General features: G+C 39.2%; 1 protein-coding gene and 1 long non-coding RNA gene across 2 annotated transcripts; both read left to right on the plus strand.

Moving 5' to 3' along the window:
• Positions 1 to 45,710: 45,710 nt before the first annotated feature.
• On the plus strand, positions 45,711 to 112,793 carry LOC115125968 (homeodomain-interacting protein kinase 1-like). The gene is made up of 15 exons (XM_065021994.1): positions 45,711 to 45,780; positions 53,685 to 54,082; positions 54,129 to 54,437; positions 65,341 to 65,532; positions 66,132 to 66,313; positions 86,114 to 86,237; positions 86,334 to 86,453; positions 92,405 to 92,491; positions 95,667 to 95,851; positions 96,020 to 96,182; positions 96,629 to 96,815; positions 100,761 to 100,879; positions 101,504 to 101,647; positions 112,183 to 112,340; positions 112,640 to 112,793. Exons 1-15 carry the CDS (start codon positions 45,711 to 45,713, stop codon positions 112,791 to 112,793), a joined length of 2,592 nt encoding a protein of 863 aa, XP_064878066.1.
• On the plus strand, positions 58,767 to 62,569 carry LOC115125967 (uncharacterized). The gene is made up of 2 exons (XR_010459814.1): positions 58,767 to 60,028; positions 60,940 to 62,569. It is a non-coding gene; the product is annotated as an uncharacterized LOC115125967 (long non-coding RNA).
• Positions 112,794 to 144,179: the final 31,386 nt, after the last annotated feature.

The raw sequence follows: 144,179 nt of genomic DNA on the forward strand, positions 1-144,179 counted from the left end.
ACCCAAGAACATGTTTTAGACCAATAATCTCAGAAGGAAATAATCTAACATGATTGTCAATGCTAGCTAGATAGCTAGCTAAATTGGTTGCCTAGCAACAAACATCTTAAGAAGATTCAGAAGAAGATATTTGTGAAGTTTCCAAGAAAATCATAAAATCTTAAAAGATATTGTTGAGGAATTGCACTTACTATCTTACGAACTTCTTGTTTTTTTCTTTCTTAAAAAGCTTCTTATGTTTTTGTGTGAATCTGGGCCCAGATGTTTAAATCGATGAGAAAATTTGCAGAATGTCGGCCCAGTTTCACCTAGTTCCATCCTCTCCCACTAACCCGCGACTGGACTCCATTCAGCCCTAAACTCAGTGTTTGGCGGAAGTAGATGTGGAGTTCGAATTAAGTAGCGCGTCGAGTAAATTTGGTGAAGACGAATGTTCTGAATGGACAACAGTAATATCGAAAACTGGAACAAAAACTAAATTGTCTAAAATTGGAGTGGAGGATACGTGTGTAAATGACAATGAATCGTTTCTTGTTGGGATGCGTTTGTTGAGTAAGGATGCATATGTGGGAAAACCGTTTGAGGTGTCGAAAATGGTGACGTCTGGGCTTGGAAAAGTCTGTCAGAGTGATCAGAGTGACCAGGAGTGGTCTTATTTTGATTCGTTGTATTTCTGAAGAACAGAGGAATATTGCAGTTGGTTTCAAAAGAATCCGGACAACAAAGGTTTTGTGTTTTGAACTTCGGAGTAGAACGCCCGTCAAAGGAGTCATCTCAGGGATGTTCAGGTTGAATCCCTGATGAGAATTCCTCATGTGGTTGGTGCCCGGCCTCTGACCCGCTGGGTGAATGGAGGAAATTAAGAAAGTCAGTTGGTCTTGGATATGCCATAAAAGCTTTGTTCCCAAACCACTGCTTGTGTAAGAATTGTAAAGGATTTGGCCATGTTTCAAGTGTGTGCAGATGTTTTATTTAAATTGAACCTTTATTTAAGTAGGCAAGCCAGTTTTAAGAACAAATTCTTATTTACAATGACGGCCTTTCCCGGCCAAACCAGGATGCCAAACCCGCTGCCCTATGGGACTCCCAATCACGGCTGGATGTGATACAGCCTGGATTTGAACCAGGGACTGTAGTGACACCTCTTGAACTGAGATGGAGTATCTTAGACCACTGTGCCACTTGGGAGCCCAATGAATAGAGTATACTGAAGAAAGGTGTGTAGAAGGACGACAGTGTTGTGGTGGGGATCATGACCCTGAGTTCCTGGAGTGCCCTGTAAGGGGGAAGGAAATTGAGTTGGCAAAAGTTAGAGCGGTCAATCAAATCTCCTCGGGGAGATCAAAATAATTGACTAAACAAGTGATGCTAGTGAAGAGATGGTAGTGGTTTTTGTTGCATTCATTGCCACAGTCTTTACAAACATTTTGTCACAGAAAGATAATCATGAGCTTCCCGAAATTGGTTTACACTGAAGTCAAAGTTCAGTAGGAAGATCCAGCTAGCTAAAATGAGGAAAACGTTTGAGCAGAGTTGAAGTAGCTATGCCAGGCCTACTCAACTCTGCTCAAACACTCACAGCATTATAGCTTGCTCGTCTATGGTAGTCTCGGGTTAATGATATTAGATATGTTTTTCTTTGATCTTGTGTTTGGTTTGGATATGTGTACTAAATAGCCCTCTACTTTTTATTTTATTTTACAAAACACCATCGAACGGGGACTCCAGTTGTTTTTTCTGTCACCCAGCACTGCCTGTTCACCAGCCCACAGCACTTACTGGTCCTCGTCCATCTCCTGCACTGAGCTGCAGTGCAGTTGTAAATGAGAACTTGTTCTCAACTAGCCTACCTGGTTAAATAAATGTGAAATAAAAAATACAATGGAAAACCATTTCCATGCAGGCCCCTGTCCTGGGCCCCATCTCAAAGACCTACTGGCTTGCTCCTCACTCCACAGAGCAGCAGTAGAAGCAGGGCTGTGAGCTCCTCACTCCACAGAGCAGCAGCAGTAGTAGCAGGGCTGTGAGCTCCTCACTCCACAGAGCAGCAGTAGTAGCAGGGCTGTGAGCTCCTCACTCCACAGAGCAGCAGTAGAAGCAGGGCTGTGAGCTCCTCACTCCACAGAGCAGCAGCAGTAGTAGCAGGGCTGTGAGCTCCTCACTCCACAGAGCAGCAGTAGTAGCAGGGCTGTGAGCTCCTCACTCCACAGAGCAGCAGCAGTAGTAGCAGGGCTGTGAGCTCCTCACCCACTCCACAGAGCAGCAGTAGAAGCAGGGCTGTGAGCTCCTCACTCCACAGAGCAGCAGTAGTAGCAGGGCTGTGAGCTCCTCACTCCACAGAGCAGCAGCAGTAGTAGCAGGGCTGTGAGCTCCTCACCCACTCCACAGAGCAGCAGCAGTAGTAGCAGGGCTGTGAGCTCCTCACTCCACAGAGCAGCAGTAGAAGCAGGGCTGTGAGCTCCTCACTCCACAGAGCAGCAGCAGTAGTTGCAGGGCTGTGAGCTCCTCACTCCACAGAGCAGCAGTAGAAGCAGGGCTGTGAGCTCTTTACCCACTCCACAGAGCAGCAGGGCTGTGAGCTCCTCACTCCACAGAGCAGCAGTAGTAGCAGGGCTGTGAGCTCCTCACCCACTCCACAGAGCAGCAGGGCTGTGAGCTCCTCACTCCACAGAGCAGCAGTAGTAGCAGGGCTGTGAGCTCCTCACCCACTCCACAGAGCAGCAGGGCTGTGAGCTCCTCACTCCACAGAGCAGCAGTAGTAGCAGGGCTGTGAGCTCCTCACCCACTCCACAGAGCAGCAGGGCTGTGAGCTCCTCACTCCACAGAGCAGCAGTAGTAGCAGGGCTGTGAGCTCCTCACTCCACAGAGCAGCAGCAGTAGTAGCAGGGGTGTGAGCTCCTCACTCCACATAGCAGCAGTAGTAGCAGGGCTGTGAGCTCCTCACTCCACATAGCAGCAGCAGTAGTAGCAGGGCTGTGAGCTCCTCACTCCACAGAGCAGCAGCAGTAGTAGCAGGGCTGTGAGCTCCTCACTCCACAGAGCAGCAGCAGTAGTAGCAGGGGTGTGAGCTCCTCACCCACTCCACATAGCAGCAGTAGTAGCAGGGGTGTGAGCTCCTCACTCCACATAGCAGCAGTAGTAGCAGGGCTGTGAGCTCCTCACTCCACATAGCAGCAGTAGTAGCAGGGCTGTGAGCTCCTCACTCCACAGAGCAGCAGCAGTAGTAGCAGGGCTGTGAGCTCCTCACTCCACAGAGCAGCAGCAGTAGTAGCAGGGGTGTGAGCTCCTCACCCACTCCACATAGCAGCAGTAGTAGCAGGGGTGTGAGCTCCTCACCCACTCCACAGAGCAGCAGCAGTAGTAGCATGGGTGTGAGAAGAGGAGGAAAGAGCACATTGACACATCACTGGCAAAGACATCGCAAACGATTGAAGACAGATCTCAAAAATCTGGAGAACGTCACGCACCGGAGCCAGCAGCTTGTCCCGGAGGAAAATCATTTGAAACTCTCCTCATTTACTCTGATCCCATTCCCCCTCTTCTGTTGACCTCTTTCCTCCTCCCCATGCATACTGCTCTCATCAGACACTCTTTTAATCCCCCCCCCCTTCTCTAATCCCCCTCCCAGCATCTGTAGCTGATTTCATACATACACTATCGCCAAAACTCTGGGAGGAATTTGATCACCAGTTGCACGAGTTCATTCACGACTTCAAGAAGGGTTCCTTCTGAAGGGTTGGTCCTGGTCAGTCCCTGGATGGGAGAACAGAGCCTGCTGGAAGTGGTGTTGGAGGCCCAGTAGGAGGCACTCTTTCCTCTGATCTAAAAAAATATCCAAATACCCCAGGGCAGTGATTGGGGACGCTGCCCTGTGTAGGGTGCTTTCTTTCGGATGGGACGTTTAACAGGTGTCCTGACTCTCTGAGGTCATTAAAGATCCCATGGCACGTATTGTAAGAGTAGGGGTGTTAACCCCGGTGTCCTGACTCTCTGAGGTCATTAAAGATCCCATGGCACGTATTGTAAGAGTAGGGGTGTTAACCCCCGGTGTCCTGACTCTCTGAGGTCATTAAAGATCCCATGGCACGTATTGTAAGAGTAGGGGTGTTAACCCCCGGTGTCCTGACTCTCTGAGGTCATTAAAGATCCCATGGCACTTATCGTAAGAGTAGGGGTGTTAACCCCCGGTGTCCTGACTCTCTGAGGTCATTAAAGATCCCATGGCACGTATTGTAAGAGTAGGGGTGTTAACCCCCGGTGTCCTGACTCTCTGAGGTCATTAAAGATCCCATGGCACGTATTGTAAGAGTAGGGGTGTTAACCCCCGGTGTCCTGACTCTCTGAGGTCATTAAAGATCCCATGGCACGTATTGTAAGAGTAGGGGTGTTAACCCCCGGTGTCCTGACTCTCTGAGGTCATTAAAGATCCCATGGCACGCATTGTAAGAGTAGGGGTGTTAACCCCCGGTGTCCTGACTCTCTGAGGTCATTAAAGATCCCATGGCACTTATCGTAAGAGTAGGGGTGTTAACCCCCGGTGTCCTGACTCTCTGAGGTCATTAAAGATCCCATGGCACGTATTGTAAGAGTAGGGGTGTTAACCCCGGTGTCCTGACTCTCTGAGGTCATTAAAGATCCCATGGCACGTATTGTAAGAGTAGGGGTGTTAACCCCCGGTGTCCTGACTCTCTGAGGTCATTAAAGATCCCATGGCACGTATTGTAAGAGTAGGGGTGTTAACCCCCGGTGTCCTGACTCTCTGAGGTCATTAAAGATCCCATGGCACGTATTGTAAGAGTAGGGGTGTTAACCCCCGGTGTCCTGACTCTCTGAGGTCATTAAAGATCCCATGGCACTTATCGGTGTCCTGGCTAAATTCCCAATCTGGCCCTCAAACCATCACGGTCACCTAATAATCCCCAGTTTACAATTGGCTCATTCATCCCCCTCCTCTCCCCTGTAACTATTCCCCAGGTCGTTGCTGTAAATGAGAACGTGTTCTCAGTCAACTTACCTGGTACAATAACGGATAAATACATTTAAAAAGTAAAATAACAAAACGTTTTTTTTATTAAAAACCATTTCACATTCCTTACGTTAACCAAACCCGACAGACAGCACAATGTTTCTGAATTTTTAATTGAAGGATGACCAGGAGCACATTCCAACACATCATTTACAATCAGTGTTTAGTGAGTCCTCCAGATCAGAGGCAATAGGGATGACCAGGGATGTTCTCTGTTTAGTGAGTCCACCAGATCAGAGGCAGTAGAGATGGACCAGGGATGTTCTCTGTTTAGTGAGTCCACCAGATCAGAGGCAGTAGAGATGGACCAGGGATGTTCTCTGTTTAGTGAGTCCACCAGATCAGAGACAGTAGAGATGACCAGGGATGTTCTCTGTTTAGTGAGTCCACCAGATCAGAGGCAGTAGGGATGACCAGGGATGTTCTCTGTTTAGTGAGTCCACCAGATCAGAGGCAGTAGGGATGACCAGGGATGTTCTCTGTTTAGTGAGTCCTCCAGATCAGAGGCAGTAGGGATGACCAGGGATGTTCTCTGTTTAGTGAGTCCTCCAGATCAGAGGCAGTAGGGATGACCAGGGATATTCTCTGTTTAGTGAGTCCACCAGATCAGAGGCAGTAGAGATGACCAGGGATGTTCTCTGTTTAGTGAGTCCACCAGATCAGAGGCAGTAGGGATGACCAGGGATGTTCTCTGTTTAATGAGTCCACCAGAACAGAGGCAGTAGGGATAACCAGGGATGTTCTCTGTTTAGTGAGTCCACCAGATCAGAGGCAGTAGGGATGACCAGGGATGTTCTCTGTTTAGTGAGTCCTCCAGATCAGAGGCAGTAGGGATGACCAGGGATGTTCTCTGTTTAGTGAGTCCTCCAGATCAGAGGCAGTAAGGATGACCAGGGATGTTCTCTGTTTAGTGAGTCCTCCAGATAAGAGGCAGTAGGGATGACCAGGGATGTTCTCTGTTTAGTGAGTCCTCCAGATCAGAGGCAGTAGGGATGACCAGGGATATTCTCTGTTTAGTGAGTCCTCCAGATCAGAGGCAATAGGGATGACCAGGGATGTTCTCTGTTTAGTGAGTCCACCAGATCAGAGGCAATAGGGATGACCAGGGATGTTCTCTGTTTAGTGAGTCCTCCAGATCAGAGGCAGTAGGGATGACCAGGGATGTTCTCTGTTTAGTGAGTCCACCAGATCAGAGGCAGTAGAGATGACCAGGGATGTTCTCTGTTTAGTGAGTCCTCCAGATCAGAGACAGTAGGGACGACCAGGGATGTTCTCTGTTTAGTGAGTCCTCCAGATCAGAGGCAGTAGGGATGACCAGGGATGTTCTCTGTTTAGTGAGTCCACCAGATCAGAGGCAGTAGGGATGACCAGGGATAATCTCTGTTTAGTGAGTCCTCCAGATCAGAGGCAGTAGGGATGACCAGGGATGTTCTCTGTTTAGTGAGTCCACCAGATCAGAGGCAATAGGGATGACCAGGGATGTTCTCTGTTTAGTGAGTCCACCAGATCAGAGGCAGTAGGGATGACCAGGGATGTTCTCTGTTTAGTGAGTCCTCCAGATCAGAGGCAGTAGGGATGACCAGGGATGTTCTCTGTTTAGTGAGTCCTCCAGATCAGAGGCAGTAGGGATGACCAGGGATGTTCTCTGTTTAGTGAGTCCACCAGATCAGACGCAGTAGGGATGACCAGGGATGTTCTCTGTTTAGTGAGTCCACCAGATCAGACGCAGTAGGGATGAACAGGGATGTTCTCTGTTTAGTGAGTCCACCAGATCAGAGGCAGTAGGGATGACCAGGGATAATCTCTGTTTAGTGAGTCCTCCAGATCAGAGGCAGTAGGGATGACCAGGGATGTTCTCTGTTTAGTGAGTCCACCAGATCAGAGGCAATGACCAGGATGTTCTCTGTTTAGTGAGTCCACCAGATCAGAGGCAATAGGGATGACCAGGGATGTTCTCTGTTTAGTGAGTCCTCCAGATCAGAGGCAGTAGAGATGACCAGGGATGTTCTCTGTTTAGTGAGTCCACCAGATCAGAGGCAGTAGGGATGACCAGGGATGTTCTCTGTTTAGTGAGTCCTCCAGATCAGAGGCAGTAGGGATGACCAGGGATGTTCTCTGTTTAGTGAGTCCACCAGATCAGACACAGTAGGGATGACCAGGGATGTTCTCTAGATAAGTGTGTGAATTTGACCATTTTCCTGTCTAATTTTAACGAGTACTTTTGGGTGTCAAGGGAAATGTATGGAGTAAAAATTACCTTATTTTCTTTAGGAATGTAGAGAAGCAAAAGTCAAAGTTGGCAAAAATATAAATAGTAAAGTACAGATACACCCCAAAACTACTTAAGTAGTACTTGAAAGTATCTTAACTGAAGTAGTTTACACCACTGGCAACAGGTGGGGCTGAAATAACTGAATCCACTAATTTGAAGAGGTGTTGTCGTGGAAATATTTGGTCAATCACATTTCACAAATACCAGAGCCTGTGAGTTCAATTAGACTTTTAATTACTTCACAATAAAAGCTGAGCTGGATCATGAATACAACTGTCTTCCAGTCTTGGCGCACACAGTATCCTCCTCACGTCCTACTCATAGCAACTCCTCTTAATGGCTCATCACCTCTGGCATTTAGCCACCATTATCATCTGGCATTTAGCCACCGTTATCATCATTAGGACATGGAACCTGTAGAGCTCATCACCTCTGGCATTTAGCCACCGTTATCATCATTAGGACATGGAACCTGTAGAGCTCATCACCTCTGGCATTTAGCCACCGTTATCATCATTAGGACATGGAACCTGTAGAGCTCATCACCTCTGGCATTTAGCCACCGTTATCATCATTAGGACATGGAACCTGTAGAGCCACAGAAATGGTTTCATGCTTGTAGGACCATAGCAACAGACCTTTTTTTAACTATTATTATTATTTTTGAAATGTTATTTACTTGTCCACATGATTAAGCATATATTTCATATCACAAAAATAACATTAACTCATTTTGTGAGCTGTCTTTTAGCCAAGATATGAAATGCAATCATAAATGACTAGCGTAATATAAGGCATCCACATCAGTTCCACGATGACTGAACAAACAACCTTGGGATGAACGAGTGACACATTTCCGGGCAAGAGAGATCCATTCTTCCCTCGACCCTCGACCTTCGACCCTCGACCTGCAAGTGTCAACTCGTCAGACGTCATGATACGTCATCAGAAGTGTCCACTTGATTTGAGGGCGGAGGGGAGAGGGTGTGTCTTTTGAGTGTTTGGAATTACAGCCCTGCACTTTTTGGTACTTGTAGTCTTTATTTCTATTTATTTATTTAAGAACAAATATCAACAAACAAAAGAGGAATTGTCGCATGCAAACAAGCATACATACAAACTATTTACATTGCCAAGAATCCTAAACAAACCAATCATATTCATTAATAATACAACACATTTTAATTGCCTTTTTTGTTTTTCATTTTAGTTAAAGTAGTGCCATATTGTTTAAATTCATTTATAAAGTGAAAAAAGTTTTAGGTTTTGAATTAGACCATTTTGCATTTGTGAATATGAAATGTACCTAGTATTATTAGCAGTTGAATTAAATATACTACATCTTTATCTATGTCAGAATTTCTGAAATAAATCATCATATCAAAATCATTCAAATGTACAACCGGTCCTATTTTTGTTTGTAACAAAACGTTGTATGTCAAATCCAAAACATTCTACTATAAATAAAGGCAAAACACAAATACAAAATGGTCTCCTTCTCCGTTCCACAGAAATCACATTTATAGTCAATATTCAGCTCTACTATTTCCAAAACATGTTTCACAGGATGTAACATTTTAAATGAAACTTCCTTCACCTTATTACTGATACAATATTTGTTAGCAATTTTCCCTGCTTTCCCCCATTGTATATCACCATAGATATCTGACCAAAATAATCTTACTGAGGGAATTGTAGTATCACAAACATTATTCCTAATCTGTTTATTACTACATTTATCTTTGATGTTAATATTGCCAATGAATATATTTTCATGTAAATCTATGTTACTTACATCAACCACAGAGGAATTTAAAAGAGATACAAACCCTCTTGGAATCGCATCAAAAACAATTGCATATTCTTTTTTATCAAGAAATTCCCCATATGAGAGTAGATATCCATCCTCATTCAGTAACTGACCAACTAAAATAATTTTATTTTCAAACCAGTTACGAAAAAAATACTTATTTTTAAATTATATATCTTTGTTGTTCCATGGAAAGTATATGTGAGGGGGAAAATTGTGTTTATACGCTTAACATCCAAGCTAAAATTGTCTACTTATGGAATTTGGCAAATTTTACTGGGATTTGATCAACATCAAAATTACATCGAAGCAAAAAAAGCCAACAAAGTTGTAGCGGAATTCCTCAAGCAAGGATCGGACCAAGGTGCAGCGTGGTACGTGTTCATTCTCTTTATTAAAACAATCGAACACTGAAACAAAACAATAAAGGACACGTGAAATAACCAAACCGAAACAGTTCCGTGTGGAACAAACACTCACACGGAAATTAAACACCCACGAAACACAAGTGGGAAAAGGCTACTTAAGTATGATTCTCAATCAGAGACAACTAACGACACCTGCCTCTGATTGAGAACCATGTCAGTTCTTTGTACCTTGTCAGCTCGGGGATTTGAACTTGCAACCTTCCGGTTACTAGTCCACTAGGCTACCCTTCCGATCTCTTTATTGAGATCCCTTTGTGGTCTGTTAAAATCAATTGTTCAATCGAGACTATATCAACCTTGTCAGCCATATCTACAGATATCAGACAGAAATCAATACGGGATTGTATAGATAAATCTTTGGTACTCCATGTAAACATAATATTATCTGTCTCCAAATATCTAGAACACCTTACCTTAGACATATATTCCTTATCTCACAAACATAATTGCTATCCTTAGGAGGCCATCTATCTAGAATATCATGTAATACTGTGTTAACATCTCCACCCCATATTACTTTGGCCAATGGAAATGTAGACATCATTTGACTTATTTTCCTCTCAATGTCTCTAAATAAAATACAGTTACTTGACTTGTTATTGGAAGCACAAGTATTTCCACCAATGAATTGAACGTGGTTAACATCTACCAATAGTATAATCCATCTCCCTGTATTATCTGCTTCTTGACTCAATATATGACCCTTAAAGTTGCCTTTTAAAATAGCGCCACCTGCTGACCGATTAGTACCAAATGAAAACCAAAATATAATTCCCCCATTGACATTTCAAAACGCAGTATCTGTGGAACAGGCATGAGTTTCTTGAATGAAATAAAAGTCGGCACTCTTACCCTTACAATACAAAAATAAAGATTTCCTTTTCAAAATATGACGGATTCTCCTGGCATTAATATAAAAAACAGAAATGGACACTTACTATCACAGTGACTTAATGAAGAATATTAAACTTGTATACGTTCACCTGAATCAGGGTCTCACAAAAATAAAAGTTCTTACTAGTTGCAAATAAAAACAGTCCTTTGCACCACACCAAGTGGTTGATCTAAATTATATATATATATACTTATATTAATTGCAAATAACATTGTACCATAGTTTGGTAAAACGAATAGCCATCAAGCTAACATTAAAAGTCAGTGTGAATTTCCCTGCCATAAAAAATATATATATTAAAAAAAGCTTGGCTCACACAAAAAAAATGCTCTTTCCACAATAAATATAAAGTTTTATCAGATGCAAATAAAAAAGCAGTCAACAAACTAGGCGTCAGCATGAATTTCCCTTCCATTACCAAGCCTCCATTACCAAGCCTCCATTACCAAGCCTCCATTACCAAGCCTCCATTACCAAGCCTCCATTATCAAGCCTCCATTACCAAGCCTCCATTACCAAGCCTCCATTATCAAGCCTCCATTACCAAGCCTCCATTACCAAGCCTCCATTACCAAGCCTCCATTACCAAACCTCCATTACCAAGCCTCCATTACCAAGCCTCCATTACCAAGCCTCCATTACCAAGCCTCCATTACCAAGCCTCCATTACCAAACCTCCATTACTAAGCCTCCATTACCAAGCCTCCATTACCAAGCCTCCATTACCAAGCTTCCATTACCAAGCCTCCATTACCAAGCTTCCATTACCAAGCTTCCATTACCAAGCCTCCATTACCAAGCCTCCATTACCAAGCCTCCATTACCAAGCCTCCATTACCAAGCTTCCATTACCAAGCCTCCATTACCAAGCCTCCATTACCAAGCCTCCATTACCAAGCCTTGGTATGACCTTTTCCCTTCCTTCCTTACTCTCTCAATCATCCGCCACAGACAATTCCGAGCTTCTTTCTCAAATGCTGTCAGATCCTCAGGTCATTTTTCTTTGCACTTTTCCATGTCATATCCCTCACTGTCCTGGAGATGAATCTCATGATCACTGGTCGTGGTCGCTGGTTGTTTTCCCCATCTCTCAGCCTACCCAGGCGGTGCACTACATCCAGAGAACCTGCAACAACATTTCGCTCCTCCTCCGGGACTTATTGCCCTGCAAATGTCCTTCACTCTTGCTTTGATGTTCTCGTCAGATTTTTCTGCTTTTCCATTAATTCGAAGATTCCATCTCCGACTATACCGGTCATTCTCGTTGACCTTTGACTCCATTTCGGGGAGTTTCCTCTCCTGCTTTGCAACCTGAATGTTCAATGTTGCGTTCTGCTGCTTGTTAAGGGTTGCGTCAATCGAATCTGGTATCAGGATAAATATGACAATGAGTCACCGATTGTATACTATGTACTTTTTATTAGCTAAGCGCTAAGTGATAAATGCAATTTTCGTATATACGGGCTCTCTGTCACACCTCAAACAGAGAACTGGCCAACACCCTAAAGGTATCTTCTTTAATAGTCTGACAGAAGTAGTTCCTGCTTCCGAGCCGGCCTGTCAGAGTAGAGGTCAAGTGTGGTTTAAACCTACTCAACCTATCGTTGATTGTTGGCGCACGAGCTGGTCCCAGCCCCCGGGCGAACCAGTTGATAGATGTAACTGTTGCTGTGTAGAGTATCTATGCGCTCATACCCTAGATACCGTTATCTGGTTCCTGTTATTGCTAAGTTTGAGTTTTAACAAAAGACAGTCTGTTTAACTGCCTACGTTCTGTACGTGTTCCCCACAACTCATGATAGCTGCCTACACCTCAAGGCCAGCCACAGCCTTTCAGCTAGTCACACCATATGTTGCTTCTAACATACACAGACACCCTCATGATAGGCCAAGCATATTTTCAATCCTCACAATCCCCCTTTTCACACCCCCATATGGGTGTGAATAAAAATTCAGCAATGAATCATATAAAAGCTACAAAGTTTAAAATACCTTCATGTCCTCCATTCGATCCCACTATGTACTAGATTGGCTACCAGCCACCTGGGAACTTAAAACCCTCATGTCAAAAGGAACTTAAAACCCTCATGTCAAAAGGAACTTAAAACCCTCATGTCAAAAGGAACTTAAAACCCTCATGTCAAAAGGAACTTAAAACCCTCATGTCAAAAGAGAACAACAGCTCATTTAAAAACAGAATTTAAAAAAAAAACAGTGTTAAATTTGAGTCCCCCTTTTGACACCCGCTAGGGTGTCACTCATTATCCTTTATTTCAGCGGTCCCAACATAGTAATATGTTAATAGCATTTCATGAAAATAATAAAATGTTTATTATAATATATATATATTTTTTTTTTACAGAAAAACAGAAAAAAAAATAGAAGAAAAAAAAATCAACAAATGAAATGCTTTTGTCTCCCCCTTTTGACACCCACAAGGGTGTCACTTACCAAAAATAGGATAAAACTTCATTGTTTATTGACATAGATAGATATAGGATAAAACTTTGATCATGGAAAACAGAGTAAAGCAGAGCAAAGCATTATTATAAACCATCTGATCCTCTCAGCTACTCCTATCCTGTACCAGGTGGGCTCCTTGCCACCAAGGGACTCTAAACCTTCACATAAGAGAGGACAAGTTATATCGTACACGTTATGTATTTAAGAAGTTATCATTCCACGACCTCACCCACAGCAAACCAGGGGTCATCCTCAGTCAGCCCCATCTTTCTCCGGAAGTTAGATTTCGTATCTGCATCTCCTTCAGGAGCGTCAAGCAAAGGGCATCATACCTGAAGCCCTCACCACATCTGTAACAGACTTCTTCAAACAAGGTATGATGCAAGCAGCACAACACATCAATAACAGAAACTGTAGAGAGAGAGACGATATAACATGTAGAGAGAGACTATATAACATGTAGACTATATAACATGTAGAGAGAGACTATATAACATGTAGACTATATAACATGTAGAGAGAGACTATATAACATGTAGACTATATAACATGTAGAGAGAGACTATATAACATGTAGAGAGAGACTATATAACATGTAGAGAGACTATATAACATGTAGAGAGAGACTATATAACATGTAGAGAGAGACTATATAACATGTAGAGAGAGACTATATAACATGTAGAGAGAGACTATATAACATGTAGAGAGAGACTATATAACATGTAGAGAGAGACTATATAACATGTAGAGAGAGACTATATAACATGTAGAGAGACTATATAACATGTAGAGAGACTATATAACATGTAGAGAGAGACTATATAACATGTAGAGAGAGACTATATAACATGTAGAGAGAGACTATATAACATGCAGAGAGAGACTATATAACATGTAGAGAGAGACTATATAACATGTAGAGAGAGACTATATAACATGTAGCAACTATATAACATGTAGAGAAAGACTATATAACATGTAGAGAGAGACTATATAACATGTAGAGAGAGACTATATAACATGTAGAGAGAGACTATATAACATGTAGAGAGACTATATAACATGTAGAGAGAGACTATATAACATGTAGAGAGAGACTATATAACATGTAGAGACTATATAACATGTAGAGAGAGACTATATAACATGTAGAGAGAGACTATATAACATGTAGAGAGAGACTATATAACATGTAGAGAGAGACTATATAACATGTAGAGAGAGACTATATAACATGTAGAGAGAGACTATATAACATGTAGAGAGAGACTATATAACATGTAGAGAGAGACTATATAACATGTATATATAACATGTAGAGAGAGACTATATAACATGTAGAGAGAGACTATATAACATGTAGAGAGAGACTATATAACATGTAGAGAGAGACTATATAACATGTAGCGACTATATAACATGTAGAGAGAGACTATATAACATGTAGATAGAGACTATATAACATGTAGAGAGAGACTATATAACATGTAGAGAGAGGCTATATAACATGTAGAGAGAGACTATATAACATGTAGAGACTATATATAACATGTAGAGAGAGACTATATAACATGTAGAGAGAGACTATATAACATGTAGAGAGAGACTATATAACATGTAGACTATATAACATGTAGAGAGAGACTATATAACATGTAGAGAGAGACTATATAACATGTAGAGAGAGACTATATAACATGTAGAGAGAGACTATATAACATGTAGATAGAGACTATATAACATGAGAGAGAGACTATATAACATGTAGAGAGAGACTATATAACATGTAGAGAGAGACTATATAACATGTAGAGAGAGACTATATAACATGTAGAGAGAGACTATATAACATGTAGAGAGAGAGAGAGAGACTATATAACATGTAGAGAGAGACTATATAACATGTAGAGAGACTATATAACATGTAGAGACTATATAACATGTAGAGAGAGACTATATAACATGTAGAGAGACTATATAACATGAGAGACTATATAACATGTAGAGAGAGACTATATAACATGTAGAGAGAGACTATATAACATGTAGAGAGAGACTATATAACATGTAGAGAGAGACTATATAACATGTAGAGAGAGACTATATAACATGTAGAGAGAGACTATATAACATGTAGAGAGAGACTATATAACATGTAGAGAGAGACTATATAACATGTAGACTATATAACATGTAGAGAGAGACTATATAACATGTAGAGAGAGACTATATAAAGAGAGAGACATGTAGAGAGACTATATAACATGTAGAGAGAGACTATATAACATGTAGAGAGAGACTATATAACATGTAGAGAGAGACTATATAACATGTAGAGAGAGACTATATAACATGTAGAGAGAGACTATATAACATGTAGCGACTATATAACATGTAGAGAGAGACTATATAACATGTAGAGAGAGATAACATGTAGAGATATAACATGTAGAGAGAGACTATATAACATGTAGAGAGAGACTATAACATGTAGAGAGAGACTATATAACATGTAGAGAGACTATATAACATGTAGAGAGAGACTATATAACATGTAGAGAGAGACTATATAACATGTAGAGAGAGACTATATAACATGTAGAGAGAGACTATATAACATGTAGAGAGAGACTATATAACATGTAGAGAGAGACTATATAACATGTAGAGAGAGACTATATAACATGTAGAGACTATATAACATGTAGAGAGAGACTATATAACATGTAGAGAGAGACTATATAACATGTAGAGAGAGACTATATAACATGTAGAGACTATATAACATGTAGAGAGAGACTATATAACATGTAGAGAGACTATATAACATGTAGAGAGAGACTATATAACATGTAGAGAGAGACTATATAACATGTAGAGATATATAACATGTAGAGAGAGACTATATAACATGTAGAGAGAGAGAGAGACTATATAACATGTAGAGAGAGACTATATAACATGTAGAGAGACTATATAACATGTAGAGAGAGACTATATAACATGTAGACTATATAACATGTAGAGAGAGACTATATAACATGTAGAGAGACTATATAACATGTAGAGAGAGACTATATAACATGTAGAGAGATATAACATGACTATATAACATGTAGAGAGACTATATATAATAACATGTAGAGAGAGACTATATAACATGTAGAGAGAGACTATATAACATGTAGAGAGAGACTATATAACATGTAGAGAGAGACTATATAACATGTAGAGAGAGACTATATAACATGTAGAGAGAGACTATATAACATGTAGAGACTATATAACATGTAGAGAGAGACTATATAACATGTAGAGAGTAGAGAGAGACTATATAACATGTAGAGAGAGACTATATAACATGTAGAGAGAGACTATATAACATGTAGACTATATAACATGTAGACTATATAACATGTAGAGAGAGACTATATAACATGTAGAGAGAGACTATATAACATGTAGAGACTATATAACATGTAGAGAGACTATATAACATGTAGACTATATAACATGTAGAGAGAGACTATATAACATGTAGAGAGAGACTATATAACATGTAGAGAGAGACTATATAACATGTAGAGAGAGAGACTATATAACATGTAGAGAGAGACTATATAACATGTAGAGAGAGACTATATAACATGTAGAGAGAGACTATATAACATGTAGAGAGAGACTATATAACATGTAGAGAGAGACTATATAACATGTAGACTATATAACATGTAGAGAGAGACTATATAACATGTAGACTATATAACATGTAGAGACTATATAACATGTAGAGAGAGACTATATAACATGTAGAGAGAGACTATATAACATGTAGAGAGAGACTATATAACATGTAGAGAGAGAGACTATATAACATGTAGAGAGAGACTATATAACATGTAGAGACTATATAACATGTAGAGAGAGACTATATAACATGTAGAGAGAGACTATATAACATGTAGAGAGAGACTATATAACATGTAGACTATATAACATGTAGAGAGAGACTATATAACATGTAGAGAGAGACTATATAACATGTAGAGAGAGACTATATAACATGTAGACTATATAACATGTAGAGAGAGACTATATAACATGTAGAGAGACTATATAACATGTAGAGACTATATGACATGTAGAGAGACTATATAACATGTAGAGAGACTATATAACATGTAGAGACTAGATAACATGTAGATATATAACATGTATGGAGAGACTATATAACATGTAGAGAGAGACTATATAAACATGTAGAGAGACTATATAACATGTAGAGAGACTATATAACATGTAGAGAGAGACTATATAACATGAGAGAGACTATATAACATGTAGAGAGAGAGAGAGAGACTATATAACATGTAGAGAGAGACTATATAACATGTGAGAGAGACTATATAACATGTAGAGAGAGACTATATAACATGTAGAGAGAGACTATATAACATGTAGAGAGAGACTATATAACATGTAGAGAAAGACTATATAACATGTAGAGAGAGACTATATAACACGTAGAGAGAGACTATATAACATGTAGAGAGAGACTATATAACATGTAGACTATATAACATGTAGAGAGAGACTATATAACATGTAGAGAGAGACTATATAACATGTAGAGAGAGACTATATAACATGTAGAGAGAGACTATATAACATGTAGAGACATGTAGAGAGAGACTATATAACATGTAGAGAGAGACTATATAACATGTAGAGAGAGACTATATAACATGTAGAGAGAGACTATATAACATGTAGAGAGAGACTATATAACATGTAGAGAGAGACTATATAACATGTAGAGACTATATAACATGTAGAGAGAGACTATATAACATGTAGAGAGAGACTATATAACATGTAGAGAGAGACTATATAACATGTAGAGAGACTATATAACATGTAGAGAGAGACTATATAACATGTAGAGAGAGACTATATAACATGTAGAGAGAGACTATATAACATGTAGCGACTATATAACACGTAGAGAGAGACTATATAACATGTAGAGAGAGACTATATAACATGTAGAGAGAGACTATATAACATGTAGAGATAGACTATATAACACGTAGAGAGAGACTATATAACATGTAGAGAGAGACTATATAACATGTAGAGAGAGACTATATAACATGTAGAGAAAGACTATATAACATGTAGAGAGAGACTATATTACACGTAGAGAGAGACTATATAACATGTAGAGAGAGACTATATAACATGTAGAGAGACTATATAACATGTAGAGAGAGACTATATAACATGTAGAGAGAGACTATATAACATGTAGAGAGAGACTATATAACATGTAGAGAGAGACTATATAACATGTAGAGAGAGACTATATAACATGTAGAGAGAGACTATATAACATGTAGAGTAGAGAGAGACTATATAACATGTAGAGAGAGACTATATAACATGTAGAGAGAGACTATATAACATGTAGAGAGAGACTATATAACATGTAGAGAGAGACTATATAACATGTAGAGAGAGACTATATAACATGTAGAGAGAGACTATATAACATGTAGAGACTATATAACATGTAGAGAGAGAGACTATATAACATGTAGAGAGAGACTATATAACATGTAGAGAGAGACTATATAACATGTAGAGAGAGACTATATAACATGTAGAGAGAGACTATATAACATGTAGAGAGAGACTATATAACATGTAGAGACTATATAACATGTAGAGAGAGACTATATAACATGTAGAGAGAGACTATATAACATGTAGAGAGAGACTATATAACATGTAGAGAGAGACTATATAACATGTAGAGAGACTATATAACATGTAGAGAGAGACTATATAACATGTAGAGAGACTATATAACATGTAGAGAGAGACTATATAACATGTAGAGAGAGACTATATAACATGTAGAGAAAGACTATATAACATGTAGAGAGAGACTATATAACACGTAGAGAGAGACTATATAACATGTAGAGAGAGACTATATAACATGTAGAGAGAGACTATATAACATGTAGAGAGAGACTATATAACATGTAGAGAGAGACTATATAACATGTAGACTATATAACATGTAGAGAGAGACTATATAACATGTAGAGAGAGACTATATAACATGTAGAGAGAGACTATATAACATGTAGAGAGAGACTATATAACATGTAGAGAGAGACTATATAACATGTAGAGAGAGACTATATAACATGTAGAGAGAGACTATATAACATGTAGAGAGAGACTATATAACATGTAGAGACTATATATAACATGTAGAGAGAGACTATATAACATGTAGAGAGAGGCTATATAACATGTAGAGAGAGACTATATAACATGTAGACAGAGACTATATAACATGTAGACTATATAACATGTAGAGAGAGACTATATAACATGTAGAGAGAGACTATATAACATGTAGAGAGAGACTATATAACATGTAGAGTAGAGACTATATAACATGTAGAGAGAGACTATATAACATGTAGAGAGAGACTATATAACATGTAGAGAGAGACTATATAACATGTAGAGAGAGACTATATAACATGTAGACAGAGACTATATAACATGTAGACTATATAACATGTAGAGAGAGACTATATAACATGTAGAGAGAGACTATATAACATGTAGAGACTATATAACATGTAGAGAGAGACTATATAACATGTAGACTATATAACATGTAGAGAGAGACTATATAACATGTAGAGAGAGACTATATAACATGTAGAGAGAGACTATATAACATGTAGAGAGAGACTATATAACATGTAGAGACTATATAACATGTAGAGAGAGACTATATAACATGTAGACTATATAACATGTAGAGAGAGACTATATAACATGTAGAGAGAGACTATATAACATGTAGAGAGAGACTATATAACATGTAGAGAGAGACTATATAACATGTAGAGAGAGACTATATAACATGTAGAGAGAGACTATATAACATGTAGAGAGACTATATAACATGTAGCGACTATATAACACGTAGAGAGAGACTATATAACATGTAGAGAGAGACTATATAACATGTAGAGAGAGACTATATAACATGTAGAGATAGAGACTATATAACATGTAGAGAGAGACTATATAACATGTAGAGAGAGACTATATAACATGTAGAGAGAGACTATATAACATGTAGAGAGAAGACTATATAACATGTAGAGAGAGACTATATAACATGTAGAGAGAGACTATATAACATGTAGAGAGAGACTATATAACATGTAGAGAGAGACTATATAACATGTAGAGAGAGACTATATAACATGTAGAGAGAGACTATATAACATGTAGAGAGAGACTATATAACATGTAGAGAGAGACTATATAACATGTAGAGAGAGACTATATAACATGTAGAGAGAGACTATATAACATGTAGAGAGACTATATAACATGAGAGACTATATAACATGTAGAGAGAGATATAACATGTAACATGTAGAGAGAGACTATATAACATGTAGAGAGAGACTATATAACATGTAGAGACTATATAACATGTAGACTATATAACATGTAGAGAGAGACTATATAACTATATAAACATGTAGAGAGAGAGAGAGAGGCTATATAACATGTAGAGAGAGACTATATAACATGTAGAGAGAGACTATATAACATGTAGAGAGACTATATAACATGTAGACTATATAACATGTAGAGAGAGACTATATAACATGTAGAGAGAGACTATATAACATGTAGAGAGAGACTATATAACATGTAGAGAGAGACTATATAACATGTAGAGAGAGACTATATAACATGTAGAGAGAGACTATATAACATGTAGAGAGAGACTATATAACATGTAGACAGAGACTATATAACATGTAGACTATATAACATGTAGAGAGAGAGACTATATAACATGTAGAGAGAGACTATATAACATGTAGAGACTATATAACATGTAGAGACTATATAACATGTAGACTATATAACATGTAGAGAGAGACTATATAACATGTAGAGAGAGACTATATAACATGTAGAGAGAGACTATATAACATGTAGAGAGAGACTATATAACATGTAGAGACTATATAACATGTAGAGAGAGACTATATAACATGTAGAGACTATATAACATGTAGAGACTATATAACATGTAGACTATATAACATGTAGACTATATAAAATGTAGAGAGACTATATAACATGTAGAGACTATATAACATGTAGAGAGAGACTATATAACATGTAGAGAGAGACTATATAACATGTAGAGAGAGACTATATAACATGTATATAACATGTAGAGACTATATAACATGTAGAGAGAGACTATATAACATGTAGAGAGAGACTATATAACATGTAGAGAGAGACTATATAACATGTAGACTATATAACATGTAGAGAGAGACTATATATAACATGTAGAGAGACTATATAACATGTAGAGACTATATGACATGTAGAGAGAGACTAATTAACATGTAGAGAGACTATATAACATGTAGAGACTATATAACATGTAGATAGACTATATAACATGTATGGAGAGACTATATAACATGTAGAGAGAGACTATATATAACATGTAGAGAGACTAATTAACATGTAGAGAGACTATATAACATGTAGAGAGAGACTATATAACATGTAGAGAGAGACTATATAACATGTAGAGAGAGACTATATAACATGTAGAGAGAGACTATATAACATGTAGAGAGAGACTATATAACATGTAGCGACTATATAACACGTAGAGAGAGACTATATAACATGTAGAGAGAGACTATATAACATGTAGAGAGAGACTATATAACATGTAGAGAGAGACTATATAACATGTAGAGAGAGACTATATAACATGTAGAGAGAGACTATATAACATGTAGAGAGACTATATATAACATGTAGAGAGAGACTATATAACATGTAGAGAGAGACTATATAACATGTAGAGAGAGACTATATAACATGTAGACTATATAACATGTAGAGAGACTATATAACATGTAGAGACTATATAACATGTAGAGAGAACATGTAGAGAGAGACTATATAACATGTATAACATAACATATAACATGAGAGACTATATAACATGTAGACTATATAACATGTAGAGAGAGACTATATAACATGTAGAGAGAGACTATATAACATAACATGTAGAGAGAGACTATATAACATGTAGAGAGAGACTATATAACATGTAGAGAGAGACTATATAACATGTAGACAGAGACTATATAACATGTAGACTATATAACATGTAGAGAGAGAGACTATATAACATGTAGAGAGAGACTATATAACATGTAGAGACTATATAACATGTAGAGACTATATAACATGTAGACTATATAACATGTAGAGAGAGACTATATAACATGTAGAGAGAGACTATATAACATGTAGAGAGAGACGATATAACATGTAGCGACTATATAACACGTAGAGAGAGACTATATAACATGTAGAGAGACTATATAACATGTAGAGAGAGACTATATAACATGTAGAGAGACTATATAACATGTAGAGAGAGACTATATAACATGTAGACTATATAACATGTAGAGAGAGACTATATAACATGTAGAGAGAGACTATATAACATGTAGAGAGAGACTATATAACATGTAGAGAGAGACTATATAACATGTAGAGAGAGACTATATAACATGTAGAGACTATATATAACATGTAGAGAGAGACTATATAACATGTAGAGAGAGACTATATAACATGTAGAGAGAGACTATATAACATGTAGACAGAGACTATATAACATGTAGACTATATAACATGTAGAGAGAGAGACTATATAACATGTAGAGAGAGACTATATAACATGTAGAGACTATATAACATGTAGAGACTATATAACATGTAGAGACTATATAACATGTAGAGAGAGACTATATAACATGTAGAGAGAGACTATATAACATGTAGAGAGAGACGATATAACATGTAGCGACTATATAACACGTAGAGAGAGACTATATAACATGTAGAGAGACTATATAACATGTAGAGAGAGACTATATAACATGTAGAGAGACTATATAACATGTAGAGAGAGACTATATAACATGTAGAGAGAGACTATATAACATGTAGAGAGAGACTATATAACATGTAGAGAGAGACTATATAACATGTAGAGAGAGACTATATAACATGTAGACTATATAACATGTAGAGAGAGACTATATAACATGTAGAGAGAGACTATATAACATGTAGAGAGACTATATAACATGTAGAGACTATATAACATGTAGAGAGAGACTATATAACATGTAGAGAGAGACTATATAACATGTAGAGAGAGACTATATAACATGCAGAGAGAGACTATATAACATGTAGAGAGAGACTATATAACATGTAGAGAGAGACTATATAACATGTAGCGACTATATAACACGTAGAGAGAGACTATATAACATGTAGAGAGAGACTATATAACATGTAGAGAAAGACTATATAACATGTAGAGAGAGACTATATAACATGTAGAGAGAGACTATATAACATGTAGAGAGAGACTATATAACATGTAGAGAGAGACTATATAACATGTATATAACATGAGAGAGACTATATAACATGTAGAGAGAGACTATATAACATGTAGAGAGAGACTATATAACATGTAGAGAGAGACTATATAACATGTAGAGAGAGACTATATAACATGTAGACTATATAACATGTAGAGAGAGACTATATAACATGTAGAGAGACTATATAACATGTAGAGAGAGACTATATAACATGTAGAGAGAGACTATATAACATGTAGAGAGAGACTATATAACATGTAGAGAGAGACTATATAACATGTAGAGACTATATAACATGTAACATGTAGAGAGACTATATAACATGTAGAGAGAGACTATATAACATGTAGAGAGAGACTATATAACATGTAGACAGAGACTATATAACATGTAGACTATATAACATGTAGAGAGAGAGACTATATAACATGTAGAGAGAGACTATATAACATGTAGAGACTATATAACATGTAGAGACTATATAACATGTAGACTATATAACATGTAGAGAGAGACTATATAACATGTAGAGAGAGACTATATAACATGTAGACATGTAGAGACTATATAACATGTAGACTATATAACATGTAGAGAGACTATATAACATGTAGAGAGAGACTATATAACATGTAGAGAGACTATATAACATGTAGAGAGAGACTATATAACATGTAGAGACTATATAACATGTAGAGAGAGACTATATAACATGTAGAGAGAGACTATATAACATGTAGAGAGAGACTATATAACTGTAGAGATAATAACATGTAGAGAGAGACTATATAACATGTAGAGAGAGATATAACATATATATAACATGTAGAGACTATATAACATGAGACTATATAACATGTAGAGAGAGACTATATAACATGTAGAGAGAGACTATATAACATATATAACATGTAGACAGAGACTATATAACATGTAGACTATATAACATGTAGAGAGAGACTATATAACTATATAAACATGTAGAGAGAGACTATATAACATGTAGAGACTATATAACATGTAGAGAGAGACTATATAACATGTAGAGAGAGACTATATAACATGTAGAGAGAGACTATATAACATGTAGAGAGAGAGACTATATAACATGTAGAGACTATATAACATGTAGAGAGAGACTATATAACATGTAGAGAGAGACTATATAACATGTAGAGAGAGACTATATAACATGTAGACTATATAACATGTAGAGAGACTATATAACATGTAGATAGAGACTATATTACATGTAGAGAGAGACTATATAACATGTAGAGAGAGGCTATATTACATGTAGAGAGAGACTATATAACATGTAGAGACTATATAACATGTAGAGAGAGACTATATAACATGTAGAGAGAGACTATATAACATGTAGAGAGAGACTATATAACATGTAGACTATATAACATGTAGAGAGAGACTATATAACATGTAGAGAGAGACTATATAACATGTAGACTATATAACATGTAGAGAGAGACTATATATAACATGTAGAGAGACTATATAACATGTAGAGACTATATAACATGTAGAGACTATATAACATGTAGATAGACTATATAACATGTATGGAGAGACTATATAACATGTAGAGAGAGACTATATATAACATGTAGAGAGACTAATTAACATGTAGAGAGACTATATAACATGTAGAGAGAGACTATATAACATGTAGAGAGAGACTATATAACATGTAGAGAGAGACTATATATAACATGTAGAGAGACTAATTAACATGTAGAGAGACTATATAACATGTAGAGAGACTAATTAACATGTAGAGAAAGACTATATATAACATGTAGAGAGAGACTATATAACATGTAGAGAGAGACTATATAACATGTAGAGAGAGACTATATAACATGTAGAGAGAGACTATATAACATGTAGAGAGAGACTATATAACAATATACAGTACCAGTCAAAAGTTTGGTCACATCTACTCATTGCAGGGTTTTTTCTTTCTTTCTTTCTTTCTTTCTTTCTTTCTTTCTTTCTTTCTTTCTTTCTTTCTTTCTTTCTTTCTTTCTTTCTTTCTTTCTTTCTTTCTTTCTTTCTTTCTTTCTTTCTTTCTTTCTTTCTTTCTTTCTTTTACTATTTTCTACATTGTAGAATAATAGTGAAGACATCAAAACTATGAAATAGCACATATGGAATCGTGTGGTAACACCCCCCTCCCCCCAAAAAAAGTGTTAAACAAATCCAAATCTATTTTTATCTTTGAGATTCTTCAAGTAGACACCCTTTGCGTTGATGACAGCTTTGCACACGTGTATATATTTTTGATATTTCCAGGGGTCTTACAATTCAAATTCAAATTGCTAAATGATCCCTAGATATGGCTTTAGACTGTTTATTAGATATGGCTTTAGACTGTTTATTAGATGTGGCTTTAGACTGTTTATTAGATATGGCTTTAGACTGTTTATTAGATATGGCTTTAGACTGTTTATTAGATATGGCTTTAGACTGTTTATTAGATATGGCTTTAGACTGTTTATTAGATATGGCTTTAGACTGTTTATTAGATGTGGCTTTAGACTGTTTATTAGATGTGGCTTTAGACTGTTTATTAGATATGGCTTTAGACTGTTTATTAGATGTGGCTTTAGACTGTTTATTAGATATGGCTTTAGACTGTTTATTGCCAAAAATAAGGGGCCTTTGTAGTTCAGCAGACTGTATTGAAATGTAGCCTAACTGTTCCACAAACAATGATGGAGGACAAATGTTTACATGTTATGATAATAAAGAATTATGTATAAATAATGGCCTTAAGTGTTCAAACGAAATTCCATATTAAACTATCGAAATGTCTGATGAATGTCTGAATGTCTAAATGTCTGATGAATGTCTGAATGTCTAAATGTCTGATGAATGTCTGAATGTCTGATGAATGTCTGAATGTCTGAATTTCTGATGAATGTCTGAATGTCTGATGAATGTCTGAATGTCTAAATGTCTGATGAATGTCTGAATGTCTAAATGTCTGATGAATGTCTGAATGTCTAAATGTCTGATGAATGTCTAAATGTCTGATGAATGTCTGAATGTCTAAATGTCTGATGAATGTCTGAATGTCTGATGAATGTCTGAATGTCTGATGAATGTCTAAATGTCTAAATGTCTGATGAATGTCTGAATGTCTAAATGTCTGATGAATGTCTGAATGTCTGAATGTCTAAATGTCTGATGAATGTCTGAATGTCTGAATGTCTACATGTCTGAATGTCTGAATGTCTGAATGTCTGAATGTCTAAATGTCTGATGAATGTCTGAATGTCTAAATGTCTGATGAATGTCTGAATGTCTAAATGTCTGATGAATGTCTGAATGTCTGATGAATGTCTGAATGTCTGAATGTCTAAATGTCTGATGAATGTCTGATGAATGTCTGAATGTCTAAATGTCTGATGAATGTCTGAATGTCTGATGAATGTCTGAATGTCTGAATGTCTGATGAATGTCTGAATGTCTGAATGTCTGATGAATGTCTAAATGTCTGATGAATGTCTGATGAATGTCTGAATGTCTGATGAATGTCTGAATGTCTGATGAATGTCTGAATGTCTGATGAATGTCTGATGAACTCGCTGTTGGCTGGGCTCCCTGCCTGTGCCATTAAACCCCTACAACTCATCCAGAACGCCGCAGCCCGTCTGGTGTTCAACCTTCCCAAGTTCTCTCACGTCACCCCGCTCCTCCGCTCTCTCCACTGGCTTCCAGTTGAAGCTCGCATCCGCTACACAACCATGGTGCTTGCCTACGGAGCTGTGAGGGGAACGGCACCTCAGTACCTCCAGGCTCTGATCAGGCCCTACACCCAAACAAGGGCACTGCGTTCATCCACCTCTGGCCTGCTCGCCTCCCTACCACTGAGGAAGTACAGTTCCCGCGCAGCCCAGTCAAAACTGTTCGCTGCTCTGGCCCCCCAATGGTGGAACAAACTCCCTCACGACGCCAGGACAGCGGAGTCAATCACCACCTTCCGGAGACACCTGAAACCCCACCTCTTTAAGGAATACCTAGGATAGGATAAAGTAATCCTTCTCACCCCCCCCCACCTTAAAAGATTTAGATGCACTATTGTAAAGTGGCTGTTCCACTGGATGTCTTAAGGTGAACGCACCAATTTGTAAGTCGCTCTGGATAAGAGCGTCTGCTAAATGACTTAAATGTAAATGTAATGTAAATGAATGTCTGATGAATGTCTGATGAATGTCTGAATGTCTGATGAATGTCTGAATGTCTGATGAATGTCTGAATGTCTGAATGTCTGATGAATGTCTAAATGTCTGATGAATGTCTGATGAATGTCTGATGAATGTCTGAATGTCTGATGAATGTCTGAATGTCTGAATGTCTGATGAATGTCTGATGAATGTCTAAATGTCTGATGAATGCATTCTTTCTTCATAAATCCAAGGCATCAAAGGAACGTTGTCTGTGAATCAAAACCAACATTTAGGAAGCTTTATGAAACTAAATATATATACTAAAGCCACTAAAAACAGGCTATGAAGTCACAACAAGCCCGATTTGAAATATTGAAACGAAAAATAAAATAACCTACCCATTAAACTGCTGACCACAAATGTGAAAACGTTGATAAATCCCCCCAAAATAATGCATTGAAATAAACGGCACGCAATTTAAATGAATGACTTACAATCATCAAAGACGCAGACAGGCTCATTTAGTTCTCTCTGAGAACAAAGACGCATACAGGCTCATTTAGTTCTCTCTGGGAACAAAGACGCAGACAGGCTCATTTAGTTCTCTCTGAGAACAAAAATGCAGACAGGCTCATTTAGTTCTCTCTGGGAACAAAGACGCAGACAGGCTCATTTAGTTCTCTCTGGGAACAAAGACGCAGACAGGCTCATTTAGTTCTCTCTGGGAACAAAGACGAATACAGGCTCATTTAGTTCTCTCTGGGAACAAAGACGCAGACAGGCTCATTTAGTTCTCTCTGGGAACAAAGACGCAGACAGGCTCATTTAGTTCTCTCTGGGAACAAAGACGCATACAGGCTCATTTAGTTCTCTCTGGGAACAAAGACGCAGACAGGCTCATTTAGTTCTCTCTGGGAACAAAGACGCAGACAGGCTCATTTAGTTCTCTCTGGGAACAAAGACGCATACAGGCTCATTTAGTTCTCTCTGGGAACAAAGACGCATACAGGCTCATTTAGTTCTCTCTGGGAACAAAGACGCATACAGGCTCATTTAGTTCTCTCTGGGAACAAGGACGCAGACAGGCTCATTTAGTTCTCTCTGGGAACAAAGACGCAGACAGGCTCATTTAGTTCTCTCTGGTCGAAGTATTTTGTGTTTATCTTCATTTATTTGGTCAGGCCAGGGTGTGGCATGGGTTTTTGTATGTGGTGTGTATGTATTGGGATTGTAGCTTAGTGGGGTGTTCTAGTTAAGTCTATGGCTGTCTGAAGTGGTTCTCAATCAGAGGCAGGTGTTTATCGTTGTCTCTGATTGGGAACCATATTTAGGCAGCCATATTCTTTGAGTTTGTCGTGGGTGATTGTCCTTAGTGTCCTTGTTCCTGTCTCTGTGTTAGTTTACACAAGTATAGGCTGTTTCGGTTTTCATTACGTTCTTTGTTTTGTAGTGCTTATAATTGATTCGTGTTTTACGTTTGTTTATTAAACATGGATCGCAATCTACACGCTGCATTTTGGTCCGACTCTCCTTCTCCACACCTAGAAAACCGTTACAGAATCACCCACCACAAAAGGACCAAGCAGCGTGTCAACAGGCAGGAGCAGCCCAAAGAGGAGATGCGTAATAAGGATTTCTGGACATGGGAGGAAATCCTTGATGGGAGAGGACCCTGGGCTAAACCAGGGGAGTGTAGCCGCCCCAAGGTGCAGCCTGGAGAATATCGCCGCCCCAAAGAAGAACTAGAGGCGGCGAGAGCTGAGAGGCGCTGGTATGAGGAGAAGCAACAGCGGCAGCAGGAGCAACAATATCGGGACTACACTACTTGGGAGGATATAGACAGGTGGGCGGTCGACCCAGAGAGGGTGCCGGAGCCCGCCTGGGATTCGCTGGAGCAGTGCGAAGCAGGTTATCGGAGAATGGAGTTGGCGAAGCAAGCATGGCGGCGCGGACGGAAGACCGAGAGTCAGCCCCAAAAATGTATTGGGGGGGGCTCAGGGAGAGTGTGGCAGAGTCAGGAGTCAGACCTGAGCCAACTCTCCCTGTTTATCGTGAGGAACCAAGGAGGAGACCAGAACCAGAGCCGGTGTTGGAGGTGAGCGAAGCAGAGACTGTGAAGGAGTTAATGGGGAAATTGGAGGAGAGAGTAATGAGGGAGTTGCTGTGTTGGTGTTTTAAACATGGAATTCGCCCGATGGAGCGTGTCGGGGATTTGATGGCACCTGGGTCAGCGCTCCATACTCGTCCTGAGGTGCGTGTTAGCCGGCTGGTGAAGTTGGTGCCAGCCTCACGCACCAGGCCTCGTGTGCACATCTCTAGCCTTGCACGTCCTGTGCCAGCACTGCTCTCAAGATCTCCAGTACGCCTTCACGGTCTAGCCCATCCTATGCCACCTCCACACACCAGCCCTCCGGTGGCAGCTCCCCGCACCAGGCTTCCTGTGCGTGTCCTCGGTCCAGTACCACCAGTGCCAGCACCACGCACCAGGCCTTCAGTGCGCCTCGCCTGTCTAGCGCTATCAGAGCCTTCCTCCTCTCCAGCGCTGTCGGAGTCTCCCGCCTGTTCAGCGCAGCCAGAGCCTTCCTCCTCTCCAGCGCTGCTGGAGTCTCCCGCCTGTTTAGCGCAGCCAGAGCCTTCCTCCTCTACAGCGCTGTCGGAGTCTCCCGCCTGTTCAGCGCTGCCAGAGCCTTCCTCCTCTACAGCGCTGCCGGAGTCTCCCGCCTGTTCAGCGCAGCCAGAGCCTTCCTCCTCTACAGCGCTGCCGGAGTCTCCCGCCTATCTAGCGCTGCCAGAGCCTTCCTCCTCTACAGCGCTGCCGGAGTCTCCCGCCTGTTCAGCGCTGCCAGAGCCTTCCTCATCTCCAGCGCTGCCGGAGTCTCCCGCCTATCTAGCGCTGCCAGAGCCTTCCTCCTCTACAGCGCTGCCGGAGTCTCCCGCCTGTTCAGCGCAGCCAGAGCTGCCAGCCTGCATGGAGCAGCCAGAGCTGCCAGCCTGCATGGAGCAGCCAGAGCTGCCAGTCTGCATGTAGCAGCCAGAGCTGCCAGTCTGCATGGAGCAGCCAGAGCTGCCAGTCTGCATGGAGCAGCCAGAGCTGCCAGTCTGCATGAAGCAGCCAGAGCTGTCAGTCTGCATGGAGCAGCCAGAGCTGTCAGTCTGCAAGGAGCTGTCAGTCTGCAAGGAGCTGTCAGTCTGCAAGGAGCTGTCAGTCTGCAAGGAGCAGCCAGTCTGCACGGAGCTGCCAGTCTGCACGGAGCTGCCAGTCTGCACGGAGCTGCCAGTCTGCACGGAGCCGCCAGAGCTGCCAGTCTGTAAGAAGCCGCCAGAGCTGTCAGCCTACATGGAGCAGCCAGAGCCGCCAGTCAGCGTGGAGCAGCCAGAGCCGCCAGTCAGCATGGAGCAGCCAGATCCGTCAGTCTGCCAGGATCCGCCAGTCAACCAGACTCTTCCAGATCCGCCAGTCAACCAGACTCTTCCAGATCCGCCAGTTAGCCAGGATCTGCCAGAACCGCCAGCCAGCCAGGATCTGCCGGATTCAGCTACCTGCCTGAGCTTCCTCTCAGTGCTGAGCTTCCTCTCGGTGCTGAGCTTCCTCTCGGTGCTGAGCTTCCCCTCAGTCCCGAGCTGCCTCAGTCCCGAGCTGCCCCTCAGTCCCGATCTGCTCCTCAGTCCAGTGGGGTTCTGGGTGAGGACTACTAGGCCATGGTCGGCGGCGAGGGTGGACTATCCAAGGACGCGAGGAGGAGGGACTAAGACAGTGATTGAGTGGGGTCCACGTCCCGCGCCGGAGCCGCCACCATGGACAGACGCCCACCCGGACCCTCCCTATTGTTTTGAGGTGCGTTCGGGAGTCCGCACCTTAGGGGGCGGTTCTGTCACGCCCTGGTCGAAGTATTTTGTGTTTATCTTCATTTATTTGGTCAGGCCAGGGTGTGGCATGGGTTTTTGTATGTGGTGTGTATGTATTGGGATTGTAGCTTAGTGGGGTGTTCTAGTTAAGTCTATGGCTGTCTGAAGTGGTTCTCAATCAGAGGCAGGTGTTTATCGTTGTCTCTGATTGGGAACCATATTTAGGCAGCCATATTCTTTGAGTGTTTCGTGGGTGATTGTCCTTAGTGTCCTTGTTCCTGTCTCTGTGTTAGTTTACACAAGTATAGGCTGTTTCGGTTTTCATTACGTTATTTGTTTTGTAGTGTTTATAATTGATTCGTGTTTTACGTTTGTTTATTAAACATGGATCGCAATCTACACGCTGCATTTTGGTCTGACTCTCCTCCTTCTCCACACCTAGAAAACCGTTACACTCTGGGAACAAAGAGCTGAACAGAAATCAAAGCTTTTGCTGTTTTGGAGCAGAACCGTCATCCTCTGCGTTCAAGGCAATCGGCTGACGTGGGTCTTTCTCCACCAGTCTTATGTTAAAGGCAATCGGCTGACGTGGGTCTTTCTCCACCAGTCTTATGTTAAAGGCAATCGGCTGACGTGGGTCTTTCTCCACCAGTCTTGTGTTAAAGGCAATCTGCTGACGTGGGTCTTTCTCCACCAGTCTTCTGTTAAAGGCAATCTGCTGACGTGGGTCTTTCTCCACCAGTCTTATGTTAAAGGCAATCTGCTGACGTCTTTCTCACCAGTCTTGTGTTAAAGGCAATCTGCTGACATGGGTCTTTCTCCACCAGTCTTGTGTTAAAGGCAATCTGCTGACATGGGTCTTTCTCCACCAGTCTTGTGTTAAAGGCAATCTGCTGACGTCTTTCTCCACCAGTCTTATGTTAAAGGCAATCGGCTCTGGGTCTTTCTCCACCAGTCTTGTGTTAAAGGCAATCTGCTGACGTGGGTCTTTCTCCACCAGTCTTCTGTTAAAGGCAATCTGCTGACGTGGGTCTTTCTCCACCAGTCTTATGTTAAAGGCAATCTGCTGACGTGGGTCTTTCTCCACCAGTCTTGTGTTAAAGGCAATCTGCTGACATGGGTCTTTCTCCACCAGTCTTGTGTTAAAGGCAATCTGCTGACATGGGTCTTTCTCCACCAGTCTTGTGTTAAAGGCAATCTGCTGACGTGGGTCTTTCTCCACCAGTCTTCTGTTAAAGGCAATCTGCTGACGTGGGTCTTTCTCCACCAGTCTTGTGTTAAAGGCAATCTGCTGACATGGGTCTTTCTCCACCAGTCTTGTGTTAAAGGCAATCTGCTGACGTGGGTCTTTCTTCACCAGTCTTGTGTTAAAGGCAATCTGCTGACGTGGGTCTTTCTCCACCAGTCTTGTGTTAAAGGCAATCTGCTGACGTGGGTCTTTCTCCACCAGTCTTGTGGACATGTGCTTGACCTGAAGGTGCGTCTTGATATTTGAAGTTGAGTTATTCGCAGTTGAAATGCACTTATCACCGAGGCCCAGTTTGCATTTTATGATTATTATTTTGTAATAAAAAAAAAAAAACTAAATATATGCTTATTTGAAAAACGAACGTGTTATTTGAGTACTCTAAACTGTTACTTTGTAAATGCATTACCCCCAACTGATGGTGAGAGTCATCTTTCCATAGAAGGGTTAGGTAATAATTTGTATACCAAACCGTTCAGATGCTACGGATTTCTTTTGTGAGACTATATTGATTTTTCGGGATACTTCCGGGTCTGACTCACACCTCTGTTGCTCTCCCAGATACGGAATGCCGACATCAGCAGATACAGTAGATTGACACACAGCCCATGCAATAAAACAACAGCAGCTCTCTTCAGCTTAAACAGACAGATTTTTTTTTAAATGGGGAATTGTTTTATTATGCTAATTGGATTGACGTAATGAGCAGACATCGACTCTAGTTAAAACCCCTTCAATGACAAAGCACGTTCTCAGATAGGGGTCTAGAAGTGCTACCCTCCTCCAGTGAAAATACCCCTACAAAATAAGATTGATCTATTTTAGATATCGGTGACCAAAAACTGGACATGTGTGTCGTTTTTAGACATGAACAACTGTTTCCTAAATGTCTCTGCAAGGTCCTGACAAAGAGGATTCCATCAAAGCATTTCCTGGAAGAAAGAAAACATGGTGTGAATTCTCCACAAGTGTTGACAATTCTGTAGAAGAGGGCTAAAAGTGTTTTTGGGCTTCCATGGAACTAACCTGCGTCACCTGAGAGCGGAGGAGGTGAGAGACCGCCCCTTATGAAACAATGTTTATTTTTCACCACCCCAGTGGCTTAAAAGGAGAGCACACACACAGGCAGACAATATTACAAGACTTTTATTCTCTCTCACACACATTCACGGATAAAGTTTAGGCATCGAATAGTTGGTTCCTGGGCTGTAAACCTCCCAAGTAAGTCAAATCTTTCCTCTTATCGATAATGATGAACGGAAAACATATTGTCATAATGTGATAACTATGGATGTTATTAAGAGTTGTGTGATGTTAAAAAAAACGATATCATTAGATATGTTTCTATAGTGTCAATGATTGAAGTCATTTTAACATCCTGATGTCTATTGCAGCTTCCTGATCCATGCTCCTAAGGACAGATCTAGGATCAGCTCACCCTCGTCAAATCCAAACCAGGACCTTAATAATCCACAAAGGGGAAAACTGACCTGAGACCAGCATTTAAACCCCACGTCTTCCTGCCCAGACACCGCTCTCCATCCAGAGTTCCTCCTGTGCTCCAGCTGTCCATCCGTCTATCCACACCCCAGCCAACCAGCCATGGGTCTGATGAGTGAAGACATGAATTGTTGCGTCTGCTTCCAACCCTATTCTCGCAGGGAGAAAATCCCCCGGGTGCTCCACTGCGAACACACCTTCTGTGGGCCGTGCTTGGAGACAATCTCCAGGCTCCAGAGTGGCCTCCTGACCGCGTGCTGCCCTCTGTGTCGCTGGATCACATGTAGCCAGGTCAGCCTACCCTTTTCTGGTTCTCTGATTGTCAACACTGAGATCTGGGACCAGATAGCAGACAGACAGGAGGAAGAGGAGGAGATGGAGGCGTGGATACCAAATAACAGACAGACACAGACCTCCACACAATACAAATGGTGAGTACTCCAGGCTAAGATGGATGGATGGATAGCTGCTATGTAGATGGATTTAGAAACTTCTTGAAACCTTCCTCTGGTCTCTGTTAATGGATGTCTGTTGATGTCTGATCTTCCTCCAGTCTCTCTCTCTCTGTCTAACTCAATCTTCTCTCTCTCTCTCGCTCTCTCTCTGAATCTTGTTTTTTTGTCGTACTGTGATAGTTTTACTTTTGGTGTCACTTATGATTATCGTATCAGTTTTGTTATTGGGTTGATGCTCAGGATAGGAGGTATTTCAAGAGTCTGTTAAACATCACTAGATTGTAATTCTCTCCCTCTTTCTGCTCTGGTCCTCTCTTCTAGCTCTTCATTGGGGCATTCTGGTGTGAGGATCAAGCTACAGAGTTTCTGGAGGAGAATGAGGGACAATGGTCAGAGAGCACTAAAAGAAGGGAAGAAATTAAGGTCTTGGTTGTGTTTTGATAGATGATGTCACCGTAGTAGTCTAGGACAGGAAGCAGCAGTTGGGAGACCAAGGTCTTTCTTATTCAGTATTTATTTTTATATTTTATACAATATACTGTCTACAATCTTTATAATTAAAACATATGTAACCTTTATTTTAACATGTGGTTATTTTGAGACCTAGTTTCTCTTTTTCAAATGAACTCTGTAATATGATTGTCCCTTTATGTCTGAAGTGCATATTTTTTGTACTCAAGTGATATTTATTGCTATCGTTGTAAAATAAATTAATCTGCTTTAAAATAACTGTCTTCTAGTTGTGAAATCACTCTCTGGTGCAATCAATTATCTCTCTCTCCCTCTGGTTTGAGGAACTATTATTGTAGTAACAGCAAAATAAGACAAGGTTATCGTACCCGTAAGTGTGTTGTAATTCGCAACAATATCATATAATTACGTTACATTCGCCGCCATGTCGTTGTTATGCCACTGGGGTTAGAAAGCTTGTATCCATGGTGCAACAGCTCTTAGTGTAATTACGGTATAGGTGTGACAGCTCTCACTGTTATAACGGTATAGAGAATTCAGAGTTAAAGGTTTATAAAGGACGTCGTTTGTTCGGTAAAAAAAAAAACAGTCAGGAGCCTTCTGAGATAATTGTGCACATTTTCATAATTTTCGCCCTAATTATTAATTTACAAAGTATACGGGACGGGACTTTTATTCTGAAGGATTACATAAATCCGTGACCCCGGACCGGAGATGCAGGAGAAACAGCTGATTCTTGAGAAGTGAAAGTGAAAGGGGGAAATTTAAAGGTGATGACAGACGGTTGGTGCACAGACAGAACAATGAGCCAGATATTTCACCGGATGAATAAATATGAAACATCTGATTGTCGTTTCTGCTCACTGTTTCCAAAATCAGAATATCTCTCTAGTTTAAACAGACTGATTTTTATGTGGATTTTTTTCATAATGCCAATTAGATTTCTAACTGGGCGCGGACATCGACTCTAGTTAAAACCACTACAATGACAAGGCACGTTCTCAGATAGGGGTCTAGAAGTGCTACCCTCCTCCAGTGAAAATACCCCTACAAAATAAGATTGATCTATTTTAGATATCGGTGACCAAAAATTGGACATGTGTGTCGTTTTTAGACATGAACAACTGTTTCCTAAATGTCTCTGCAATGTCCTGACAAAGAGGATTCCATCAAAGCGTGACGTGAATTCTCCACAAGTGTTGACAATTCTGTAGAAGAGGGCTAAAAGTGTTTTTGGACTCCCATGGAACTAACCTGCGTCACCTGAGAGCGGAGGAGGTGAGAGACCGCCCCTTATGAAACAAGAAACTAAAAATAATCTCACCTTCGCAGTGTCTTAACGCACAGGTAGACAATGTTGCAAGGGTTCCCAAACTTGTTTGCCCTTCGACCCCATTTTGATATCTGAAAATTCTCGTAACCTCAACCATGTGAAAAAATGGGGGGGGGGCTATGGCAGTCACTTGTAAAACATTCTAGCAGGATTTCTGATTGTCTTCTCAACTCATCATCACATACTTCTTATCAAATCCTATTTGTCACATGCGCCGAATACAACAGGTGTAGTAGACCTTCCGGTGAAATGCTTACTTACAAGCCCCTTAACAAACAATGTAGTTCAAGAAATAGAGTTAAGAAAATATTTAATATTTAAATAAATAAACTAAATGTGGGGCTATGGCAGTCAATTGTAAAACATTCTAACAGTATTTCTGATTTGTCTTCTCAACTCACCATCACATACTTTAAAATGTCGGGCTGTGACAGTCAATTGCAAATAAGTCTGACACAATGTGTCTTATCTCACCATCTCGTTTTCATTATGGGGTATTGTGATGTCATGATGGGGTATTATGATGTCATGATGGGGTATTGTGATGTCACGATGGGGTATTGTGATGTTATGATGGGGTATTGTGATGTCATTATGGGGTATTGTGTGTAGATTGATTTTGTTTTTATTTAATACATTTTATAATAAAGCTGTAATGTAAAAAAATGTGGAAAAATGGAAGGGGTCTGAATACTTTCTGAATGCACTGTAGCTAACTAAACTACTATCTATGACTGAAAATAGAAGAGGTTTTACAATTCTGAGATCTGTTTGTTTTTTTTGATCTTGATTGATTGATCATCCTTGATGCTCAAGTTACAGACTTTCTTAAGGACAATGGGGCACAATGGATTAGTTCTGAAAATCTTTGGTTGGAGGGAGAAAATGGTGAAAGCGGATGACAGGAATTTGCAAATGAGTCTGGCATCCGCCAAACCCAGTTTCATCCGTCGGACTACCAGATGGTGAAGCGTGATTCATCACTCCAAAGAAAGCATTTCCACTGCTCCAGAGTCCATTGGCGGCGAGCTTTACACCCCTCCAGCCAACGCGCGGCTGCTCGGCCATGGAAACCCATTTTATGAAGCTCCCAACCAACAGTTATTGTGTTGACGTTGCTTCCAGAGGCAGTTTGGAACTCAGTAGTGAGTGTTGCAACCGAGGAAAGACGATTTTTACGCGCTGCAGCACTCGGCGGTCCTGTTCTGTGAGCTTGTATAGCCTACCACTTCGCGGCTGAGACATTTTTGCTCCTAAATGTTTCCACTTCACAACAACAGCACTTACAGTTGACGGGGGCAGCTCTAGCAGGGCAGACATTTGACTGACTGACTTGTTGGAAAGGTGGCATCCTATGACGGGTGCCACGCTGAAAATCACTGAGCTCTTCAGAACGGGCCTATTCTACTGCCAATGTTTTGTCTATGGAGACTGCATGGCTGTGTGCTGGATTTTATACACCTGTCATCAACGGGTGTGGCTGAAATAGTCGAATCCACATACTTTTCGGGTGTATTTCTTTTGCTTTTACTCCTGGCGTCACCCCAGATATAACACCCTTGATAGGGCATGAACGTGTGAAGTGTTGAATTGCAGTCCAGTCTAGATATATAGGGAGGTGGGCTCTCCACCAGCCACAGCTAACTGAACCAAGGCGTTTGTTGACTTTCATCCAGTGAGCCGTTTAAGAAGTTATGGCTCTTGGTTGAACCTCTAGAGGAATGTCTGAGTCACACTTGGCTGAGAATGTACAACGGTGATTACTGGTACTGAGTCAAAGCCGGGCCTGTCTGGTGTAAAGGACCAGAATGCTGCCTTCTCTAACTCTGGCTGCTGGGGGGCATACCATCTTGTCCAAGTGGGGGTGTTCAGGACAGAACACCAACACGACACATTCCAATTCGATATCCCCGAGGCGCAGATCACGCTCTTTCTGTTCCATAGATACGAGAATTGGGTTTATTTTTAAAAATATATATTTTTGTGTTACTCTCATTGAAGCCACCTCATCCAAAGCAGAGAGACTTCACATCTCCCAGGTTACAACATCAATCAAAAAAACCTTACAAAAAAATATCAGAACAAGGTTTGGATTGACAAGATTCCACTACCATTTAATTTACCTTATTTTCTTCAGCATTCTCCACTGTAATCAGTCCGACGGATGAAACTGGGTTTGGCGGATGCCAGGAGAACGCTTTCTGTCCACTGCAAAGTCCCAACTCTAAAGTTTGGTGGAGGAGGAATAATGGTCTGGGGCTGTTTTTCATGGTTCGGGCCCCTTAGTTCCAGTGAAGGGAAATTTTAACCTATATCATACAATGACATTCTAGACAATCCTGTGCTTTCAACGTTTTGGCAACAGTTTGGGGAAGGCTCTTTCCTGTTTCAGCATGACAATGCCCCTGTGCACAAAGCGAGGTCCATCCAGAAATAGTTTGTCAAGATCGGTGTGGAAGAACTTGGCTGCCCTGCACAGTACCCTGACCTCAACCCCGCTGTACACCTTTGGGATGAATTGGAATAGCGACTGCGAGCCAGGCCTAATCGCCCAACATCAGTACCCGACCTCACTAATGCTCTTGTGGCTGAATGGAAGCAAGTCCGCGCAGCAATGTTCCAACATCTAGTGGAAATCCTTCCCAGAAGAGTGGAGGCTGTTATAGCAGCAAAAGGGGGGACCAACTCCATATTAATGCCAATGATTTTAGAATGAGATGTTCTACAAGCAGGTGTAGTTGGTGTACGCAGGTGTAGTTGGTGTACACCGACTGACCCGTGTGGTGGATGGAGTGAGGAAGCCCCCTTCATCCATTCTATAGGTTTTTATTTATTTAGAATCTCTTTATTTATTTAGAATCTCTTTTTTTATTTAGAATCTCTTTATTTATTTAGAATCTCTTTATTTATTCTAGAATCTCTTTTTTTATTTAGAATCTCTTTATTTATATAGAATCTCTTTATTTATTCTAGAATCTCTTTTTTTATTTAGAATCTCTTTATTTATTTAGAATATCTTTATTTATTTAGAATCTCTTTATTTATTTAGAATCTCTTTTTTTATTTAGAATATCTTTATTTATTTATAATCTCTTTATTTATTTAGAATCTCTTTATTTATTTAGAATCTCTTTTTTTATTTAGAATATCTTTATTTATTTAGAATCTCTTTATTTATTTAGAATCTCTTTTTTTATATAGAATCTCTTTAAAAAAAATAGAATCACGTCAGTCTGATTCAGTATAAACAGGCCCTGGTGAGGAGAACTATCCCTCAGTCTGATTCAGTATAAACAGGTCCTGGTGAGGAGAACTATCCCTCAGTCTGATTCAGTATAAACAGGTCCTGGTGAGGAGAACTATCCCTCAGTCTGATTCAGTATAAACAGGTCCTGGTGAGGAGAACTATCCCTCAGTCTGATTCAGTATAAACAGGTCCTGGTGAGGAGAACTTTCCCTCAGTCTGATTCAGTATAAACAGGTCCTGGTGAGGAGAACTTTCCCTCAGTCTGATTCAGTATAAACAGGCCCTGGTGAGGAGAACTATCCCTCAGTCTGATTCAGTATAAACAGGCCCTGGTGAGGAGAACTATCCCTCAGTCTGATTCAGTATAAACAGGCCCTGGTGAGGAGAACTATCCCTCAGTCTGATTCAGTATAAACAGGCCCTGGTGAGGAGAACTATCCCTCAGTCTGATTCAGTATAAACAGGCCCTGGTGAGGAGAACTATCCCTCAGTCTGATTCAGTATAAACAGGCCCTGGTGAGGAGAACTATCCCTCAGTCTGATTCAGTATAAACAGGCCCTGGTGAGGAGAACGTTCCCTCAGTCTGATTCAGTATAAACAGGCCCTGGTGAGGAGAACTATCCCTCAGTCTGATTCAGTATAAACAGGCCCTGGTGAGGAGAACTATCCCTCAGTCTGATTCAGTATAAACAGGCCCTGGTGAGGAGAACTATCCCTCAGTCTGATTCAGTATAAACAGGTCCTGGTGAGGAGAACTATCCCTCAGTCTGATTCAGTATAAACAGGTCCTGGTGAGGAGAACTTTCCCTCAGTCTGATTCAGTATAAACAGGCCCTGGTGAGGAGAACTATCCCTCAGTCTGATTCAGTATAAACAGGCCCTGGTGAGGAGAACTATCCCTCAGTCTGATTCAGTATAAACAGGCCCTGGTGAGGAGAACTTTCCCTCAGTCTGATTCAGTATAAACAGGCCCTGGTGAGGAGAACGTTCCCTCAGTCTGATTCAGTATAAACAGGCCCTGGTGAGGAGAACGTTCCCTCAGTCTGATTCAGTATAAACAGGCCCTGGTGAGGAGAACTATCCCTCAGTCTGATTCAGTATAAACAGGTCCTGGTGAGGAGAACTATCCATCAGGCAAAGAGGTCATGTTGGCGTCGATTCTGTGACACCTTTGGAAGGGCGACACCAGGATGATTAAGAGGATGTGTGGGGTCAGAAGGGAGTGGGATTATCCAGTGTTGACGAGGTGGTAGGATGTGGCAGTAGCAGATGAAGAGAAGGCAGAGATGATGGCCAAAGCGTTTGTTGAAGTGCATAGCTCGGCAAATTTGTCAGAGGAGGGGCGGAGGGGGAGAGAGGGAACGAGATAGGAGCATCCTGGAGTGCTGGATGGGAGAGAGGGAACGAGAGAGGAGCATCCTGGAGTGATGGATGGGAGAGAGGGAACGAGAGAGGAGCATCCTGGAGTGATGGATGGGAGAGAGGGAACGAGAGAGGGGCATCCTGGAGTGATGGATGGGAGAGAGGGAACGAGAGAGGAGCATCCTGGAGTGATGGATGGGAGAGAGGGAACGAGAGAGGGGCATCCTGGAGTGATGGATGGGAGAGAGGGAACGAGAGAGGGGCATCCTGGAGTGATGGATGGGAGAGAGGGAACGAGAGAGGGGCATCCTGGAGTGATGGATGGGAGAGAGGGAACGAGAGAGGGGTATCCTGGAGTGATGGATGGGAGAGATGGAACGAGAGAGGAGCATCCTGGAGTGATGGATGGGAGAGAGGGAACGAGAGAGGAGCATCCTGGAGTGCTGGATGGGAGAGAGGGAACGAGAGAGGAGCATCCTGGAGTGATGGAGGGGGAGAGAGGGAACGAGAGAGGAGCATCCTGGAGTGATGGAGGGGGAGAGAGGGAACGAGAGAGGGGCATCCTGGAGTGATGGATGGGAGAGAGGGAACGAGAGAGGGGCATCCTGAAGTGATGGGTGGGAGAGAGGGAACGAGAGAGGGGCATCCTGGAGTGCTGGATGGGAGAGAGGGAACGAGAGAGGAGCATCCTGGAGTGCTGGATGGGAGAGAGGGAACGAGAGAGGGGCATCCTGAAGTGATGGATGGGAGAGAGGGAACGAGAGAGGAGCATCCTGAAGTGCTGGATGGGAGAGAGGGAACGAGAGAGGGGCATCCTGAAGTGATGGATGGGAGAGAGGGAACGAGAGAGGGGCATCCTGAAGTGATGGCGAGGCCAACAAGCTATCGGCCAATAGCTTTAACATCACATGTATGTAAGATTATGGAGCGTATGATTACGGAGAGGCTAACTTACTTCCTGGAGAGCAGGGGGTTAGTATCGCTACATCAGAGTGGGTTCAGGAAGGGGAGGGGAACTATGGACCCAGTGAGGTCAGGAAGGCTCAGCGGAACAAGGAGTCTTGTAGCTGTATTTTTCCTCATTGAGGAAGGGGGGGCTGGGCGTTCCTCATTGAGGAAGGGGGGAGGGGGGGGGGCTGGGCGTTCCTCATTGAGGACCATGTATGTTGCATTGATCTGGTCTGTAATAGACTATGGCAGTATAGCGTATGGTTCGGCAGCCCGGACCTCATCTGTAATAGACTATGGCAGTATAGCATATGGTTCGGCAGCCCGGACCTCATCTGTAATAGACTATGGCAGTATAGCATATGGTTCGGCAGCCCACACCTCATCTGTAATAGACTATGGCAGTATAGCGTATGGTTCGGCAGCCCAGACCTCATCTGTAATAGACTATGGCAGTATAGTGTATGGTTCGGCAGCCCACACCTCATCTGTAATAGACTATGGCAGTATAGCGTATGGTTTGGCAGCCCGGACGTCATCTGTAATAGACTATGGCAGTATAGCGTATGGTTCGGCAGCCCAGACCTCATCTGTAATAGACTATGGCAGTATAGCGTATGGTTTGGCAGCCCGGACATCATCTGTAATAGACTATGGCAGTATAGCGTATGGTTCGGCAGCCCAGACCTCATCTGTAATAGACTATGGCAGTATAGCGTATGGTTCGGCAGCCCAGACATCATCTGTAATAGACTATGGCAGTATAGCGTATGGTTCGGCAGCCCGGACATCATTGGAAAGGCTAGATGTTATACAGGGAGTGGGGCGTTTCAGACCTCCCCATTGGCTGAACTACAGGTGGAGATGGGGGATATAAGCCATTGCAGATTAGGAGACAGCCGCTGACAATGAATTATTGATTCAACCTACAGGGACATGGGGTGTCTCCTCCTGCGAAAGAGATTTTACAGGCATGCTGGGGACATGAGCGAAGACAGAACACGAGTTTTGGGTGGCTGGGGTAATACCCAGGTGAAGGAGATGGGATGGAAGGGAGTTTAGTCCAACGGTAGATATTCCTATAAATCCACCATGGCTCCTCCCACCTCCAGTAGTAGATCTAGAACTATTGGAGAGACTACAGAAAGATAGGGAGGGTGTTGATCCATCCGATTGGTTTAAGACACGTCTGGATACTGTTTATCATCATTTTGTGGCCATTTACACAGATGGTTCAAAAGATCCAATGACAGGACGTACTGGGTCAGCATCTGTAGTGCAGGAATGTGGGGTGAAAGTCAGGAAACGTATTACAGATCATCTGGCTGTATATCTGGCGGAGCTGATGGCCATACTGTTGGCCTTGCAGTGGGTGGAGGTAGTCAAGCCAGACAGATAAGTTATTTGCTCTGATTCATGTGCAGTGTTAATGAGTCTCCAGTCCTTTAGGTCATGTAACAGACAAGATCTGCTTTAACGAGGTGCTACAAACCCATGGCAGGATTAGACAGATAAGATTGACTTGGGTCCCAGCTCATGTGGGGGTGGAGGGGAAGGAGCAGGTTAAAAGCCTGATATGGACAGTGATGGTGCAGAGATGGCAGGAGCAGTGGAATAGAGATACTAAAGGCAGGCATTTATTTCAAGTACAGAGGAAAGTCTGGAAAGGGAGGACGGCAGGAAGGGATAGGAGAGAGGAGGCTATTTTTTACAAGATTAAGGGTGGGACACAGACAGTAGATTAAGGGAGGGACACAGCCAGTAGATTAAGGGAGGGACACAGCCAGTAGATTAAGGGTGGGACACAGCCAGTAGATTAAGGGTGGGACACAGCCAGTAGATTAAGGGTGGGACACAGCCAGTAGATTAAGGGTGGGACACAGCCAATAGATTAAGGGTGGGACACAGACAGTAGATTAAGGGAGGGACACAGACAGTAGATTAAGGGTGGGACACAGGACCTTAAATGTGATGGGAAAGCATCCAACAGGAAAGTGTGATTATTACCAGGAAACAGAGACCGTGGAGCAGGTACTGCTACAGTGTGGGCAGTATCAGAGGGAAAGAGAGAGGCTGACATCTAGTATGAGGGAGAAGGGGATACAGGAAATTATTTTAAAGAGTATATTGAGTAGAACATCATATAGTCTGACATATTTTTTATTTTTTGAGAGCAACGGGGCTGGCAGGTAGGATTTAGTTTGTCCCGGTCTCTGGCCCACACTCCAGTACAGTAGGTGGCGGTAAATGCACCATAACGCTACATACCAACCGCCGATTAACCCAACCGCAGAAGAAGAATCCGTGACCCGGAAGTACTTAGTATTTCTGGCTTGCTTCACAGCGGTCTGCTGTTAGGTGGTATTATGATCGGGTTTTAGCTCATAAAATAAGTGTTTTTTAATTGACCGAAATACGTTTTTATTATTTTATTGCTTTTTATTTCATTTTTATTTCAACCGAGTCGACTGTTTCCGACCGAAACCCCCACGCGAATTGTGTGTTTCTTCTTATCTACTTCTCTGTCGTTGGAAAACAATGAAATGAAGGCCTAGCGTTACTAGTTAATCGGCAAAATAGCGAACGTCAGCTAACTAAATCAGATAATCTGCTAGCCTGTGTGGGATTTCAATTGATGACTGTATTAACCATCGACATTACACTGTGAAATCAAATCAGGTATGTAGATGTCTCAAACACGATGTTTTTGGTAGGGTTTACATCCCGAGGGGGATATTGACGTTTCTAACTACGTTAGTTAGCTAGGCTTGAAATGGGACAAGCAGCTAAAGTTAGCCAGCTAGCTACTGTCATTACTGAAGACATAGACAACTACAATCTCGGCTAGCTCTGTTTTATTTTTCTGCGTTTGATCGATTGTATTGTTTGAGAAATAGGTAACATACAATAAAACTTCCTATTGAATAGATCAGGGCTTCCCAAACTGTTTGGCTTCGTGACCCACCGATTGAGTTGTATTTTGAGTTGCGACCCACCAGAAGGGTTGAGGGGTGCAAAAACAAGTAGAACAAGCAATACATCAACAACATTATCTTGGCAGCAGATTGAAACTAGCATTTTCAAAGTTAATCTCATGCAAATCCAGGCACCCTGCCATGGAACTGGAAGTAAAACGTTACCGTTTTTAAGCTAATTTCAGTACAATTTGACATGGCCAATGCTGTGTTCTTAGGCTCAAACATATCAAAATCAATGGGAACCTGATTGTCTGGCTTGTATGTTGTTGATTGTAAATGATGAAAGATTATAGGCTATTGTAAAATGTACAAGGCCTTTTTTTACATCAAATCTATTCGGTTTTTAGATGTTTAAGTTTACACTGGAAACATTTTTTGATACTGAAACATTATTATTATTATTTATATATATATATACACACTCTTAACAAAAATATAAATGCAACACTTTCAAAGATTATACTGAGTTACAGTTCATATAAGGAAATAAGTCAATTGAAATAGATTAGGGACAAATGAATATATCTATGGATTTCACATGATTTGGAGTGCAATAGGCCCACCCACTGGGGAGCCAGGCACAGCCAATCAGAATGACTTTTTCCCCCCACAAAAGTGCTTTATGACAGACATAAATACTCCTCTGAATCCCCCAGGCGATGAATCTGGGTGTGGATGCCCTGGGCTCGCATGGCTACATGTGGTCTGCGGTTGTGAGGCCGGTTGGACGTACTGCCAAATTCTCTAAAATAAAGTTGGAGACGGCTTATATTAGAGAAATGAGCATTCAATTATCTGGCAACAGCTCTGGTGGACATTCCTGCACTCAGCGTGCCAATTGTGCGCTCCCTCAACTTGAGACATCTGTGGCATTGTGTTGTGACACAACTGCACATTTTAAAGTGGACTTTTATTGTCCCCAGCACAAGGTGCACCTGTGTAATCATGCTGTTGAATCCATTTCCTGATATGACACAACTGTCAGGGGGATGGATTATTTTAGTAAAGGAGAAATGCACACGAACAGGAATGTAAACACATTTGTGTACAACATTTGAGAGAAATAAGCTTTTTGTGATTATGGAACATTTTATTGGATTTTGTATTTCAGCTCATGAAAAATGAGACATGTTGTGTTTTATATTTTTGTTCTGTGTGTGTGTGTATATATATATTATTTTGTCAATGTCATCCCACCGCTTGGGAACCACTGCAATAGATTACGCCTGGAGGTGAAATGTGGATGTTCACCAGCGTGGCACAACATTTTGACAGTTATCTAGCTAGGCCTTTGTCTCAGGAGAGTCCACTGTCTTGGCCTTAACATTGCAATGGTCAACCTAGATGGAAAACAGTTCAGATGGAGAAGCTCCTTCTATTTTTTTTTTATTTTTTTGTCTCATAAATGGCTAGTATAACATGTATAATGTTAAGTGCAGTTGCCTTGAGCACACTAGCTAGATAGCTGTTTGTGAACAACGTTGTTGTTGACAGTCAGACACTAGATAAGGGCTGTGGCCTGTATTTTTATTTTGCAAGTCAGTTAAGAACAAATGGTTATTTACAATGACGGCCTGGCAAAAGACCTCCTCCTCCAATTTGTAAGTCGCTCTGGATAAGATAAGAGATAAGAGAATGACTTAAATGTAATGTAAATGTGGGGACGGGTGCTGGGATTAAACATGTAAAACAAATAAAGGACTAAACACACATCACGACAAGAGAGACAACACTACATAGAGAGAACACTACATAGAGAGACAACACTACATAGAGAGACGACACTACATAGAGAGACGACACTACATAGAGAGACAACACTACATAGAGAGACAACACTACATAGAGAGACAACACTACATAGAGAGACAACACTACATAGAGAGACAACACTACATAGAGAGACGACACTACATAGAGAGACGACACTACATAGAGAGACAACACTACATAGAGAGACAACACTACATAGAGAGACAACACTACATAGAGAGACAACACTACATAGAGAGACAACACTACATAGAGAGACAACACTACATAGAGAGACAACACTACATAGAGAGACAACACAACACTACATAGAGAGACGACACTACATAGAGAGACGACACTACATAGAGAGACGACACTACATAGAGAGACAACACTACATAGAGAGACAACACAACACTACATAGAGAGACAACACTACATAGAGAGACAACACTACACAACATAGAGAGACAACACATCACGACACACTACATAGAGAGACAACACTACATAGAGAGACAACACTACATAGAGAGACAACACTACATAGAGAGACAACACTACATAGAGAGACAACACTACATAGAGAGACAACACTACATAGAAAGAGACACGACACTACATAGAGAGACAACACAACACTACATAGAGAGACAACACTACATAGAGAGACAACACTACATAGAGAGACAACACTACATAAAGAGACAACACAACACTACATAGAGAGACAACACAACACTACATAGAGAGACAACACTACATAGAGAGACAACACTACATAGAGAGACAACACTACATAGAGAGACAACACTACATAGAGAGACAACACTACATAGAGAGACAACACTACATAGAGACAACACTACACACACACTACATACAACACTACATGAGAGAGACAACACTACATACTACATAGAGAGACAACACTACATAGAGAGACAACACTACATAGAGAGACAACACTACATAGAGACTAACACACTACATAGAGAGACAACACTACATAAAGAGACAACACTACACACTACATAGAGAGACAACACTACACATAGAGAGACAACACTACATAAAGAGACAACACTACATAGAGAGACAACACATCACGACAAGAGAAACAACACAACACTACATAAAGAGACAACACCACATAAAGAGACAACACCACATAAAGAGACAACACCACATAAAGAGACAACACCACATAAAGAGACAACACAACATTACATAGAGAGACAACACTACATAGAGAGACAACACTACATAGAGAGACAACACTACATAGAGAGACAACACTACATAAAGAGACAACACTACATAAAGAGACAACACTACATAAAGAGACAACACCACATAGAGAGACAACACTACATAAAGAGACAACACATCACGACAAGAGACAACACTACATAGAGAGACAACACTACATAAAGAGACAACACATCACGACAAGAGACAACACTACATAGAGAGACAACACAACATTACATAGAGAGACAACACTACATAGAGAGACAACACAACACTACATAAAGAGACAACACTACATAGAGAGACAACACTACATAGAGAGACAACATTACATAGAGAGACAACACTACATAGAGAGACAACACTACATAGAGAGACAACACTACATAGAGAGAACACAACACTACATAGAGAGACAACACTACATAGAGAGACAACACCACATAAAGAGACAACACTACATAGAGAGACAACACTACATAAAGAGACAACACTACATAAAGAGACAACACTACATAGAGAGACAACACAACACTACATAAAGAGAGACAACACAACACTACATAAAGAGAGAGACCTAAGACAACAACATAGCATGGTAGCAACACATGACAACACAGCATGGTAGCAACACCACATGGTACAAACATTATTGGGCACAGACAACAGCAAGAAGGTAGAGACAACGATACATCACGCAAAGCAGCCACAACTGTCAGTAAGAGTGTTCATGATTGAGTCTTTGAATGAAGAGATTGAGATAAAACTGTCCAGTTCTGTGCTCCAGGAGAGCCAGCTAACTTCCCTGCAGGGTTTTGTTACAGCCCATTTAGTGCACTATATTCGATCATTTGGCGACGTGGGTTTCTCCTCGACACACTAATTTTATTTGTCACATGTGCCGAATACAACAACCATACCGTGAAATGCTTACTTACCCACAATGCAGTTAGAATCATCATGACTAGCTTTAACCAACTCTCCAAAGACTTCTATAGTGCAGTCAGGCAATGGAAGAAGAGATGCATGTTAGCAGCCTAGATGAGATGAGATGCATGCTAGCAGCCTAGGTGAGAGGTGATGAGATGCATGCTAGCAGCCTAGATGAGATGCATGCTAGCAGCCTAGATGAGATGAGATGCATGCTAGCAACCTAGGTGAGAGGTGATGAGATGCATGCTAGCAGCCTAGGTGAGAGGTGATGAGATGCATGCTAGCAACCTAGGTGAGATGAGATGCATGCTAGCAACCTAGGTGAGATGAGATGCATGCTAGCAACCTAGGTGAGAGGTGATGAGATGCATGCTAGCAACCTAGGTGAGATGAGATGCATGCTAGCAACCTAGATGAGATGAGATGCATGCTAGCAGCCTAGATGAGATGAGATGCATGCTAGCAGCCTAGGTGAGATGAGATGCATGCTAGCAGCCTAGGTGAGATGAGATGCATGCTAGCAGCCTAGATGAGATGAGATGCATGCTAGCAGCCTAGGTGAGAGGAGATGAGATGCATGCTAGCAGCCTAGGTGAGAGGTGATGAGATGCATGCTAGCAGCCTAGGTGAGATGAGATGCATGCTAGCAGCCTAGGTGAGAGGAGATGAGATGCATGCTAGCAGCCTAGATGAGATGAGATGCATGCTAGCAGCCTAGATGAGATGAGATGCATGCTAGCAGCCTAGATGAGATGAGATGCATGCTAGCAGCCTAGGTGAGATGAGATGCATGCTAGCAGCCTAGATGAGATGAGATGCATGCTAGCAGCCTAGGTGAGAGGAGATGCATGCTAGCAGCCTAGGTGAGAGGAGATGAGATGCATGCTAGCAGCCTAGGTGAGAGGAGATGAGATGCATGCTAGCAGCCTAGGTGAGAGGAGATGAGATGCATGTTAGCAGCCTAGGTGAGATGAGATGCATGCTAGCAACCTAGGTGAGATGAGATGCATGCTAGCAGCCTAGATGAGATGAGATGCATGCTAGCAGCCTAGGTGAGAGGAGATGCATGCTAGCAGCCTAGGTGAGAGGAGATGAGATGCATGCTAGCAGCCTAGGTGAGAGGTGATGAGATGCATGCTAGCAGCCTAGGTGAGATGAGGTGAGATGCATGCTAGCAGCCTAGGTGAGAGGAGATGAGATGCATGCTAGCAGCCTAGGTGAGATGAGATGCATGCTAGCAGCCTAGATGAGATGAGATGCATGCTAGCAGCCTAGGTGAGATGAGATGAGATGCATGCTAGCAGCCTAGATGAGATGAGATGCATGCTAGCAGCCTAGGTGAGATGAGATGCATGCTAGCAGCCTAGATGAGATGAGATGCATGCTAGCAGCCTAGGTGAGAGGAGATGAGATGCATGCTAGCAGCCTAGGTGAGATGAGATGGGATGCATGCTAGCAGCCTAGGTGAGAGGAGATGAGATGCATGCTAGCAGCCTAGGTGAGAGGTGATGAGATGCATGCTAGCAGCCTAGGTGAGAGGTGATGAGATGCATGCTAGCAGCCTAGGTGAGATGAGATGCATGCTAGCAGCCTAGGTGAGAGGTGATGAGATGCATGCTAGCAGCCTAGGTGAGATGAGATGGGATGCATGCTAGCAGCCTAGGTGAGAGGAGATGAGATGCATGCTAGCAGCCTAGGTGAGAGGTGATGAGATGCATGCTAGCAGCCTAGGTGAGAGGTGATGAGATGCATGCTAGCAGCCTAGGTGAGATGAGATGAGATGCATGCTAGCAGCCTAGGTGAGAGGTGATGAGATGCATGCTAGCAGCCTAGGTGAGAGGAGATGAGATGCATGCTAGCAGCCTAGATGAGATGAGATGCATGCTAGCAGCCTAGATGAGATGAGATGCATGCTAGCAGCCTAGATGAGATGAGATGCATGCTAGCAGCCTAGATGAGATGAGATGCATGCTAGCAGCCTAGGTGAGATGAGATGCATGCTAGCAGCCTAGGTGAGAGGAGATGAGATGCATGCTAGCAGCCTAGGTGAGAGGAGATGAGATGCATGCTAGCAGCCTAGGTGAGATGAGATGGGATGCATGCTAGCAGCCTAGGTGAGAGGAGATGCATGCTAGCAGCCTAGGTGAGAGGTGATGAGATGCATGCTAGCAGCCTAGGTGAGAGGAGATGAGATGCATGCTAGCAGCCTAGATGAGATGAGATGCATGCTAGCAGCCTAGATGAGATGAGATGCATGCTAGCAGCCTAGATGAGATGAGATGCATGCTAGCAGCCTAGATGAGATGAGATGCATGCTAGCAGCCTAGGTGAGATGAGATGCATGCTAGCAGCCTAGGTGAGAGGAGATGAGATGCATGCTAGCAGCCTAGGTGAGAGGAGATGAGATGCATGCTAGCAGCCTAGGTGAGATGAGATGGGATGCATGCTAGCAGCCTAGGTGAGAGGAGATGAGATGCATGCTAGCAGCCTAGGTGAGAGGTGATGAGATGCATGCTAGCAGCCTAGGTGAGAGGAGATGAGATGCATGCTAGCAGCCTAGGTGAGAGGAGATGAGATGCATGTTAGCAGCCTAGGTGAGATGAGATGCATATGCTAGCAACCTAGATGAGATGAGATGCATGCTAGCAGCCTAGGTGAGATGAGATGCATGCTAGCAGCCTAGATGAGATGAGATGCATGCTAGCAGCCTAGGTGAGATGAGATGCATGCTAGCAGCCTAGGTGAGATGAGATGCATGCTAGCAGCCTAGGTGAGAGGAGATGAGATGCATGCTAGCAGCCTAGGTGAGAGGTGATGAGATGCATGCTAGCAGCCTAGGTGAGATGAGGTGAGATGCATGCTAGCAGCCTAGGTGAGAGGAGATGAGATGCATGCTAGCAGCCTAGGTGAGATGAGATGCATGCTAGCAGCCGAGATGAGATGCATGCTAGCAGCCTAGGTGAGATGAGATGCATGCTAGCAGCCTAGATGAGATGAGATGCATGCTAGCAGCCTAGGTGAGATGAGATGCATGCTAGCAGCCTAGATGAGATGAGATGCATGCTAGCAGCCTAGGTGAGAGGAGATGAGATGCATGCTAGCAGCCTAGGTGAGATGAGATGGGATGCATGCTAGCAGCCTAGGTGAGAGGAGATGAGATGCATGCTAGCAGCCTAGGTGAGAGGTGATGAGATGCATGCTAGCAGCCTAGGTGAGAGGAGATGAGATGCATGCTAGCAGCCTAGGTGAGAGGAGATGAGATGCATGTTAGCAGCCTAGGTGAGATGAGATGCATGCTAGCAGCCTTCGTGAGATGAGATGCATGTTAGCAGCCTAGGTGAGAGGAGATGAGATGCATGTTAGCAGCCTAGGTGAGATGAGATGCAGCCTAGGTGAGAGGAGATGAGATGCATGTTAGCAGCCTAGATGAGAGGAGATGAGATGCATGTTAGCAGCCTGGTGAGATGAGATGCATGCTAGCAGCCTAGGTGAGAGGAGATGCATGCTAGCAGCCTAGGTGAGAGGAGAAGAGGACATCATGATTACACATTGTGAGAAGTAGGATAAACTCCTGGGCCTGTATCCACAAAGCATTTCAAAGTAAGAGTGCTGGTTCTAGGATAAGTTTTCTCTTTAAGATTGTAATGAATGGACAGGAGAGATCTGGGACCGTATCCACAAAGCATTTCAAAGTAAGAGTGCTGGTTCTAGGATCAGTTTTCTCTTTAAGATTGTAATGAATGGACAGGAGAGATCTGGGACCGTATCCACAAAGCATTTCAAAGGAAGAGTGCTGGTTCTAGGATCAGTTTAGCCTTTTTATTTCATAATGACAGATCCCAGATCAGTACTCTTACTCTGAAATGCTTTGTGTATACGGGCCCAGGCCCCCAGATCTTTCGTGTCCATGTAATCTTTATCGAAAAGAGAAAACGCACTCTAGTTCAGTATTCCTGTTCCTGAGATGCTTCGTGAACACAGGCTCAGGAGTCAGTTTTTGGTTGATAGGAGAGGAATTTAGCAGACAGATACAATGGACACAACACATATTCACAGAATGTATTTCTTGCTAAATGAGCATTCTGTAACATGCAATGTGTTTTGTTGCTATAAGACCTTTCATCAAGGCACATGTTAAATGCTGTATGTGGATCTCTTCTTTTCTCTCCTTCCCTCTCCTTCCCTCTCCCCTCCTCTCCTTCCCTCTCCCCTCCTCTCCCCTCCTCTCCTTCCCTCTCCCCTCCTCTCCTTCCCTCTCCCCTCCTCTCCTTCCCTCTCCCCTCCTCACCTTCCCTCTCCCCTCCTCTCCTTCCCTCTCCCCTCCTCCTCCTTCCCTCTCCCCCCTCCCCTCCCTTCCCTCTCCCCTCCTCTCCTTCCCTCTCCCTTCCTCACCTTCCCTCTCCCCTCCTCTCCTTCCCCCTCCCCTCCTCTCCTTCCCTCTCCCCTCCTCTCCTTCCCTCTCCCCTCCTCTCCTTCCCTCTCCCCTCCTTTCCTTCCCTCCTCCCTCCCCCTCCTCCCTTCCCTCTCCCCTCCTCACCTTCCCTCTCCCCTCCTCTCCTTCCCTCTCCCCTCCTTCCCTCTCCCCTCCTCTCCTTCCCTCTCCCCTCCTCTCCTTCCCTCTCCCCTCCTCTCCCCTCCTCCCTCTCCTTCCCTCTCCCCTCCTCTCCTTCCCTCTCCCCTCCTCTCCTTAGGTATGTCGTCCCAGCTCCAGGTGTTCTCTGCTCCCTCCAGCTCCTCCAGCGCATTTTGTCGTGTCAAGAAGATGAAGGTGGAGAACTGTGTTTGGGACGCTTCCTCTGACTGCCCATACGGTTCCGTGGGGGGACAGCAGGGAGTAGGGGGTTACTCCTTCACCCCTGCACTAGGCATGGCAGTGCCCCCCTTCGCCCCCTCCGCGTTAGTGTTCCCTCCCGCCCCAGGCTCCCGTGGCCAGGTGGTGGTCAGACCAGCAGACAGCACGGGCAACCTCCCCCGGGGTTCCAGTCGCCGCCTCAACGACCAGTACACACACTCCTCACACACAAACTCTGAGACGGCCAGCATGGGGAACGGGATGCGACGACAGGGCCAGAAGAGGAAGAATGACGAGGTCCTCAAAGGGACCGGGAGCGGCTGTGGGAGTGTTCAGATCTTAGAGGAGCTCTCTGCCCCTCCTCCCGTCTTCTCTACGCGTACAGGGGGGAGGAGGAGGAGGGGGTACGGGCCAGTCCATCCCCCACTCGGCACCCACCACCAAGAGCTCCAGCTCCAGCGGAGAGGGGGACTACCAGCTGGTGCAACATGAGATTCTGTGTTCGGTCTCCTGTAGTTATGAGGTGCTGGAGTTCCTGGGGAGGGGGACCTTCGGTCAGGTGACCAAGTGTTGGAAGAGGGGAACCAATGATATCGTGGCCATCAAGATCCTCAAGAACCACCCCTCGTACGCACGACAGGGTCAGATCGAGGTGAGTCATTTATTTGATTTGGATCGATTTGGTTCATTCATGTTTATCGCCCTTCAAGACGTGGTACTACTTTGTTAGTCTGTTACGCTTGGTTGATTTTAATTGGTGATGTGTATTAGCCTGGATTCCAGACTGTGATGTGATCCGTTTCACCTTCATGGTTTTGTGACGTGAGAGCATATCAGCTCGGATACCTGGCTAGACGTTTATTGCCTTTCAAGAGGAAATGTCCCATAGACCTTTAGAGCGACTGCCCCTAAAAAAGCAACCAATTTCGACCAATCCCCTTGAAAACAGCCTATGTCGCATCGATATGAATCAGACTCTTTTAGTCAAAAGTGTCAAAAATTTCACCCGGAAAGTGTAAATTGGATACTTTTGGTCTTTTAAAGTCAGTCTCGTCTAAAAACAGAGTCTGGAACCTGAGTGTGTCACAGCTAATACATGGTCATGTCTAGAATCTAGGTACCACTGAGGATTTTCTACACTTTGCTAAATCGGTTGATAAATGTCATTATATTGTTATATAAAGGGGGATCATATTCAATATAACTCACAAGTTGGTGTTTAAGCCTTTCTCCTGGTTGGCGTCTTGACGGATTTGTCCAAATTCGTCAAACATTTACTTTTCTGTCCTTGTTTAACGGATGTGAAATGTTATACTGTTACATTGGTGCCGTGACCCGGATCACTGGTTGCTGCGGAAAAAGAGGAGGCCAAAAGGGGGGTGAGTGTAACGGATGTGAAACGGCTGGCTTAGTTAGCGGTGGTGCGCGCTAAATGGCGTTTCAATCGGTGACGTCACTTGCTCTGAGACCTTGAAGTAGTAGTTCCACTTGCTCTGCAAGGGCCGCGGCTTTTGTGGAGCGATGGGTAACGATGCTTCGTGGGTGACTGTTGTTGATGTGTGCAGAGGGTCCCTGGTTCGCGCCCGGGTATGGGCGAGGGGACGGTCTAAAGTTATACTGTTACACTTGCATCTAATTAGTCAGTTAAATTAGCCATAGATCCAGGATTCTTACAAGGTTCAATCTGTCAGATAATTATTTTTTGTGTTTGTATAGAGGTCTCAGTAACAGTTAGTGTCTCCTTCATGTTAACGGGGTGAAAACTGTTTAAATGGACACATAAATCCAAAATAATGTCGAACTCGAATGTGTCTAACCGACTCACCTAACCGTGATACGGCAGGGTAGCCTAGTGGTTAGAGCGTTGGACTAGTAACCGGAAGGTTGCAAGTTCAAACCCCCGAGCTGACAAGGTACAGATCTGTCGTTCTGCCCCTGAACAGGCAGTTAACCCACAGTTCCTAGGCCGTCATTGAAAATAAGAATGTGTTCTTAACCTCTTGCTTCTACTCTAGAGCTCTGGAAATGCAAATGCGCTACGCTAAATGCTAATAGTATTAGTTAAAACTCAAAAGTTCATTAAAATACACATGCAGGGTATCGAATTAAAGCTACACTCGTTGTGAATCAAGGCAACAAGTCAGATTTTTAAAATGCTTTTCGGCGAAAGTATGAGAAGCTATTATCTGATAGCATGTAACACCCCAAAAGACCCACAGGGGACGTAAACAAAATAATTAGCATTTCGGCGTTACACAAACCGCACAATAAAATAGAAAACATTCATTACCTTTCACCATCTTCTTTGTTGGCACTCCTAGATGTCCCATAAACACTATTTGGGTCTTTATTTCGATTAAATCGGTCCATATAAAGCCTAGATATCGTTATATGTAGACTGTGTGATAAACGAAAAAACATTGTTTCAAAACGTAACGTCATTTTTTTTAAAATTCAAAAGTCGACGATAAACTTTCACAAAACACTTCAAATACGTTTGTAATGCAACTTTAGGTATTAGTAAACGTTAATAAGCGATAAAATTCATCAGGAGGCGATGTAAAGATCATTAGCTGTCCGTCTGGAAAAATGTCCGGCTAGAAACTCAACGAAAATATCCGGTCCTAGACGTGAGGAGATACGGTGTCCTGTATGTGTTTGACCAAGAAAAAACTCGAAGGGAAATGACAAGACTCTAGACACCGTGTGGAAGCTGTAGGTACTGCAACCTCAGTCAATTAATTGTGGTTCACCTTTATCAATGGGTTCAAGTAGCGCATGGATATATTTTCTCATTTTCAGTGATCAGTTTTTCCTGTGCTTTTCGATGTAAATGCCGTTCTGGTAAAGCCACAGCAGTGATTTAACCAGTTTTATAAACGTCTGAGTGTTTTCTATCCACACAGACTAAGCAAATGCATATACTATATTCCTGGCATGAGTAGCAGGGCGCTGAAATGTTGCGCGATTTTTAACAGAATGTTCAAAAAAGTAGAGGGTCGACTTAAGAGGTTAACTGACTTGCCTGGTTAAATAAAGGTCAAATTTAAATAAAATAAATACTTAAAACCTAAATCGATACTGTCATTGGGGTTGGCAGTCATTGTAAAATAATAATTTCCTAGTTAAATAAAGGTTAAATGAAGTAGAATTTTTCTAATTATGCTATTATACTGATATTTACACACATCATCTGATCCAGACATTTTCTGACTGACAGTCAAGTGAAGAACAGCTGTTGGGATAGCGCATGCGAGGCAACAACAGCCCAAGTGCTCGGGAAAAAAAAGGTGTTTGCGAGGAATGTCGCGAACGCCGCCCTGCCGGACGAGCTGAACATCATTTTCGAGCACAGTGACGATTTTGAGCGGCCGAGGAAAATCCCCCGGGGACAACGAGGGATAGGAAGTTACGGTCTCTACGGAGGACGTGTGTAAGTTAACCCTCGCAGTGCTGCCGACCGAGACAGGCACAACAGCAACTCTTCAACTTAGGATACTGAAGAAATGTGTCATGTCCCTGAGGCTCCTCAGTGTTCTACAGGCACAACAGCAACTCTTCAACTTAGGATACTGAAGAAATGTGTCATGTCCCTGAGGCTCCTCAGTGTTCTACAGGCACAACAGCAACTCTTCAACTTAGGATACTGAAGAAATGTGTCATGTCCCCGAGGCTCCTCAGTGTTCTACAGGCACAACAGCAACTCTTCAACTTAGGATACTGAAGAAATGTGTCATGTCCCCGAGGCTCCTCAGTGTTCTACAGGCACAACAGCAACTCTTCAACTTAGGATACTGAAGAAATGTGTCATGTCCCAGGCTCCTCAGTGTTCTACAGGCACAACAGCAACTCTTCAACTTAGGATACTGAAGAAATGTGTCATGTCCCTGAGGCTCCTCAGTGTTCTACAGGCACAACAGCAACTCTTCAACTTAGGATACTGAAGAAATGTGTCATGTCCCTGAGGCTCCTCAGTGTTCTACAGGCACAACAGCAACTCTTCAACTTAGGATACTGAAGAAATGTGTCATGTCCCTGAGGCTCCTCAGTGTTCTACAGGCACAACAGCAACTCTTCAACTTAGGATACTGAAGAAATGTGTCATGTCCCTGAGGCTCCTCAGTGTTCTACAGGCACAACAGCAACTCTTCAACTTAGGATACTGAAGAAATGTGTCATGACACTGAGGCTCCTCAGTGTTCTGCAGGAGCACCATCGAGAGCATACTATCAGGGTGCAACACCGCCTGGTACGGCACCGCCCGCGTGCTACAGAGGCTGGTACGCTCACTGCCTGGCCTCCAGGACACAAGAAGATCATCAGGGACCCGAGTCATGGCCTGTTCTCCCCGCTTCCATCACTCAGACATAGCAGCATCGTGGCAAAAACTGTCAGACTAACCTTTATTTATGTAGCAAATTCACATTTACAATGACGGCCTAAGAACACAGGGTTAACTGCCTTGTTCATGGGCAGAACTACAGATTTTTACCATGTCAGCTCGGGGATTCAATCTAGCAAACTTTTGGTTACTGGCCCAACGCTCTAACCACTAGGCTACCTGCTGGCCGATAGTTTTTACCCCCAGACCATCAGACTGCTGAATAGCCACCACAGCAAGTGGAACTGTCCCTCCTTACTTTCAGGCTCAAACCCTTCACCACACCCTGAGCCCTCCTTCCTGCCACCTCTGGTCTCTTGGCCCTCCCATCTTTAAGGCCCCGCTCAGCCCAGTCCAAGCTTTTCCCCCTTTACTAGCTATGACTTTTGCTGATAGCTTTTATTTTATTTTATTGAAGTGTACTTACTGACTGACTGACTGATATGTGTTTCTCCTACCTAGCGATCTTAAGATGAATTCACTAAATGTGCAAGTCGCTCTGGATGAGAGAATATTCTTCAAATGGTGTTTCACAACATCTAATTCTGTCTTCAACTTGGCTTTCCATACAAATCCTTCTATTACAAAATGATTGGGGGAGGGGTCGCTTTCTCATTATAAGAACTGCGATGGTGAGATTAATGGTACCACTATTCATGACTGTATTATGTGTTCCTGTGTCGGTCTCATAGGCTAAAGAAAAATGGCCATGTTTATTTAGTCAGGCAAGTCCATTAATTCTGTTATTTTTAAAAATTAAATAACAAGTTTAATGTCAATGCATTTGCTTGGCCTAAATAAAAATGTGGTGTTCTTAAAGTGGTTCTATGTTAAGCCCTATATGTTGTTTACTATAATATGATATAATGTATTATAAGATTCTGGAGCTGGTTAACCACTCAACAGTGCAGCGTTAAGAGACCAACAAACAAGATTTGGGTCTCAGCCTTTATAGGAAAAATACAACCTGTGTGTCTGTGTGTCTCTCTGTGTGTGTCTCTGTGGACTGTGAGTGAGTGAGTGTGTCTGTGTGTGTCTCTGTGGACTGTAAGTGTGTCTGTGTGTGTCTCTGTGGACTGTAAGTGTGTGTGTGTGGACTGTGAGTGAGTGTGTCTGTGTGTGTCTCTGTGGACTGTAACTGTGTGTGTGTGTGTGTGTGGACCGTGAGTGAGTGTGTGTGTCTCTGTGGACTGTGTGTGTGAGTGTGTGAGTGTGTGAGTGAGTGAGTGAGTGTGATAACTGCTGCGCAAGCTGACCTCTGTTCTCTTCATATCTCCACACTGTCGTTGAAAGATACGAAAAGAACAGGGTGGACCAAAAAAAAACGTGGTCAGTCAGTCTGAGGCTCTTTGTCTTTGGCCGCGTGACCCAAGTTACTCAGAAACAACGAGAGGAAAAACACTGGCTTCTTTTAATACATGACAGAAACAGACCGTCTCAATGCTTAAAAATCCTTCTTTTAACCTGTCTCCTCCCCTTCATCTACATTGATTTGGTAGTGAATTCAACAAGTGACATCAACAAGGGATCATAGCTGTCTCCCGGTCAGTCTGTCATGGAAAGGTGTTCCTAATGTTTTATATTCTCTGTGTATATATATCCCTGGGCCTTTTGTCGTTGTAAGGGTGGATTTATGGGCCAAATGAAGATTGGGGTTTGGATTCAAATTATTAACAAAATCATGCCCCCTTTGGCCAAGCTCCACGTGCAAATTGGCCCCGGTCTGCCTGCCCCCCTCTCCCAACACGTCCAACGGAAGGCAGATCGTGACCATGCCTCCACAGCCAAAGTTATGTGGTTTGCATGTCCTGCCGGAGGATCCTGACTATGCGGAACAGGTGGATGGCGCTCGTCTGGTGGTGGTGAGTATAACCAGAGATAATGACCTCCCCGGTATGACTTAGTTAACGACGTTCGATAATGTTATTGCTGGTAATGTTGGTAGCTATCTTTAAAACATTATATATTTGTTTAGATAAAACAGGGGCAGGCTTAGCTGACATTTTAGCTAACGTAAGTATAACTAGCTAGCCAGCTGTCTCATTACAATGTTAGTTAAATCGCGCTCCTACTAGTTTGTGTATTTTCTAGATACTGCTGGTTATTTAATGTTGTTATTTGATCATGCTAGCGAGTTGCAAGTTAGTTACAGGTTAGGTAGCTAGCTAGCTAACGTTAGCATGCAAGTCCGATTTGCAAGTTAGTTTGTGGCTCATACACGTGTATATTGTCTTAAGGCAAAACTAAATAATGGATGCAACTCTGGTCGTAACAACCTCACCTCGGAGTCGTATTTATACAAGTGAATTTGGAGCATCAAACCGCAAAGTCGTCAGCCACCTGACTCTCGTCTCATCTGAGGCTACAGGCGGCCAGTCTACATCTGTAAACGCAGGCAATTAGGATTTAACACAGACACAAAGTCAAAATTGGCTATATTGTAACAAATCATGAAAAACAATTTTATTTTCTTTGTTGCCTTTCCGGGTTTTGATTTTAGGTTAGGCATAAGGTTAGCATTGTGGTTAGGTTTTGAAATCACATTTTAAGAATGTTTAGAAATGGTTGGGGTTTGCGGCTGTGGTAATTAGTGACGATTTAGAAATATCTTAACTGAGGTTACTGCCCTGATGACAGACCAAGGTTAGTTCCTCAAACCAGCAGATACAACCAGTCAGAGTCATCTTGGTTGTGAAGTACGTTATCAAAAATCTTTGTCCTTTTCTAACAAAATGCAATTTAACCACTTGTCTATTGTATCACCCTGTCACAGGCCCTCCGTGTCAACACCACCTCGTAAGATGAGGAAGTACATTGTGTATGAGGATCGCCTGCTGCAGTTGTTCGAGACGGATCCAGTTTGCAGCCCCCAACATGCAACAGGGAGGAGACCAGAAAAGGGGACCCGCTGCATCACGCAGACATACCCTCTCTGTAGATGTGCGGACTCGAGTCACATGACTTGGACTCGAGTCACATGACTTGGACTCGAGTCACAAATTTGATGACTTAAAACTCGGCTTCATAGAAAAATATAATATCTAGAGACGGATGACTTGAAATGATCAGACCATGTTTTTGTAATGTTTTGTTACTAGTTGTGTTGCACAGAGTCGACGTAGTTACTCCAAGCAGCTGGAGACAGTAGCTGCAGCTATGCGCTTGCAAAAAAAAAAAAAAAAAAAGTACAACTAACTGGTTAGTGAACCGCACATTCAGCCCTCTGATTGGACCAGCAGACTGTCAATCAACACGTTTCGGATGAGCTAGCCTAGTGAAAAGGGTTTTGGGGCCATCAGTGTGAAATGGGATTTATTTTATATGCTGTACATATGTTAATAGGTTATTAGCCTACCATTTGTATTTTCTATTTATGCCTTTGCATATTCGATCTGGTAACTAACATAGACCTTGCGGCAGGGTAGCCTAGTGGTCAGAGCGTTGGCGAAGCATCATTACCCATCCCTTATACAAAAGCAGTGCAAAGGGGAACCACTACTTCAAGGTCTCGGAGCGCGTGACGTCACCGATTGAACCGCTATTAGCGCGCACCTCGCTAACTAGCTAGCCATTTGTCATCTGGTTACATGTACCTTTGAGCGAGGCCTAGTAGTTTGGATTATAATCCGTGTTCATAAAGTGTTCATACCCCTTGATTTATTCCACATGTTGTGTTACAGCTTGAATTAAAAAAAAAAAAATGCATAAAGTATATCTTCTCTCACCCATCTACACACAATTACCCTATAATGACAAAGTGGATTTTTGTTTTTGTGTGACCGACCAGTATCTTTGATGACGGGCCAGGAGCTGATCTACTCTGCTGCCAGCCTCTTTGCCTGCTCACCTGCGGTTTTCAGTGGGGAGAACATCATTTAGTTCGGTTTAGTCTGACCTGTTCAAACGTCAAACAGAGGACACGTTTGTTAGTCAGATAGCATCGGTCCTAACTGCCGTTGGTCATAGAACAGCAACTGGGTTCACAGCAACTGGGTTCACAGCAACTGGGTTCACAACAACTGGGTTCACAGCAACTGGGTTCACAACAACTGGGTTCACAACAACTGGGTTCACAACAACTGGGTTCACAGCAACTGGGTTCACAACAACTGGGTTCACAGCAACTGGGTTCACAGCAACTGGGTTCACAACAACTGGGTTCACAGCAACTGGGTTCACAACAACTGGGTTCACAGCAACTGGGTTCACAACAACTGGGTTCACAGCAACTGGGTTCACAGCAACTGGGTTCACAGCAACTGGGTTCACAGCAACTGGGTTCACAGCAACTGGGTTCACAGGTGGATCTATGGAGACTTGCAGGATGACGTTCGGACGGGCTTGATGTCTCGGAAATGGAAAAGAAACCTGTCACTCTGCATTAAACTTTTAGTTGACATCTTTTACTTTGTACATTGTATTTTTTTAAATTGCATTTTATCAGTCAATATGTGGAGGGAGAAACCCTGTGTATTCTGTACCAGGATCAGGTATCAGTCAATATGGAGAGGGAGAAACCCTGTGTATTCTGGACTAGGATCAGGTATCAGTCAATATGGGGAGGTAGAAACCCTGTGTATTCTGGACTAGGATCAGGTATCAGTCAATATGGGGAGGGAGAAACCCTGTGTATTCTGGACCAGGATCAGGTATCAGTCAATATGTGGAGGGTGAAACCCTGTGTATTCTGGACCAGGATCAGTCAATATGGGGAGGGAGAAACACTGTGTATTCTGGACCAGGATCAGGTATCAGTCAATATGGGAGGGAGAAACACTGTGTATTCTGGACCAGGATCAGGTATCAGTCAATATGGGGAGGGAGAAACACTGTATTCTGGACCAGGATCAGGTATCAGTCAATATGTGGAGGGAGAAACCCTGTGTATTCTGGACCAGGATCAGTCAATATGTGGAGGGAGAAACCCTGTGTATTCTGGACCAGGATCAGGTATCAGTCAATATGTGGAGGGAGAAACCCTGTGTATTCTGGACCAGGATCAGGTATCAGTCAATATGTGGAGGGAGAAACCCTGTGTATTCTGGACCAGGATCAGTCAATATGGGGAGGGAGAAACCCTGTGAATTCTGGACCAGGATCAGGTATCAGTCAATATGAGGAGGGAGAAACCCTGTGTATTCTGGACCAGGATCAGGTATCAGTCAATATGTGGAGGGAGAAACCCTGTGTATTCTGGACCAGGATCAGGTATCAGTCAATATGGGGAGGGAGAAACCCTGTGTATTCTGGACCAGGATCAGGTATCAGTCAATATGAGGAGGGAGAAACCCTGTGTATTCTGGACCAGGATCAGGTATCAGTCAATATGTGGAGGGAGAAACCCTGTGTATTCTGAACCAGGATCAGTCAATATGGGAGGGAGAAACCCTGTGTATTCTGGACCAGGATCAGGTATCAGTCAATATGTGGAGGGAGAAACCCTGTGTATTCTGCACCAGGATCAGTCAATATGGGAGGGAGAAACCCTGTGTATTCTGGACCAGGATCAGTCAATATGGGAGGGAGAAACCCTGTGTATTCTGGACCAGGATCAGTCAATATGGGGAGGGAGAAACCCTGTGTATTCTGAACCAGGATCAGTCAATATGGGAGGGAGAAACCCTGTGTATTCTGGACCAGGATCAGGTATCAGTCAATATGGGGAGGGAGAAACACTGGGTATTCTGGACCAGGATCAGTCAATATGAGGAGGGAGAAACCCTGTGTATTCTGGACTAGGATCAGTCAATATGGGGAGGGAGAAACACTGTGTTCTGGACCAGGATCAGGTATCAGTCAATATGTGGAGGGAGAAACCCTGTGTATTCTGGACCAGGATCAGTCAATATGGGAGGGAGAAACCTTGTGTATTCTGCACCAGGATCAGTCAATATGGGAGGGAGAAACTCTGTGTATTCTGGACCATGGATCAGTCAATATGGGAGAGAGAAACCCTGTGTATTCTGCACCAGGATCAGTCAATATGGGAGGGAGAAACCCTGTGTATTCTGGACCAGGATCAGTCAATATGGGAGGGAGAAACCCTGTGTATTCTGGACCAGGATCAGGTATCAGTCAATATGAGGAGGGAGAAACCCTGTGTATTCTGGATCAGGTATCAGTCAATATGGGAGGGAGAAACCCTGTGTATTCTGGACCAGGATCAGTCAATATGGGGAGGGAGAAACACTATTCTGGACCAGGATCAGGGAACAACGGTTGTATACGAGACGCCACACAGGAAGTTATGACCGCTCTGACATGTTACCATGGTTACCAACCCCATTACCACCAGACAAAATGCTGACAGGCACCGTTTCTGTATCGGCTGGGAATGAAAGGTGAACATTGTTATATTAGCAGAACACTGCTTCTATGGTATTACGTAAAGGGAGGTTTATTCCACATGAACCTGTTACTCTATTTGATCGTTATTTAAATTTTTTAAATTAAAAAACGTAGTTTACTCTGGAGGCTACTGACCCAAAGCTTCCTCCGGGGATCTTATCTTATACATCTGCCTGTAGTTACTGAGCTCAACCTGCAGGAGGTTTGTTAGTTGTGATTGAGTGGAGAGGAAACCGCTGTGGGCGAGGTTCTGACAGAGGGGTGTGTCTTGGTGGTGGCAAGGACACACCCACATCAAGGACACACCCACATCAAACCACACCCCCATGCCAACTCACGTTTGGCTTCTGTCACGGCCGCCAGCAAGCCCAAAAAACGAGGCTAAATCAGCGGGTGCAGTTCCTCTTTAAACCCCTCCTGTCATTACCATATGCAAGCACGAGACCAGGGCCAATTCATCTCTCCTTCCTCCCTACGTTGTTAACTTTTCCTTCACTGATTTGAAAGGATATAACTGGTATAAAAAAATATGGTGTAATGTCCCGCTAACCCATGCCTCCACCAATCCAATGCTTTTCAGATTTGTGTGAAGTGTTGACTGAGTGCACACTTCAGGAGAAATGAGATGTTAACGGGACGCACCTACTACTATAATAGATAGGACTGACTGTTTAGTATGTCGAGGTACTAGATCAATTTAATTGATCGATTTCTATTGGCCTTCAAGATGAAATTCAAGCTCAACTTGAGCTAGACTATGACTAAAATGTACAGAACTAGCCGTAGAGTGTCAAGTGTCAAGGTTTGTCATCCTGTCTGTTCCCAGGTGGGCATCCTGAACCGTCTGAGCGCGGAGAACGCCGACGACTTTAACTTTGTGCGTTCCTACGAGTGTTTCCAACACAAAGGCCACACCTGCCTGGTGTTTGAGATGCTGGAGCAGAACCTGTATGACTTCCTGAAGCACAGCAAGTTCAGCCCCCTGCCGCTACAACACATCAGACCCATACTGCAACAGGTGACAATACAATACAACTTTATCGACACAGAGACAATGTGACAATTACCTGGTGCTTATTCTGAATGAGTCATTTGTTACATATTAACCTGTTACCTGTTACCATACATTGTACTCAAATAAGTCTCAAAAACAGTACAATTGCATGATACCTTACTTGATCTGTGTGTCAGCATTAATATGTGTTAGTGTCTTTAAATTGTCATTCAAGTCCTAGTAAAATGTTATTTTTATAGCTGTTTAACCCTTCAGTGTCCATAGCTGACACACAGCTGTTTAACTCTTCAGTGACCATAGCTGACACACAGCTGTTTAACTCTTCAGTGACCATAGCTGACACACAGCTGTTTAACTCTTCAGTGACCATAGCTGACATACAGCTGTTTAACTCTTCAGTGACCATAGCTGACATACAGCTGTTTAACTCTTCAGTGACCATAGCTGACACACAGCTGTTTAACCCTTCAGTGACCATAGCTGGCACACAGCTGTTTAACCCTTTAGTGTCCATAGCTGGCACACAGCTGTTTAACCCTTTAGTGTCCATAGCTGGCACACAGCTGTTTAACTCTTCAGTGTTACGTCTATTTCCCCACCAGGTGGCGACGGCGCTGATGAAGTTGAAGTCTCTGGGTCTGATCCATGCTGACCTGAAGCCAGAGAACATCATGCTGGTGGATCCACTCAGACAGCCCTACAGGGTCAAGGTCATCGACTTCGGCTCAGCCTCACACGTCTCCAAGGCTGTCTGCTCAACGTACCTGCAGTCACGATACTACAGGTAGATTCATCTGTTTTTACACCTCATATTGGGGTTTTCTTTGCAGGTGTGTCTGTGTGTAAGTGACACAGCATGTTTGCATCAGTGAGTAATAGCTGCTACAGGTGTAAATAACATGATGACTGGTACAGGTGTATATACAGGTGTAAATAACATAATGACTGGTACAGGTGTATATAACATAATGACTGGTACAGGTGTATATACAGGTGTAAATAACATAATGACTGGTACAGATATATATAACATGATGACTGGTACAGGTGTATATAACATGATGACTGGTACAGGTGTATATACAGGTGTAAATAACATAATGACTGGTACAGGTATATATAACATAATGACTGGTACAGGTATATATAACATGATGACTGGTACAGGTGTATATAACATGATGACTGGTACAGGTATATATGCAGGTATATATAACATGATGACTGGTACAGGTGTATATAACATAATGACTGGTACAGGTGTATATAACATGACTGACAGGTGACTGTATAACATGATGACAGGTGTATATAACATGATGACTGGTACAGGTGTATATAACATAATGACTGGTACAGGTGTATATAACATGATGACTGGTACAGGTGTATATAACATGATGACTGGTACAGGTGTATATAACATGATGACTGGTACAGGTGTATATAACATGATGACTGGTACAGGTGTATATAACATGATGACTGGTACAGGTGTATATAACATGATGACTGGTACAGGTGTATATAACATGATGACTGGTACAGGTGTATATAACATGATGACTGGTACAGGTGTATATAACATGATGACTGGTACAGGTGTATATATGACATGATGACTGGTACAGGTGTATATAACATGATGACTGGTACAGGTGTATATAACATGATGACTGGTACAGGTGTATATAACATGATGACTGGTACAGGTGTATATAACATGATGACTGGTACAGGTGTATATAACATAATGACTGGTACAGGTGTATATAACATGATGACTGGTACAGGTGTATATAACATAATGACTGGTACAGGTGTATATAACATAATGACTGGTACAGGTGTATATAACATGATGACTGGTACAGGTGTATATAACATGATGACTGGTACAGGTATATATAACATGATGACTGGTACAGGTGTATATAACATGATGACTGGTACAGGTATATATAACATGATGACTGGTACAGGTATATATAACATGATGACTGGTACAGGTGTATATAACATGATGACTGGGTACAGGATGACTGGTATATAAACATGATGACTGGTACAGGTATATATAACAACATGATGACTGGTACAGGTGTATATAACATGATGACTGGTACAGGTAATATAACTGGTATGATGACTGGTACAGGTGTATATAACATGATGACTGGTACAGGTGTATATATAACATGATGACTGGTACAGGTGTATATAACATGATGACTGGTACAGGTGTATATATAACATGATGACTGGTACAGGTGTATATAACATAATGACTGGTACAGGTGTATATAACATGATGACTGGTACAGGTGTAATAACATAATGACTGGTACAGGTGTATATAACATAATGACTGGTACAGGTGTATATAACATGATGACTGGTACAGGTGTAAATAACATAATGACTGGTACAGGTGTATATAACATGATGACTGGTACAGGTGTATATAACATGATGACTGGTACAGGTGTATATAACATGATGACTGGTACAGGTGTATATAAACATGATGACTGGTACAGGTGTATATAACATGATGACTGGTACAGGTGTATATAACATGATGACTGGTACAGGTGTATATAACATGATGACTGGTACAGGTGTATATAACATGATGACTGGTACAGGTGTATATAACATAATGACTGGTACAGGTGTATATAACATGATGACTGGTACAGGTGTATATAACATGATGACTGGTACAGGTGTATATAACATGTAATGATGACTGGTACAGGTGTATATAACATGATGACTGGTACAGGTGTATATAACATAATGACTGGACTGGTACAGGTGTATATAACATGATGACTGGTACAGGTGTATATAACATGATGACTGGTACAGGTGTATAACATAATGACATGGTGTATATAACATGATGACTGGTACAGGTATATATAACATGATGACTGGTACAGGTGTATATAACATGATGACTGGTACAGGTGTATATAACATGATGACTGGTACAGGTGTATATGCAGGTATATATAACATGATGACTGGTACAGGTGTATATAACATGATGACTGGTACAGGTGTATATAACTGGTATGTATATAACATGATGACTGGTACAGGTGTATATAACATGATGACTGGTACAGGTATATAACATGATGACTGGTACAGGTGTATATAACATGATGACTGGTACAGGTGTATATAACATGATGACTGGTACAGGTACAGGACTGGTATATAACATGATGACTGGTACAGGTGTATATACAGGTGTAAATAACATGATGACTGGTACAGGTGTATATAACATGATGACTGGTACAGGTGTAAATAACATAATGACTGGTACAGGTGTATATAACATAATGACTGGTACAGGTGTATATAACATGATGACTGGTACAGGTGTAAATAACATAATGACTGGTACAGGTGTATATAACATGATGACTGGTACAGGTGTATATAACATGATGACTGGTACAGGTGTATATAACATGATGACTGGTACAGGTGTATATAACATGATGACTGGTACAGGTATATATAACATGATGACTGGTACAGGTGTATATAACATGAACATGATGACTGGTACAGGTATATATAACATGATGACTGGTACAGGTGTATATAACATGATGACTGGTACAGGTATATATAACATGATGACTGGTACAGGTGTATATAACATGATGACTGGTACAGGTGTATATAACATGATATATAACATGATGACTGGTACAGATGTAAATAACATGATGACTGGTACAGGTATATATAACATGATGACTGGTACAGGTATATATAACATGATGACTGGTACAGGTGTATATAACATGATGACTGGTACAGGTATATATAACATGATGACTGGTACAGGTGTATATAACATGATGACTGGTACAGGTATATATAACATGATGACTGGTACAGGTGTATATAACATGACTGTGTAAATAACATGATGACTGGTACAGGTGTATATAACATGATGACTGGTACAGGTGTATATAACATGATGACTGGTACAGGTGTATATAACATGATGACTGGTACAGGTGTATATAACATGATGACTGGTACAGGTGTATATAACATGATGACTGGTACAGGTGTATATAACATGATGACTGGTACAGGTGTATATAACATGATGACTGGTACAGGTGTAAATAACATGATGACTGGTACAGGTGTATATAACAGATGACTGGTACAGGTATATAACATGATGACTGGTACAGGTGTATATAACATGATGACTGGTACAGGTGTATATAACATGATGACTGGTACAGGTGTATATAACATGATGACTGGTACAGGTGTATATAACAGGTGATGACTGGTACAGGTGTATATAACATGATGACTGGTACAGGTGTATATAACATGATGACTGGTACAGGTGTATATGGTATAACATGATGACTGGTACAGGTGTATATAACATGATGACTGGTACAGGTGTATATAACATGATGACTGGTACAGGTGTATATAACATGATGACTGGTACAGGTGTATATAACATGATGACTGGTACAGGTGTATATAACATGATGACTGGTACAGGTGTATATAACATGATGACTGGTACAGGTGTATATATACATGATGACTGGTACAGGTGTATATAACATGATGACTGGTACAGGTGTATATAACATGATGACTGGTACAGGTGTATATAACATGATGACTGGTACAGGTGTATATAACATGATGACTGGTACAGGTGTATATAACATGATGACTGGTACAGGTGTATATAACATGATGACTGGTACAGGTGTATATAACATAATGACTGGTACAGGTGTATATAACATGATGACTGGTACAGGTGTAATAACATGATGACTGGTACAGGTATATATAACATGATGACTGGTACAGGTGTATATAACATGATGACTGGTACAGGTGTATATAACATGATGACTGGTACAGGTGTATATAACATGATGACTGGTACAGGTATATATAACATAATGACTGGTACAGGTGTATATAACATGATGACTGGTACAGGTGTATATATGATGACTGGTACAGGTGTATGATGATGACTGGTACAGGTGTATATAACATGATGACTGGTACAGGTGTATATAACATGATGACTGGTACAGGTGTATATAACATGATGACTGGTACAGGTGTATATAACATGATGACTGGTACAGGTATATATAACATGATGACTGGTACAGGTGTATATAACATAATGACTGGTACAGGTATATATAACATGATGACTGGTACAGGTGTATATAACATGATGACTGGTACAGGTGTATATAACATGATGACTGGTACAGGTATATATAACATGATGACTGGTACAGGTGTATATAACATGATGACTGGTACAGGTGTATATAACATGATGACTGGTACAGGTGTATATGCAGGTATATATAACATGATGACTGGTACAGGTGTATATAACATGATGACTGGTACAGGTGTATATAACATAATGACTGGTACAGGTGTATATAACATGATGACTGGTACAGGTGTATATAACATGATGACTGGTACAGGTATATAACATGATGACTGGTACAGGTGTATATAACATGATGACTGGTACAGGTGTATATACATGATGACTGGTAAATATATGACATGATGACTGGTACAGGTATATATAACATGATGACTGGTACAGGTGTATATAACATGATGACTGGTACAGGTATATATAACATGATGACTGGTACAGGTATATATAACATGATGACTGGTACAGGTGTGTATAACATGATGACTGGTACAGGTATATATAACATGATGACTGGTACAGGTGTATATAACATGATGACTGGTACAGGTGTATATAACATGATGACTGGTACAGGTGTATATAACATGATGACTGGTACAGGTGTATATAACATGATGACTGGTACAGGTGTACAGGTGGTACAGGTATATAACATGATGACTGGTACAGGTGTATATAACATGATGACTGGTACAGGTATATATAACTGGTATGTATAACATGATGACTGGTACAGGTGTATATAACATGTATGACTGGTACAGGTGTATATAACATGATGACTGGTACAGGTGTATAACTAACATGATGACTGGTACAGGTGTATATAACATAATGACTGGTACAGGTGTATATAACATAATGACTGGTACAGGTGTATATAACATGATGACTGGTACAGGTGTATATAACATGATGACTGGTACAGGTGTATATAACATGATGACTGGTACAGGTGTATATACAGGTGTAAATAACATGATGACTGGTACAGGTGTATATAACATGATGACTGGTACAGGTGTATATAACATGATGACTGGTACAGGTGTATATAACATGATGACTGGTACAGGTGTATATAACATGATGACTGGTACAGGTGTATATAACATGATGACTGGTACAGGTGTATATAACATGATGACTGGTACAGTGTATATAACATGATGACTGGTACAGGTGTATATAACATGATGACTGGTACAGGTGTATATAACATGATGACTGGTACAGGTGTATATAACATGATGACTGGTACAGGTGTATATAACATGATGACTGGTACAGGTGTATATGCTGGTATATATAACATGATGACTGGTACAGGTATATATAACATGATGACTGGTACAGGTGTATATAACATGATGACTGGTACAGGTGTATATAACATGATGACTGGTACAGGTGTATATAACATGATGACTGGTACAGGTGTATATAACATGATGACTGGTACAGGTGTATATAACATAATGACTGGTACAGGTGTATATAACATGATGACTGGTACAGGTATATATAACATGATGACTGGTACAGGTGTATATAACATGATGACTGGTACAGGTGTATATAACATGATGACTGGTAAATATATAACATGATGACTGGTACAGGTGTATATAACATGATGACTGGTACAGGTGTATATAACATGATGACTGGTACAGGTGTAAAACATGATGACTGGTACAGGTGTATATAACATGATGACTGGTACAGGTGTATATAACATAACATGATGACTGGTACAGGTGTATATAACATGATGACTGGTACAGGTGTATATAACATGATGACTGGTACAGGTGTATATAACATGATGACTGGTACAGGTGTATATAACATGATGACTGGTACAGGTGTATATAACATGATGACTGGTACAGGTGTATATAACATGATGACTGGTACAGGTGTATATAACATGATGACTGGTACAGGTGTATATAACATGATGACTGGTACAGGTGTATATGCAGGTATATATAACATGATGACTGGTACAGGTGTATATAACATGATGACTGGTACAGGTGTATATAACATGATGACTGGTACAGGTGTATATAACATGATGACTGGTACAGGTATATAACATGATGACTGGTACAGGTGTATATAACATGATGACTGGTACAGGTGTATAACATGATGACTGGTACAGGTATATATAACATGATGACTGGTACAGGTGTATATAACATAATGACTGGTACAGGTGTATATAACATGATGACTGGTACAGGTGTATATAACATAATGACTGGTACAGGTATATATAACATGATGACTGGTACAGGTGTATATAACATGATGACTGGTACAGGTATATATAACATGATGACTGGTACAGGTGTATATAACATGATGACTGGTACAGGTGTATATAACATGATGACTGGTACAGGTGTATATAACATGATGACTGGTACAGGTGTATATAACATGATGACTGGTACAGGTGTATATAACATGATGACTGGTACAGGTGTATATAACAGGTACAGGTGTATATAACATGATGACTGGTACAGGTGTATATAACATGATGACTGGTACAGGTGTATATAACATGATGACTGGTACAGGTGTATATAACATGATGACTGGTACAGGTATATATAACATGATGACTGGTACAGGTGTATATAACATGATGACTGGTACAGGTGTATATAACATGATGACTGGTACAGGTGTATATAACATGATGACTGGTACAGGTGTATATGATGAACAGGTGTATATAACATGATGACTGGTACAGGTGTAAATAACATAATGACTGGTACAGGTGTATATAACATAATGACTGGTACAGGTGTATATAACATGATGACTGGTACAGGTGTAAATAACATAATGACTGGTACAGGTGTATATAACATGATGACTGGTACAGGTGTATATAACATGATGACTGGTACAGGTGTATATAACATGATGACTGGTACAGGTGTATATAACATGATGACTGGTACAGGTATATATAACATGATGACTGGTACAGGTGTATATAACATGATGACTGGTACAGGTGTATATGCTGGTATATATAACATGATGACTGGTACAGGTATATATAACATGATGACTGGTACAGGTGTATATAACATGATGACTGGTACAGGTGTATATAACATGATGACTGGTACAGATGTAAATAACATGATGACTGGTACAGGTATATATAACATGATGACTGGTACAGGTGTATATAACATAATGACTGGTACAGGTGTATATAACATGATGACTGGTACAGGTATATATAACATGATGACTGGTACAGGTGTATATATGGTAAGGTGTATATACAGGTAACATGATGACTGGTACAGGTGTATATAAAGGTGTATAACATGATGACTGGTACAGGTGTATATAACATGATGACTGGTACAGGTGTATATAACATGATGACTGGTACAGGTGTAATAACATGATGACTGGTACAGGTGTATATAACATAATGACTGGTACAGGTGTATATAACATGATGACTGGTACAGGTATATATAACATGATGACTGGTACAGGTATATATAACATGATGACTGGTACAGGTGTGGTACAGGTGTATATATAACATGATGACTGGTACAGGTGTATATAACATGATGACTGGTACAAATAACATGATGACTGGTACAGGTGTATATAACATGATGACTGGTACAGGTGTATATAACATGATGACTGGTACAGGTGTATATAACATAATGACTGGTACAGGTGTATATAACATGATGACTGGTACAGGTGTATATAACATGATGACTGGACAGGTACAGGTGTATATAACATGATGACTGGTACAGGTGTATATAACATGATGACTGGTACAGGTGTATATAACATGATGACTGGTACAGGTGTATATAACATGATGACTGGTACAGGTATATATAACATGATGACTGGTACAGGTGTATATAACATGATGACTGGTACAGGTGTATATAACATGATGACTGGTACAGGTGTATATAACATGATGACTGGTACAGGTGTATATAACATGATGACTGGTACAGGTGTATATAACATGATGACTGGTACAGGTGTATATAACATGATGACTGGTACAGGTGTATATAACATGATGACTGGTACAGGTATATATAACATGATGACTGGTACAGGTATGATGACTGGTATATATAACATGATGACTGGTACAGGTGTATATAACATGATGACTGGTACAGGTGTATATAACATAATGGTACAGGTATATATAACATGATGACTGGTACAGGTGTATATAACATGATGACTGGTACAGGTGTATAACATGATGACTGGTACAGGTGTATATAACATAATGACTGGTACAGGTGTATATAACATGATGACTGGTACAGGTGTAAATAACATAATGACTGGTACAGGTGTATATAACATGATGATGAACATGATGACTGGTACAGGTGTATATAACATGATGACTGGTACAGGTGTATATAACATGGTACAGGTGTATAAACATGATGACTGGTACAGGTATATATAACATGATGACTGGTACAGGTGTATATAACATGATGACTGGTACAGGTGTATATGATGACTGGTACAGGTATATAACATGATGACTGGTACAGGTATATATAACATGATGACTGGTACAGGTGTATATAACATGATGACTGGTACAGGTGTATATAACATGATGACTGGTACAGATGTAAATAACATGATGACTGGTACAGGTATATATAACATGATGACTGGTACAGGTGTATATAACATAATGACTGGTACAGGTATATATAACATAATGACTGGTACAGGTATATATAACATGATGACTGGTACAGGTGTATATAACATAATGACTGGTACAGGTATATATAACATGATGACTGGTACAGGTGTATATAACATGATGACTGGTACAGGTATATATAACATGATGACTGGTACAGGTGTATATAACATGATGACTGGTACAGGTGTATATAACATGATGACTGGTACAGGTATATATAACATGATGACTGGTACAGGTGTAAATAACATGATGACTGGTACAGGTGTATATATGACTGGTACATGATGACTGGTACAGGTGTATATAACATGATGACTGGTACAGGTATATATAACATGATGACTGGTACAGGTGTATATAACATGATGACTGGTACAGGTGTATATAACATGATGACTGTAAGGTGTAAATAACATGATGACTGGTACAGGTGTATATAACATGATGACTGGTACAGGTGTATATAACATAATGACTGGTACAGGTAATATAACATGATGACTGGTACAGGTATATATAACATGATGACTGGTACAGGTGTATATAACATGATGACTGGTACAGGTGTATATAAGGTGTAAATAACATGATGACTGATGACTACAGGTATATATAACATGATGACTGGTACAGGTGTATATAACATGATGACTGGTACAGGTGTATATAACATAATGACTGGTACAGGTGTATATAACATGATGACTGGTACAGGTGTATATACTGGTGTATATAACATGATGACTGGTACAGGTGTATATAACATGATGACTGGTACAGGTGTATATAACATGATGACTGGTACAGGTGTATATAACATGATGACTGGTACAGGTATATATAACATGATGACTGGTACAGGTGTATATAACATGATGACTGGTACAGGTGTATATATAACATGATGACTGGTACAGGTGTATATAACACATGATGACTGGTACAGGTGTATATAACATGATGACTGGTAAATAACATGATGACTGGTACAGGTGTATATAACATGATGACTGGTACAGGTGTATATAACATGATGACTGGTACAGGTGTATATAACATGATGACTGGTAACATGATGACTGGTACAGGTGTATATAACATGATGACTGGTACAGGTGTATATATAACATGATGACTGGGTGTAGGTGTATATAACATGATGACTGGTACAGGTGTATATAACATGATGACTGGTACAGGTGTATATAACATGATGACTGGTACAGGTGTATATAACATGATGACTGGTACAGGTGTACATGATGACTGGTACAGGTGTATATAACATGATGACTGGTACAGGTGTATATAACATGATGACTGGTACAGGTGTATATAACATGAACATGATATAATAACATGATGACTGGTACAGGTATATATAACATGATGACTGGTACAGGTGTATATAACATGATGACTGGTACAGGTGTATATAACATGATGACTGGTACAGGTGTATATAACATGATGACTGGTACAGGTGTATATAACATGATGACTGGTACAGGTGTATATAACATAATGACTGGTACAGGTATATATAACATGATGACTGGTACAGGTATATATAACATGATGACTGGTACAGGTGTATATAACATGATGACTGGTACAGGTGTATATACAGGTGTAAATAACATGATGACTGGTACAGGTGTATATAACATGATGACTGGTACAGGTGTAAATAACATAATGACTGGTACAGGTGTATATAACATAATGACTGCTACAGGTGTATATAACATGATGACTGGTACAGGTGTAAATAACATAATGACTGGTACAGGTGTATATAACATGATGACTGGTACAGGTGTATATAACATGATGACTGGTACAGGTGTATATAACATGATGACTGGTACAGGTGTATATAACATGATGACTGGTACAGGTGTATATAACATGATGACTGGTACAGGTGTATATAACATGATGACTGGTACAGGTGTATATGCTGGTATATATAACATGATGACTGGTACAGGTATATATAACATGATGACTGGTACAGGTGTATATAACATGATGACTGGTACAGGTGTATATAACATGATGACTGGTACAGATGTAAATAACATGATGACTGGTACAGGTATATATAATATGATGACTGGTACAGGTATATATAACATGATGACTGGTACAGGTGTATATAACATGATGACTGGTACAGGTATATATAACATGATGACTGGTACAGGTGTATATACAGGTGTAAATAGCATGATGACTGGTACAGGTGTATATACAGGTGTAAATAACATGATGACTGGTACAGGTGTATATAACATGATGACTGGTACAGGTGTATATAACATGATGACTGGTACAGGTGTAAATAACATAATGACTGGTACAGGTGTATATAACATAATGACTGGTACAGGTGTATATAACATGATGACTGGTACAGGTGTATATAACATGATGACTGGTACAGGTATATATAACATGATGACTGGTACAGGTGTATATAACATGATGACTGGTACAGGTGTATATGCAGGTATATATAACATGATGACTGGTACAGGTATATATAACATGATGACTGGTACAGGTGTATATAACATGATGACTGGTACAGGTGTATATAACATGATGACTGGTACAGGTGTATATAACATAATATTACATGACTGGTACAGGTGTATATAACATGATGACTGGTACAGGTGTATATAACATGATGACTGGTACAGGTGTATATAACATGATGACTGGTACATAATGACTGTGTATATAACATGATGACTGGTACAGGTGTACATGATGGTGGTATATAACATGATGACTGGTACAGGTGTATATAACATGATGACTGGTACAGGTGTATATAACATGATGACTGGTACAGGTGTATATAACATGATGACTGGTACAGGTGTATATAACATGATGACTGGTATATATAACATGATGACTGGTACAGGTGTATATAACATGATGACTGGTACAGGTGTATATAACATGATGACTGGTACAGGTATATATAACATGATGACTGGTACAGGTGTATATAACATGATGACTGGTACAGGTGTATATAACATGATGACTGGTACAGGTATATATAACATGATGACTGGTACAGGTGTATATAACATGATGACTGGTACAGGTGTATATAACATGATGACTGGTACAGGTGTATAAACATGATGACTGGTACAGGTGTATATAACATGATGACTGGTACAGGTGTATATAACATGATGACTGGTACAGGTGTATATAACATGATGACTGGTACAGGTGTATATAACATGATGACTGGTACAGGTGTAAATAACATGATGACTGGTACAGGTGGTATATAACATGATGACTGGTACAGGTGTATATAACATGATGACTGGTACAGGTGTATATAACATGATGACTGGTACAGGTATATATAACATGATGACTGGTACAGGTGTATATAACATGATGACTGGTACATAACATGATGATAGGTGTATATAACATGATGACTGGTACAGGTGTATATAAATATGATGACTAAGGTGTATATAACATGATGACTGGTACAGGTGTATATAACATGATGACTGGTACAGGTGTATATAACATGATGACTGGTACAGGTGTATATAACATGATGACTGGTACAGGTGTATATAACATAATGACTGATGACTGGTACAGGTGTATATAACATGATGACTGGTACAGGTGTATATAACATGATGACTGGTACAGGTGTATATAACATGATGACTGGTACAGGTATATATAACATGATGACTGGTACAGGTGTATATAACATGATGACTGGTACATGATGACTGGTACAGGTGTATATAACATGATGACTGGTACAGGTGTATATAACATGATGACTGGTACAGGTGTATATAACATAATGACTGGTACAGGTGTATATAACATGATGACTGGTACAGGTGTATATAACATGATGACTGGTACAGGTGTATATAACATGATGACTGGTACAGGTGTATATAACATGATGACTGGACTGGTACAGGTGTATATAACATGATGACTGGACAGGTGTATATAACATGATGACTGGATATATATAACATGATGACTGGTACAGGTATATATAACATGATGACTGGTACTGGATGTGGTACAGGTGTATATAATAACATGATGACTGGTACAGGTGTATATAACATGATGACTGGTACAGGTGTATATAACATGATGACTGGTACAGGTGTATATAACATGATGACTGGTACAGGTGATGACTGGTATATAATAACATGATGACTGGTACAGGTGTATATAACATGATGACTGGTACAGGTATATATAACATGATGATATGGTACAGGTGTATATAACATGATGACTGGTACAGGTGTATATAACATGATGACTGGTACAGGTGTATATAACATGATGACTGGTACAGGTGTATATAAGGTGTATATAACATGATGACTGGTACAGGTGTATATAACATGATGACTGGTACAGGTGTAAATAACATGATGACTGGTACAGGTGTATATAACATAATGACTGGTACAGGTACAGGACTGGTACAGGTATATATAACATGATGACTGGTACAGGTGTATATAACATGATGACTGGTACAGGTGTATATAACATGATGACTGGTACAGGTGTATATAACATGATGACTGGTACAGGTGTATATAACATGTGTATATAACATGATGACTGGTACAGGTATATATAACATGATGACTGGTACAGGTGTATATAACATGATGACTGGTACAGGTGTATATAACATGATGACTGGTACAGGTGTATATATAACTGGTAATGATGACTGGTACAGGTGTATATAACATGATGACTGGTACAGGTGTATATAACATGATGACTGGTACAGGTGTATATAACATGATGACTGGTACAGGTGTATATAACATAATGACTGGTACAGGTGTATATAACATGATGACTGGTACAGGTATATATAACATGATGACTGGTACAGGTGTATATAACATGATGACTGGTACAGGTGTATATACAGGTGTAAATAACATGATGACTGGTACAGGTGTATATAACATGATGACTGGTACAGGTGTATATAACATGATGACTGGTACAGGTATATATAACATAATGACTGGTACAGGTGTATATAACATGATGACTGGTACAGGTGTATATAACATGATGACTGGTACAGGTGTATATAACATGATGACTGGTACAGGTATATATAACATGATGACTGGTACAGGTGTATATAACATGATGACTGGTACAGGTGTATATAACATGATGACTGGTACAGGTGTATATAACATGATGACTGGTACAGGTGTATATAACATGATGACTGGTACAGGTGTATATAACATGATGACTGGTACAGGTGTATATAACATGATGACTGGTACAGGTGTATATAACATGATGACTGGTACAGGTGTATATAACATGATGACTGGTACAGGTGTATATAACATGATGACTGGTACAGGTGTATATAACATGATGACTGGTACAGGTATATATAACATGATGACTGGTACAGGTGTATATAACATGATGACTGGTACAGGTGTATATAACATGATGACTGGTACAGGTAAATAACATGATGACTGGTACAGGTGTATATAACATGATGACTGGTACAGGTGTATATAACATGATGACTGGTACAGGTGTATATAACATGATGACTGGTAAATAATGATGACTGGTACAGGTGTATATAACATGATGACTGGTACAGGTGTAAATAACATAATGACTGGTACAGGTGTATATAACATGATGACTGGTACAGGTGTATATAACATGATGACTGGTACAGGTGTATATAACATGATGACTGGTACAGGTGTATATAACATGATGACTGGTACAGGTGTATATAACATGATGACTGGTACAGGTGTATATAACATGATGACTGGTACAGGTGTATATAACATGATGACTGGTACAGGTGTATATAACATGATGACTGGTACAGGTATATATAACATGATGACTGGTACAGGTGTATATAACATGATGACTGGTACAGGTGTATATAACATGATGACTGGTACAGATGTAAATAACATGATGACTGGTACAGGTATATATAATATGATGACTGGTACAGGTATATATAACATGATGACTGGTACAGGTGTATATAACATGATGACTGGTACAGGTATATATAACATGATGACTGGTACAGGTGTATATACAGGATGAAATGTATATGATGACTGGTACAGGTGTATAACATGATGACTGTAAATAACATGATGACTGGTACAGGTGTATATAACATGATGACTGGTACAGGTGTATATAACATGATGACTGGTACAGGTGTAAATAACATAATGACTGGTACAGGTGTATATAACATAATGACTGGTACAGGTGTATATAACATGATGACTGGTACAGGTGTATATATAACATGATGACTGGTACAGGTATATATAACATGATGACTGGTACAGGTGTATATAACATGATGACTGGTACAGGTGTATATGCAGGTAAATAACATGATGACTGGTACAGGTGTATATATACAGGTGTATATAACATAATGATGACAGGTATATGATGACTGGTACAGGTGTATATAACATGATGACTGGTACAGGTGTATATAACATGATGACTGGTACAGGTGTAAATAACATAATGACTGGTACAGGTGTATATAACATAATGACTGGTACAGGTGTATATAACATGATGACTGGTACAGGTGTAAATAACATAATGACTGGTACAGGTGTATATAACATGATGACTGGTACAGGTGTATATAACATGATGACTGGTACAGGTGTATATAACATGATGACTGGTACAGGTATATATAACATGATGACTGGTACAGGTGTATATAACATGATGACTGGTACAGGTGTATATACAGGTGTAAATAACATGATGACTGGTACAGGTGTATATAACATGATGACTGGTACAGGTGTATATAACATGATGACTGGTACAGGTATATATAACATAATGTATATAACATGATGACTGGTACAGGTGTATATAACATGATGACTGTATATATAACATGAATGACTGGTACAGGTGTATATAACATGATGACTGGTACAGGTGTATATAACATGATATAACATGATGATGACTGGTACAGGTGTATATAACATGATGACTGGTACAGGTGTATATAACATGATGACTGGTACAGGTATATATAACATGATGACTGGTACAGGTGTATATAACATGATGACTGGTACAGGTGTATATACAGGTGTAAATAACATGATGACTGGTACAGGTGTATATAACATGATGACTGGTACAGGTGTATATAACATGATGACTGGTACAGGTGTATATATGGTAAGGTAATATAACATGATGACTGGTACAGGTGTATATAACATGATGACTGGTACAGGTATATATAAGGTATATATAATATGATGACTGGTACAGGTGTATATAACATGATGACTGGTACAGGTGTATATAACATGATGACTGGTACAGGTGTATATAACATGATGACTGGTACAGGTGTATATAACATGATGACTGGTACAGGTGTATATAACATGATGCTGGTATGTAAATAACATGATGACTGGTACAGGTGTATATAACATGATGACTGGTACAGGTGTATATAACATGATGACTGGTACAGGTGTATATAACATGATGACTGGTACAGATGTAAATAACATGATGACTGGTACAGGTATATATAACATGATGACTGGTACAGGTGTATATAACATGATGACTGGTACAGGTATATATAACATGATGACTGGTACAGGTGTATATAACATGATGACTGGTACAGGTGTATATAACATAATGACTGGTACAGGTATATATAACATGATGACTGGTACAGGTGTATATAACATGATGACTGGTACAGGTATATATAACATGATGACTGGTACAGGTGTATATAACATGATGACTGGTACAGGTGTATATACAGGTGTAAATAACATGATGACTGGTACAGGTATATATAACATGATGACTGGTACAGGTGTATATAACATGATGACTGGTACAGGTATATATGCAGGTATATATAACATGATGACTGGTACAGGTGTATATGCAGGTATATATAACATGATGACTGGTACAGGTGTATATAACATGATGACTGGTACAGGTGTATATAACATGATGACTGGTACAGGTGTATATAACATGATGACTGGTACAGGTGTATATAACATGATGACTGGTACAGGTGTATATATAACATGATGACTGTATATACAGGTGTATATAACATGATGACTGGTACAGGTGTATATAACATGATGACTGGTACAGGTATATATAACATGATGACTGGTACAGGTGTATATAACATGATGACTGGTACAGGTGTATATAACATGATGACTGGTACAGGTGTATATAACATGATGACTGGTACAGGTATATATAACATAATGACTGGTACAGGTGTATATAACATGATGACTGGTACAGGTATATATAACATGATGACTGGTACAGGTGTATATAACATGATGACTGGTACAGGTGTATATAACATAATGACTGGTACAGGTGTATGATGACTGGTAACATGATGACTGGTACAGGTGTATATAACATAATGACTACAGGTATATAACATGATGACTGGTACAGGTGTATATAACATGATGACTGGTACAGGTGTATATAACATAATGACTGGTACAGGTGTATATAACATGATGACTGGTACAGGTGTATATAACATGATGACTGGTACAGGTGTATATAACATGATGACTGGTACAGGTATATATAACATAATGACTGGTACAGGTGTATATAACATGATGACTGGTACAGGTGTATATAACATGATGACTGGTACAGGTGTATATAACATGATGACTGGTACAGGTGTATATAACATGATGACTGGTACAGGTGTATATAACATGATGACTGGTACAGGTGTATATAACATGATGACTGGTACAGGTGTATATAACATGATGACTGGTACAGGTATATATAACATAATGACTGGTACAGGTGTATATAACATGATGACTGGTACAGGTGTATATAACATGATGACTGGTACAGGTATATAGAACATAATGACTGGTACAGGTATATATAACATGATGACTGGTACAGGTGTATATAACATGATGACTGGTACAGGTGTATATAACATGATGACTGGTACAGGTGTATATAACATAATGACTGGTACAGGTGTATATAACATAATGACTGGTACAGGTATATATAACATAATGACTGGTACAGGTGTATATAACATGATGACTGGTACAGGTATATAGAACATAATGACTGGTACAGGTATATATAACATAATGACTGGTACAGGTGTATATAACATGATGACTGGTACAGGTATATAGAACATAATGACTGGTACAGGTATATATAACATAATGACTGGTACAGGTATATATAACATAATGACTGGTACAGGTGTATATAACATAATGACTGGTACAGGTGTATATACAGGTGTATATAACATAATGACTGGTACAGGTGTATATACAGGTGTATATAACATAATGACTGGTACAGGTGTATATAACATGATGACTGGTACAGGTGTATATAACATGATGACTGGTACAGGTGTATATAACATAATGACTGGTACAGGTGTATATAACATGATGACTGGTACAGGTATATAGAACATAATGACTGGTACAGGTATATATAACATAATGACTGGTACAGGTGTATATAACATGATGACTGGTACAGGTATATATAACATAATGACTGGTACAGGTATATATAACATAATGACTGGTACAGGTATATATAACATAATGACTGGTACAGGTGTATATACAGGTGTATATAACATGATGACTGGTACAGGTATATATAACATAATGACTGGTACAGGTGTATATAACATAATGACTGGTACAGGTGTATATAACATAATGACTGGTACAGGTGTATATAACATAATGACTGGTACAGGTGTATAACATAATGACTGGTACAGGTGTATATAACATAATGACTGGTACAGGTGTATATAACATAATGACTGGTACAGGTGTATATAACATAATGACTGGTACAGGTGTATATAACATAATGACTGGTACAGGTGTATATAACATGATGACTGGTACAGGTATATATAACATAATGACTGGTACAGGTGTTTATTTCACAACAGTAGAACACTTTAATACAGGTGTTTATTTCACAACAGTAGAACACTTTAATACAGGTGTATATAACATAATGACTGGTACAGGTGTATATACAGGTGTTTATTTCACAACAGTAGAACCCTTTAATACAGGTGTATATAACATAATGACTGGTACAGGTGTATATACAGGTGTTTATTTCACAACAGTAGAACCCTTTAATACAGGTGTATATAACATAATGACTGGTACAGGTGTATATACAGGTGTTTATTTCACAACAGTAGAACCCAATATACTGTTGCATACTAACTGTGTGAGCATGTTGTCTGTGTTGTTGTTGACGTGTTTTCGTTCTTTCAGGGCTCCAGAGATCATCCTGGGCTTGCCGTTCTGTGAGGCTATAGATATGTGGTCTCTGGGCTGCGTTATAGCTGAGCTGTTCCTGGGGTGGCCCCTGTACCCCGGGGCCTCGGAGTACGACCAGGTGGGAACCACACAACCACACCGAGACACGTGTATTTTATCTTAAAACTGTTATGATGCATTCTAACATGTCCCCCCCCCTGTCCTCGTCCGCTAGATCCGGTACATCTCCCAGACCCAGGGCCTGCCTGCAGAGTACCTGCTGAGTGCCGGCACCAAGACAAGCCGCTTCTTCAAGAGAGGACCTGACTCCAGCTACCCCGTCTGGAGAATCAAGGTATCGACTCAATTCCAGTACACGACACACTGACTTCACGCACGGATGCGCGCCATCACTCTCCTTCTTGGTCAAATAGCTCGTACACAGGCCCAGAGGTGTGTTTTGGGTTATTGTCCTGTTGAAAAACAAATGATAGTCCCGCTAAGCGCAGACCAGATGTGATGGAGCATTGCTGTGCCAGCCATGCTGGTTAAGTGTGCCTTGAATTCTAAATAAATCATTGACAGTGTCACCAGCAAAGCACCCCCACACCATCACACCTCCTCCTCCATGATTCATGGTGTCCAGGTATTACAGTACACCTGACTCTATCTATCCTCTCTAGAGGGTCCAGGTATTACAGTATACCTGACTCTATCTATCCTCTCTAGAGGGTCCAGGTATTACAGTATACCTGACTCTATCTATCCTCTCTGGAGGGTCCAGGTATTACAGTATACCTGACTCTATCTATCCTCTCTAGAGGGTCCAGGTATTACAGTATACCTGACTCTATCTATCCTCTCTAGAGGGTCCAGGTATTACAGTATACCTGACTCTATCTATCCTCTCTGGAGGGTCCAGGTATTACAGTACACCTGACTCTATCTATCCTCTCTGGAGGGTCCAGGTATTACAGTATACCTGACTCTATCTATCCTCTCTGGAGGGTCCAGGTATTACAGTACACCTGACTCTATCTATCCTCTCTAGAGGGTCCAGGTATTACAGTATACCTGACTCTATCTATCCTCTCTGGAGGGTCCAGGTATTACAGTACACCTGACTCTTATCTATCCTCTCTAGAGGGTCCAGGTATTACAGTACACCTGACTCTATCCTCTCTAGAGGGTCCAGGTATTACAGTATACCTGACTCTATCTATCCTCTCTAGAGGGTCCAGGTATTACAGTATACCTGACTCTATCTATCCTCTCTGGAGGGTCCAGGTATTACAGTATACCTGACTCTATCTATCCTCTCTGGAGGGTCCAGGTATTACAGTATACCTGACTCTATCTTTCCTCTCTAGAGGGTCCAGGTATTACAGTATACCTGACTCTATCTATCCTCTCTGGGTGGTCCAGGTATTACAGTACACCTGACTCTATCTATCCTCTCTAGTCCAGGTATTACAGGACTCTATCTATCCTCTCTAGAGGGTCCAGGTACCACCTGACTCTATCTATCCTCTCTAGAGGGTCCAGGTATTACAGTACACCTGACTCTATCTATCCTCTCTAGAGGGTCCAGGTATTACAGTATACCTGACTCTATCTATCCTCTCTAGAGGGTCCAGGTATTACAGTATACCTGACTCTATCTTTCCTCTCTAGAGGGTCCAGGTATTACAGTACACCTGACTCTATCTATCCTCTCTAGAGGGTCCAGGTATTACAGTATACCTGACTCTATGTATCCTCTCTAGAGGGTCCAGGTATTACAGTACACCTGACTCTATCCTCTCTAGAGGGTCCAGGTATTACAGTATACCTGACTCTATCTATCCTCTCTAGAGGGTCCAGGTATTACAGTATACCTGACTCTATCTATCCTCTCTGGAGGGTCCAGGTATTACAGTATACCTGACTCTATCTATCCTCTCTGGAGGGTCCAGGTATTACAGTATACCTGACTCTATCTTTCCTCTCTAGAGGGTCCAGGTATTACAGTATACCTGACTCTATCTATCCTCTCTGGGTGGTCCAGGTATTACAGTACACCTGACTCTATCTATCCTCTCTGGGTGGTCCAGGTATTACAGTACACCTGACTCTATCTATCCTCTCTAGAGGGTCCAGGTATTACAGTACACCTGACTCTATCTATCCTCTCTGGAGGGTCCAGGTATTACAGTATACCTGACTCTATCTTTCCTCTCTAGAGGGTCCAGGTATTACAGTACACCTGACTCTATCTATCCTCTCTAGAGGGTCCAGGTATTACAGTATACCTGACTCTATGTATCCTCTCTAGAGGGTCCAGGTATTACAGTATACCTGACTCTATCTATCCTCTCTGGAGGGTCCAGGTATTACAGTACACCTGACTCTATCTATCCTCTCTGGGTGGTCCAGGTATTACAGTATACCTGACTCTATCTATCCTCTCTGGGTGGTCCAGGTATTACAGTATACCTGACTCTATCTATCCTCTCTGGAGGGTCCAGGTATTACAGTATACCTGACTCTATCTATCCTCTCTAGAGTGTCCAGGTATTACAGTATACCTGACTCTATCTATCCTCTCTGGGTGGTCCAGGTATTACAGTACACCTGACTCTATCTATCCTCTCTAGAGGGTCCAGGTATTACAGTACACCTGACTCTATCTATCCTCTCTAGAGGGTCCAGGTATTACAGTATACCTGACTCTATCTATCCTCTCTGGAGGGTCCAGGTATTACAGTATACCTGACTCTATCTATCATCTCTAGAGGGTCCAGGTATTACAGTATACCTGACTCTATCTTTCCTCTCTAGAGGGTCCAGGTATTACATTATACCTGACTCTATCTATCCTCTCTAGAGGGTCCAGGTATTACAGTATACCTGACTCTATCTTTCCTCTCTGGAGGGTCCAGGTATTACAGTACACCTGACTCTATCTATCCTCTCTAGAGGGTCCAGGTATTACAGTATACCTGACTCTATCTTTCCTCTCTAGAGGGTCCAGGTATTACAGTACACCTGACTCTATCTATCCTCTCTAGAGGGTCCAGGTATTACAGTATACCTGACTCTATCTATCCTCTCTAGAGGGTCCAGGTATTACAGTATACCTGACTCTATCTATCCTCTCTGGGTGGTCCAGGTATTACAGTACACCTGACTCTATCTATCCTCTCTAGAGGGTCCAGGTATTACAGTACACCTGACTCTATCTATCCTCTCTAGAGGGTCCAGGTATTACAGTATACCTGACTCTATCTATCCTCTCTGGAGGGTCCAGGTATTACAGTATACCTGACTCTATCTATCCTCTCTGGAGGGTCCAGGTATTACAGTATACCTGACTCTATCTTTCCTCTCTAGAGGGTCCAGGTATTACAGTATACCTGACTCTATCTATCCTCTCTGGGTGGTCCAGGTATTACAGTACACCTGACTCTATCTATCCTCTCTGGGTGGTCCAGGTATTACAGTACACCTGACTCTATCTATCCTCTCTAGAGGGTCCAGGTATTACAGTACACCTGACTCTATCTATCCTCTCTAGAGGGTCCAGGTATTACAGTATACCTGACTCTATCTATCCTCTCTGGAGGGTCCAGGTATTACAGTACACCTGACTCTATCTATCCTCTCTAGAGGGTCCAGGTATTACAGTATACCTGACTCTATCTATCCTCTCTAGAGGGTCCAGGTATTACAGTACACCTGACTCTATCTATCCTCTCTAGAGGGTCCAGGTATTACAGTACACCTGACTCTATCTATCCTCTCTGGAGGGTCCAGGTATTACAGTATACCTGACTCTATCTTTCCTCTCTAGAGGGTCCAGGTATTACAGTACACCTGACTCTATCTATCCTCTCTAGAGGGTCCAGGTATTACAGTATACCTGACTCTATCTATCCTCTCTGGAGGGTCCAGGTATTACAGTACACCTGACTCTATCTATCCTCTCTGGGTGGTCCAGGTATTACAGTATACCTGACTCTATCTATCCTCTCTGGGTGGTCCAGGTATTACAGTATACCTGACTCTATCTATCCTCTCTGGAGGGTCCAGGTATTACAGTATACCTGACTCTATCTTTCCTCTCTAGAGGGTCCAGGTATTACAGTACACCTGACTCTATTTATCCTCTCTAGAGGGTCCAGGTATTACAGTACCCTGACTCTATCTATCCTCTGGAGGGTCCAGGTATTACAGTACACCTGACTCTATCTATCCTCTCTGGGTGGTCCAGGTATTACAGTATACCTGACTCTATCTATCCTCTCTGGGTGGTCCAGGTATTACAGTACACCTGACTCTATCTATCCTCTCTAGAGGGTCCAGGTATTACAGTATACCTGACTCTATCTATCCTCTCTGGGTGGTCCAGGTATTACAGTACACCTGACTCTATCTATCCTCTCTAGAGGGTCCAGGTATTACAGTACACCTGACTCTATCTATCCTCTCTAGAGGGTCCAGGTATTACAGTATACCTGACTCTATCTTTCCTCTCTAGAGGGTCCAGGTATTACATTATACCTGACTCTATCTATCCTCTCTGGAGGGTCCAGGTATTACAGTACACCTGACTCTATCTATCCTCTCTAGAGGGTCCAGGTATTACAGTATACCTGACTCTATCTTTCCTCTCTAGAGGGTCCAGGTATTACAGTACACCTGACTCTATCTATCCTCTCTGGAGGGTCCAGGTATTACAGTATACCTGACTCTATCTATCCTCTCTAGAGGGTCCAGGTATTACAGTATACCTGACTCTATCTATCCTCTCTGGAGGGTCCAGGTATTACAGTATACCTGACTCTATCTATCCTCTCTGGAGGGTCAATATATTACAGTACACTTCTTGGCACTTCTTTACTCTTAGTCCCAAATGACACCCTAGTCATTCAGAGCCCTGGTTAACAGTAGTGTACTACAGAGCCCTGGTCAACAGTAGTGTACTACAGAGCCCTGGTTAACAGTAGTGTACTATAGAGTCCTGGTTAACAGTAGTGTACTACAGAGCCCTGGTTAACAGTAGTGTACTACAGAGTCCTGGTTAACAGTAGTGTACTACAGAGCCCTGGTTAACAGTAGTGTACTTCAGAGCCCTGGTTAACAGTAGTGTACTACAGAGCCCTGGTTAACAGTAGTGTACTACAGAGCCCTGGTTAACAGTAGTGTACTTCAGAGCCCTGGTTAACAGTAGTGTACTACAGACCCCTGGTTAACAGTAGTGTACTACAGAGCCCTGGTTAACAGTAGTGTACTACAGACCCCTGGTTAACAGTAGTGTACTACAGAGCCCTATTAACAGTAGTGTACTACAGAGCCCTGGTTAACAGTAGTGTACTACAGAGCCCTGGTCAACAGTAGTGTACTACAGAGTCCTGGTTAACAGTAGTGTACTACAGAGTCCTGGTTAACAGTAGTGTACTACAGAGTCCTGGTTAACAGTAGTGTACTACAGAGCCCTGGTTAACAGTAGTGTACTACAGAGTCCTGGTTAACAGTAGTGTACTACAGAGCCCTGGTTAACAGTAGTGTACTTCAGAGCCCTGGTTAACAGTAGTGTACTACAGAGCCCTGGTTAACAGTAGTGTACTACAGAGCCCTGGTTAACAGTAGTGTACTTCAGAGCCCTGGTTAACAGTAGTGTACTACAGACCCCTGGTTAACAGTAGTGTACTACAGACCCCTGGTTAACAGTAGTGTACTACAGAGCCCTGGTTAACAGTAGTGTACTACAGAGCCCTGGTTAACAGTAGTGTACTACAGAGCCCTGGTCAACAGTAGTGTACTACAGAGTCCTGGTTAACAGTAGTGTACTACAGAGTCCTGGTTAACAGTAGTGTACTACAGAGTCCTGGTTAACAGTAGTGTACTACAGAGCCCTGGTTAACAGTAGTGTACTTCAGAGCCCTGGTTAACAGTAGTGTACTACAGAGCCCTGGTTAACAGTAGTGTACTACAGAGCCCTGGTTAACAGTAGTGTACTACAGAGCCCTGGTTAACAGTAGTGTACTACAGAACCCTGGTTAACAGTAGTGTACTACAGAGCCCTGGTTAACAGTAGTGTACTACAGAGCCCTGGTTAACAGTAGTATATTGGGAACAGGTTACCATTTTGGAAGCTCACCTAGTTGTTCCTGAACGTGGATCTCCACACACTGCTATGAACAGGGCTTTTAGTTGGGGTTCGTGGGCAAATAGAAACCTACGTTTTCCCTTATTAGTTTTTATTGAATCAGTATTTTGGTGACGACAACAAGTGTAACGTTCCTGATGTGTCTGTTCAACAAGGCCCCTTCGGACCACGAGGCTGAGATGGGCATCAAGTCCAAGGAGGCTCGTAAATACATCTTCAACTGTCTGGACGACATGATGCAGGTTGGTTAAGTTATGTGACGTCATCTAGTATGTCACGTTTATAAACCCCCTTTTTACATTCGCCATTTTTTAAAATGTATTTTTACTTAACCTTTATTTAATCAGGTTAGTCTCGTTGAGATATTTAAAAAAATATATATATGTATATATTTTTCACGAGAAACTAAACAACAAAGCAGGTTTGAAGAGTTGGTGAGGTAACTTTGTTCCTCGGGATAACCGATAACCGCGAAAGTGGCTCAGCTTTTCGCTAGGTTAATTTCCATTAGCAACGTGTCCTTCAGAACTAACCTGCTACCGGGGCACGCTAACTCACGGCTAATTCCACTCACCCTGAATGAAGTGTCTGAGCCGCGAGTTGAGGACCACAATCCATCCCTGTCGGAAAGATTGCGTCGTCATCCCCTTCATTTTGAGGAAAGATGATCGATTTTTACATATTTAATTAATCAAATGTTTTTTGTTCGTTTTTTTTCGGTGTAATTTAAAAAAAAATATACACTTTAATTTTTGAGTGTGACTCCAAATCCAGAACTCCATGGGTTGATACATTTGATTTCCATTGATCATTAGTGTGTGATTTTGTTGTCAGCACATTCAACTATGTAAAGAAAAAAAGTATTTAATGAGAATATTTCATTCATTCAGATCTAGGATGTGTTATTTTAGTGTTCCCTTTATTTTTTTTGGAAGCAGTGTGTATACATCAACACCTCCCCCCATAAGCATTCCTGTCTCTTCTATTGAAGTTATATCCTTGTATTGCTACTGCTGGAGCATTGAATGAAAGCTCTAAGTGAGTTTCAGTCATTATATTAAAATACCATTTACTAATAACGGGATGCATTTAAAAGTTCAGGAATACATTTATATGATTTTATAAAATGATTTTATTGATATTAGTGGAGGAAAAAGGTGCTCTGTGCATGGATAAACACAACACACCAAAGACGGCATTAAAATGATAAAATAATACAATAAACACTACAATTTTAAAAGCCTAGTTCACACCGTAGCCTGCAAGAATTAAAACGTGGTACTGACTCGCCGTTGTCTTAGTGAAGGGTAGCCTAGTGGTTAGAGTGTAGAGGTGGCAGGGTAGCCTAGTGGTTAGAGTGTTGGACTAGTAACCGGAAGGTTGCAAGTTCAAATCCCCGAGCTGACAAGGTACAAATCTGTCGTTCTGCCCCTGAACAAGGCAGTATTTTACCTTTATTTAACTAGGCAAGTCAGTTAAGAACAAATTCTTATTTTCAATGACGGCCTAGGAACAGTGGGTTAACTGCCTGTTCAGGGGCAGAATGACAGATTTGTACCTCGTCAGCTCTGGGGATTCGATCTTGCACCCTTTCGGTTACTAGTCCAACGCTCTAACCACTAGGCTACCCTGCCGCTCTGAGGGGTGACCAGTCCTCTTCTGGCTGTACTGGGTAGAGAGGAACCAGGCTCAGAGGGGTGAGATGAAAACCTGGAGCAGAGGAGGGACGGGGAGAGGAACCAGGGCTCCCTCCTCTGCTCCTCTCCCCGTCCCTCCTCTCCTCTCCCCGTCCCTCCTCTCCTCTCCCCGTCCCTCCTCTGCTCCTCTCCCCGTCCCTCCTCTGCTCCTCTCCCCGTCCCTCCTCTGCCTCTCCCCGTCCCTCCTCTGCTCCCTCTCCCCGTCCCTCCTCTCCTCTCCCCCGTCCCTCCTCTGCTCCTCTCCCCATCCCTCCTCTGCTCCTCTCCTCTCCCTCTCCCTCCCTCCTCTCCCCGTCCCCTCTGCTCCTCTGCCCCGTCTCCCCTGCTCCCTCCTCTGCTCCTCTGCTCCCCCCCCGTCCCTCCTCTGCTCCCCCTCCCCGTCCTCCTCCTCTGCTCCCTCTCCCCCGTCCCTCCTCTGCTCCTCTCCCCGCCCTCCTCTGCTCCCTCTCCCCGTCCCTCCTCTGCTCCTCTCCCCGTCCCTCCTCTCCTCTCTCCCCTGGGCCCCTACTCTGCTCCTCTCCCCTCCCTCCTGCCCTCTCCCCCCCTCCCTCCTCTCCTCCCCGTCCCCTCCCTCCTCCCTCCGTCTCCTCCTCTCCCCGTCCCCTCCTCTGCTCCCTCTCCCTCCTCTCCTCTCCCCGTCCCTCATCTCCTCTCCCCGTCCCTCCTCTCCTCTCCCTCTCCCCGTCCCTCCTCTCCTCTCCTCTCCCCGTCCCTCCCTCTCCTGCCTCCTGCTCCCTCTCCCGTCCCTCCTCTGCTCCCTCTCCCGTCCCTCCTCTGCTCCTCTCCCCATCCCTCCTCTCTGCTCCCTCTCCCCATCCCTCCTCTGCTCCCTCTCCCTCCTCTCCTGCTCTCCTGCTCCTCTCCCCGTCCCTCCTCTCCTCTCCCATCCTTCCCCTCTCCCCCGTCTCCTCTCCCCGTCCCTCCTCTGCTCCTCTCCCTGTCCCTCCTCTCCTCTGCTCCCTGTCCCTCCTCTCCTCTGCTCCTCTCCCGTCCCTCCTCTGCTCCTCTCCCCGTCCCACCTCTGCTCCCTCTCCCTCCCTCCTCTCCCCTCCCCTCCTCCCTCCTCTCCTCTCCCCGTCCCTCCTCCCTCCCCGTCCTCCTCTCGTCCTCCCCGTCCCTCCCCCTCTCCCCGTCCCTGCTCCCTCTCCCCGTCCCTCCTCTGCTCCCTCTCCCCGTCCCCTCCTCTGCTCCTCTCCCTGTCCCTCCTCTGCTCCCTCTCCCCGTCCCTCCTCTGCTCCCTCTCCCTCCTCTCCTGCTCCCTCTCCCCGTCCCTCCTCTCCCCTCTCCTCTCCCCGTCCCTCCTTTCCTCTCCTCTCCCGTCCCTCCTCTGCTCCCTCCTCTCCCCGTCCCTCCTCTGCTCCCTCTCCCCGTCCCTCCTCTGCTCCTCTCTCCCCGTCCTCCTCTGCTCCCTCTCCCTCCCTCTGCTCCCTCTCCCTCCTCTCCTGCTCTCCTGCTCCTCTCCCCGTCCCTCCTCTGCTCCCTCTCCCCGTCCCTCCTCTGCTCCCTTTCCCCGTCCCTCCTCTGCTCCTCTCCCCGTCCCTCCTCTGCTCCCTCTCCCTCCTCTCCTGCTCTCCTGCTCCTCTCCCCGTCCCTCCTCTGCTCCCTCTCCCCAAATCCTAACTTTAACAATTCGATCATCCTAAACTGAAAATAGATCTTTGTAGCATCACGTTCATCCAACCTGACTTCCCCCTGTTGCAATCACTTCCTCCCGGTGCAGGTCAACCTATCGTCTCACCTGGAGGGGACGGACATGCTTGCGGAGAAAGCTGATAGGCGGGAATTCATCGACCTGCTGAAGCGGATGCTTCGATTGGACGCTGACAAGAGGATCACGCCCACTAAGACGCTGGGTCATCCCTTTGTCACCATGAGTCACCTGCTGGACTTCCCTCACAGTTCCCAGTACGTACACCTGTCTGTGGTGTGAAAGAATGTTTGGGTTGTGGTGGTGGTGGGGGGGGGGTCACGATTTGACTTTTCGCTCTGTGGGGGAAATGTAATTGTTTGAGTCAATTGATTAAATTATTTGATGGAACAATAGATTGATTGTTTGTTTGTCACCCCTTGCAGTGTGAAGTCTTGTTTTCAGAACATGGAGCTTTGTAAACACAGGAGCTCATCGTTCGACAACGACAACAACAACAAAACTCTCTTCTCCACCAACACTCTTCCTAGTGCTGCCACCGGCAACCTCACTGTCACCTTCAGCAGCCAGCTGAGCCAGCACAACCAGGTACACACACACATACACACACACACACACACACTCACGCACGCACGCACGCACGCACACACACACGCACACACACACACACACACAAACACACTCCCTCTCTCACTCACTCACGCACGCACTCACTCACTCACTCACTCACTCACTCACACACACTCCCTCTCTCTCTCACTCACTCACTCACTCACTCACTCACTCACTCACTCACTCACTCACACACACACAGTGCAAGTCACCAGGGGCAAGATGTATCAATGATTGGCGATTTAGGACCAGCTTTGCCTTTTTAGACAAGTGAGATCTGATCCTAGATCAGCATGTGTACTTTAAGGCTCTTTAGAATTATGGGTCCAGATCTATGAACAAAATGACCGGGACAAAACCGTTTGTTCCAACTTCCGCCTGACCGACCAGTGGTGGAACTCTAAATGAACGTAAACCAACAGGTCCCGTCAGCAGGGGGCGCTGTTCCTCTCATGAACTACCAGCCGGCCCTGTACCAGCAGGCCACCATCAACATCCCTGGTCTGGCCCAGCAGAGTGTCCCCGTGCAGGCACGCCCCACCGGCCTGGCCTGCCAGACTGAGCCCTTCCAGCAGACTCTCATCGTCTGCCCACCAAACACCATACAAGGTAAGAGCCGAACACTATGATGTTGATGGTATTGAGACGACGAGTTGAGTTCATCAGAGGACTAAAGGGAAGTCCAAGTCCTCTGGAGTTTCAAATGTTTTCGGGAACATGACCCAAAAATATGATCTTACCATCCACGATAGAGGAATACTTATGGGCCTCCCGAGTGGCGCAGTTGTCTAGAGGCGTTACTACAGACCTGGGTTCATTCCCGGACTGTGCCACAACCGGCCGTTGCCGGGAGTCCCATAGGACGGAGCGCAATTGACCCAGCTTCGTCTGGGTTAGGGGAGGGTTTGGCAGGAGGGGGCTTTACTTGGCTCATCGCACTCTTGCGACTCCTTGTGGCTGGCCGGGTGCCTGCAGGCTGACTCCAGTCACCAGCTGAACGGTGTTTTCCTCCGACACATTGGGGCGGCTGGCCTTCTGGGTTAAGCTGGTGGGTGTTAAGGAACGCGATTAGGCGGGTTATGTTTCAGAGGACGCATGACTCCACCGTCGCCTCTCCCGAGCCCGTTGGGGAGTTGCAGCGATGAGACAAGATCGAAATTGAAATTAGGGGGGGGGAAAGAAGGTTAAAAAATAAAACAAAATAGGGAATACTTATAACAGCATATAAATTAACTACCCTGGTCCCAGATCTGTTTAGGACACATAGGAATACTTATAACAGCATATAAATGAACTACCCTGGTCCCAGATCTGTTTAGGACACATAGGAATACTTATAACGGCATATAAATGAACTACCCTGGTCCCAGATCTGTTTAGGACACATAGGAATACTTATAACGGCATATAAATTAACTACCCTGGTCCCAGATCTGTTTAGGACACATTGGAATACTTATAACGGCATATAAATGAACTACCCTGGTCCCAGATCTGTTTAGGACACATAGGAATACTTATAACAGCATATAAATGAACTACCCTGGTCCCAGATCTGTTTAGGACACATAGGAATACTTATAACAGCATATAAATGAACTACCCTGGTCCCAGATCTGTTTAGGACACATTGGAATACTTATAACAGCATATAAATGAACTACCCTGGTCCCAGATCTGTTTAGGACACATAGTTCATGTTTTCAACTGGAACATTTACATCTGTGTTTCTTATTGGACAAGTCAAATCTTTGAAATTGTTGCATGTTGCGTTTATTTTTGTTCACAGACAGTTCAGAGTGGTCCAGCTCAGACAGTTCCAGCTCAGACAGACCCAGCTCAGACAGATCCAGCTCAGATAGATCCAGCTCAGAGACATTCAGCTCAGAGACATTCAGCTCAGAGACATTCAGCTCAGAGACATTCATCTCAGAGACATTCCGCTCAGAGACATTCAGCTCAGAGACATTCAGCTCAGAGACATTCAGCTCAGAGACATTCATCTCAGAGACATTCCGCTCAGAGACATTCAGCTCAGAGACATTCAGCTCAGAGACATTCATCTCAGAGACATTCAGCTCAGAGACATTCCGCTCAGAGACATTCCGCTCAGAGACATTCATCTCAGAGACATTCAGCTCAGAGACATTCATCTCAGAGACATTCATCTCAGAGACATTCCGCTCAGAGACATTCAGCTCAGAGACATTCAGCTCAGAGACATTCATCTCAGAGACATTCAGCTCAGAGACATTCCGCTCAGAGACATTCAGCTCAGAGACATTCAGCTCAGAGACATTAATCTCAGAGACATTCCGCTCAGAGACATTCAGCTCAGAGACATTCCGCTCAGAGACATTCATCTCAGAGACATTCAGCTCAGAGACATTCCGCTCAGAGACATTCCGCTCAGAGACATTCAGCTCAGAGACATTCAGCTCAGAGACATTCCGCTCAGAGACATTCAGCTCAGAGACATTCAGCTCAGAGACATTCCGCTCAGAGACATTCATCTCAGAGACATTCAGCTCAGAGACATTCAGCTCGGAGACATTCATCTGCTCAGAGACATTCATCTCAGAGACATTCAGCTCAGAGACATTCAGCTCAGAGACATTCCGCTCAGAGACATTCAGCTCAGAGACATTCCGCTCAGAGACATTCATCTCAGAGACATTCAGCTCAGAGACATTCAGCTCAGAGACATTCAGCTCAGAGACATTCAGCTCAGAGACATTCATCTCAGAGACATTCAGCTCAGAGACATTCATCTCAGAGACATTCCGCTCAGAGACATTCAGCTCAGAGACATTCAGCTCAGAGACATTCATCTCAGAGACATTCAGCTCAGAGACATTCCGCTCAGAGACATTCAGCTCAGAGACATTCAGCTCAGAGACATTCATCTCAGAGACATTCCGCTCAGAGACATTCAGCTCAGAGACATTCAGCTCAGAGACATTCAGCTCAGAGACATTCAGCTCAGAGACATTCCGGCTCAGAGACATTCAGCTCAGAGACATTCAGCTCAGAGACATTCCGCTCAGAGACATTCCGCTCAGAGACATTCAGCTCAGAGACATTCATCTCAGAGACATTCCGCTCAGAGACATTCAGCTCAGAGACATTCAGCTCAGAGACATTCCGCTCAGAGACATTCAGCTCAGAGACATTCATCTCAGAGACATTCAGCTCAGAGACATTCCGCTCAGAGACATTCATCTCAGAGACATTCAGCTCAGAGACATTCATCTCAGAGACATTCAGCTCGGAGACATTCATCTCAGAGACATTCCGCTCAGAGACATTCAGCTCAGAGACATTCATCTCAGAGACATTCATCTCAGAGACATTCAGCTCAGAGACATTCCGCTCAGAGACATTCAGCTCAGAGACATTCAGCTCAGAGACATTCATCTCAGAGACATTCCGCTCAGAGACATTCAGCTCAGAGACATTCCGCTCAGAGACATTCATCTCAGAGACATTCAGCTCAGAGACATTCCGCTCAGAGACATTCCGCTCAGAGACATTCAGCTCAGAGACATTCAGCTCAGAGACATTCATCTCAGAGACATTCCGCTCAGAGACATTCAGCTCAGAGACATTCAGCTCAGAGACATTCCGCTCAGAGACATTCCGCTCAGAGACATTCAGCTCAGAGACATTCATCTCAGAGACATTCCGCTCAGAGACATTCAGCTCAGAGACATTCAGCTCAGAGACATTCCGCTCAGAGACATTCAGCTCAGAGACATTAATCTCAGAGACATTCAGCTCAGAGACATTCATCTCAGAGACATTCAGCTCAGAGACATTCAGCTCAGAGACATTCAGCTCAGAGACATTCCGCTCAGAGACATTCAGCTCAGAGACATTCAGCTCAGAGACATTCATCTCAGAGACATTCATCTCATGAGTTCCATCAGCAGCAGATTTTCATTTAGAATGGAAAATAAATGTGTTTATGCATCAAATGTTAGTGCATCGAATCGTATCGAACCCAGTCGCATTGATTCATTTTCTAATCAAACCGAATCCCACCGAACTGTTTCAAATTAAAACGTATCGTTCCTGTATTGTATCGGAGCCCATCTATATACGTATAGTTTTAGCAAGTCAGTTAGGACATCTGCTTTGTACAGGACACAAGTCGGTTAGGACATCTACTTTGTACATGACACAAGTCAGTTAGGACATCTGCTTTGTACATGACACAAGTCAGTTAGGACATCTACTTTGTGCAGGACACAAGTCAGTTAGGACATCTGCTTTGTACATGACACAAGTCGGTTAGGACATCTACTTTGTGCAGGACACAAGTCGGTTAGGACATCTGCTTTGTGCAGGACACAAGTCGGTTAGGACATCTACTTTGTGCAGGACACAAGTCGGTTAGGACATCTACTTTGTGCAGGACACAAGTCGGTTAGGACATCTACTTTGTATTTGGCTAAGGTGTATGTAAACTTCAGACCGTCTGAATTACTTGGGACTTAGCAACACTGTTGTGATGTCATGGTGGTCACTGATTGGCTGTTCTTCTGTCTGCAGGTCTCCAGTCATCCAATAAGAGCTCTAGTTTCCCAGTGAGGATGAACAGTTCAGCCCCCATAGTGAACCAGAACCAATCAACACAGCCACTGCAGCTGCAGCCTGCCATGCTCACACAGGTACATGTGTCTGTCTGTCTGTCTGTCTGTCTGTCTGTCTGTCTGTCTGTCTGTCTGTCTGTCTGTCTGTCTGTCTGTCTGTGTATGTGTATCTGTTTGTGTCTGCTTGTGTGTCTGTCTGTGTGTGTGTGTGTGTATCTGTGTGTGTCTGTCTGTCTGTGTATCTGTGTGTGTGTGTGTATATCTGTGTGTGTCTGTCTGTCTGTGTGTATCTGTCTGTGTGTGTGTGTATCTGTGTGTGTCTGTCTGTCTGTGTGTATCTGTGTGTGTCTGTGTGTGTGTGTGTGTATCTGTGTGTGTCTGTCTGTCTGTGTGTATCTGTCTGTGTGTGTGCGTGTCTGTGAGAACTCCAGGTCTTGAAGCTCAGAAGAATCTAGAACATATTCCGGTTGAAAGGTTGTTGGAGTTGGGCTCATATCTCCTCCTCTCCCCATCCAAGGACCATCGTCATGACCTTGACAGTTTTATCGTCTGACCTACATCTTATCTCAATCAGTCCAGAAACACCTGCTTCCACAGGTCGAAAATAACGAGTGTTCACCAACCCGAGGATAAAGAGTCTCTGCCAACTTATTTAACCCTCCACCCTTTCCTGACCCATCCCCCCTCCCCTCCACCTCCCAGGGCTCCTGCACACCCCTGATGGTAGCCACCCTCCACCCCCCCCCCCCCACGGTAGCGGGCGTAGCCCCCCAGTACTCTGTTCCCCTGGGGCTGGGCTGTGATGCTGGCCACCCCACTCTGCTGGAGCACACTGCCACCGTGCTGGTAAAACACACACACACCTCCACGTTCTCCCCTCTTCTCCTCGCTCACCCAGTTCAATCCTCTTCTTATTCTCTCCCTTTCAATAATGTTCAGTCTCCACTCTGATTATCTCTGTCTCTTACCTCGTTCTCTGTCTCTACTCTGATTATCTCTGTCTCTTACCTCGTTCTCCGTCTCTACTCTGATTATCTCTGTCTCTTACCTCGTTCTCCGTCCCTACTCTGATTATCTCTGTCTCTTACCTCGTTCTCCGTCTCTACTCTGATTATCTCTGTTTCTTACCTCGTTCTCCGTCTCTACTCTGATTATCTCTCTCTTACCTCGTTCTCCGTCTCTACTCTGATTATCTCTGTCTCTTACCTCGTTCTCCGTCTCTACTCTGATTATCTCTGTCTCTTACCTGATTATCGTTCTCCGTCTCTACTCTGATTATCTCTGTCTCTTACCTCGTTCTCCGTTTCTACTCTGATTATCTCTGTCTCTTACCTCGTTCTCCGTCTCTACTCTGATTATCTCTGTCTCTTACCTCGTTCTCCGTTTCTACTCTGATTATCTCTGTCTCTTACCTCGTTCTCCGTCTCTACTCTGATTATCTCTGTCTCTTACCTCGTTCTCCGTTTCTACTCTGATTATCTCTGTCTCTTACCTCGTTCTCCGTCTCTACTCTGATTATCTCTGTCTCTTACCTGGTTCTCCGTTTCTACTCTGATTATCTCTGTCTCTTACCTCGTTCTCCGTCTCTCTGATTATCTCTCTCTTACCTGGTTCTCCGTCTCTACTCTGATTATCTCTTACCTCCGTCTCTACTCTGATTATCTCTGTCTCTTACCTCGTTCTCCGTCTCTACTCTGATTATCTCTGTCTCTGTCTCTACTCTGATTATCTCTGTCTCTTACCTCGTTCTCCGTCTCTACTCTGATTATCTCTGTTTCTTACCTCGTTCTCCGTCTCTACTCTGATTATCTCTGTCTCTTACCTCGTTCTCCGTCTCTACTCTGATTATCTCTGTTTCTTACCTCGTTCTCCGTCTCTACTCTGATTATCTCTGTCTCTTACATCGTTCTCCGTCTCTACTCTGATTATCTCTGTCTCTTACCTCGTTCTCCGTCTCTACTCTGATTATCTCTGTCTCTTACCTCGTTCTCTGTTTCTACTCTGATTATCTCTGTCTCTTACCTCGTTCTCCGTCTCTACTCTGATTATCTCTCTCTCTTACCTGGTTTTCCGTCTCTACTCTGATTATCTCTGGCTCTTACCTCGTTCTCCGTCTCTACTCTGATTATCTCTCTCTCTCTTACCTCGTTCTCCGTCTCTACTCTGATTATCTCTGTCTCTTACCCCGTTCTCCGTCTCTATTATCTCTGTTTCTTCTCTTCTCCGTTTCTTTACCTCTCTCTTACCTGGTTCTCGTCTCTACTCTGATTATCTCTGTCTCTTACCTGGTTCTCCGTCTCTACTCTGATTATCTCTGTCTCTTACCTCGTTCTCCGTCTCTACTCTGATTATCTCTGTCTCTTACCTCGTTCTCCGTCTCTACTCTGATTATCTCTCTCTCTTACCTCGTTCTCCGTCTCTACTCTGATTATCTCTGTCTCTCTCTTACCTCGTTCTCCGTCTCTACTCTGATTATCTCTGCCTCTGATTATCTCTGTTTCTTACCTCGTTCTCCGTTTCTACTCTGATTATCTCTGTCTCTTACCTCGTTCTCTGTCTCTACTCTGATTATCTCTGTCTCTTACCTCGTTCTCCGTCACTACTCTGATTATCTCTGTCTCTTGCCTCGTTCTCCGTCTCTACTCTGATTATCTCTGTCTCTTACCTCATTCTCCGTCTCTACTCTGATTATCTCTGTCTCTTACCTCGTTCTCCGTCTCTACTCTGATTATCTCTGTCTCTTACCTCGTTCTCCGTTTCTACTCTGATTATCTCTGTCTCTTACCTCGTTCTCCGTCTCTACTCTGATTATCTCTGTCTCTTACCTCGTTCTCCGTTTCTACTCTGATTATCTCTGTCTCTTACCTCGTTCTCCGTCTCTACTCTGATTATCTCTGTCTCTTACCTCGTTCTCCGTTTCTACTCTGATTATCTCTGTCTCTTACCTCGTTCTCCGTCTACTCTGATTATCTCTCTCTCTTACCTGGTTCTCCGTCTCTACTCTGATTATCTCTCTCTCTCTTACCTCGTTCTCCGTCTCTACTCTGATTATCTCTGTCTCTTACCTCGTTCTCCGTCTCTACTCTGATTATCTCTGTCTCTGTCTCTACTCTGATTATCTCTGTCTCTTACCTCGTTCTCCGTCTCTACTCTGATTATCTCTGTTTCTTACCTCGTTCTCCGTCTCTACTCTGATTATCTCTGTCTCTTACCTCGTTCTCCGTCTCTACTCTGATTATCTCTGTTTCTTACCTCGTTCTCCGTCTCTACTCTGATTATCTCTGTCTCTTACATCGTTCTCCGTCTCTACTCTGATTATCTCTGTCTCTTACCTCGTTCTCCGTCTCTACTCTGATTATCTCTGTCTCTTACCTCGTTCTCTGTTTCTACTCTGATTATCTCTGTCTCTTACCTCGTTCTCCGTCTCTACTCTCTCTCTTACTCTGATTATCTCTCTCTTTACCTGGTTTTCCGTCTCTACTCTGATTATCTCTGGCTCTTACCTCGTTCTCCGTCTCTACTCTGATTATCTCTCTCTCTCTTACCTCGTTCTCCGTCTCTACTCTGATTATCTCTGTCTCTTACCCCGTTCTCCGTCTCTACTCTGATTATCTCTGTTTCTTACCTCGTTCTCCGTTTCTACTCTGATTATCTCTCTCTCTTACCTGGTTCTCCGTCTCTACTCTGATTATCTCTGTCTCTTACCTCGTTCTCCGTCTCTACTCTGATTATCTCTGTCTCTTACCTCGTTCTCAGTCTCTACTCTGATTATCTCTGTCTCTTACCTCGTTCTCCGTCTCTACTCTGATTATCTCTCTCTCTCTTACCTCGTTCTCCGTCTCTACTCTGATTATCTCTGTCTCTTACCTCGTTCTCCGTCTCTGCTCTGATTATCTCTGTTTCTTACCTCGTTCTCCGTTTCTACTCTGATTATCTCTGTCTCTTACCTCGTTCTCTGTCTCTACTCTGATTATCTCTGTCTCTTACCTCGTTCTCCGTCACTACTCTGATTATCTCTGTCTCTTGCCTCGTTCTCCGTCTCTACTCTGATTATCTCTGTCTCTTACCTCATTCTCCGTCTCTACTCTGATTATCTCTGTCTCTTACCTCGTTCTCCGTCTCTACTCTGATTATCTCTGTCTCTTACCTCGTTCTCCGTTTCTACTCTGATTATCTCTGTCTCTTACCTCGTTCTCCGTCTCTACTCTGATTATCTCTCTCTCTTACCTGGTTCTCCGTCTCTACTCTGATTATCTCTGGCTCTTACCTCGTTCTCCGTCTCTACTCTGATTATCTCTCTCTCTCTTACCTCGTTCTCCGTCTCTACTCTGATTATCTCTGTCTCTTACCTCGTTCTCCGTCTCTACTCTGATTATCTCTGTCTCTTACCTTGTTCTCCGTCTCTACTCTGATTATCTCTGTCTCTTACCTCGTTCTCCGTCTCTACTCTGATTATCTCTGTCTCTTACCTCGTTCTCCGTTTCTACTCTGATTATCTCTGTCTCTTACCTCGTTCTCCGTCTCTACTCTGATTATCTCTCTCTCTTACCTGGTTCTCCGTCTCTACTCTGATTATCTCTGGCTCTTACCTCGTTCTCCGTCTCTACTCTGATTATCTCTCTCTCTCTTACCTCGTTCTCCGTCTCTACTCTGATTATCTCTGTCTCTTACCTCGTTCTCCGTCTCTACTCTGATTATCTCTGTCTCTTACCTTGTTCTCCGTCTCTACTCTGATTATCTCTGTCCCCCGTTTCCTTTTTCTCAGTCTGTCATTTCCTTTCTCTTGCAGTGTGGAGGCGCCTACACACTCTTCCCCTCCTTTCTGTAGATCTGCTGTTCTGAGGACATGGAGGCATGATTCCTGACTTCACTTTATTTGAAGCTTCCTGTGGTTGCTTGTTCCCCTCTCCCTCCTCGCCCTCCTTCGCCCCTACTTCCTCTCATATCTTTTCCCTAAAGGAGACACCAGCTGAGACACACCTTTCCTTAACAGCTCGACCCATTCTTCTCCTTTCCTTTCAGCTCAACGGTATTGGCACCGCAATGAGACTGTTCTAGTTAGTGTTTCCTCCGTCCTTCCTTCCTTCCTTTCTTGTTGGATGTAGTTGTCCAGTTTATCAGGTCCCAGACTCCCATGACATCGGTGATGTAGAGAGCTAGTCAGCAGCCATATAGCCCCGTCTCTCTCTCTCCGTCTCTCTCTCTCTCTCCATCTCTCTCTCCGTCTCGTCTCTCTCTCTCTCCGTCTCTCTCCTCCGTCTCTTTCTCTCCATCTCTCTCAGTCAGTCTCTCTCTCTCCGTCTCTCTCTCTCTCGTCTCGCTCTCTCTCTCTCTCCATCTCTCTCTCTCCGTCTCTCTCTCCGTCCCTCTCTCCGTCTCTCTCTCTCGTCTCCCTCTCTCTCCATCTCTCTCCTCAGTCTCTCTCTCTCCGTCTCTCTCTCTCTCCGTCTCGCTCTCTCTCTCTCTCTCTCTCTCTCTCCGTCTCTCTCTCTCTCTCTCTCTCTCTCTCTCCGTCTCGCTCTCTCTCCATCTCTCTCTCCATCTCTCTCTCTCCGTCTCTCTCTCTCTCTCCGTCTCTCTCTCTCTCCTCTCTCTCTCTCCGTCTCCCTCTCTCCATCTCTCTCCTCCGTCTCTCTCTCTCCGTCTCTCTCTCTCTCTCAAGTCTCTCTCTCCGTCTCTCTCTCTCCGTCTCTCTCTCTCGTCTCCCTCTCTCTCCATCTCTCTCCCCTCCGTCTCTCTCTCCGTCTCTCTCCGTCTCTCTCTCTCTCCGTCTCTTTCTCTCTGTCTCTCTCTCTCTCTCCGTCCCTCTCTCCGTCTCTCTCTCTCCGTCTCTCTCTCTCTCTCCGTCTCTCACTCTCTCTCCGTCTCTCACTCTTTCTCTCTGTCTCCCTCTCTCTCTCCGTCTATCTCTCTGTCTCTCTCTGTCTCTCTCTCCGTCTATCTCTCTCTGTCTCTCTGTCTCTGTCTCTCTCTGCCTAATCTAAGTTTTAAGTGTTATTAGTTGTATGTACAGGATAGGCATGGTATGCATCGTCCAACCAAATGCTCACATACAGGTTCCTTCTGGACGATGCAACAACAACAATAATAATAAATAATAAAGATAAGAATACCAACATAAAGTAAATGTCTCAGTAGAACAGAATAAACATTTGAGCATCGGTATAATACAGGAAGGCACCGTTTATAGTCCAATATTTACACATGTATTTGGCAAGGGGGATTGGTGTTTAAATTGTGCAGTATTTAGCAATCATGAGAGTCTGGTATTGGAACTTATTATGGATCCCCATTAGTTCCTGTCAAGGCAGCAGCTACTCTTCCTGGGGTTTACTATGGATCCCCATTAGTTCATGCCAAGGCAGCAGCTACTCTTCCTGGGGTTTATTATGGATCCCCATTAGTTCATGCCAAGGCAGCAGCTACTCTTCCTGGGGTTTATTATGGATCCCCATTAGTTCCTGCCAAGGCAGTAGCTGCTCTTCCTGGGGTTTATTATGGATCCCCATTAGTTCCTGCCGAGGCAGCAGCTACTCTTCCTGGGGTTTATTATGGATCCCCATTAGTTCCTGCCAAGGCAGCAGCTACTCTTCCTGGGGTTTATTATGGATCCCCATTAGTTCCTGTCAAGGCAGCAGCTGCTCTTCCTGGGGTTTATTATGGATCCCCATTAGTTCCTGCCAAGGCAGCAGCTACTCTTCCTGGGGTTTATTATGGATCCCCATTAGTTCCTGCCAAGGCAGCAGCTACTCTTCCTGGGGTTTATTATGGATCCCCATTAGTTCCTGCCAAGGCAGCAGCTACTCTTCCTGGGGTTTATTATGGATCCCCATTAGTTCCTGCCAAGGCAGCAGCTGCTCTTCCTGGGGTTTATTATGGATCCCCATTAGTTCCTGCCAAGGCAGCAGCTACTCTTCCTGGGGTTTATTATGGATCCCCATTAGTTCCTGTCAAGGCAGCAGCTGCTCTTCCTGGGATTTATTATGGATCCCCATTAGTTCCTGCCAAGGCAGCAGCTACTCTTCCTGGGGTTTATTATGGATCCCCATTAGTTCCTGCCAAGGCAGCAGCTACTCTTCCTGGGGTTTATTATGGATCCCCATTAGTTCCTGCCAAGGCAGCAGCTACTCTTCCTGGGGTTTATTATGGATCCCCATTAGTTCCTGTCAAGGCAGCAGCTGCCCATTAGTTCCTGCCAAGGCAGTTACAATGGGGCAAAAAAGTATTTAGTCACTTATTTTCCACCATAATTTGCAAATAAATTAATTAAAAATCCTACAATGTGATTTTCTGGATATTTCTTTTCTCATTTTGTCTGTCATAGTTGAAGTGTACCTATGATGACAATTACAGGCCTCTCTCATCTTTTTAAGTGGGAGAACTTGCACAATTGGTGGCTGACTAAATACTTTTTTGCCCCACTGTATATACAATAAAAAAAATATGCCATTACATTTCATACCACTTTAAGTGTGTTTCCTCAGGCCACTACACTACTACCACATACTACATACTACTACACTACTACCACATATCTACAATACAACATCCATGTGTGTGTAGAATGTGTGTCTTATGTGTCTGTGCCTGTGTGTGTTTGTCTCTCCACAGTCCCCACTGTTCCATAAGGTGTATTCTTATCGGTTTAAAAAAATTATAATCTGATTCCCCTGCTGCATCAGTTATTTGATGTGGAATAGAGTTCCATGTAGTCATGGCTCTATGTAGTACTGTGGAATAGAGTTCCATGTAGTCATGGCTCTATGTAGTACTGTGGAATAGAGTTCCATGTAGTCATGGCTCTATGTAGTACTGTGGAATAGAGTTCCATGTAGTCACGTCTCTATGTAGTACTGTGGAATAGAGTTCCATGTAGTCACGGCTCTATGTAGTACTGTGGAATAGAGTTCCATGTAGTCATGGCTCTATGTAGTACTGTGGAATAGAGTTCCATGTAGTCATGGCTCTATGTAGTACTGTGGAATAGAGTTCCATGTAGTCATGGCTCTATGTAGTACTGTGGAATAGAGTTCCATGTAGTCATGGCTCTATGTAGTACTGTGGAATAGAGTTCCATGTAGTCATGGCTCTATGTAGTACTGTGGAATAGAGTTCCATGTAGTCATGGCTCTATGTAGTACTGTGGAATAGAGTTCCATGTAGTCATGGCTCTATGTAGTACTGTGGAATAGAGTTCCATGTAGTCATGGCTCTATGTAGTACTGTGGAATAGAGTTCCATGTAGTCATGGCTCTATGTAGTACTGTGGAATAGAGTTCCATGTAGTCATGGCTCTATGTAGTACTGTGGAATAGAGTTCCATGTAGTCATGTCTCTATGTAGTACTGTGGAATAGAGTTCCATGTAGTCATGGCTCTATGTAGTACTGTGGAATAGAGTTCCATGTAGTCACGTCTCTATGTAGTACTGTGGAATAGAGTTCCATGTAGTCACGGCTCTATGTAGTACTGTGGAATAGAGTTCCATGTAGTCACGGCTCTATGTAGTACTGTGGAATAGAGTTCCATGTAGTCACGGCTCTATGTAGTACTGTGGAATAGAGTTCCATGTAGTCACGGCTCTATGTAGTACTGTGGAATAGAGTTCCATGTAGTCATGGCTCTATGTAGTACTGTGGAATAGAGTTCCATGTAGTCATGGCTCTATGTAGTACTGTGGAATAGAGTTCCATGTAGTCATGGCTCTATGTAGTACTGTGGAATAGAGTTCCATGTAGTCATGGCTCTATGTAGTACTGTGGAATAGAGTTCCATGTAGTCATGGCTCTATGTAGTACTGTGGAATAGAGTTCCATGTAGTCATGGCTCTATGTAGTACTGTGGAATAGAGTTCCATGTAGTCATGGCTCTATGTAGTACTGTGGAATAGAGTTCCATGTAGTCATGGCTCTATGTAGTACTGTGGAATAGAGTTCCATGTAGTCATGGCTCTATGTAGTACTGTGGAATAGAGTTCCATGTAGTCATGGCTCTATGTAGTACTGTGGAATAGAGTTCCATGTAGTCATGGCTCTATGTAGTACTGTGGAATAGAGTTCCATGTAGTCATGGCTCTATGTAGTACTGTGGAATAGAGTTCCATGTAGTCATGGCTCTATGTAGTACTGTGGAATAGAGTTCCATGTAGTCATGGCTCTATGTAGTACTGTGGAATAGAGTTCCATGTAGTCATGGCTCTATGTAGTACTGTGGAATAGAGTTCCATGTAGTCATGGCTCTATGTAGTACTGTGGAATAGAGTTCCATGTAGTCATGGCACTATGTAGTACTGTGGAATAGAGTTCCATGTAGTCATGGCTCTATGTAGTACTGTGGAATAGAGTTCCATGTAGTCATGGCTCTATGTAGTACTGTGGAATAGAGTTCCATGTTGTCATGGCTCTATGTAGTACTGTGGAATAGAGTTCCATGTAGTCATGGCTCTATGTAGTACTGTGGAATAGAGTTCCATGTAGTCATGGCTCTATGTAGTACTGTGGAATAGAGTTCCATGTAGTCATGGCTCTATGTAGTACTGTGGAATAGAGTTCCATGTAGTCATGGCTCTATGTAGTACTGTGGAATAGAGTTCCATGTAGTCATGGCTCTATGTAGTACCGTGGAATAGAGTTCCACGTAGTCATGGCTCTATGTAGTACCGTGGAATAGAGTTCCACGTAGTCATGGCTCTATGTAGTACCGTGGAATAGAGTTCCACGTAGTCATGGCTCTATGTAGTACAGTGGAATAGAGTTCCACGTAGTCATGGCTCTATGTAGTACCGTGGAATAGAGTTCCATGTAGTCATGGCTCTATGTAGTACTGTGGAATAGAGTTCCATGTAGTCATGGCTCTATGTAGTACTGTGGAATAGAGTTCCATGTAGTCATGGCTCTATGTAGTACTGTGGAATAGAGTTCCATGTAGTCATGGCTCTATGTAGTACTGTGGAATAGAGTTCCATGTAGTCATGGCTCTATGTAGTACTGTGGAATAGAGTTCCATGTAGTCATGTCTCTATGTAGTACTGTGGAATAGAGTTCCATGTAGTCATGGCTCTATGTAGTACTGTGGAATAGAGTTCCATGTAGTCATGGCTCTATGTAGTACTGTGGAATATAGTTCCATGTAGTCATGGCTCTATGTAGTACTGTGGAATATAGTTCCATGTAGTCATGGCTCTATGTAGTACTGTGGAATAGAGTTCCATGTAGTCATGGCTCTATGTAGTACTGTGCACCTCCCATAGTCTGTTCTGGACTTGGGGACTGTGAAGAGACCTCTGGTGGCATGTCTTGTGGGGTATGTATGGGTGTCTGAGCTGTGTGCTACTAGTTTAAACAGACCTCTGGTGGCATGTCTTGTGGGGTATGGATGGGTGTCTGAGCTGTGTGCTACTAGTTTAAACAGACCTCTGGTGGCATGTCTTGTGGGGTATGTATGGGTGTCTGAGCTGTGTGCCAATAGTTTAAACAGACCTCTGGTGGCATGTCTTGTGGGGTATGGATGGGTGTCTGAGCTGTGTGCCAATAGTTTAAACAGACCTCTGGTGGCATGTCTTGTGGGGTATGGATGGGTGTCTGAGCTGTGTGCCAATAGTTTAAACAGACCTCTGGTGGCATGTCTTGTGGGGTATGGATGGGTGTCTGAGCTGTGTGCTACTAGTTTAAACAGACCTCTGGTGACATGTCTTGTGGGGTATGGATGGGTGTCTGAGCTGTGTGCCAATAGTTTAAACAGACCTCTGGTGGCATGTCTTGTGGGGTATGGATGGGTGTCTGAGCTGTGTGCTACTAGTTTAAACAGACCTCTGGTGACATGTCTTGTGGGGTATGGATGGGTGTCTGAGCTGTGTGCTACTAGTTTAAACAGACCTCTGGTGGCATGTCTTGTGGGGTATGGATGGGTGTCTGAGCTGTGTGCCAATAGTTTAAACAGACCTCTGGTGGCATGTCTTGTGGGGTATGGATGGGTGTCTGAGCTGTGTGCTACTAGTTTAAACAGACCTCTGGTGACATGTCTTGTGGGGTATGGATGGGTGTCTGAGCTGTGTGCTACTAGTTTAAACAGACCTCTGGTGACATGTCTTGTGGGGTATGGATGGGTGTCTGAGCTGTGTGCTACTAGTTTAAACAGACCTCTGGTGACATGTCTTGTGGGGTATGGATGGGTGTCTGAGCTGTGTGCCAATAGTTTAAACAGACAGATCTGTTCAACATGTCAATACTTACAAATACGAGTAGTGATTGGCTCTTCTGGACAATGACATTCTGTCCAGGGTTGGCACTGCTTTCATGTGATATTACAGATAAACACTGGAATGAATGCTAACTGGTTTCTATGTGTGTGTGTTTTTTCTTTTTTCTCTCTCTCTCTCTGTAGCAGGCTTGGCCCGCCGGCACCCAGCAGATCCTCATCCCGTCGTCATGGCAGCCGGTTCCTGGCGTGGCCATCCACGGCTCCGCCCACCAGACGGTTGTCGCGGAGTCTCCCGTAGAGACGCTCCATCCGGACACAGCCCAGCACACAAACAGCTGGAGGTATGGTTATCACCATGGTTACATAGATGTCTGTCACAATAGACCTCTTTATATAAGAGAACAGAAGGCAGATACACCCAGATCATGTCAGGGTGTAACTATCCCAAAAAAAGAGAAACAAAAATGTTTAAAAACTTTGAGCGTTTACTTGTCTGCCTGGATTGCCAGATGGGGGGTTGCGGTTTTGGGACCTTTCTATTGGTTGATTTAAGCCAGGCAAGCTCACAGGCACAGAAACAGTATTTGAAACGCATGTCTGAAGAAAAGCAGGGTTACTCAGATGTGTGTGGTGTGTGTAGGGGGTCTCAGTACAGGGGAGTACTGCAGCAGAGTCAATCGACCTCTGACCCTAGCCGGGGTCAGGCCACCCAGAGGTCACAGCAGGAGAGGAGCGGAGCTGGGAAGAGGGCCAAGGGTCGCCGCGGCAACAACAGAACCACCAGGTACAACTGACTGGAAGAGAAAGGCTATGGATAGATCGTGTTACAACAGCTAGTTGCAGTTATCAACTAGTATCAACTAGTTTATCAACTATATAGTTACAGTTATCAACTAGTTATAGTTATCAACTAGTATCAACAACTAGTTACAGTTATCAACTAGTATCAACTATATAGTTACAGTTATCAACTAGTATCAACTATATAGTTACAGTTACCAACTAGTTTATCAACTATATAGTTACAGTTACCAACTAGTTTATCAACTATATAGTTACAGTTACCAACTAGTTTATCAACTATATAGTTACAGTTATCAACTAGTTACAGTTACCAACTAGTTTATCAACTATATAGTTACAGTTACCAACTAGTTACAGTTACCAACTAGTTTATCAACTATATAGTTACAGTTACCAACTAGTTTATCAACTATATAGTTACAGTTACCAACTAGTAACAGTTATCAACTAGTAACAGTTATCAACTAGTAACAGTGATCAACTAATAACAGTTATCTACTAATAACAGTTATCAACTAATAACAGTTATCAACTAGTAACAGTTATTAACTAGTAACAGTTATCAACGATATAGTTACAGTTATCAACTAATAACAGTTATCAACTAGTAACAGTTATCAACTAATAACAGTTATCAACTAGTTACAGTTATCAACTAATAACAGTTATCAACTAGTAACAGTTATCAACCAGTAACAGTTATTAACTAGTAACAGTTATCAACTAGTAACAGTTATCAACTAGTAACAGTTATCAACTAATAACAGTTATCAACTATATAGTTACAGTTATCAACTAGTAACAGTTATCAACTGTATAGTTACAGTTATCAACTAGTAACAGTTATCAACTAGTTACAGTTATTAACTAGTAACAGTTATCAAGTAGTAACAGTTATCAACTATATAGTTACAGTTATCAACTAATAACAGTTATCAACTAGTAACAGTTATCAACTATATAGTTACAGTTATCAACTAGTAACAGTTATCAACTATATAGTTACAGTTATCAACTAATAACAGTTATCAACTAGTTACAGTTATCAACTAGTAACAGTTATCAACTATATAGTTACAGTTATCAACTAGTAACAGTTATCAACTAGTAACAGTTATCAACTATATAGTTACAGTTATCAACTAATAACAGTTATCAACTAGTTACAGTTATTAACTAGTAACAGTTATCAACTAGTTACAGTTATCAACTAATAACAGTTATCAACTAGTTACAGTTATCAACTAGTAACAGTTATCAACTAGTTACAGTTATCAACTAGTAACAGTTATCAACTAGTTACAGTTATCAACTAGTAACAGTTATCAACTAGTTACAGTTATCAACTAGTAACAGTTATCAACTAGTTACAGTTATCAACTAATAACAGTAATCAACTATATAGTTACAGTTATCAACTAGTTACAGTTATCAACTAGTAACAGTTATCAACTAGTTACAGTTATCAACTAGTAACAGTAATCAACTATATAGTTACAGTTATCAACTAATAACAGTTATCAACTATATAGTTACAGTTATCAACTAGTAACAGTTATCAACTAGTAACAGTTATCAACTAGTAACAGTTACAGTTATCAACTAGTAACAGTTATCAACTATATAGTTACAGTTATCAACTAGTAACAGTTATCAACTAGTAACAGTTATCAACTAGTAACAGTTAAAACTAGTAACAGTTATTAACTAGTAACAGTTATCAACTAGTAACAGTTATTAACTAGTAACAGTTATCAACTAGTAACAGTTATCAACTAGTAACAGTTATCAACTAATAACAGTTATTAACTAGTAACAGTTATCAACTATATAGTTACAGTTATCAACTAGTAACAGTTATCAACTAGTAACAGTTATCAACTAGTAACAGTTATCAACTAATAACAGTTATCAACTAGTAACAGTTATTAACTATATAGTTACAGTTATCAACTAGTTACAGTTATCAACTATATAGTTACAGTTATCAACTAATAACAGTTATCAACTATATAGTTACAGTTATCAACTAGTAACAGTTATCAACTAGTTACAGTTATCAACTAGTAACAGTTATCAACTAGTTACAGTTATCAACTAGTTACAGTTATCAACTAATAACAGTTATCAACTATATAGTTACAGTTATCAACTAATAACAGTTATCAACTAGTTACAGTTATCAACTAGTAACAGTTATCAACTAATAACAGTTATCAACTAGTTACAGTTATTAACTAGTAACAGTTATCAACTAGTAACAGTTATTAACTAGTAACAGTTGTCAACTAGTTACAGTTATTAACTAGTAACAGTTATCAACTAGTAACAGTTATCAACTAGTTACTGTTATCAACTAGTTACAGTTATCAACTAGTAACAGTTATCAACTATATAGTTACAGTTATCAACTAGCAACAGTTATCAACTATATAGTTACAGTTATCAACTAGCAACAGTTATCAACTATATAGTTACAGTTATCAACTAGTAACAGTTATCAACTAGTAACAGTTATCAACTAGTAACAGTTATCAACTTATAACAGTTATCAACTAGTTACAGTTATCAACTAGTTACAGTTATTAAATAGTAACAGTTATCAACTAGTAACAGTTATCAACTAGTTAGAGTTATCAGCTAATAACAGTTATCAACTAGTAACAGTTATCAACTATATAGTTCCAGTTATCAACTAGTAACAGTTATCAACTAGTAACAGTTATCAATTAGTTACAGTTATCAACTAATAACAGTTATCAACTAATAACAGTTATCAACTAGTTACAGTTATCAACTAGTTACAGTTATCAACTAGTTACAGTTATTAACTAGTAACAGTTATCAAGTAGTAACAGTTATCAAGTAGTAACAGTTATCAAGTAGTAACAGTTATCAACTAGTTACAGTTATTAACTAGTAACAGTTATCAACTAGTTACAGTTATTAACTAGTAACAGTTATCAAGTAGTAACAGTTATCAAGTAGTAACAGTTATCAACTAGTAACAGTTATTAACTAGTAACAGTTATCAACTAGTTACAGTTATTAACTAGTAACAGTTATCAACTAGTTAGAGTTATCAACTAATAACAGTTATCAACTAGTAACAGTTATCAACTAATAACAGTTATCTACTAATAACAGTTATCAACTAGTTACAGTTATTAACTAGTAACAGTTAAAACTAGTAACAGTTATCAACTAGTTACAGTTATTAACTAGTAACAGTTATTAACTAGTAACAGTTATCAACTAGTAACAGTTATCGACTAGTTAGAGTTATCAACTAGTAACAGTTATCTACTAATAACAGTTATCAACTAGTTACAGTTATTAACTAGTAACAGTTATCAACTAGTAACAGTTATCAACTAGTTACAGTTATTAACTAGTAACAGTTATCAACTAGTTACAGTTATCAACTAGTACCAGTTATCAACTAGTAACCGTTATCAACTCGTAACAGTTATCAACTAGTTACAGTTATTAACTAGTAACAGTTATCAACTAGTAACAGTTATCTACTAATAACAGTTATCAACTAGTTAGAGTTATCAGCTAATAACAGTTATCAACTAGTAACAGTTATCAACTATATAGTTACAGTTATCAACTAGTAACAGTTATCAACTAGTAACAGTTATCAATTAGTTACAGTTATCAACTAATAACAGTTATCAACTAATAACAGTTATCTACTAATAACAGTTATCAACTAGTTACAGTTATTAACTAGTAACAGTTAAAACTAGTAACAGTTTTCAACTAGTTACAGTTATTAACTAGTAACAGTTATTAACTAGTAACAGTTATCAACTAGTAACAGTTATCAACTAGTAACAGTTATTAACTAGTAACAGTTATCAACTAGTTACAGTTATTAACTAGTAACAGTTATTAACTAGTAACAGTTATCAACTAGTAACAGTTATCTACTAATAACAGTTATCAACTAGTTACAGTTATTAACTAGTAACAGTTAAAACTAGTAACAGTTATCAACTAGTTACAGTTATTAACTAGTAACAGTTATCAACTAGTAACAGTTATTAACTAGTAACAGTTATCAACTAGTAACAGTTATCAACTAGTTAGAGTTATCAACTAGTAACAGTTATCTACTAATAACAGTTATCTACTAATAACAGTTATCAACTAGTTACAGTTATTAACTAGTAACAGTTATCAACTGGTAACAGTTATCAACTAGTTACCATTATTAACTTGTAACAGTTATCAACTAGTTACTGTTATCAACTAGTTACTGTTATCAACTAGTTACAGTTATCAACTAGTTACAGTTATTAACTAGTAACAGTTATCAACTAGTTACAGTTATCAACTAGTACCAGTTATCAACTAGTAACCGTTATCAACTCGTAACAGTTATCAACTAGTTACAGTTATCAACTAGTTACAGTTATTAACTAGTAACAGTTATCAACTAGTAACAGTTATCAACTAGTAACAGTTATCAACTAGTAACAGTAATAAACTAGTTACAGTTATCAACTAGTAACAGTTATCAACTAGTAACAGTTATCAACTAGTAACAGTTATCAACTATATAGTTACAGTTATCAACTAGTAACAGTTATAAACTAGTTAGAGTTATCAACTAGTAACAGTTATCAACTATATAGTTACAGTTATCAACTAGTAACAGTTATCAACTAGTTACAGTTATCAACTAGTAACAGTTATCAACTATATAGTTACAGTTATCAACTAGTAACAGTTATCAACTATATAGTTACAGTTATCAACTAGTTACAGTTATTAACTAGTAACAGTTATCAACTAGTTAGAGTTATCAACTAGTAACAGTTATCTACTAATAACAGTTATCAACTAGTTACAGTTATTAACTAGTAACAGTTATCAACTAGTAACAGTTATTAACTAGTAACAGTTATCAACTAGTTACAGTTATTAACTAGTAACAGTTATCAACTAGTAACAGTTATCAACTAGTTACCATTATTAACTTGTAACAGTTATCAACTAGTTACTGTTATCAACTAGTTACAGTTATCAACTAGTTACAGTTATTAACTAGTAACCGTTATCAACTAGTTACAGTTATCAACTAGTACCAGTTATCAACTAGTAACCGTTATCAACTCGTAACAGTTATCAACTAGTTAGTTATCAACTAGTTACAGTTATTAACTAGTAACAGTTATCAACTAGTAACAGTTATCTACTAATAACAGTTATCAACTAGTAACAGTTATCAACTAGTAACAGTAATAAACTAGTTACAGTTATCAACTAGTAACAGTTATCAACTAGTAACAGTTATCAACTAGTAACAGTTATCAACTATATAGTTACAGTTATCAACTAGTAACAGTTATAAACTAGTTAGAGTTATCAACTAGTAACAGTTATCAACTATATAGTTACAGTTATCAACTAGTAACAGTTATCAACTAGTTACAGTTATCAACTAGTAACAGTTATCAACTATATAGTTACAGTTATCAACTAGTAACAGTTATCAACTATATAGTTACAGTTATCAACTAGTTACAGTTATTAACTAGTAACAGTTATCAACTAGTTAGAGTTATCAACTAGTAACAGTTATCTACTAATAACAGTTATCAACTAGTTACAGTTATTAACTAGTAACAGTTATCAACTAGTAACAGTTATTAACTAGTAACAGTTATCAACTAGTTACAGTTATTAACTAGTAACAGTTATCAACTAGTAACAGTTATCAACTAGTTACCATTATTAACTTGTAACAGTTATCAACTAGTTACTGTTATCAACTAGTTACAGTTATCAACTAGTTACAGTTATTAACTAGTAACCGTTATCAACTAGTTACAGTTATCAACTAGTACCAGTTATCAACTAGTAACCGTTATCAACTCGTAACAGTTATCAACTAGTTAGTTATCAACTAGTTACAGTTATTAACTAGTAACAGTTATCAACTAGTAACAGTTATCTACTAATAACAGTTATCAACTAGTTACAGTTATTAACTAGTAACAGTTATCAACTAGTAACAGTTATTAACTAGTAACAGTTATCAACTAGTTACAGTTATTAACTAGTAACAGTTATCAACTAGTAACAGTTATCAACTAGTAACAGTTATCAACTAATAACAGTTATTAACTAGTAACAGTTATCAACTATATAGTTACAGTTATCAACTAGTAACAGTTATCAACTAGTAACAGTTATCAACTAGTAACAGTTATCAACTAATAACAGTTATCAACTAGTAACAGTTATCAACTAATAACAGTTATCAACTATATAGTTACAGTTATCAACTAATAACAGTTATCAACTAGTTACAGTTATCAACTAGTAACAGTTATCAACTATATAGTTACAGTTATCAACTAATAACAGTTATCAACTATATAGTTACAGTTATCAACTAATAACAGTTATCAACTATATAGTTACAGTTATCAACTAATAACAGTTATCAACTATATAGTTACAGTTATCAACTAATAACAGTTATCAACTAGTTACAGTTATCAACTAGTAACAGTTATCAACTAATAACAGTTATCAACTAGTTACAGTTATTAACTAGTAACAGTTATCAACTAGTAACAGTTATTAACTAGTAACAGTTGTCAACTAGTTACAGTTATTAACTAGTAACAGTTATCAACTAGTAACAGTTATCAACTAGTTACTGTTATCAACTAGTTACAGTTATCAACTAGTAACAGTTATCAACTATATAGTTACAGTTATCAACTAGCAACAGTTATCAACTATATAGTTACAGTTATCAACTAGCAACAGTTATCAACTATATAGTTACAGTTATCAACTAGTAACAGTTATCAACTAGTAACAGTTATCAACTAGTAACAGTTATCAACTAGTTACAGTTATCAACTAGTTACAGTTATTAAATAGTAACAGTTATCAACTAGTAACAGTTATCAACTAGTTAGAGTTATCAGCTAATAACAGTTATCAACTAGTAACAGTTATCAACTATATAGTTCCAGTTATCAACTAGTAACAGTTATCAACTAGTAACAGTTATCAATTAGTTACAGTTATCAACTAATAACAGTTATCAACTAATAACAGTTATCAACTAGTTACAGTTATCAACTAGTTACAGTTATCAACTAGTTACAGTTATTAACTAGTAACAGTTATCAAGTAGTAACAGTTATCAAGTAGTAACAGTTATCAAGTAGTAACAGTTATCAACTAGTAACAGTTATTAACTAGTAACAGTTATCAACTAGTTACAGTTATTAACTAGTAACAGTTATCAACTAGTTACAGTTATTAACTAGTAACAGTTATCAAGTAGTAACAGTTATCAAGTAGTAACAGTTATCAACTAGTAACAGTTATTAACTAGTAACAGTTATCAACTAGTTACAGTTATTAACTAGTAACAGTTATCAACTAGTTAGAGTTATCAACTAATAACAGTTATCAACTAGTAACAGTTATCAACTAATAACAGTTATCTACTAATAACAGTTATCAACTAGTTACAGTTATTAACTAGTAACAGTTAAAACTAGTAACAGTTATCAACTAGTTACAGTTATTAACTAGTAACAGTTATTAACTAGTAACAGTTATCAAGTAGTAACAGTTATCAAGTAGTAACAGTTATCAAGTAGTAACAGTTATCAACTAGTAACAGTTATTAACTAGTAACAGTTATCAACTAGTTACAGTTATTAACTAGTAACAGTTATCAACTAGTTACAGTTATTAACTAGTAACAGTTATCAAGTAGTAACAGTTATCAAGTAGTAACAGTTATCAACTAGTAACAGTTATTAACTAGTAACAGTTATCAACTAGTTACAGTTATTAACTAGTAACAGTTATCAACTAGTTAGAGTTATCAACTAATAACAGTTATCAACTAGTAACAGTTATCAACTAATAACAGTTATCTACTAATAACAGTTATCAACTAGTTACAGTTATTAACTAGTAACAGTTAAAACTAGTAACAGTTATCAACTAGTTACAGTTATTAACTAGTAACAGTTATTAACTAGTAACAGTTATCAACTAGTAACAGTTATCGACTAGTTAGAGTTATCAACTAGTAACAGTTATCTACTAATAACAGTTATCAACTAGTTACAGTTATTAACTAGTAACAGTTATCAACTAGTAACAGTTATTAACTAGTAACAGTTATCAACTAGTTACAGTTATTAACTAGTAACAGTTATCAACTAGTTACAGTTATCAACTAGTACCAGTTATCAACTAGTAACCGTTATCAACTCGTAACAGTTATCAACTAGTTACAGTTATTAACTAGTAACAGTTATCAACTAGTAACAGTTATCTACTAATAACAGTTATCAACTAGTTACAGTTATTAACTAGTAACAGTTATCAACTAGTAACAGTTATCAACTAGTTACTGTTATCAACTAGTTACAGTTATCAACTAGTTACAGTTATTAACTAGTAACAGTTATCAACTAGTTACAGTTATCAACTAGTACCAGTTATCAACTAGTAACCGTTATCAACTCGTAACAGTTATCAACTAGTTACAGTTATTAACTAGTAACAGTTATCAACTAGTAACAGTTATCAACTAGTTAGAGTTATCAGCTAATAACAGTTATCAACTAGTAACAGTTATCAACTATATAGTTACAGTTATCAACTAGTAACAGTTATCAACTAGTAACAGTTATCAATTAGTTACAGTTATCAACTAATAACAGTTATCAACTAGTAACAGTTATCAACTAATAACAGTTATCTACTAATAACAGTTATCAACTAGTTACAGTTATTAACTAGTAACAGTTAAAACTAGTAACAGTTATCAACTAGTTACAGTTATTAACTAGTAACAGTTATTAACTAGTAACAGTTATCAACTAGTAACAGTTATCAACTAGTAACAGTTATTAACTAGTAACAGTTATCAACTAGTTACAGTTATTAACTAGTAACAGTTATTAACTAGTAACAGTTATCAACTAGTAACAGTTATCTACTAATAACAGTTATCAACTAGTTACAGTTATTAACTAGTAACAGTTAAAACTAGTAACAGTTATCAACTAGTTACAGTTATTAACTAGTAACAGTTATCAACTAGTAACAGTTATTAACTAGTAACAGTTATCAACTAGTAACAGTTATCAACTAGTTAGAGTTATCAACTAGTAACAGTTATCTACTAATAACAGTTATCTACTAATAACAGTTATCAACTAGTTACAGTTATTAACTAGTAACAGTTATCAACTAGTTACAGTTATTAACTAGTAACAGTTATCAACTAGTAACAGTTATCAACTAGTTACCATTATTAACTTGTAACAGTTATCAACTAGTTACTGTTATCAACTAGTTACTGTTATCAACTAGTTACAGTTATCAACTAGTTACAGTTATTAACTAGTAACAGTTATCAACTAGTTACAGTTATCAACTAGTACCAGTTATCAACTAGTAACCGTTATCAACTCGTAACAGTTATCAACTAGTTACAGTTATCAACTAGTTACAGTTATTAACTAGTAACAGTTATCAACTAGTAACAGTTATCAACTAGTAACAGTTATCAACTAGTAACAGTAATAAACTAGTTACAGTTATCAACTAGTAACAGTTATCAACTAGTAACAGTTATCAACTAGTAACAGTTATCAACTATATAGTTACAGTTATCAACTAGTAACAGTTATAAACTAGTTACAGTTATCAACTAGTAACAGTTATCAACTATATAGTTACAGTTATCAACTAGTAACAGTTATCAACTAGTTACAGTTATCAACTAGTAACAGTTATCAACTAGTAACAGTTATCAACTATATAGTTACAGTTATCAACTAGTAACAGTTATCAACTAGTAACAGTTATCAACTAGTAACAGTTATCAACTATATAGTTACAGTTATCAACTAGTAACAGTTATCAACTAGTTACAGTTATTAACTAGTAACAGTTATTAACTAGTAACAGTTATCAACTAGTAACAGTTATCTACTAATAACAGTTATCAACTAGTTACAGTTATTAACTAGTAACAGTTAAAACTAGTAACAGTTATCAACTAGTTACAGTTATTAACTAGTAACAGTTATCAACTAGTAACAGTTATTAACTAGTAACAGTTATCAACTAGTAACAGTTATCAACTAGTTAGAGTTATCAACTAGTAACAGTTATCTACTAATAACAGTTATCTACTAATAACAGTTATCAACTAGTAACAGTTATCAACTATATAGTTACAGTTATCAACTAGTAACAGTTATCAACTAGTAACAGTTATCAACTAGTAACAGTTATCAACTATATAGTTACAGTTATCAACTAGTAACAGTTATCAACTATATAGTTACAGTTATCAACTAGTTACAGTTATTAACTAGTAACAGTTATCAACTAGTTAGAGTTATCAACTAGTAACAGTTATCTACTAATAACAGTTATCAACTAGTTACAGTTATTAACTAGTAACAGTTATCAACTAGTAACAGTTATTAACTAGTAACAGTTATCAACTAGTTACAGTTATTAACTAGTAACAGTTATCAACTAGTAACAGTTATCAACTAGTTACCATTATTAACTTGTAACAGTTATCAACTAGTTACTGTTATCAACTAGTTACTGTTATCAACTAGTTACAGTTATCAACTAGTTACAGTTATTAACTAGTAACCGTTATCAACTAGTTACAGTTATCAACTAGTACCAGTTATCAACTAGTTACAGTTATTAACTAGTAACAGTTATCAACTAGTAACAGTTATCTACTAATAACAGTTATCAACTAGTTACAGTTATTAACTAGTAACAGTTATCAACTAGTAACAGTTATTAACTAGTAACAGTTATCAACTAGTAACAGTTATTAACTAGTAACAGTTATCAACTAGTTACAGTTATTAACTAGTAACAGTTATCAACTAGTAACAGTTATCAACTAGTTACTGTTATCAACTAGTTACAGTTATCAACTAGTTACAGTTATCAACTAGTAACAGTTATCAACTATATAGTTACAGTTATCAACTAGCAACAGTTATCAACTATATAGTTACAGTTATCAACTAGCAACAGTTATCAACTATATAGTTACAGTTATCAACTAGTAACAGTTATCAACTAATAACAGTTATCAACTATATAGTTACAGTTATCAACTAGTAACAGTTATCAACTAGTAACAGTTATCAACTAGTAACAGCTATCAACTTATAACAGTTATCAACTAGTTACAGTTATCAACTAGTTACAGTTATTAAATAGTAACAGTTATCAACTAGTTAGAGTTATCAGCTAATAACAGTTATCAACTAGTAACAGTTATCAACTATATAGTTACAGTTATCAACTAGTAACAGTTATCAACTAGTAACAGTTATCAACTAGTTACAGTTATCAACTAATAACAGTTATCAACTAATAACAGTTATCAACTAGTTAAAGTTATCAACTAGTTACAGTTATTAACTAGTAACAGTTATCAAGTAGTAACAGTTATCAAGTAGTAACAGTTATCAAGTAGTAACAGTTATCAAGTAGTAACAGTTATCAACTAGTAACAGTTATCAACTAGTAACAGTTATCAACTAGTTACAGTTATTAACTAGTAACAGTTATCAAGTAGTAACAGTTATCAACTAGTAACAGTTATCAACTAGTAACAGTTATTAACTAGTAACAGTTATCAACTAGTTACAGTTATTAACTAGTAACAGTTATCAACTAGTTAGAGTTATCAACTAATAACAGTTATCTACTAATAACAGTTATCAACTAGTTACAGTTATTAACTAGTAACAGTTAAAACTAGTAACAGTTATCAACTAGTTACAGTTATTAACTAGTAACAGTTATTAACTAGTAACAGTTATCAACTAGTAACAGTTATCGACTAGTTAGAGTTATCAACTAGTAACCGTTATCTACTAATAACAGTTATCAACTAGTTACAGTTATCAACTAGTAACAGTTATCAACTAGTAACAGTTATTAACTAGTAACAGTTATCAACTAGTTACAGTTATTAACTAGTAACAGTTATCAACTAGTTACAGTTATCAACTAGTACCAGTTATCAACTAGTAACAGTTATCAACTCAAACAGTTATCAACTAGTTACAGTTATTAACTAGTAACAGTTATCAACTAGTAACAGTTATCTACTAATAACAGTTATCAACTAGTTACAGTTATTAACTAGTAACAGTTATCAACTAGTAACAGTTATTAACTAGTAACAGTTATCAACTAGTTACAGTTATTAACTAGTAACAGTTATCAACTAGTAACAGTTATCAACTAGTTACTGTTATCAACTAGTTACAGTTATCAACTAGTTACAGTTATTAACTAGTAACAGTTATCAACTAGTTACAGTTATCAACTAGTACCAGTTATCAACTAGTAACATCAACTAACAGTTATCAACTAGTTACAGTTATTAACTAGTAACAGTTATCAACTAGTAACGGTTATTAACTAGTAACAGTTGTCAACTAGTTACAGTTATTAACTAGTAACGATTATCAACTAGTAACAGTATCAACTAGTTACTGTTATCAACTAGTTACAGTTATCAACTAGTTACAGTTATCAACTAGTAACAGTTATCAACTATATAGTTACAGTTATCAACTAGCAACAGTTATCAACTATATAGTTACAGTTATCAACTAGCAACAGTTATCAACTATATAGTTACAGTTATCAACTAGTAACAGTTATCAACTAGTAACAGTTATCAACTTATAACAGTTATCAACTAGTTACAGTTATCAACTAGTTACAGTTATTAAATAGTAACAGTTATCAACTAGTAACAGTTATCAACTAGTTAGAGTTATCAGCTAATAACAGTTATCAACTAGTAACAGTTATCAACTATATAGTTCCAGTTATCAACTAGTAACAGTTATCAACTAGTAACAGTTATCAATTAGTTACAGTTATCAACTAATAACAGTTATCAACTAATAACAGTTATCAACTAGTTACAGTTATCAACTAGTTACAGTTATCAACTAGTTACAGTTATTAACTAGTAACAGTTATCAAGTAGTAACAGTTATCAAGTAGTAACAGTTATCAAGTAGTAACAGTTATCAACTAGTAACAGTTATTAACTAGTAACAGTTATCAACTAGTTACAGTTATTAACTAGTAACAGTTATCAACTAGTTACAGTTATTAACTAGTAACAGTTATCAAGTAGTAACAGTTATCAAGTAGTAACAGTTATCAACTAGTAACAGTTATTAACTAGTTACAGTTATTAACTAGTAACAGTTATCAACTAGTTAGAGTTATCAACTAATAACAGTTATCAACTAGTAACAGTTATCAACTAATAACAGTTATCTACTAATAACAGTTATCAACTAGTTACAGTTATTAACTAGTAACAGTTAAAACTAGTAACAGTTATCAACTAGTTACAGTTATTAACTAGTAACAGTTATTAACTAGTAACAGTTATCAACTAGTAACAGTTATCGACTAGTTAGAGTTATCAACTAGTAACAGTTATCTACTAATAACAGTTATCAACTAGTTACAGTTATTAACTAGTAACAGTTATCAACTAGTAACAGTTATCAACTAGTTACAGTTATTAACTAGTAACAGTTAAAACTAGTAACAGTTATCAACTAGTTACAGTTATTAACTAGTAACAGTTATCAACTAGTTACAGTTATCAACTAGTAACAGTTATCAACTAGTAAGTTATCAACTATAACAACTACAATAACAGTTATCAACTAGTTACAGTTATTAACTAGTAACAGTTATCAACTAGTAACAGTTATCTACTAATAACAGTTATCAACTAGTTACAGTTATTAACTAGTAACAGTTATCAACTAGTAACAGTTATCAACTAGTTACTGTTATCAACTAGTTACAGTTATCAACTAGTTACAGTTATTAACTAGTAACAGTTATCAACTAGTTACAGTTATCAACTAGTACCAGTTATCAACTAGTAACCGTTATCAACTCGTAACAGTTATCAACTAGTTACAGTTATTAACTAGTAACAGTTATCAACTAGTAACAGTTATCAACTAGTTAGAGTTATCAGCTAATAACAGTTATCAACTAGTAACAGTTATCAACTATATAGTTACAGTTATCAACTAGTAACAGTTATCAACTAGTAACAGTTATCAATTAGTTACAGTTATCAACTAATAACAGTTATCAACTAGTAACAGTTATCAACTAATAACAGTTATCTACTAATAACAGTTATCAACTAGTTACAGTTATTAACTAGTAACAGTTAAAACTAGTAACAGTTATCAACTAGTTACAGTTATTAACTAGTAACAGTTATTAACTAGTAACAGTTATCAACTAGTAACAGTTATCGACTAGTTAGAGTTATCAACTAGTAACAGTTATCTACTAATAACAGTTATCAACTAGTTACAGTTATTAACTAGTAACAGTTATCAACTAGTAACAGTTATCTACTAATAACAGTTATCAACTAGTTACAGTTATTAACTAGTAACAGTTATCAACTAGTAACAGTTATCAACTAGTTACTGTTATCAACTAGTTACAGTTATCAACTAGTTACAGTTATTAACTAGTAACAGTTATCAACTAGTTACAGTTATCAACTAGTACCAGTTATCAACTAGTAACCGTTATCAACTCGTAACAGTTATCAACTAGTTACAGTTATTAACTAGTAACAGTTATCAACTAGTAACAGTTATCAACTAGTTAGAGTTATCAGCTAATAACAGTTATCAACTAGTAACAGTTATCAACTATATAGTTACAGTTATCAACTAGTAACAGTTATCAACTAGTAACAGTTATCAATTAGTTACAGTTATCAACTAATAACAGTTATCAACTAGTAACAGTTATCAACTAATAACAGTTATCTACTAATAACAGTTATCAACTAGTTACAGTTATTAACTAGTAACAGTTAAAACTAGTAACAGTTATCAACTAGTTACAGTTATTAACTAGTAACAGTTATTAACTAGTAACAGTTATCAACTAGTAACAGTTATCAACTAGTAACAGTTATTAACTAGTAACAGTTATCAACTAGTTACAGTTATTAACTAGTAACAGTTATTAACTAGTAACATTATCAACTAGTAACAGTTATCTACTAATAACAGTTATCAACTAGTTACAGTTATTAACTAGTAACAGTTAAAACTAGTAACAGTTATCAACTAGTTACAGTTATTAACTAGTAACAGTTATCAACTAGTAACAGTTATTAACTAGTAACAGTTATCAACTAGTAACAGTTATCAACTAGTTAGTTATCAACTAGTAACAGTTATCTACTAATAACAGTTATCTACTAATAACAGTTATCAACTAGTTACAGTTATTAACTAGTAACAGTTATCAACTAGTTACAGTTATTAACTAGTAACAGTTATCAACTAGTAACAGTTATCAACTAGTTACCATTATTAACTTGTAACAGTTATCAACTAGTTACTGTTATCAACTAGTTACTGTTATCAACTAGTTACAGTTATCAACTAGTTACAGTTATTAACTAGTAACAGTTATCAACTAGTTACAGTTATCAACTAGTACCAGTTATCAACTAGTAACTCGTAACAGTTATCAACTAGTTACAGTTATCAACTAGTTACAGTTATTAACTAGTAACAGTTATCAACTAGTAACAGTTATCAACTAGTAACAGTTATCAACTAGTAACAGTAATAAACTAGTTACAGTTATCAACTAGTAACAGTTATCAACTAGTAACAGTTATCAACTAGTAACAGTTATCAACTAGTTAAGTTATCAACTAGTAACAGTATAAACTAGTTACAGTTATCAACTAGTAACAGTTATCAACTATATAGTTACAGTTATCAACTAGTAACAGTTATCAACTAGTTACAGTTATCAACTAGTAACAGTTATCAACTAGTAACAGTTATCAACTATATAGTTACAGTTATCAACTAGTAACAGTTATCAACTAGTAACAGTTATCAACTAGTAACAGTTATCAACTATATAGTTACAGTTATCAACTAGTAACAGTTATCAACTAGTTACAGTTATTAACTAGTAACAGTTATCAACTAGTAACAGTTATCAACTAGTAACAGTTATCTAACTAATAACAGTTATCAACTAGTTAACAGTTATTAACTAGTAACAGTTAAAACTAGTAACAGTTATCAACTAGTTACAGTTATTAACTAGTAACAGTTATCAACTAGTAACAGTTATTAACTAGTAACAGTTATCAACTAGTAACAGTTATCAACTAGTTAGAGTTATCAACTAGTAACAGTTATCAACTAATAACAGTTATCTACTAATAACAGTTATCAACTAGTAACAGTTATCAACTATATAGTTACAGTTATCAACTAGTAACAGTTATCAACTAGTAACAGTTATCAACTAGTAACAGTTATCAACTATATAGTTACAGTTATCAACTAGTAACAGTTATCAACTATATAGTTACAGTTATCAACTAGTTACAGTTATTAACTAGTAACAGTTATCAACTAGTTAGAGTTATCAACTAGTAACAGTTATCTACTAATAACAGTTATCAACTAGTTACAGTTATTAACTAGTAACAGTTATCAACTAGTAACAGTTATTAACTAGTAACAGTTATCAACTAGTTACAGTTATTAACTAGTAACAGTTATCAACTAGTAACAGTTATCAACTAGTTACCATTATTAACTTGTAACAGTTATCAACTAGTTACTGTTATCAACTAGTTACTGTTATCAACTAGTTACAGTTATCAACTAGTTACAGTTATTAACTAGTAACCGTTATCAACTAGTTACAGTTATCAACTAGTACCAGTTATCAACTAGTTACAGTTATTAACTAGTAACAGTTATCAACTAGTAACAGTTATCTACTAATAACAGTTATCAACTAGTTACAGTTATTAACTAGTAACAGTTATCAACTAGTAACAGTTATTAACTAGTAACAGTTATCAACTAGTAACAGTTATTAACTAGTAACAGTTATCAACTAGTTACAGTTATTAACTAGTAACAGTTATCAACTAGTAACAGTTATCAACTAGTTACTGTTATCAACTAGTTACAGTTATCAACTAGTTACAGTTATCAACTAGTAACAGTTATCAACTATATAGTTACAGTTATCAACTAGCAACAGTTATCAACTATATAGTTACAGTTATCAACTAGCAACAGTTATCAACTATATAGTTACAGTTATCAACTAGTAACAGTTATCAACTAATAACAGTTATCAACTATATAGTTACAGTTATTAGTACAGTTATCAACTAGTAACAGTTATCAACTAGTAACAGCTATCAACTTATAACAGTTATCAACTAGTTACAGTTATCAACTAGTTACAGTTATTAAATAGTAACAGTTATCAACTAGTTAGAGTTATCAGCTAATAACAGTTATCAACTAGTAACAGTTATCAACTATATAGTTACAGTTATCAACTAGTAACAGTTATCAACTAGTAACAGTTATCAACTAGTTACAGTTATCAACTAATAACAGTTATCAACTAATAACAGTTATCAACTAGTTACAGTTATCAACTAGTTACAGTTATCAACTAGTTACAGTTATTAACTAGTAACAGTTATCAAGTAGTAACAGTTATCAAGTAGTAACAGTTATCAAGTAGTAACAGTTATCAACTAGTAACAGTTATCAACTAGTAACAGTTATCAACTAGTTACAGTTATTAACTAGTAACAGTTATCAAGTAGTAACAGTTATCAACTAGTAACAGTTATCAACTAGTAACAGTTATTAACTAGTAACAGTTATCAACTAGTTACAGTTATTAACTAGTAACAGTTATCAACTAGTTAGAGTTATCAACTAATAACAGTTATCTACTAATAACAGTTATCAACTAGTTACAGTTATTAACTAGTAACAGTTAAAACTAGTAACAGTTATCAACTAGTTACAGTTATTAACTAGTAACAGTTATTAACTAGTTACAGTTATCAACTAGTAACAGTTATCAACTAGTTAGAGTTATCAACTAGTAACCGTTATCAACTATAACAGTTATCAACTAGTTATCAACTAGTAACAGTTATCAACTAGTAACAGTTATTAACTAGTAACAGTTATCAACTAGTTACGTAACAGTTATCAACTAGTTACAGTTATCAACTAGTACCAGTTATCAACTAGTAACCGTAACAGTTATCAACTAGTTACAGTTATTAACTAGTAACAGTTATCAACTAGTAACAGTTATCTACTAATAACAGTTATCAACTAGTTACAGTTATTAACTAGTAACAGTTATCAACTAGTAACAGTTATTAACTAGTAACAGTTATCAACTAGTTACAGTTATTAACTAGTAACAGTTATCAACTAGTAACAGTTATCAACTAGTTACTGTTATCAACTAGTTACAGTTATCAACTAGTTACAGTTATTAACTAGTAACAGTTATCAACTAGTTACAGTTATCAACTAGTACCAGTTATCAACTAGTAACCGTTATCAACTTCAAAATAACTATCAACTAGTTACAGTTATTAACTAGTAACAGTTATCAACTAGTAACAGTTATTAACTAGTAACAGTTGTCAACTAGTTACAGTTATTAACTAGTAACAGTTATCAACTAGTAACAGTTATCAACTAGTTACTGTTATCAACTAGTTACAGTTATCAACTAGTTACAGTTATCAACTAGTAACAGTTATCAACTATATAGTTACAGTTATCAACTAGCAACAGTTATCAACTATATAGTTACAGTTATCAACTAGCAACAGTTATCAACTATATAGTTACAGTTATCAACTAGTAACAGTTATCAACTAGTAACAGTTATCAACTAGTAACAGTTATCAACTTATAACAGTTATCAACTAGTTACAGTTATCAACTAGTTACAGTTATTAAATAGTAACAGTTATCAACTAGTAACAGTTATCAACTAGTTAGAGTTATCAGCTAATAACAGTTATCAACTAGTAACAGTTATCAACTATATAGTTCCAGTTATCAACTAGTAACAGTTATCAACTAGTAACAGTTATCAATTAGTTACAGTTATCAACTAATAACAGTTATCAACTAATAACAGTTATCAACTAGTTACAGTTATCAACTAGTTACAGTTATCAACTAGTTACAGTTATTAACTAGTAACAGTTATCAAGTAGTAACAGTTATCAAGTAGTAACAGTTATCAAGTAGTAACAGTTATCAACTAGTAACAGTTATTAACTAGTAACAGTTATCAACTAGTTACAGTTATTAACTAGTAACAGTTATCAACTAGTTACAGTTATTAACTAGTAACAGTTATCAAGTAGTAACAGTTATCAAGTAGTAACAGTTATCAACTAGTAACAGTTATTAACTAGTTACAGTTATTAACTAGTAACAGTTATCAACTAATAACAGTTATCAACTAGTAACAGTTATCAACTAATAACAGTTATCTACTAATAACAGTTATCAACTAGTTACAGTTATTAACTAGTAACAGTTAAAACTAGTAACAGTTATCAACTAGTTACAGTTATTAACTAGTAACAAAGTTATTAACTAGTAACAGTTATCAACTAGTAACAGTTATCGACTAGTTAGAGTTATCAACTAGTAACAGTTATCTACTAATAACAGTTATCAACTAGTTACAGTTATTAACTAGTAACAGTTATCAACTAGTAACAGTTATCAACTAGTTACAGTTATTAACTAGTAACAGTTATCAACTAGTTACAGTTATCAACTAGTACCAGTTATCAACTAGTAACCGTTATCAACTCGTAACGTTATCAACTAGTTACAGTTATTAACTAGTAACAGTTATCAACTAGTAACAGTTATCTACTAATAACTAACTAGTTAGAGTTATCAGCTAATAACAGTTATCAACTAGTAACAGTTATCAAATATATAGTTACAGTTATCAACTAGTAACGGTTATCAACTAGTAACAGTTATCAATTAGTTACAGTTATCAACTAATAACAGTTATCAACTAACGGTTATCTACTAATAACAGTTATCAACTAGTTACAGTTATTAACTAGTAACAGTTAAAACTAGTAACAGTTTTCAACTAGTTACAGTTATTAACTAGTAACAGTTATTAACTAGTAACAGTTATCAACTAGTAACAGTTATCAACTAGTAACAGTTATTAACTAGTAACAGTTATCAACTAGTTACAGTTATTAACTAGTAACAGTTATTAACTAGTAACAGTTATCAACTAGTAACAGTTATCTACTAATAACAGTTATCAACTAGTTACAGTTATTAACTAGTAACAGTTAAAACTAGTAACAGTTATCAACTAGTTACAGTTATTAACTAGTAACAGTTATCAACTAGTAACAGTTATTAACTAGTAACAGTTATCAACTAGTAACAGTTATCAACTAGTTAGAGTTATCAACTAGTAACAGTTATCTACTAATAACAGTTATCTACTAATAACAGTTATCAACTAGTTACAGTTATTAACTAGTAACAGTTATCAACTGGTAACAGTTATCAACTAGTTACCATTATTAACTTGTAACAGTTATCAACTAGTTACTGTTATCAACTAGTTACTGTTATCAACTAGTTACAGTTATCAACTAGTTACAGTTATTAACTAGTAACAGTTATCAACTAGTTACAGTTATCAACTAGTACCAGTTATCAACTAGTAACCGTTATCAACTCGTAACAGTTATCAACTAGTTACAGTTATCAACTAGTTACAGTTATTAACTAGTAACAGTTATCAACTAGTAACAGTTATCAACTAGTAACAGTTATCAACTAGTAACAGTAATAAACTAGTTACAGTTATCAACTAGTAACAGTTATCAACTAGTAACAGTTATCAACTAGTAACAGTTATCAACTATATAGTTACAGTTATCAACTAGTAACAGTTATAAACTAGTTAGAGTTATCAACTAGTAACAGTTATCAACTATATAGTTACAGTTATCAACTAGTAACAGTTATCAACTAGTTACAGTTATCAACTAGTAACAGTTATCAACTATATAGTTACAGTTATCAACTAGTAACAGTTATCAACTATATAGTTACAGTTATCAACTAGTTACAGTTATTAACTAGTAACAGTTATCAACTAGTTAGAGTTATCAACTAGTAACAGTTATCTACTAATAACAGTTATCAACTAGTTACAGTTATTAACTAGTAACAGTTATCAACTAGTAACAGTTATTAACTAGTAACAGTTATCAACTAGTTACAGTTATTAACTAGTAACAGTTATCAACTAGTAACAGTTATCAACTAGTTACCATTATTAACTTGTAACAGTTATCAACTAGTTACTGTTATCAACTAGTTACAGTTATCAACTGAGTTACAGTTATTAACTAGTAAATCCCGTTATCAACTAGTTACAGTTATCAACTAGTACCAGTTATCAACTAGTAACCGTTATCAACTCGTAACAGTTATCAACTAGTTAGTTATCAACTAGTTACAGTTATTAACTAGTAACAGTTATCAACTAGTAACAGTTATCTACTAATAACAGTTATCAACTAGTAACAGTTATCAACTAGTAACAGTAATAAACTAGTTACAGTTATCAACTAGTAACAGTTATCAACTAGTAACAGTTATCAACTAGTAACAGTTATCCAACTATATTACAGTTATCAACTAGTAACAGTTATAAACTAGTTAGAGTTATCAACTAGTAACAGTTATCAACTATATAGTTACAGTTATCAACTAGTAACAGTTATCAACTAGTTACAGTTATCAACTAGTAACAGTTATCAACTATATAGTTACAGTTATCAACTAGTAACAGTTATCAACTATATAGTTACAGTTATCAACTAGTTACAGTTATTAACCAGTACCGGTTATCAACTAGTTAGAGTTATCAACTAGTAACAGTTATCTACTAATAACAGTTATCAACTAGTTACAGTTATTAACTAGTAACAGTTATCAACTAGTAACAGTTATTAACTAGTAACAGTTATCAACTAGTTACAGTTATTAACTAGTAACAGTTATCAACTAGTAACAGTTATCAACTAGTTACCATTATTAACTTAACAGTTATCAACTAGTTACTGTTATCAACTAGTTACAGTTATCAACTCAGTTACAGTTATTAACTAGTAAATCAAGTATCAACTAGTTACAGTTATCAACTAGTACCAGTTATCAACTAGTAACCGTTATCAACTTCGTAACAGTTATCAACTAGTTAGTTATCAAAAGCTAGATTACAGTTATTAACTAGTAACAGTTATCAACTAGTAACAGTTATCTACTAATAACAGTTATCAACTAGTTACAGTTATTAACTAGTAACAGTTATCAACTAGTAACAGTTATTAACTAGTAACAGTTATCAACTAGTTACAGTTATTAACTAGTAACAGTTATCAACTAGTAACAGTTATCAACTAGTAACAGTTATCAACTAGTAACAGTTATCAACTAATAACAGTTATTAACTAGTAACAGTTATCAACTATATAGTTACAGTTATCAACTAGTAACAGTTATCAACTAATAACAGTTATCAACTAGTAACAGTTATCAACTAATAACAGTTATCAACTATATAGTTACAGTTATCAACTAATAACAGTTATCAACTAGTTACAGTTATCAACTAGTAACAGTTATCAACTATATAGTTACAGTTATCAACTAATAACAGTTATCAACTATATAGTTACAGTTATCAACTAATAACAGTTATCAACTATATAGTTACAGTTATCAACTAATAACAGTTATCAACTATATAGTTACAGTTATCAACTAATAACAGTTATCAACTAGTTACAGTTATAAACTAGTAACAGTTATCAACTAATAACAGTTATCAACTAGTTACAGTTATTAACTAGTAAATAGCATCAACTAGTAACAACAGTTATTAACTAGTAACAGTTTCAACTAGTTACAGTTATTAACTAGTAACAGTTATCAACTAGTAACAGTTATCAACTAGTTACTGTTATCAACTAGTTACAGTTATCAACTAGTAACAGTTATCAACTATATAGTTACAGTTATCAACTAGCAACAGTTATCAACTATATAGTTACAGTTATCAACTAGCAACAGTTATCAACTATATAGTTACAGTTATCAACTAGTAACAGTTATCAACTAGTAACAGTTATCAACTAGTAATAGTATCAACTAGTTACAGTTATCAACTAGTTACAGTTATTAAATATGAAAACAGTTATCAACTAGTAACAGTTATCAACTAGTTAGAGTTATCAGCTAATAACGGTTATCAACTAGTAACAGTTATCAACTATATAGTTCCAGTTATCAACTAGTAACAGTTATCACCAGTAACAGTTATCAGTGGTTACAGTTATCAACTAATAACAGTTATCAACTAATAACAGTTATCAACTAGTTACAGTTATCAACTAGTTACAGTTATCAACTAGTTACAGTTATTAACTAGTAACAGTTATCAGTAGTAACAGTTATCAAGTAGTAACAGTTATCAAGTAGTAACAGTTATCAACTAGTAACAGTTATTAACTAGTAACAGTTATCAACTAGTTACAGTTATTAACTAGTAACAGTTATCAACTAGTTACAGTTATTAACTAGTAACAGTTATCAAGCAGTAACAGTTATCAAGTAGTAACGGTTATCAACTAGTAACGGTTATTAACTAGTAACAGTTATCAACTAGTTACAGTTATTAACTAGTAACAGTTATCAACTAGTTAGAGTTATCAACTAATAACAGTTATCAACTAGTAACAGTTATCAACTAATAACAGTTATCTACTAATAACAGTTATCAACTAGTTACAGTTATTAACTAGTAACAGTTAAAACTAGTAACAGTTATCAACTAGTTACAGTTATTAACTAGTAACAGTTATTAACTAGTAACAGTTATCAACTAGTAAAGTTATCGACTAGTTAGAGTTATCAACTAGTAACAGTTATCTACTAATAACAGTTATCAACTAGTTACAGTTATTAACTAGTAACAGTTATCAACTAGTAACAGTTATAACTAGTAACAAAGTTATCAACTAGTTACAGTTTATTAACTAGTAACAGTTATCAACTAGTTACAGTTATCAACTAGTACCAGTTATCAACTAGTAACCGTTATCAACTTCGTAACAGTTATCAACTAGTTACAGTTATTAACTAGTAAATAGTTATCAACTAGTAACAGTTATCTACTAATAACAGTTATCAACTAGTTACAGTTATTAACTAGTAACAGTTATCAACTAGTAACAGTTATCAACTAGTTACTGTTATCAACTAGTTACAGTTATCAACTAGTTACAGTTATTAACTAGTAACAGTTATCAACTAGTTACAGTTATCAACTAGTACCAGTTATCAACTAGTAACGTTATCAACTCGTAACAGTTATCAATAGTTACAGTTATTAACTAGTAACAGTTATCAACTAGTAACAGTTATCAACTAGTTAGAGTTATCAGCTAATAACAGTTATCAACTAGTAACAGTTATCAACTATATAGTTTACAGTTATCAACTAGTAACAGTTATCAACTAGTAACAGTTATCAGTGGTTACAGTTATCAACTAATAACAGTTATCAACTAGTAACAGTTATCAACTAATAACAGTTATCTACTAATAACAGTTATCAACTAGTTACAGTTATTAACTAGTAACAGTTAAAACTAGTAACAGTTATCAACTAGTTACAGTTATTAACTAGTAACAGTTATCAACTAGTAACAGTTATCAACTAGTAACAGTTATTAACTAGTAACAGTTATCAACTAGTTACAGTTATTAACTAGTAACAGTTATTAACTAGTAACAGTTATCAACTAGTAACAGTTATCTACTAATAACAGTTATCAACTAGTTACAGTTATTAACTAGTAACAGTTAAAACTAGTAACAGTTATCAACTAGTTACAGTTATTAACTAGTAACAGTTATCAACTAGTAACAGTTATTAACTAGTAACAGTTATCAACTAGTAACAGTTATCAAATAGTTGTTATCAACTAGTAACAGTTATCTACTAATAACAGTTATCTACTAATAACAGTTATCAACTGATTACAGTTATTAACTAGTAACAGTTATCAACTAGTTACAGTTATTGGTAACAGTTATCAACTAGTAACAGTTATCAACTAGTTACCATTATTAACTTTGTAACAGTTATCAACTAGTTACTGTTATCAACTAGTTACTGTTATCAACTAGTTACAGTTATCAACTAGTTACAGTTATTAACTAGTAACAGTTATCAACTGGTTACAGTTATCAACTAGTACCAGTTATCAACTAGCCTAAATCAAGTTATCAACTCGTAACAGTTATCAACTAGTTACAAAGTTATCAACTAGTTACAGTTATTAACTAGTAACAGTTATCAACTAGTAACAGTTATCAACTAGTAACAGTTATCAACTAGTAACAGTAATAAACTAGTTACAGTTATCAACTAGTAACAGTTATCAACTAGTAACAGTTATCAACTTCAGTAACAGTTATCAACTATATAGTTACAGTTATCAAATCTAGTAACAGTTATAAACTAGTTACAGTTATCAACTAGTAACAGTTATCAACTATATAGTTACGATTATCAACTATAACAGTTATCAACTAGTTACAGTTATCAACTAGTAACAGTTATCAACTAGTAACAGTTATCAACTAGTAACAGTTATCAACTATATAGTTACAGTTATCAACTAGTAACAGTTATCAACTAGTAACAGTTATCAACTAGTAACAGTTATCAACTATATAGTTACAGTTATCAACTAGTAACAGTTATCAACTAGTTACAGTTATTAACTAGTAACAGTTATTAACTAGTAACAGTTATCAACTAGTAACAGTTGTCTACCTTAACAGTTATCAACTAGTTACAGTTATTAACTAGTAACAGTTAAACTAGTAACAGTTATCAACTAGTTACAGTTATTAACTAGTAACAGTTATCAACTAGTAACAGTTATTAACTAGTAACAGTATCAACTAGTAACAGTTATCAACTAGTTAGAGTTATCAACTAGTAACAGTTATCTACTAATAACAGTTATCTACTAATAACAGTTATCAACTAGTAACAGTTATCAACTGATATAGTTACAGTTATCAACTAGTAACAGTTATCAACTAGTAACAGTTATCAACTAGTAACAGTTATCAACTATATAGTTACAGTTATCAACTAGTAACAGTTATCAACTATATAGTTACAGTTATCAACTAGTTACAGTTATTAACTAGTAACAGTTATCAACTAGTTAGAGCTATCAACTAGTAACAGTTATCTACTAATAACAGTTATCAACTAGTTACGGTTATTAACTAGTAACAGTTATCAATTAGTAACAGTTATTAACTAGTAACAGTTATCAACTAGTTGCAGTTATTAACTAGTAACAGTTATCAACTAGTAACAGTTATCAACTAGTTACCATTATAACTTGTAACAGTTATCAACTAGTTACTGTTATCAACTAGTTACTGTTATCAACTAGTTACAGTTATCAACTAGTTACAGTTATTAACTAGTAACCGTTATCAACTAGTTACAGTTATCAACTAGTACCAGTTATCAACTAGTTACGGTTATTAACTAGTAACAGTTATCAACTAGTAACAGTTATCTACTAATAACAGTTATCAACTAGTTACAAAGTTATTAACTAGTAACAGTTATCAACTAGTAACAGTTATTAACTAGTAAATAGTTATCAACTAGTAACAGTTATTAACTAGTAACAGTTATCAACTAGTTACAGTTATTAACTAGTAACAGTTATCAACTAGTAACAGTTATCAACCAGTTACCGTTATCAACTAGTTACAGTTATCAACTAGTTACAGTTATCAACTAGTAACAGTTATCAACTATATAGTTACAGTTATCAACTAGCAAACAGTTATCAACTATATAGTTACAGTTATCAACTAGCAACAGTTATCAACTATATAGTTACAGTTATCAACTAGTAACAGTTATCAACTAATAACAGTTATCAACTATATAGTTAGCAGTTATCAACTAGTAACAGTTATCAACTAGTAACAGTTATCAACTAGTAACAGCTATCAACTTATAACAGTTATCAACTAGTTACAGTTATCACCAGTTACAGTTATTAAATAGTAACAGTTATCAACTAGTTAGAGTTATCAGCTAATAACAGTTATCAACTAGTAACAGTTATCAACTATATAGTTACAGTTATCAACTAGTAACGGTTATCAACTAGTAACAGTTATCAACTAGTTACAGTTATCAACTAATAACAGTTATCAACTAATAACAGTTATCAACTAGTTACAGTTATCAACTAGTTACGTTATCAACTAGTTACAGTTATTAACTAGTAACAGTTATCAAGTAGTAACAGTATCAAGTAGTAACGGTTATCCACTGTAACAGTTATCAACTAGTAACAGTTATCAACTAGTTACAGTTATTAACTAGTAACAGTTATCAAGTAGTAACAGTTATCAACTAGTAACAGTTATCAACTAGTAACAGTTATTAACTAGTAACAGCTATCAACTAGTTACAGTTATTAACTAGTAACAGTTATCAACTAGTTAGAGTTATCAACTAATAACGGTATCTGCTAATAACGGTTATCAACTATTACAGTTATTAACTGGTAAATAGTTAAAACTAGTAACGGTTATCAACTAGTTACAGTTATTAACTAGCAACAGTTATTAACTAGTAACAGTTATCAACTAGTAACAGTTATCGACTAGTTAGAGTTATCAACTAGTAACGTTATCTACTAATAACGGTTATCCAACTAGTTTTATCAACTAGTAACAGTTATCAACTGGTAACAGTTATTAACCAGTAACAGTTATCAACTAGTTACAGTTATTAACTAGTAACAGTTATCAACTAGTTACAGTTATCAACTAGTACCAGTTATCAACTAGTAAATCAAGTTATCAACTCGTAACAGTTATCAACTAGTTACGGTTATAACTAGTAACAGTTATCAACTAGTAACAGTTATCTACTAATAACAGTTATCAACTAGTTACAGTTATTAACTAGTAACAGTTATCAACTAGTAACAGTTATTAACTAGTAACAGTTATCAACTAGTTACAGTTATTAACTAGTAACAGTTATCAACTAGTAACAGTTATCAACTAGTTACTGTTATCAACTAGTTACAGTTATCAACTAGTTACAGTTATTAACTAGTAACAGTTATCAACTAGTTACAGTTATCAACTAGTACCAGTTATCAACTAGTAACCGTTATCAACTCGTAACAGTTATCAACTAGTTACAGTTATTAACTAGTAACAGTTATCAACTAGTAACAGTTATTAACTAGTAACAGTTGTCAACTAGTTACAGTTATTAACTAGTAACAGTTATCAACTAGTAACAGTTATCAACTAGTTACTGTTATCAACTAGTTACAGTTATCAACTAGTTACAGTTATCAACTAGTAACAGTTATCAACTATATAGTTACAGTTATCAACTAGCAACAGTTATCAACTATATAGTTACAGTTATCAACTAGCAACAGTTATCAACTATATAGTTACAGTTATCAACTAGTAACAGTTATCAACTAGTAACAGTTACAACTTATAACGGTTATCAACTAGTTACAGTTATCAACTAGTTACAGTTATTAAATAGTAATAGTTACAACTAGTACTGTTATCAACTAGTTAGAGTTATCACACAACAGTTATCAACCAGTGACAGTTATCAACTATAGTTCCAGCGACAACTAGTACATATCAACTATAAATAGCACAATTAGTTACAGTTATCAACTAATAACAGTTATCAACTAATAAATAGCACAACTAGTTGCTAAGTTATCAACTAGTTATAGTTATCAACTAGTTACAGTTATTAACTAGTAACAGTTATCAACTAGTAACAGTTATCAAGTAGTAACGGTTATCAACTAGTAACAGTTATCAACTAGTAGTAACAGTTATCAACTAGTTACAGTTATCAACTAGTAACAGTTATCAACTAGTAACAGTTATCAACTAGTAACAGTTATCAACTAGTAACAGTTATCAACTAGTAACAGTTATCAACTAGTAACAGTTATCAACTAGTTACAGTTATCAACTAGTAACAGTTATCAACTAGTTACAGCTATCAACTAGTAACAGTTATCAACTAGTAACAGTTATCAACTAGTAACAGTTATCTACTAATAACAGTTATCAACTAGTTACAGTTATTAACTAGTAACAGTTATAAACTAGTAACAGTTATCAACTAGTTACAGTTATCAACTAGTAACAGTTATTAACTAGTAACAGTTATCAACTAGTAACAGTTATCAACTAGTTAGAGTTATCAACTAGTAACAGTTATCTACTAGTAACAGTTATCAACTAGTTACAGTTATTAACTAGTAACAGTTATCAACTAGTCAGTTATTAACTAGTAACAGTTATCAACTAGTTACAGTTATTAACTAGTAACAGTTATCAACTAGATTACAGTTATCAACTAGTTACCAGTTATCAACTAGTAACAGTTATCAACTCGTAACAGTTATCAACTAGTTACAGTTATCAACTAGTAACAGTTATCTACTAGTAACAGTTATCAACTAGTTACAGTTATTAACTAGTAACAGTTATCAACTAGTAACAGTTATCAACTAGTTACTGTTATCAACTAGTAACAGTTATCAACTAGTTACAGTTATTAACTAGTAACAGTTATCAACTAGTTACAGTTATCAACTAGTAACAGTTATCAACTAGTAACAGTTATCAACTAGTAACAGTTATCAACTAGTTACAGTTATCAACTAGTAACAGTTATCAACTAGTAACAGTTATCAACTAGTTGAAGTTATCAACTAATAACAGTTATCAACTAGTAACAGTTATCAACTATATAGTTACAGTTATCAACTAGTAACAGTTATCAACTAGTAACAGCACAATTAGTTTATGTGCTATCAACTAATAACAGTTATCAACTAATAACAGTTATCAACTAGTTATGCTTATCAAACTAAAGTTATAGTTATCAACCTAGTTAGTTATTAACCAGTAAAATAAGTTATCATAGTAATAGCACAAGTAGTAACAGTTATCATAGTAACAGTTATCAATCAGTAACAGTTATTAACTAGTAACAGTTATCAACTAGTTACAGTTATTAACTAGTAACAGTTATCAACTAGTAACAGTTATCAAGTAGTAACAGTTATCAACTAGTAACAGTTATTAACTAGTAACAGTTATCAACTAGTTACAGTTATTAACTAGTAACAGTTATCAACTAGTTAGAGTTATCAACCTAATAACAGTTATCAACTAGTAACAGTTATCAACTAATAACAGTTATCTACTAATAACAGTTATCAACTAGTTAGCAGTTATTAACTAGTAACAGTTAAAACTAGTAACAGTTATCAACTAGTTACATTTATTAACTAGTAAACAGTTATTAACTAGTAACAGTTTATCAACTAGTAACGGTTATTCGACTAGTTAGAGTTATCAACTAGTAACAGTTATCTACTAATAACAGTTATCAACTAGTTACAGTTATTAACTAGTAACAGTTATCAACTAGTAACAGTTATTAACTAGTAACAGTTATCAACTAGTTACAGTTATTAACTAGTAACAGTTATCAACTAGTTACAGTTATCAAGTAGTACCAGTTATCAACTAGTAACCGCTATCAACTCAGAATAGTTATCAACTAGTTACAGTTATTAACTAGTAACAGCTATCAACTAGCAACAGTTATCTACTAATGTTAAAACTAGTTACAGTTATTAAATTAGTAACAGCTATCAACTAGTAAATATGCTATCAACCAGTTACTGTTATCAACTAGTTACAGTTATCAACTAGTTACAGTTATTAACTAGTAACAGTTATCAACTAGTTACAGTTATCAACTAGTACCAGTTATCAACTAGTAACCGTTATCAACTCGTAACAGTTATCAACTAGTTACAGTTATTAACTAGTAACAGTTATCAACTAGTAACAGTTATCAACTAGTAACAGTTATCAACTAGTTACAGTTATTAACTAGTAACAGTTATCAACTAGTAACAGTTATTAACTAGTAACAGTTATCAACTAGTTACAGTTATTAACTAGTAACAGTTATCAACTAGTAACAGTTATCAACTAGTTACCAGTTATTAACTAGTAACAGTTATCAACTAGTTACAGTTATCAACTAGTTACAGTTATCAACTAGTTACAGTTATCAACTAGTTACAGTTATTAACTAGTAACAGTTATCAACTAGTTACAGTTATCAACTAGTAACAGTTATCAACTAGTAACAGTTATCAACTAGTAACAGTTATCAAC

The sequence above is a fragment of the Oncorhynchus nerka genome, linkage group LG2 (assembly GCF_034236695.1).
Source record: "Oncorhynchus nerka isolate Pitt River linkage group LG2, Oner_Uvic_2.0, whole genome shotgun sequence".
NCBI classification, from domain to species: domain Eukaryota; kingdom Metazoa; phylum Chordata; class Actinopteri; order Salmoniformes; family Salmonidae; genus Oncorhynchus; species Oncorhynchus nerka.

Bases quoted from the DNA above. Each gene is read 5' to 3' on its own strand.
- LOC115125968 (XM_065021994.1), top strand. From the start codon at position 45,711: ATGAATCTGGGTGTGGATGCCCTGGGCTCGCATGGCTACATGTGGTCT. The intron at 65,533-66,131 runs GTGACAATACAA...TTTCCCCACCAG, and splicing joins TCAGACCCATACTGCAACAG to GTGGCGACGGCGCTGATGAA. The intron at 66,314-86,113 runs GTAGATTCATCT...TCGTTCTTTCAG, and splicing joins CTGCAGTCACGATACTACAG to GGCTCCAGAGATCATCCTGG.